General features: G+C 42.6%; 1 protein-coding gene across 1 annotated transcript; it reads right to left on the bottom strand.

The window, feature by feature from the left end:
- Positions 1-3,856: 3,856 nt before the first annotated feature.
- On the bottom strand, positions 3,857-120,217 carry EXOC2 (exocyst complex component 2). Its single transcript, XM_068163033.1, has 28 exons — positions 120,033-120,217; positions 108,339-108,495; positions 103,002-103,178; positions 101,503-101,629; positions 92,317-92,430; positions 91,678-91,802; positions 86,082-86,162; positions 81,967-82,112; positions 81,772-81,853; positions 80,119-80,221; positions 76,977-77,095; positions 62,521-62,646; positions 60,846-60,970; positions 57,023-57,091; positions 56,157-56,314; positions 55,707-55,828; positions 51,582-51,643; positions 48,191-48,271; positions 47,174-47,233; positions 46,680-46,741; positions 45,760-45,826; positions 43,714-43,830; positions 40,663-40,804; positions 16,188-16,243; positions 12,191-12,313; positions 9,628-9,689; positions 8,940-8,999; positions 3,857-5,553 (listed from the first exon to the last, which is right to left on the bottom strand). The coding sequence occupies exons 2-28, from the start codon at positions 108,454-108,456 to the stop codon at positions 5,460-5,462; spliced, it is 2,778 nt and encodes a 925-aa protein (XP_068019134.1). The 5' UTR covers positions 108,457-108,495; positions 120,033-120,217; the 3' UTR covers positions 3,857-5,459.
- Between the last annotated feature and the right edge of the window lie 23,962 nt (positions 120,218-144,179).

A 144,179-nucleotide genomic window follows, 5' to 3' on the forward strand; every position in this document is an offset into this window, starting at 1 on the left:
GATGATGGGTTGGATGCGATGATCTTGAAGGTCTCTTCCAAAACCTGGTCTATTCTATTCTATTCTATTCTGAGCAGGATTTTTGGCATATTTTTTTTCTTGAATTGTAAGCCCACCAGATTCTCCCCTAAAATGTTTTTAAAAGAACTCTGCAAGTTACAATGGTTTTCATTTTCTTGTTTGGTTTGATTTTTTTATGGGTAAGGGTTGTCACCCAGAGCTCCTCCAGGTACACAGCTAGGCCAGAAATGCCAAGAGAGTGAAGGATCAAAGTCCTGTTTGAAGTTTATCATCACAATGAACAAATCCCCAAATACTTCAGCCCACCTGGAAGCCTGATTAACTCAAAACATAATGTTACAGAATGCCAGGTTGGAAGGGACCTCCAGGATCATCTGGCGCAATCTTTCTTGGCCAAAGCAGAGTCTAGACAAGCTGGCCCAGCTCCTGTCCAGATGAACATTAAGTGTCCAGTGCTAAGGGTTCCACCAGCTCCCTGGGAAGGTTATTCCAATGGCTGATTGACCTTCTGAAATTTTTTCCTCTTGTCTGAGCCATAATCTCCCCAGATTTGTTTCTTACTAGTTAAATAAATCACACACAGCACTGAGAGCCTGTTATTAACTCCTGGCTGATGCTGAGGAACTACAAACCCTAACATTCAGGAGCAGATTGCAGATATTCTACACCTCAGGGGTCCCACTTCGTGTCCCAGGAGAAGATGCACCTGATTGATCAGATCCCATGAGCCAAAGCTTTACAGTGTTAAAGATCCAGGTCTGAATTTTGAACCTCAGGCTTTAGCAGGATCCCTTCATTCATTTTTTGCAGTTCTGATGTGTTCTGAGAAAGTTAAAGCTCTTTTCCTTCTAGATTTAGCGGTGTTACAGCCTGAAAAGTGCAAAACATGCTTATAGTGTGTAAAATGTGTAAACCTCCTCATTGCTCCCAAGTGCAGACACTTGTTTGGACACAAAGAGGAATGTTTGCACCCACTGCACCACTTGCACTAGTTAATATTCCAAGGAAAATCACAGCACTTCAAGACTATTTTAGCAGGACAGGTTCAGAGAAGTTGGCTGGAGCTGCCTTAAACATGGTCTGGCAGCAGGTTTGGAGGCATAAATTCCCTGTGCAGCGTTGTCTGATGGTTGTGTGTAACCATGGCGAAGGATTTGTGTCTTGATGTTTTCTTCTTCCCCAGGCTGACCATCTACATTCCTGGGGAAAAAGGAGTTAGATTTGGGAAAATTTTATAATTTCTAGGGCTTTCCCTAGCTAGGTGTCAGACATTCCCAGGCAAGAATGCATCTCATTTATCAGGGTCAGAAGTCAAAGAGCTCTGTGAAATTCTTCTATCATAATTTTGGAGTCCTGGGGCTTTTTATGTTACTTAAGGAAGAATGGAAGGGGTTTACCCTACCCCAGAATACAACTCCCCAGATCCTCCAAAGAGAAAAATCCTCAAATCCCAGCATGGCGGGCTTGGAAGTGGCCTCTGGAGATCATCTACTCCAATCCCCCTGCTCAAGCAGGGTCACCCACAGCAGGTTGCCCAGGTGGGTTTGGAATCTTTCCAGAGAAGCAGACTGCACAACCTCTCTGGACAGCCTGGTGCAGTGCTCCTGCACCCTCAGGCACATGTGGGCAATGTTAGAAAATCTTCTGAGCAAGCAGTCTCATGTCTACTCAGAGGCCTGAAATTCAGCACAAGCACGAAACTTAGCAGAATCATGCTTCTTTCTGAAATTTTAAGCTATGTGGCCCTGTAAAGCTGTGGGAAGGTGGTTAACATTGACAGTGCTGCACTCTGAGCACGTTGTACCAAGGTACATTGTAAAGAAAACAGATGTAAAAAAGAACCATCTTGTGAGTGAGAAGGGACAGGATTTCTTGTTTCATGCTAGTCTGGAAAAGACCTTCAAGATCATTGAGGTCTGTGGTGACAGGTTGGACTTGATGATCTTTGAGGTCTCTTCCATCCTTGGTGATTTGGTGATTCTGCAAAGTCCAGCCATTAACCTGTCACTGCCAGGTCACCATTAAACCATGGCCCTCAGCACCACATCTACACAGCTCTTTAAATGTATGCAGGGGCAGGGACTCTATCTCTTCCCTTGGTAGGTGAGAGAGTTCTCTCTGGTACATGTAAATCAACAAAGATAAAATGACATCTGCTCACCAGACAGCTGCCTGGGGAGGGGTGTGGTGGAAGACCCTCTGGAATGTCCAAGATAAAATCACCTATGCTCCCCACAGTGACACTAGTTGCCCAGGGGGAAGGTGGAAAGACTATGAAACAAAGCTCCTCTGGACCGAGCCAGCAGCCTGTTCTGGGGCTTGACAACTCTTTTGGGGATGAAATTGTTCCTAATGTCCAACATAAACCTCCCCCTGGCACAACTTGAGGCAGTTTCCTCTTGTTCCATCCCTTGCTACTTGGGAGAAGAGACTGATCCCCACTTAGCTCCAGCCTCCTTTCAGGGAGTTATAGAGAGTAAGGGGTTTCCCCTGAGTCTCCTTTTCTCCAGGCTGAACAAGCTCTATTTCATGAAGTTAGCCCTCAGGCATGTATTGAACTCTTCCCTGTTATTTTCTCCATCATTTTAATAGAGAATTTAAATCTTTTTCTGTGTCCTTCTTCTCCCTTACATTGATACAACATTTGCTTTTTATTACTACTTTGCCTCCCTCTTGAACTGCTCTTGACCATAGAAAATACGTGCTTAAAATAATAGAATGGCTCAACATCTCCAGAGGCTGAAGATCTCAACACAGCATATTACAGCTGCATTTTCCTGTAAGCCTTAACCTACTTTCCACAAAATCCATTCTGCAGCCTTAGCACTTCCTAATATTTTTCTCTTAAATGAGAACTGAAGCTCTCCAGATTTTTATTTAAATGTTTTACCAGTCCATTTCAGATTTTTCTAGAGGTTCCAAGTTCATGCAATAATTCCCTTAATTGTCTCTTGTTCTCCACATTTACCTCTGCTTCAAACGTCAGAGCCTTTCACTTCTGTTACTTTGATTTCTTTGCCACCTCCCATTTCTTCGCATGCCCGCAGCTGCCTGTGGATTTCAGTGTGGTCTCCCCACGTTTTTCCACTTCCAATAACATTTGCTACACTTCATTCTAGCTCTGTACAGGTTTGGCTCTTTTTGCAAAGCATACCCTGACCACTTCTTGTTTTTAGTGATCATCTTTGCAGAGGAACTACAGATGAACATTGGCTTGGGAGTTTGGCAGTCTCAACTCTCTTTCCAGGCAGAGGGATTCCAACACATTCTGCTGCTCACTGAATTCTTTCATTCCACCAAATGGATTTATTATAATCCAGTGCTCTGACATGACCACAAGCATTTATTTCATATCAAGTTGAATTCATAGTAGCACATATCATGAGTGTCAAGGGGATGGGGGCAGACTATTTTCAGTGGTGCCCAGTGGCAGGACAAGGAGGAATGAACACAAACTGGAACCCATGAGTTTCAATCCAAACAGGAGGAAAAAAAAAATCTTTACCTTTGATGGTGGAGCCCTGGAGCAAGCTGCCCAGAGGGTGTGGAGTCTTCCTCTCTGGAGAGATTTCAAACTTGCCTGGACATTGCAATCCTGGGCAACCTGCTGTGGGTGACCCTGCTTTAGCAGGGCGGTTGGAGTAGATGATCTCCAGAGGTCCCTTCCAAGCCTCACTGTGCTGGGATTTGAGGATTCTGATTCTGTGAACATATATCAGTTCAGTACAGATGACAAAACGTGGTTTTAATACTTAGGAACATATTTGATACATGAGCACTGGCAAAATTCATACAGAAACCACATTTATTGGCGAGTGAGAAATACAACAAGAGCTTTTGACCACCTTTCTTCCTATTTTATTACTCCAAAGAGAAATCTTTTACAGATGGAGGTAACTGGGTGACTATTTTGGTTAATACCAACAGCTAAGACTACAACCAACTCAGAAAAGACTACACTTAACAAACCAGCCTTGCTCCAGGGGTTTTAACAATTCTCCTGGAAGCCATTAACAACGTACAGCTGAAGTTTCAAACGTCCATTCAACAAGCTATTACTACATACACAATTTTAATGAGCAGATACATGTGCATGAAGCTGCTTCTCCAGTATTTAACACTGAAGGAAATGGATGCTGTGTTTTAAGCACGTAACTGAACTGACAGAAGAGAAGAGCCCTGTTGAAAACTCAGTGCATTGTTTCTAAGAAGTCCCACTCCAGAGGGCTGCAAATGCAGGATGAATAATTACTTCATGGTTTACCTGCAAGCTGTGATTTCAGTTATTAGCTAAACCCACACCTCAACCCCCAAAACTGGACCACTTCTATTAGTGGCTGTGTTCTTACAGCTTCCTGCATCTTCTGCCAATGCCCAAAATGAAAGTCAGTGTCAAATCTTGAGAAGATGGTCCACGATCTGTGTGTAACTAGAGCTCAATGGCAGCAAAATTGTTCTTTCCTTCTGAATCCTTACACCCCTGCACACCAACTCCATTAAGTGGTGGTGAGGAGAGACTAATAAGAAGGAAAAGGAAGATGGTGGTCATGAGCCTATAAGAACAAGACAAGACAAGAGGAGTAAGAAGCAGCAAAACCAACATTGTGCTTCTCCTTTCTTCTGCTGACATGAGGGACTAGGAACTTTTCTACCTCTTAGCACCAAAGAGTATTTCATGTGAACATTTCTACCAATCTTATAAACTCAGAGTGCTGTTCTTTAATTATCAAAGACAGAAAAGTTTCTCTCAGGTTACCATCAGTATTACAATAGAAGGGAGAAATAAGAGAGGCAGGAATGCATTTAATTAAAGAAGCAGCACGGAAATAAAAACCTCTCAAGAACTGAAGACTTAAGATCACTCAAAAACACCAGGAAAAAAAAGTGATCCTTCTTAAATGCAAGAGCAGAAAGTGCCCTTCTCCATGTTGTATCTGAACACTGTATGTAGTAATTTTTATTACTTATTTTTCATCAGTTTACACGAGTTGAGTTTTCCAGTCATACCAGTAGTGTTCTACAGCAAGAAAGTGACAGCTTGATACACTGAACAAAGCGAGTAACACTCAAATTACAGGTTGCATTTGCTAAAAATCCATTCCAGTGGGTTAAAAATACATTTTTAACAACTGCAGCTGAGATTGCAGCACCCCACTGAGTATTTCTTCATCAGCGTACAGCCAAGAGGAGTGCATGTAAACAAAAGTGGCTTAGTTCTGTCCTCAGAATGAAACAGAGTGGACAGAAAATTGTTTTATTAAGGTATCTATGTCCAAAAGTCTCACTCAGCAGGATTCCCCACACCATCACACAAAGGGATGTATCTCATGATCACTTGAGTGCAATTCCTTTTTTCTTCAGAGTCTTCAAAGGAATTGAAGAAGTACTCAGGAAACAGCTGATGTTTGTCTTCTGAGCTGTCTGCATTGTGTCGTTGTCTAGGTTTTCATCGTTGCTGATGAAGAAGCTTGAAAACAGGTCAGCTGCAAGTGCATGCTGCTCTTGAACTTGTTTAGCAACTCTTCCAGCAACCTGTAAAAGGGAAATTGTTACAACTTCCACAAACTCTCGAAAGGGAACGGCTACCAAAAGTTTTGGGTATTCTGAGACTTCAATAAAGGGCCTAAAATCAGATCTGGTCAAGTATCTGAATAATACAGATACGTAGAAGTGTACCAAGTGAGTTGGGATGATCTGTGGCTGAAGGACAATCTAGGCACAAATGTGTGTCTCAGTTTTAGGAACAAGACAGGCTCTCTAACTCTTCTCAAAGTCGTTACAGGAAAACTCCACACAGGATTGGACAGAAATACAGAATATTATTGGAAGTTTAAATGGAAGTGCAATTCACAAACTACCTACTACAGTGCCAAGCTTATAAAATACAAAGAAATCCATAGGTTATCCAAGAACTTCCTTAGGCCAAAGTTTCCCCACCCTCTACCAAATCAGGCCAAAATCCAGGCCTCAAATGCCTCCCCCCAGTACAAAGCCTCTCTGCACCCCCATCACCAAACCAGTGTGATGAAGCTAAAATTCTGCTTGCCAGCTTCAGGCCCTGTCAAGGCCACTCAAGGCTTCACTCCCCCACGTTGTAAAGATAAGGGAGCAGCATTGCAAAGGAGAGAGAGAGGGAAAGGGGAAGAACGGGGCAGGAACAGCTTGTGCCGTCCCCTTATAAATGGGAGATGCCGGCATTCTGGGAATGAAATAACAGAAATTACACTTCCTGGTCCACCTCCTGGACCTATCTGGCCTCTGGAGGCCTGTACTCTACGGTTTCTTAAAGGCAGCCAGCCTCTAAGCATGACACAATGCTATCAAGATGATAAAATGTGTATATCACACAGAATCACCAAGGTTGGAAGAGACCTCAAAGATCATCAAGTCCAACCTATCATCACAGACCCCATGACTAAACCATGGCATCAAGTGCTGCACCCAGTCCCCTCTTGAACACCTCCAAGGATGGTGACTCCACCATCTCCCTGGGCAGCTCATTCCAATGGCAATGACTCTCTCAGATGAATCTTACAGATGAAGATCACCTTGAGAGATGTGGCCACAGGGCTGGTGGAGAACATCATAAACATCATAAGATACTTCTACAGGAAAAATCCAGAAGCTGCCTGTGTGCCATAAACCCAGTATCCCTTCTCAAGGCCACAGCTTCTTGTGTGTAGCTTAATTTCAGGTCTTTGGAAGCTATCTTGTAGATTCAGGTATTGTGACTGGAAACTTGAAGCTGGTTATGACTCTTCTAGGAGAAACATTGATTCACTGGAAACTGTGTTCTTGTCTAGTATGGAGAAACTATGTGGGCACTTACTCTGGAGCCTAACAACGGTCCCTTTACATCTGCATAGCTGCTATGAAGGTGTGTGGTGCAATGGACAATATTCATTGTAATCCACAAGTTGCAGGTGTGGGACCAAGGATGTTGATGGCTCTGGTGGAGGAGATACTTATGAGAGTAGAGATGCAATAGGAAATTTTACACCCTTGCCTGGGTGTTTTATGTATCCTGTATTCTAGGGAAGAATGAGTTCTCTGAAGTTCCTGCTCTGTTTCAAACCCAAGCTAGACAGGGCAGATAGGCATCACCTCACATGTGACTTTTGAACAACAGATAACAGAAGAAATGATACAGTGTGTTAAAAAAGAAGCACAAGAAAAACAATGTGAACCACAAAATCAGTCTCTGCTTCCTCATTAGGTCCTCTGGAAGGTGACTATGGCCACACTCACTGGTTAGTGTCACAGCAATGACTATGAAATAAACACATGAACAATGGACTGCTCATACTAATAGGCATAAAGGAACAGCTCCACATCAGGGCACAAATGGGTGTTACTTCACACAAACTGATGACAAGCTGCCTGGAATGATGACAATTATGGTGTAATAACCTGGGAAACAGGACCAGTTCTACACTGTCTAGGGCTCAGAACTCTGAGGCAGATGTTAAAATGATGCAGTCCTTGATTCTTATCTGTCCCATGAAGCTCAGATGCTTGTGATTAATGTAACACAAAATAATTCTACAGGTGTTTCAGAAAGTCTGACTTGAAAGAAAACTCCATACTCAAAACTGGTGCCTATCTCTCATAAGGCATAAGAGCCAAGTAAGGCAAGGAGGTAACTTAAGGTTTGTGGCTAGCAAGGAGCAAGTTTGAATAGATAGAGGAGATCTGGAAGAAGGCACAGCCCGTGAAGCACAGGCTGCACAGTCTCCTCAGGTGACTGCAACATACACTACAATTCCGACTGTTAAGTGCGAAATGACTCATGGATGCAGCTCAGTTCCTGAAAGCACCACTCTCAAGTTCTGAACATCTACAGTTACACCAACAAACTTGTTACAAACCCATCTTAGCTTCACTGTGCTCTTCTTTATGAAGCTGGGCTTGTAAACCAAACCGCAGCACGCTAAGTGTGACACAGCAAAGCAGCTGGGCTGCCAAAGATTGCTATGGTGTGGAAGGAGGAATCCAGCACTTGTGATGTATAAGAACGAGCCACAGACTCTTATTTGCTTTTAAAATGAAACAGACCAATTTGGGTAGCTCTCCAAATATCAGCTGGCAAATGCTTGGATTATTTTCAGTGCCCATTTTTGTTTGTTTGTTCATTGCTGTTAATTCAGTAAGAAAAGACTTGGGACCTCAGAGAAATTTCAAAATGAAAAAGGCTAAAATGGACTGAAATGACAAAATAAATACAAGCTACACTGAAATGGCAAGAGGGATGTGCCAGAAAGCTATCAGCTCTTCTGTGTGATGATGAACAAACTCTGTCCAAAGAGGTTTCTGCTCTCTAATTCAGATATACAACTATCTGAAGGGAGGTTGTAGACAGGCAGGGGCTGGTCTCTTCTCCCAGGCAACCAGCACCAGAACAAGAGGATAGTCTCAAGCTGCACCAGGGGAAGTTTAGACTGGATGTTAGGAAGAAATTCTTCACAGAGAGAGTGATTGCCCATTGGAATGTGCTGCCCGGGGAGGTGGTGGAGTCACCATCACTGGAGGTGTTTAGGAAGAGACTTGATGGGGTGCTTGGTGCCATGGTTTAGTTGATTAGATGGTGTTGGATGATGGGTTGGACATGATGATCTTGAAGGTCTCTTCCAACCTGGTCTGGTCTGGTCCTGTTCTATTCTATTCTATTCTATTCTATTCTATTCTATTCTATTCTATTCTATTCTATTCTATTCTATTCTATTCTATTCTATTCTATTCTATTCTATTCTATTCTATTCTATTCCATTCCATTCCATTCCATTCTATTCCATTCCATTCCATTCCATTCCATTCCATTCCATTCGTTGACCCTTTTATAACAAAGTTCTCATAAAAGAGTAAAAAGAACTAATTCTAAAGACCAGAGAGGAGGCAAGAAGGTCCATTACTATACTCACTTTTTGTCAGTCCCACTTGAGAGCTGAGGCAAGGCTTCCAACGCTTGCTTGAAGCTTGACCTATGAGGAAAATGGAAATACTAGTTTTTCCCTGGCACAAGTCCCATCATTCACAGTTCCTCTCTTCATGCTCCACGGAGATATGTTACCAATTCTTATCTCAGTAAACTAGCAGAATATTGACTTGAGAACTGATGTTCATGTGCAAATTAAACATAAAATAGTCACAGGTGTGATGCACACCATAATTCAATGGGAAATGTTACAACAGTGGCTGATTCAAGACTGTACTTGACCTTCTGGACTCTTGCAGATAGTTATCCTTCCCTCTGCCTCAAACTAACTGACCATCAGAGCATGAAGTATGGATAAAACATGGATTTTGGCTTTCCGTGCTCAGCAGGCAGGTCATTGCATTCTGCCCTACAAAAGTAATTACTTGATGATCTTAGAGGTCTTTTCCAACCTTTAATGATTCTATGATTCTATAGAGGTGGTGCTGAGGGGCATGGTTTAGTGGTAATCTGGCAGTTCTGGGTTAATGGTTGGACTTGGTAATCTTAAAGGCCTTTTCCAGGCTAAATGAGTCTATGATTGTATTGAAAGTGAAATTCCTTGATTTACATTCTTTTGCATGATTACTGAGGATTCCATTACACAGAAAACCGGATCCTGCAGCACATCTTACTTGCTCTCAGGTGTCAGGTATATGGCCACAGTGTCCCTCAAGGCACAGATTTCCAGTCTCGCCTAAAGACAGAAACACAAACATTGAAACAACGACATCAGGTGAACGCCAATATGCCAAAGCTTCATCTTTTTCAAGGTGAGTATCACCACAGACTGTAGCTGTGGCTTTGAACAGTTTGTTTCCTGTATTTTTCGTTGCCAGGCTGCTGTGTGAAGAAGGCTGTGAAAAGGGACAGTTTCCTACTTTTGATTCAAGTCAAACTGTTTGTACGGTCACTATGAAGCAGTGAAAACATTGGTTTGTCTCTCAGTAACAGCAAAAAAGTCTTCAATTTGGCCCAATCTTCTTTGTACTGTGACAGGAAGACAGAAGGACATGACCTTAATTATTTTTTTATTAAATACAGTGAGATTAACTTCTCACAGCACAGCCGAGCCAGGGAAGAGGAAAACACAAGACCACAAGAATCTGTCAACACACATTTTATTCTTGCTTCTCCTCTTAAATTCATTATTTTTCCATGAGATAAGGAGAATTACTGTGCTCTGCTTCTTGCTTGTCACCTGGTGGGCACCCAGGCTTGGGGTTTTTACCCCCGCACTTTACTGTGTGTCTGGGTGTTAATTTTCACCTGGGCAGACTGTGGTGGAGGATGGACTCCACAAAGATTAAACTGAATTCAGAGATGGTCCTTTAGCTTTTGAAGTAAAAAAATAAAATAATGATGATCACAGATTTTACATGGAACAGAAATGTTATGTGTGTGATCAATACTTTAAGTCATTTCAATGTAGAATGAGACAGTGGTTGGACTTTTGAACGTGTCCAGAAAAGGGCAACAAGGCTGGTGAGAGGCCTTGAGCACAAGCCCTACGAGGAGAGGCTGAGGGATCCGGGGTTGTTTAGCCTGGAGAAGAGGAGGCTCAGGGGAGACCTTATTGCTGTCTACAACTACCTGAAGGGTGGTTGTAGCTAGCAGGGAGTTGGTCTCTTCTCTCAAGCAACCAGCACCAGAACAAGAGGACACAGTCTCAAGCTGTGCCAGGGGAAGCTTAGGCTACAGGGGAGGAGAAAGTTCTTCACAGAGAGAGTCGTTAGCCATTGGAATGGGCTGCCCAGGGAGGTGGTGGAGTCACCATCCCTGGAGGTGTTCAAGGTGGGACTGGACGTAGCACTTGGGGTCTAGTCATAAGGTCTGTAGTGACAGGTCGGACTTGATGATCTTTGAGGTCTCTTCCAACCTTGGTGATACTGTGTGATACCGTGACTTGATGATCTTGAAGGTCTTTGCCAAATGAAAGAATTCTGTGATTCCATGATTAAAAAATATAAAGTGAACTTCATCCTAATTTACATTTTTTTGTGTTAATCATAAAGTTTAACCCAGTTAGCCATTACAGAAATCAATCTGTATTTACACCTCAATGAGCATTAATCTTCCAAAACAAAACCTTTTATAATGCACCACAGACATCTAATTCCAGTTCTAATGAAAAGCTTTGGCTTTTGGATCTTCCTCTCACCTCTCCCCCAGACAGGAAGCCAGCAGAGACTTCAGATAGGTAACTTGCTGGGGTTTAAGGTAGAAAGCCAGTTGAGACTTATGCTTTTAGTGCTAAACTTTGTGGTACAAAATTTGACATTGCCACCCACCAATTTTATGCTCCTGAGAAATGCTTTTCTCACCACAGAATGTTTCATCTCTTTCTCTATGGGGCTCCAAGTTGAACAGCCTTGGATGGTTTGAAATACTACCTTTCAAACTCTGGAGTCTTTCCTACGTTTTAGGAGGCAGCAGCACCATGGGAAAGTGACACATTTTCAAGTACCTCAGCCTAAACAGAGGTGGTGGAAAATCGTGGGTTATAGGATGTGGGAATCAGGCTTCTCTCTGGGAATGGGTACTCTTTGACCACTCTGACCAGGCTCAGATAACTCACACTGCTGCTCTCTTCCAGACAGGAGTTTCAGAGGAACAGAAAATGACTGTGACTTAAAAGTTTACAGTAAGGAGAGGAAATCCAGTTATGGGTTTAGGCAGCAAGTTCTTATGGTGGATTGTCTACTCAAAAATGATATCTGAGTAGATTTGATTTGGTTCAAATAGATGTTCACAGATTTGGCTTTAAATGGGCAGCCAGTCTTATTTGGCTGTGATCTTTCTATATTAATTTCTACCAGTAAATGGAAAATAAGGTTTGCAACTGGGCAATTACTCTCCCAATCATAATGCAGAATGGTGCCATGTATAATGGAAACTGTGAGTTGGCTCTTCTGGCTTGTTACAGCCACAGCAACCAGTGTATCTCACACAATACAGATGACTTTTTATGCATGCAGACACAAAGACAACACCAAAATACAGTCAAATCCAAGAACCAATATTCCAAAGGGTATTAACCCATGAATGTGGAATAGGTTGTATACTGGTATCTGATCCTTTTTACCTCCTTGGCCTTGCTGCTACAATAAATCCAACAACTACAAAGATGGATCCCTCCCCTCCGTCCTTCTCAGTGTTCTAGACTCAGCTGTTGGACAGTACAATGCACCCAAGTACCTGTAGAGCTCCATTTTTGCTGAAGGATGACACACACTGCATCAGTCGACTCAGCTCTTCAGAGACTGCTTCTACAACCCTTGACATCACCCGAGGAACTAAGTCTTTGGAAACTGTAAACACCTGATTTTATGAAAGAAGCAGTGTGAGCACAGAAGTAGTAACAACAGATTATCTTCCACAGCAGAATTCCAGTAAAAAGCTGGAAGGAGACTTTGTACAAAGGCACATAGAGACAGGACAAGGGGTAATGGCATTAAACTGGGAGAATCTTAACATAGATTAGACATTAGGAGAAAATTCTTCCCCATGAGGGTGGTAGGGAACTGGAACAGGCTGTCCAGAGAAGTTGTGGAGGCTCTAAGCCTGGAAGTGTCCAATGTCGGGTTGGGCCTTGAGTAACCTGGTCTAGTAGGAATGCTCCTTGCCCATTGCAGGGGCCTTTGAACTAAATGATCTTTAAGGTCCCTTCCAACCCAAACCATTCTGTGATTCTATGATCAAGGCCACCTTTTTATGCTTAATTTTATAACTTTTTTAACTGGTACTTGAATCCTCTTTCTTGAATGTGAGGTTTAGAACCTCAACTGCAACACAACAGCCATGCATGTTAGATCTATACCTGAAGGAAAGCATGAAGAGACCAATTACCCTTAAAGGGAGCTTTAAGGAAGTGAGAAATTGTTGGTGAATTAAAAACAAAAAAAGAAAAGTATGATTTTGCTACACAGCAATGGGGAAAAGGCCAAGGGGTTGGAAATAAGAAGAAGTGAGATTATAGGTTAGAGAGACCAAACCTGTGTCAAGACTTAGAGGTGATAATAAAGCTGTCCTAAAACTGTACAGGGTTAGGGGAGATGATGACATAAGGAACTGAAGATCATAGAATGGTTTGGGATGGAAGGGACCTTAAAAATCATCAAAGTTCTAATCCTCTACCATAGGCAGGGACACAGATGATATGATTGGAGTGGTGGAAGAAGGCAAAATCAGCTGCACAGCTTTTAAACATTTCCCTTCTGATTTTTGCTTTAAAATTACCTAAAAAGTATAAGCAGTGGAATGTTGCTTTGCTAAAATGCCTTTGGATTTATGTGAAGAAGTGATCTCCTGACAAGGAAGAGCAGTATTCATACATGTGTATAGAAGTGAATTAAGGAGAAAATGAAAGAAATGCAGGATTTAAGCAGTGAATCATGTATCAGGGATCCCATACAGCTGCTAAGTGCACTGACCGCAAATGTCAGTTCTCAGCCACTCAAATAGCAATGGGTAATCCAAACATGAGCCTGTTTTAGCTTTTGTGGTTCAAAACAGTTAAGTGACACACTTAGCTGTACAGTAGGAAAAAAAGCCAAACAAGTGACAAGTTGGGAAGGGTCACCTTACTCAGCAGCAGATATTGCTGAGCAATTCAAGACAAACATACCAGGAACATGACCCAAAATCTTCTACTGAGAAAAGAGTATTTGCATCCACGACAAGCACTCTTGAAGTTACTATACAAGATCCAGAAAAAAAGAATTCTCAGCAGTGGTGAATCATCAAAAATTTGCAGTGAGAAGCCCTTATTTTGACTGCAGTTGAACAAGAACTCAAAGGCAGAGAAAGAATTTTCCTTCCGCCCCAAGTCTGTGCTTGCTCTTCAGCTGATGGTTAATTTTTTGCCGTTTCAAGCTACAGAAACTTGCTGCCTTGCTAAATAAACTTCAGTTTGACCCAGCTCACAAATTTCACCAGAAAACAGTGGAAATGGGAGTTTCATCTTGACACACGCTCTCATACTTCTGTAATATTTCACATCTAGAAATTTATTTGGGCCAGAATCGGTATCGGTGCCGATGAAATCAGCAAGGCGCCACACTTCTCTGTGGCAGCAGTCTAAGGAGTGTGCACATTTACAAGAGCAGCTGTCAATGGGTCCATGTCCCAGTGGAGGCCAGTGACAAGTGGAGTCCCTCAGGGATCAGTCCTGGGACCTGTCTTATTCAACATCTTTGTCAGTGCCATGGACAGTGGCATTGAGTGCACCCTCAGCAAGTTTGCTGATGACACCAAGCTGTGTGGTGCAGCAGACACGCTGGAGGGAAGGGAGGCCATCCAGAGGGACCTTGACAGGCTGGAGAGGTGGGCACAAGCCAACCTCATGAGATTCAACAAGACCAAGGGCAGGGTCCTGCATATGGGTCGAGGCAATCCCAGGCACAAATACAAGCTGGGCAGTGACTGGCTGGAAAGCAGTCCTGAGGAGAGAGACTTGGGGGTGCTGGTGGACGAGAAGCTCAACATGAGCTCTCAGTGTGCACTTGCAGCCCGGAAAGCAAATCAGATCCTGGGCTGCATCAAGAGAAGTGTGGCCAACAGGTCAAGGGACGTGATTCTCCCCCTCTACTCAGGTCTGGTGAGACCCCACCTGTGCATCCAGTTCTGGAGCCCCTATTACAAGAAGGATCTGGAGGTGCTGGAAGGTGTCCAGAGAAGGGCCACGAGGATGATCAGAGGGCTGGAGCACCTCTCCTACGAGGACAGACTGAAGGAGTTGGGGCTGTTCAGTCTGGAAAAGAGAAGGCTCCAAGGTGACCAAATTGTGGCCTTCCAGTATCTGAAGGGGGCCTACAAGAAGGCTGGGGAGGGACTTTTTAGGGTGTCAGGGAGTGATAGGACTAGGGGGAATGGAATGAAGCTGGAGGTGGGGAGATTCAGACTGCATGTGAGGAAGTCTTTTATCGTGAGAGTGGTGAAGCCCTGGAATGGGTTGTCCAGGGAGGTGGTTGAGGCCCCATCCCTGGAGGTGTTTAAGCCCAGGCTGGATGAGGCTCTGGCCAGCCTGATGTAGTGTGAGGTGTCCCTGCCCATGGTAGGGGGGTTGGAACTAGATGATCCTTGTGGTCCCTTCCAACCCTGACTGATTCTATGATTCTATGAAATGCCTTTGACTCTAAAGCAAAAGCTCCCACTTTTATTTTCATGGTTTTCCACTCTGCTGATAAAACCCATGTTGGGATGTATTTTTGGTGTTGCTTATTCCCTTTTTGGAAGCCGTGGGCAAGATCAGCAACGCTTCTCTGAAAACTGCTCTGAGTAAATACTGGAACTAAATAAGAACTACTCCAAGTGATGTTTAAAGCTTCTGAAAAGATTTCAATTTATGTGAATTATGGTAATTTAAGGAGGAATAAAATAAAACTCCCAAATGCATTTCATCAGAATTTAAGTGGATGGAAAAGGTAAAGCAGCCACACTTCTTGTGTGTTGAAAGGGATGAGTGATGTTACTACCTATAGTAATCTGGTAAGACTCATGATGGTTAGAAGGAAGGAGGCTACAGGAACAGACATTGGAATTTAAAGGATATAGAAAATTCCTGCATTTCACCACAAAAGGCCAAAGAACTGCAGCTCCCCAAGCATATTATTTTAACAATTTAATGACAATATGCACTCCCTATCATAAGCCACTACCCACCCAAGTACTGAAGACAATTTGTGCTGTTCATACACTAGAAAACTTTCTGGGTGAAGGTTTCAGCATTTTATGGTGCAAGAATGACAGGCATTCCCTTTTCATCCCCAGGGGCAGGTGTTGAACTTCTGAAGCAAAGCACAGGCTCATTTCCATGTGTTGTGGAAAACAAAGTTAATTAGAGACAGGCAGCATGCTATCTTGCTATATCTCTTTATAGATACATTTAAACTGCATGAAAAGGGAAGAATTGAGCTTTACACTTTGGCTTTCTGCTTCATCAGAAAATGGAAACAAAAAGGTGTGATGGAGTGTGACTGAGTATAAACAAGAACTGCTCTTCTCCTGCCCTTAGAGAAGTCAGCAGTTGTCCACTTGGTTGGTTAAACCTAACCCCAAGGTATCTACAGCTATAATGAAGACACCTCAACAGAGGTTCAGTTTTCAGGGGTGATGAAGGCCAGGATTTACCAGGCAAAGTAGAGTAAAATTATCCACAGGAACACAAGAATGGAGCCATCTAGATTTTCCTTACCTCTGCATGCACAGCAATGATGTTCACTAACGCTTCCTTCAAATAGTTCCTGACACCTGAAACAAAATAAATGGGATAATTAATTACTTTCATCCTATTGTCTCAGCAAAGATGACTTTTTCTTTAAATTCTTTCACTAGTGCTTTTGCAACCAGAGGCAGAAAGAGAAAGTTCCACAGCCACACCACCAGCCTATTTCCTTTTTTCAAATCAGATGGAGAAAGGCATGTTTCCTTACAGCAAAAGGTTAACAAAGCTAGCAGGTTCCTGGTGTGGAAAAGGATGACAGGACCCCCCTGCATGATGAATGCTTCCATTGCCTGGGTCTACACTGTGTGATGTAATGGAGTTTAGGCTGGAGGGGGCTTCCTGGAGAGCCTCCTGTTGGAAGCAAGGCTGCTTAGGGCAAGCAGAGGGAGAGGCCTTGACTGGTGACTCATGTTCTAACATGCAGCCGGGACAGAGCTGAGCTCTACACCAACATAGCCTCTGTTCCAGAAGCTCATAACAAAGAAGTGTCACAGAAGATTTTACTGCTCTCACTAAAAGCAGCTTGATTTCTGAACACACAAAAGAAGAAAGATCTTCTTGAAAGCAATGTTCTGTTTTCACTCTGAGAGATATATGAATAACAAAAAGGTAAAGAAAAACACAAACCTTTCCCCACACATTCCAAAACATCTCTAATGCCTTATCTCACTAGCTTCACTCTTGAAAAATCTCACTTTTTCCACCTCAGCCAGCAAGCCAAACAGCAGAGTGTAATTTCTCATTATCTTGGTGATTGTTTTGCAACAGGAAAAGAAGGGAGGGAGAAATAGAACAATACTAGACATTTTCTGACAATGACTTTTTTATCCTCCCCTGTCATGTGCAAAACAAAGTATGAGTGCTACACACCACTACTCGAACCACACCAAAGGATCACAGGTATGTGGAAACACAACACTCCCTTCCTTTTTCCTCTTCTACTGTTGTTGTCCTCCTACTTCACTCTGCCCCAGTTTAAATCCTCTGCAGGCTTCATATCACAGAGGAGAACATTTGTATCACGTCACAAGCAAGTACAACCTGACTAGGCACCGAAAGGTGGTATGCAAATCACTTCAAGAGGTATGAGGCAAATTTGGGTTTGCAGTTAACCTCAGAGTGCAGGGTGTTGATTTTGGTCTACAAACCCATGCAGTGTTCAGCTTTTTACCAGCATCATCTTGTAACAGCAAGAATATTCATGTGGAAACCACGTGTTCTCACTTTTGCACCCCTGCTGCATGAGACGAAGACTCTGAGGGTCTCCCTTCTCTATGGATGTGTCACGGATTGAGTTGAACCTGCTGCTGCTATTCATACCATGCTGCAGTCAGGCCAGCTTCAAAAAATAGAAAGTGCTAACTGGAGCAAAGTATCATGGGGCTTGAAGTTCAGATTGCAACATGGGAGGCTTCCTGTTCTGGTTGCTGCTTCTGGATTCTTGGGTGTTAGCTTTTACTGCAGGCATGGCAGCAGAACAGGTGGGAGATGGGTTGCTGATGGTTTTGGTTTTCTGTTTTATGCTGGATTTTTCCCCTGTGTATCTTCCTATGCTTCTTCTGAATATAGGCTCAGATAAAGTAATCATGCACTGTATTATTAATTAGATTATTAGTTAAGGTAATTACACATTGTGCTTGTGATATATTAAACTCTTATCTCTTATATTAAACTCTTATCTCAATCCTGAGTTGTGTGTGCCACTCCTCTTCTCAATTCTGTGTTGGGGGAGCAGGCAGGTTAGCCCTTGAGCTAAACTATTACAGGATGTCTGAGCACCACCACAGCATCTTCATTAGTCAATGAAAATTCCACTTGTCAAGTAAGCAGCCTTTCTTTGCCCTGGCTGATGGTGCTTAAATAAACATCTCACAGAATCTCAGCATGGTGGGGTTTGGAGGGGACCTCTGGAGATCATCTTGTCCACCCCCTGCTGCTACAGCAGGTCACCCACAGCAGGTTGCTCAAGATCACAATGTCCAGGTGGGTCTGGAATCTATCCAGAGAAGGAGACTCCACAATCTCTCTGGACAGCCTGCTCCAGAACTCTGGCACCTTCATAGCAAAGAAGTTTTTTCTCATGGTCCAGTGAAACCTCCTGGGTTCCAGTTTATGCCTGTGGCCCCTTGTCCTGATCCTGTCACCTGAGCACCATTGGAAAGATTCTGGCCCCATCCTCTTGCTCCACTCCCTTTAACTATTGATTACTATTGAGAAGATCCCCTCTCAGTCTGCTCTTCTCCAGGTGATACAGCCCCAGGTGTCTCAGCCTTTCCTCCTCAGACAGATGATCCAGTACCCTCAGCACCTTTGTAGCCTCTACTGGGCTCCCTCTGGTAGCTCCTTACATGCCTTGAATGGGGGACCTCAGGATAAGGGAGCTCAGCACAAGCTCAAGTATTTACTCGCCTTCTTAGAAAGGTACAAGTTAAGAGCAGACAATTTGGCACAAACATTGCAAATCTGTGCAGTTTAGAGACAGTCTGTACAGGAAACTATAGCTGCCTTAATTGCAGCATCTAATAATTTCAAAGACCTTGTCTTGGTAAGCTAAATGAACTAAAGAGAGGATGAAACTGCACTCCAAAAATGCCAGCACGTGGAAGTAGACAAGAACAAGCTGAGATGAAGAACAATGATGGCACAAGAAAGGTAGAAATGAACTGACCATCAGTGAATTTAGGGTGGGAATTGAAGGTAATGGTGTAACAGGTTTGCTCTGACTACACTGCTAAACAGATGGTGTCGTGACAACCATTGCTACTGGGCAGTCAGCTGCCTACCGTGAACAGAGCTTAAATAAAAAGGGTATTTCCCCCTCCAGCCCTTGTTTTTGGTCTTATTTGTGAAGGATTTTCATTTCTGTATGGGGAGACAAACCCAAACCTGCAGGCATGTAACAATTGTACTGCATTCTGAAAAATTACAATTAAGAAATATCCAGTTTCTGATTTATATCACCAGAGTGTTTGTGGCAGGCTTCGCTGAAGCAAAGCATTACTTTCCTGGAGAATGATTCATTGGAAACACAAACAGTGGCACCCAACTGTGAGTTTGTTGTGAAATTCATTTCAAAAAGAAGAAAAATTCTGTCTGGAATAGAATTTGTGTGCAGCTTTCTGTAGGACTGCTCAGCAGCCCACGCACTCATGGTTTTTGGGACACCATGCTGCCAGCCCTATTATACAGCACTGAAAGCTAACGCACCACGGAGCTGTAGGTTGCAACTATGAGGCTAATTGAGTGAAACACAACATTCTGAAGGTGAAAATACCTCTTTTTTCAGGATATTGAAGCATAAACAAAATGCCTGCCCATAGGTTCTGACAGAAAAAGTGGTAAAGAAAGTCTCGACAAGCCCTTGCAGTTTCTCTCCTGAAAACATTATTATTCTGTTACAACATCAATGCATTGCACTCCCACTCGCTGAGATTCTAGCTGCCACTAACAAAGCCCCAGTGCTGCTTGAGAGGAAAATGGATGAGAAGGCTTCAGACATAAAAATGAAAGACAGTTTCAGCCATCACAATGGCTGACAGAAACTTTAAAATAGCACCTTCCAATTTTGGGCCCTCCCCTCTAGACACATTTACACCAGTAAACATCTAACAAGGTTATCCATTAAATTTAACTCCCAGTTCACATCACCTACTAACTTATTTATTTATTTCCCCCCCTGCATATTAAACCTATCAGCAATTTTAACAACACTGTAAAAGCATAGCAAAGATGCTTGTGTGAACTATGGGAAAAGCAGAAGGGAGAAAGATTTGTGGTTCTGAGGAGTAACGGAAACTCAGCTTCGAGCTTGCCAATGCGGGAGTCATGCAGGAGATCTTCAGATGGTGTACTGCTACCAGTTGTCCCACATGTAATTCGCAGAGCTATGTTTCCCCCAAGTACACAAATGACACCATGCTACTACAAAACCTCCAGAGTGACTGAATAAGCCTGCAAAGGCTGGAACTGCACCAGCAGATGTGTAATTTTAAGACATGGAGAGGCTAACAAAAACTGCATGCACAAATAGAACAAAAGTCACACATATGGTCAAACAGAACTCATCAGGATGATGCTTCTGTGCCAGAAGGCAACACAGGTCTTCAGATGTTCCCAGTCCTTCTAAAGTAACTTGAGAGGGAGAATATGAGCATCAAACATGTCTTCAAATATTCAAAGACTGAACTGAGGTTCAGCAAGGACAACTAAAGCACACAGGAAATTTTAACCCAAGCATACAGGTCTGACACGTTTAACTCTTCTGAGACTGAAACCTCATCTGAGATGGACAACTGGCAAGCTGACCTTGCTGCCATCTCTTCTGAACAAGCTTTTCAGCTTGCCTGTTGTGCAAACAGGAGAAAGGAAGGATAAAAGCTCATAACTTTCCACAAAATGTGGCACCAGCAGGTACCTCTACTCATCGGCAACAAACCACATCACACATAAGGATGAGAAGCTGCAGAGAGACAAGGAAAAAAAAACCCAAAACCCAGGCTGCCCTGGGCAATGATGGAGTCCCCATCTATGGGGGATTTAAAAGCCATGTAGATGTGATGCTGAGGGACATGGAGTGACTTGGCAGTGCTGGATTAATGGGTGGACTTGGTGATCTTAAAGGTCTTTTCTAGCCTAAATGAGTCAGGAAAGCTATCATTGGGAACACAGTTTGACAGCTGTCACTCAGTTCAGGAAAAGCAAAGAGAAGGAGCCACTGAAGAGGAATAAATGCCTCTTTGTATGTCAACCAAGTTCCCAGTCCTGTTTCAAGACTTAGCTGATGGACTTATTAGAAACCTAAGCTGTGATGGTCTGAAACAGTGCTGAGCCTTGGGCAGGCACAGAGCCACCAGTTTAGGAAACAACAGAGAGCATTCGGCCTCTGCAGGAAGGCAGCGCTCGCATGGGCAGCAATGTTCCTCAGTGCCTCACAAAACAGAACGTTAAATTTATTTGCCTTGAGCTTGGTTGAGCTGGGAAAATTGATGCCCGGGAGTCCAAAATTTCAAATTTTAAACCCATCCAAGGGCCTGAAGTATTTTTACAATTTATTGTTCTGTGGGTGAGTTATGTCACACAGTTCAGAAACTTTTTTTTTTTCCCCCCTGATTACTTTTTATTGAAAACTTTCCTAAACAAATAACAACAAAAATGTTAATGATTCCAAAAGATTAATATTTTTCACACCTAGCTAATGTGTTTTATACCTAGTATCCATTGATACTGGGCTGTTCCTGGATGTTTCATTTACTATGCTGAGAGTAAATTTAGAGGACAAATGGATGAAAGTTGTCTGACCCCTTGTTGCCAGATTTAGCTGAACTGGGGCTGTTCAGTCTGGAGAAAAGAAGGCTCCGAGGTGGCCTTATTGTGGCCTTGCAGTATCTGAAGGGGGCCTACAAGAAGGCTGGGCAGGGACTTCTCAGGATATCAGGTAGTGATAGGACTAGGGGGAATGGAATGAAGCTGGAGGTGGGGAGATTCAGGCTGGATGTGAGGAAGAAGTTCTTCACTGTGAGAGTGGTGAAGCCCTGGAATGAGTTGTCCAGGGAGGTGGTTGAGGCCCCATCCCTGGAGGTGTTTAAGAGCAGGCTGGATGAGGCTCTGGCCAGCCTGATCTAGTGTGAGGTGTCCCTGCCCATGGCAGGGGGGTTGGAACTAGATGATCCTTGTGGTCCCTTCCAACCCTGACTGATTCTATGATTGTATGATATTGGAAATGGTGCTCTGCAAGCTTTAGCTGTCATAATCAAGCTTCACTGCAAGTCACACACAAAGTGGTTTGAACCATGTGTCAGTTAAGCTCCTGCAACTCTTGAGTGTTTAATCTGCTGTATGAAACTGCTGGAGTAAAACACCAACTTGCAGATATCTACTGCAAGTCGTTAATCAGTGCCGTGTAGTGCACATTAAAAAAGAAACTAAAGCATGGTATCCACAAAACCATGGAGCTCTGTTGAACAGTCTGATTTTAACTGTTCCATTTCCTCCAGATTCTGGCTGCCTTGCAGGTGAAGCAACAGTAGCATTTACCAACTGCTCTAACTACTAATGTGATTTCCAGTGGGTCAGGATGCTTCTTCCTCTGTGGAACTTCATTTTACACAAGCAGTACCCTGGGCTAGTACGATGCCCTGTGTGATGGCAGCTCCTAACTGTATTTCTGCAGCTCTTAATACATCTAGTGAGAATTGTCCTGCCCATGCAGCAGGCTCAAGGAGTCGAAATACAGGTTGGATGGATGTTTCCTGACAGACAGCCTGCCCCACTGCCTGGCACACCACACAGGATTTCACTTTTCAGTCTAACCTAACCCATAACTTCCGACTAAACTCAATATAGATTTTGTTTTGGTTTGTTTTTTTCAAGGTAAACCACCAACAGGTAAGACAAAATGGGTGGGAGGGGGAAGAGGCTCTATGAAATGAAACAGTGCTTGAAGTCACAGTGGGTCACAGCTGTCTACATGTAGAAGCTGCTGTAAGAATTGAGAAGAAGAATCTGTGCAGACATGCCTTGGATGCAAACTTCAACCTAAGAGGTGCACAGAATAGTTTCAGACTTCCTACAGCTACAGATGCATGATGAAGGTCTATCCATCAACCACCTTATCCAAAGAAATAAGCATGAGGCAGTGCAGATTAAAAGTGAAAATTAAGATGAACACTCAACTACTTCTGTTTTTACCATGCAGCATTCCAAATAAACATGACTTGTACTAATCCTTGAAGTGTAAAACATTTCAGGCTATAGAACTATAAAGTATGTATAGCAAAAAATATTTTACATTATGCTGGTATTGTAGAATCATGGAGACATTAGGGATGGAAAATACCTCCAAGATCTAGCCCAGAAGAAGAGCAGCAGCTTTTAGTAACAGAATTGCTTAGACTGGAAGAGACTTTTATGGTCATCAGCTTTGACAGTTAACCAAGCAGTGCCAAGTCACCACTAAACTCTGTCCCTCAGCATCACATCTACACAACTTTCAAATCCCCCAGGAATGGGGACTCCATCACTTCCCTGGGCAGCCTGTTCCAGGGCTTGACAACCCTTTTGAGGAAGAAATTGTTTCTCATTATGTCCAGCCTAAACCTCCCACAGTGAAACTTGAGGCTAATCCCTCTTGTCCTATCACTTGTTCCTTCAAAGAAGAGACCAGTCTCCACTTCACTCCAACCTCCTTTCGAGGTCATGATACTGTTTTGAAGAAATATATGTATTGAGTCTTCCAGAGGACTCAACCTGGATTGGAAATAAAAAACAACCAAAACCCAAGCAGACAAAACCCACCCAAAACTCCCACAAAAGGTAAAAAACCACAGAACTTAGAATTCCAGAATGAGATGAAAGAAGAAGGTGGCATCTGATACATACGAGGTCCAAAATACAGAATCACAGAATCACCAAGGTTGGAAGAGACTTCAAAGATCATCAAGTCCAACCTGTCACCACAGACCTCATGACTAAACCATGGCACCAAGTGCCACGTCCAATCCCCTCTTGAACACCTCCAGGGACGGTGACTCCACCACCTCCCTGGGCAGCACATTCCAATGCCGAATTACTCTCTCAGTGAAGAACTTTCTCCTCACCTCCAGCCTAAACTTCCCCTGGCACAGCTTGAGACTGTGTCCTCTAAATACGCTGCAGACTACATGAAATACATCTGAATCAAGGTGTTGTCCCCCCCAATTATTTAGAAATCTGACATTTATAATCAGGGAAAATTTAATGTGACTGAGTTTGTTTAATTCCAACACAGGAATTAAAATTCCATGATGAATGAAATGCCCTAAGTTAGTCCATGTTTCTGGAAAATGACTGTAAAAGCTGGCTATTATTTACAATTACTATAGTGAACACAACACCTCATTTAGAGAAACAGTGTTTTGATTTCCAAGAACCTCATGAAGTTCAATAAGAGCAAGTGCAGGGTCCTGCATCTGGGTCGAGGCAATCCCAGGCACAAATACAGGCTGGGCAGTGACTGGCTGGAAAGCAGCCCTGAGGAGAGAGACTTGGGGGTGCTGGTGGACAAGAAGCTCAACATGAGCTCTCAATATGCACTTGCAGCCTGCAAAGCCAATCAGATCCTGGGCTGCATCAAGAGAAGTGTGGCCAGCAGGTCGAGGGAGGTGATCCTCCCCCTCTACTCAGCCCTGGTGAGACCCCATCTGGAGTACTGTGTCCAGTTCTGGAGCCCCTATTACAAGAGGAATGTGGAGGTGCTGGAACATGTCCAGAGAAGGGCCACAAGGATGATCAGAGGGCTGGAGCACCTCTCCTATGAGGACAGACTGAAGGAGTTGGGGCTGTTCAGTCTGCAGAAGAGAAGGCTCCCAGGTGACCTAATTGTGGCCTTGCAGTATCTGAAGGGGGCCTACAGGAAGGCTGGGGAGGGACTGCTCAGGATCTCAGGTAGTGATAGGACTGGGGGGAATGGAATGAAGCTGGAGGTGGAGAGATTCAGGCTAGATGTGAGGAGGAGGTTCTTCACCATGAGAGTGGTGAAACCCTGGAATGGGTTGTCCAGGGAGGTGGTCGAGGCCCCGTCCCTGGGGGTGTTTAAGCCCAGGCTGGATGAGGCTCTGGGCAGCCTGATCTAGTGTAGGGTGTCCCTGCCCATGGCAGGGGGGTTGGAACTAGATGATCCTTGTGGTCCCTTCCAACCCTGAATGAAACTATGAAACTATGAAACTATAAGAAACCTAAACCTTTCCAGACAGTCTGCTAGCCCTGGAGTAGCCAAAAACTTCAATTCATTTACAGCCCCAAGCCTTTCATGAGCTACAGCACTGACACATGAGGATGTCACACTAGTTCAGTGAAGGGCCCCCACCTACACAGTGACATCACCTAACCTGACAATTGAAAAAAAACCACAGAAAAACCCACCAAAAAACAAAGCTGAGATGTAACTTGGAACTTCCCCCTGGACACAACAAAGCAGCTTCCCTCTGCTGGCAGGTTTCACCCTTCAGATGCTTGATAGGAAACCAGCTTCAGATACCAGTATTAATTTTTTTTTGCTAAAAAATTCATTTGCTTTCATGCTTTGCTGTTTCCCCTGGATAAAATCTTTGAATGGATTCTTTGCAGGATGCTAAGAGCAGAACACAGATCTGGCAGCAGCCTTGAAAACAGAACTCCACCAAAACAGGACTTTCACCACCACTTTGGCTGCTTTATTTATTATATTCTCTCTGTGTTTTGACTCACAAATAATTTTTCAAGTTGATTTTAAATAAGCTAATAAATACTGACTGTCAAAAACATAACAGAATGACTTTAATTTAGTTATTGCTTCTGCTTTGCCCAAAGAAAATGGACACCACCTCTTGGAGAACTAAATGGACATCATCATGTCCACTAAATTACTTCATGGCAAGTGTTGATCAGTCTGATAACAGAATCACGGAATCACCAGGGTTGGAAGAGACCTCAAAGATCATCAAGTCCAACCTGTCACTACAGACCTTATGACTAGACCCCAAGTGCTACGTCCAGTCCCACCTTGAACACCTCCAGGGATGGTGACTCCACCACCTCCCTGGGCAGCCCATTCCAATGGCTAATGACTCTCTCTCTGTGAAGAACTTTCTCCTCACCTCGAGCCTAAGCTTCCCCTGGCACAGCTTGAGACTGTGTCCTCTTGTTCTGGTGCTGGTTGCTTGAGAGAAGAGACCAACTCCCTGCTGGCTACAACCACCCTTCAGGTAGTTGTAGACAGCAATAAGGTTTCCCCTGAGCCTCCTCTCCTCCAGGCTAAACAATCCCAGCTCCCTCAGCCTCTCCTTATACGGCTTGTACTCAAGGCCTCTCACCAGTCTTGTTGCCCTTCTCTGGACACGCTCGAGTGTCTCAATGTCCTTCTTAAATTGAGGGGCCCAGAACTGGACACAGTACTCAAGGTGTGGCCTAACCAGTGCAGAGTACAGGGGCAGAATGACTTCCCTGCTCCTGCTGGCCACACTATTCTTGATGCATACAAGGATGCCATTGGCCTTCTTGGCCACCTGGGCACACTGCTGGCTCATGTTTAGGCCGCTGTCAATCAGCACCCCCAGGTCCCTTTCTGTTTGGCAGCTGATTAATAATACCATTAATTAATAACACCATTTTTACATTAATAATGTGAAAGTATAGATGCTCAGATTCACCTTGGAGCAATGCTTTCAGGACCAGATGTAAGCAAGGGAAGACCATTTATTACGTTATACAGCAAAGTTATATAGTCTATCAGAAGGCACATGTGTCACATCTCAAGTGGTCATTTTCTGCTGGCATATGTGTAATTAAGGCATACAATAGGTCAAAATAACAAAACAATATTTTAACACATCCAACCAAATTCTATCCTGCTTGTCTCCTTCAGTTCCAAGGTGTTTACATTACTCTCAGAGTCAAAGACAAAACATAGCTCTGTCTAACTCCAGCAAAGGCAAATCTTCCCTACTGTCCTACAAAGCTATCTGAAAACAACCTCTTTTACATCTTTCTATAGTCTTCTAAAGCTATACAAAAACCTCTTCCAACATAGTAAAAATAATGTTATTATTTCCTTCTCTGAAGATAATTCAAACCCACCTGGACCTTGTGATCCTAGGCAACCTGCTCTGGGTGATTCTGCTTTAGCACAGAGCTGGACTAGATGACCTCCATGTGTCCCTTCCAACTCCTACCATGCTGTGACCAAACATGACTGGATACTAACAAATAAAACCAGCCTCAGGTTAAAAAAAACAAAAAAAGAAGAAGAAAAAAAAGGATAAAGTAGGAGGAAAATGATTATATTAAACCAGTGTAGAACTGAATATACAATTGCAGCTTTCACAAACTTATGGATTCACATGATACCCCTAACTAAATGTCATACAACTGCTCCTGTGTTATCAGAGCAGAAAACAACCCCGCTACAGACAGTGACTCCAAAACCTCATTTGAATTTAACCAAGAATGTAAAAATTTTCATTAGGCCACTTCCTGCTGTTAATGGAAACATTCCCTCCTTTAAGCAGAGATGGATTTCAAGGTACTGTACTTAGTAGTGTTGTTTTGAGAGCACATTCAGGTGAAAATGTGAACGTGTAGGCAAACTGGAAACTCTCTGGAGAGATTACCCAGTTATTTAACCACATTTCCTGTTTTTTAACCCGTTTGTCCTAAGTCAGTCCTTAGCCTGCTGACAAAAATAGATACAAGTGTGCTATAAATAGCTTATTAGTGTAAAACTGAAAATGTTTTGATAAGTCTATTGTTCTTACTAACTTTGTGCTAATAAAACTGTGAATTAGATTAATGTTTCCTTGAAATCCTCCTCTGCATAGCTCATGGTAATGATACATACACAATGTCCTCAAGAATCAGAGAAAGTCCGTAAGTGCTAACAGGGACCTCAAAAATAGCCACCAAGAACTGCTGTTTAATGAAGAAATTAGTGTCAATCAATGTGGGCAAGTGCTTTCAGAAAGCTCAGAAGCAAGGGAGGACGGAGCCTGATCACTGAGAGTTAGAACCTAGATAACCATGCTGAGGCCTTAAGGTGATACATCTCTGAACTAGGTGCCTTGCTTTTGTTTTCAGCCATGACACTATGTTGATGCAAACCAGCAGATATCACTTGAAGGACCTGACAGAAGTAGCCCCAAAACTCCTTTCCAAAAGCATTAAACACAAAGGCTTGCAAGACTTACATTACTTGCAAGGTTTGAACTATTTTAGTACAAGCAACAGAAGTTAGGCTGTGAAGTTCAAAGAACCTGAAAGTTTCTGTGTTTCAGCTGTCTTGGAGTAGCAAGAGCTCCACCAATACTGTGATGAATACCTTTGTCTATGCATGGATTTCACTTTACAGGGGGAGAACATCAGGAGAACACCACTGGTCCCCCATGGCATTGTCCAAACTAAGATGTCAAAAAAAAAAACACACCAAAAAAGGCACTGAGGCAGTTTTGAACCTTCTGCTACTCCATCCCAACAATGAGAAGAATTTGAGGGACATCTGCAGTACAAATACTTGTTGCTTTCTGACCACACACATTAAAGTCCACTGCTTTTTGGGCCAGAAGATAATTTACTTTATCATTAAGAAGATGAGGAGCAAAACCTTTAAAAGTCAAAAGAATACTGCAGGAAATGAGAAGCCCGATGGTGCTTCACTTGGGAAGAGGATATGTTTGCTAGCAACTCTTACTTCAAAGGTGTGCAGGTGCTGAAGGTCAGTTTGATAGGTGTGCATTTTCTTGAGAGAGTTTGGTTAAGACACAGAGTTACTTTTGGTTTTTTCCATCAAACACAGGAACAACGTGTAAAGGGCCTTTTACCAACCCTGGAAGAAACCAAATGTCACTCCAGTCTTCAAGAAAGGCAAGAAGGAGGACCCAGGCAACTACAGATCAGTCAGACTCACCTCCATCCCTGGAAAGATGATGGAGCAGCTCATCCTGGAAGTTATGTCCAACCACATGGAAGACAAGAAGGTTATCAGTAGCCAACACTGACTTACCAAGGGGAGATCCTGCCTGAGTAATCTGACAGCCTTCTATGAAACCATGACCAAATGGATAGATGGGAGAAGAGTAGTTGATGTCATATACCTTGACTTCTGTAATGCTTGTGATACTGTCTCCCATAACATCCTCATAGAAAAACTCAGGAAATGTGGCACAGATGGTTGGTCCATGAGGTGGATTGAAAACTGGTTTGACAACAGAGTTCAGAGGGTTGTCATCAGTGGCACAGACTCAAGTTGGAGGGCTGTGGCCAGTGGTGTTCCCCAGGGATCAGAACTGGGTCTAGTTTTGTTCAATATCTTTATCAACAACGTGGATGAGAGGATTGAGAGTATCCTCAGTAAGTTAATTGATGATACAAAACTGGGGGGAGTGGCTGACATCCTGCCAGGCTGTGCTGCCATCCAGTGAGATCTGGACAGGCTGGAAAACTGGGTGAAGGCAAACCTCAAGAAGTTCAACAAGGACAAGTGCAGGGTCCTGCATCTGGGGAGGAGTAACAGCAGGCACCAGTACAGGTTAGGGGCTGCCTTGCTGGAAAGCAGCTCCAGGGAGAAAGACCTTGGAGTCCTGGTGGACAGGAAGACCTCCATGGGACAGCAATGTGCCCTTGTAGCCAAGAGAGCTACAAGGTATCCTGGGGTGCATCAGGAAAAGTGTGTCTAGATGGTCTGGTGAGGTTCTTCTACCCCTCTACTCTGCCCTGGTGAGACCACATCTGGAATACTGTGTCCAGTTTTGGGCTTCCCAGTTCAAGAAAGACAGAGACCTGCTGGAGAGAATCCAACAGAGGATGATTAGGGAACTTGTGCACCTCCCCTATGAAGAGAGACTAAGAGACCTGGGGCTATTTTGTCTTGAGAAGAGAAGACTGAGAGGGGATCTGATCAATGTGTATAAACATCTGAGGGTGGGTGTCAAGTGGATGCGGCCAATCTCTTTTTGGTGGTGTGCAGAAGACAAGACAAGAAACAACAGGTACAAGCTTCAACACAGAATATTTCACCTCAATGTGAGGTCTTTATAGTGGGGGTGATGGAGCACTGGAACAGGCTGCCCAGAGAGGTTGTGGAGTCTCCTCTGGAGACTTTCAAAACCCAATTGGAAGCATTCCTGTGCAGACTACCCTAGGCGATCCTGCTTTGGCGGGGGGGGTGGACCCAATGATCTCTGGAGGTCCCTTCCAACCTGCAATGTACTGTGATAGTGTGAAATTGATGTGTGAGATTCCTAAATACAACAAATCCTTCTTGACGTGAAAATGAATACATCCAACAACGTCTCAGTATTACCCAAACTTTTCCACAAGCAATCCATCAGTTGTAGGATGGCTTCCTAAGTAAATATCACATACAAACTGTTAACCAACCCCCTCCATAATTTTCAGCATGTAATAGCCATAACATTATGGAAATTCTAATATCACTAGATTTCTCTTATAACAACAGTTTTGATGCTGAAGGATTTTCTCTTGCTAAACCTTACCAGCAGGTAAGGTGCTGAAAAACCCATGGGGCAAATGTCCCTGGTATGACCATGTTCTCACTGATTTGTAAAGCAGGATTCAGCCTGGGTGTGATAACTTGTCCTGTTTGGTAGTCCTTGCCAATCCCAGACACATTTCACTTTATAGACATGCAGGTTAATACCCAGCAACAAGTCCCAGCGGCGGCTAAAGTCAGCAGTATGGACCAAACCCTTCACACTGCCCCCAGATATCCTGACTAGGAGGATTTATCACAGAATCACAGAATGTTAGGGGTCAGAAGGGACCTCAAAAGTTCACCTAGTCAAACCCCCCCCTGCCAAAGCAGGATCACCTAAAGAAGACAAGAAACATCAATTAAAAAAAAATATGTATATCACAGATAAAAGAAGGTAGCTCTATGCACCATAAAGATATAGAATGACCAATTCACCAAGGAATAGAATAGAATAGAATAGAACAGAATAGAACAGAATAGAATAGAATAGACTAGACTAGACTAGAATAGAATAGAATAGAATAGAATAGAATAGAATAGAATAGAATAGAAGTAGAATATGAGTAGAGTAGAATAGAAGTAGAGTAGAGTAGAGTAGAGTAGAGTAGAGTAGAGTAGAGTAGAGTAGAGTAGACCAGACCAGGTTGGAAGAGACCTTCAAGATCATTGTGTCCAACCCATCATCCCACACCATATAATCAGCTAAACCATGGCACCAAGCAAATGGCACCAATTCAATGGGAAGAGCAAGTCACTTCTGTAATTGTAAGGTAGACAAGAAATCAACAGCTTTATCAAAACTGAGAACAGTCGAATCCAAAAATCCCAAGCAATATTTCCTTTCATTAACACAAACCAAGCACAGTCTGTAAGAATCTTCATGTATTTCTTCCAAACACATCATTTCTGAGGCACCCCGGAGGTGTCCTTTTATGATTTTATAAAACCTAGAATTATTAAAGCCTTTCAAAACAGAGACTCGCACTTGGGAAGCGGCGTGTTCTTCTCAGAATTCCTGAAGTCAGCCGTACTGTAATAATAGCCTGTCACATGCAGAATGACAGCAACTTCACAAATGAAGAATGGGCATAGACATATACTATGTTTATGAATTTACTTCACTTGTCACTCAAATATTATCATTAAAAGAAACGAGAAAAAAACGGAGCTGACCGATCCGAAAGAGACCAATTTCAGAGAGAAAGTATTTGGAACTATATAGAATCATATAATGCCCTGGGTTGGAAGAGACTTTTAAAGGTCATCTAGCCCAACTCCCCTGTAGTCAGCAGGGACAATATCCCCAACTAAATCAGGTTGCTCAGAGCCCAATCAAGCCTGACCTTTTAATGTTTACAGGGATGGGACCTCCACCACCTCTCTGGGCAACCTGTTCCAGTGTTCCACCACATTCATATAGTAAAGAACTTCTCCCTAATGTCCAATCTAAAACTACCCTACTCTATAGACACTAATGATTTCAGTGTCTGGTTATGTTCTGCATCTCTCCAACCCTCAAGATACTGAAAAACACCTCAGCTACCCATGAAACATGTCCCATGTTTATTACAGCAACTTAAGACAGGTATCATAGTATCATAGTATCAGTTAGGGTTGGAAGGGACCACAAGGATCATCTAGTTCCAACCCCCCTGCCATAGGCAGGGACACCCCACACTACATCAGGCTGGCCAGAGCCTCATCCAGCCTGGTCTTAAACACCTCCAGGGACGGGGCCTCGACCACCTCCCTGGACAACACATTCCAGGGTTTCACCACTCTCATGGTGAAGAACCTCCTCCTCACATCTAGCCTGAATCTCTCCACCTCCAGCTTCATTCCATTCCCCCTAGTCCTATCACTACCTGAGATCCTGAGAAGTCCTTCCCCAGCCTTCCTGTAGGCCCCCTTCAGATACTGGAAGGCCACAATTAGGTCACTTCGGAGCCTTCTCTTCTCCAGACTGAACAGCCCCAACTCCTTCAGTCTGTCCTCATAGGAGAGGTGCTCCAGCCCTCTGATCATCCTTGTGGCCCTTCTCTGGACACGTTCCAGCACCTCCACATCCCTCTTGTAATAGGGGCTCCAGAACTGGACACAGTACTCCAGGTGTGGTCTCACCAGACCTGAGTAGAAGGGGAGGATCACCTCCCTCGACCTGCTAGCCACACTTCTCCTGATGCAGCCCAGGATCTGATTGGCTTTGCGGGCTGCAAGTGCACACTGAGAGCTCATGTTGAGCTTTTTGTCCACCAGCACCCCCAAGTCTCTCTCCTCAGGGCTGCTTTCCAGCCACTCACTGCCCAGCTTGTATTTGTGCCTGGGATTGCCTTGACCCAGGTGCAGGACCCTGCACTTGCTCTTATTGAACTTGGCTTGTGCCCACCTCTCCAGCCTGTCAAGGTCCCTCTGGATGGCCTCCCTTCCCTCCAGCGTGTCTGCTGCACCACACAGCTTGGTGTCATCAGCAAACCTGCTGAGGGTGCACTCAATGCCACTGTCCATGTCACCCACAAAGATGTTGAACATGACAGGTCCCAGGACTGATCCCTGAGGGACTCCGCTTGCCCCTGGCCTCCACTGGGACATGGAGCCATTGACAGCCACTCTTTGGGTGCGGCCATCAAGCCAGTTCCTTATCCATCTAGTGGTCCACCCATCAAACCCATGTGTCACCAGTTTGGAGACCAGGATGTGGTGCGGGACAGTGTTGAAGGCTTTGCTCAGGTCCAGGTAAACGACATCAGTTGCTCGCCCCTCATCTATTAATTTTGTCACCTGCTCATAGAAGGCCACCAGGTTGGTCAGGTAAGAAAAGCCAAACATGACAAAAGGAAGTAGAGGATGGCCTATTTTAGAAAGGATATTTTAAAGTAGAAACCTTTAAATGTGGTGCTTTGAGCACAGAGATTTCTAGCAGCAATAAGACACACAATTTTCCTGTCTTTTACAGTATTACAGAATCCCAGCACACTGGAAGTTGTAAGGAACCCAAAGTCTGTGAATGTTCTTAAGCAAATGGCAGTGCTCGCTGCACTGACAGGAATCACAGGACTGGCTGTTAATGTTTTTACATCCTTTCTTCCAAATTGCTTTATGCTCCATTTGTAGATAGGCAGAATTAGTGGTCCTTAGTAAACAAATTCAGCAACTTTGCAACAAAATCAAAGGCAGTGTTACCTTACTAGTAGGTATTTTGTAGGCATGGTGGGAATATCACGTCACAGGAAAGATCTGATTGAAGCAAACGACCTTGGCTACAGATGTAGCGGATTCTTTGGAAGCTGTGGAAGGAGGTTGTCCTCTGCTTACTTTCATCAACTCCTCCAATCTGAATTCTATGATATATCTAGGTGGTTGCTTTTTCTAGACTTCACAACCTGGGATGACACTGAGGAGGAATTTGTCAGCCTGCCTCTCAGCCAGCATTTACAACTGCACCATATAATGCAGTCAAACGCAGGTAGATCAGCAAATTAGTGCCAATAACTCATGAGAGTATACCTTAAATTTATGGGGAAAAAATGCCAGAAACTGAATTTCATGTAGAACTTTACTTATCTGTCTAAACAAGCAGTGAGTTGGGACCAGACCACAGCCGCTTTTAGAGATGTCACTGCAGTAAAAACCAAATCAACACCAACGACCCAACCAAACCAAACCTGAACCTTAGGGCTCTCTGCTCTGCTAAGAAAAGGTAAAATGGGATAAAAATAGTTGTGAATGCACATGCAGTGTTCTCTGGCCACATATTTAGCCTATTTATTTGGGCAAAGGTGAGAACTTATACTGGCTTCCAGGGTCATCATTTCACCATTTTCCCCTGCCAAGTTCCACCGAATCCCTACAGAATTTTGCAAAGGGCACAGATTTGAAACGAAGAATGCCTTTGCATGACCTGAACAATAGATTCTTAAAAATTGTTTGAGTCCAAAAATCGACATTTGGAAGCTATCTGGACTCAGGAGTGACCCACAGTAACTGGAAAGCTTCAGATTTTTTAACTTTTTTTTTTTTTACAGTTCAAAGTAAAGGCTTTTAATAATTTTGAATTACTTCAGGCGCTGATCAAGTCCAACACCATAATTTCAGCCACACATCAATAAAGTTTAAGTGTTTCATTAAATTTGAATTGCTGTTCATCGTGTAAAGGAATTGTAAGCCAACGAAAAGCTTTTTATTGCACTGGATCTGCTGAACTCTTCGAAGTCTACCATATTTTCCCACTTAAAAAGTAAGAGTTCAAGGGCTTGATAACTTGGCTAGGGAAAGGATATGCTCCCGGCTGAATTATGCATAGAAATTTTCTATAGAAAGCTGAGAGTCTTCATTACACTAAAATTCTCAAAACCAGGCACAGCCCCGGGCAGAAAGCGTTGCAGAAGCACTGAGCAGCTACTTGCTGACTCTGCTAGTTTGGCTGTTCAGTGGCAAGGTTCATCTTGGAGATTTTATTCCCATTAGTGTTTTTAATATGTTAATAACTACGGCATCCCCAACTACTGCAGGTATCAAGGGATTAGGGGCATAATCCTGTTTGTCATTCCTCCAGTATTGTGTTATGGTTGACTATAAACCCCTTCAGCACCATTTCAAACCACAATCGAGAACATGAACTTATCAGTGAGTTTACCAAGGGCATTGAGGCTTTTGGACCTCTCCTGCCGAGCTGTCTAGGGCAAACCCCAGAGATTTTAAGATCACAGAAACCCAGCATGGTGGGGGTTGGAAGAGACCTCTGGAGTTCATCTAGTCTAATCTCCCTGCTAAAGCAGGGTCACCCAAGCAGGTTGCCCAGGATCAGAATATCCAGGTGGGTTTGACACTGTCCCCCACAGCAAACTGCTGACTAAGCTGTCAGCCCGTGGATTGGACCATTACACTCTGTGCTGGGTTAGGAACTGGCTGGAGGGCCGGGCTCAGAGAGTGGTAGTGAACGATACCACATCCAGCTGGAGGCCAGTCACCAGTGGTGTCCCCCAGGGATCAGTGCTGGGCCCTGTCCTCTTCAACATATTCATCGATGATCTGGATGAAGGGGTAGAGTCAGTCATCAGCAAGTTTGCAGATGACACAAAGTTAGGGGCAGATGTTAGTCAGTTAGAGGGTAGAAAGGCTCTGCAGAGGGACCTCAACCGACTGGACAGATGGGCAGAGTCCAATGGGATGGCATTCAACAAGTCCAAGTGCCGAGTGCTGCACTTTGGCCACAGCAATCCCATGCAGAGCTACAGGCTGGGGTCGGAGTGGCTGGAGAGCTCCCAAACAGAGAGGGACCTGGGGGTGCTGATCGACAGCCACCTGAATATGAGCCAGCAGTGTGCCCAGGTGGCCAGGAGGGCCAATAGCATCCTGGCCTGCATTAGGAATAGTGTGGCCAGCAGGAGCAGGGAGGTCATAGTGCCCCTGTACTCTGCTTTGGTTAGGCCACACCTTGAGTACTGTGTCCAGTTCTGGGCCCCTCAGTTTAAGAAGGACATTGAAACACTTGAGCGTGTCCAGAGAAGGGCAACAAGGCTGGGGAGAGGCCTTGAGCACAAGCCCTATGAGGAGAGGCTGAGGGAGCTGGGATTTTTTAGCCTGGAGAAGAGGAGGCTCAGGGGTGACCTCATTGCCCTCTACAACTACCTGAAGGGTGGTTATAGCCAGGAAGGGGTTGGCCTCTTCTCCCAGGCAACCAGCACCAGAACAAGAGGACACAGTCTCAAGCTGCGCCAGGGGAGGTTTAGACTCGAGGTGAGGAGGAAGTTCTTCACCGAGCGAGTCATTCGGCATTGGAACGGGCTGCCCAGGGAGGTGGTTGAGTCATCGACCCTGGAGGCGTTCAAGGGGAGATTGGACGTGGCACTTGGTGCCATGGTCTAGTCATGGGGTCTGTGTTGATAGGTTGGACTTGATGATCCTCGAGGCCCTTTCCAACCTAAGTTATACTGTGATACTGTGATACTGTGGTTTGGAATCCCTCCAGAGAAGCAGACTCCACAAACACTCTGGGCAGTGTGGTCAAGGGCTCTGGCATCCTCACAGGAAACAAATTTTTCCTCATGTTCCGATCTAGCTTCCCACGTTCCAGTTTGTGCCTGTTGCTGGATACCACTAAAAAGAGTCTGCAGGTGTTCCTCTATACAGGGGTACTGCAACACTGTACTTTGTATGGCCCTTGAAGTATCCCGGCCACAGGACACCAAATGTCTTCATCAGAGAACACACATTATTTTGGATTATTTTTAAATAGTGCTCACAGGCTAAGAGTCAGCAAGACAAAACTGTTCCCTAAGCACAAGAGTGAGAATCACAGGCGCCATGCAGGCAGCTACCCACACAGACACATCTGGTTATTTTAATACAGATGTCTTGGTATGAAAAAAAGAGTGAAATTGTAACCTGGGAGTTCCCATTTAAATACCACACACTCTAATCCTTTATAATTTGACATAGATATGAGTCCTTTAGCAGCTTTATTTGCCAACACAGAACATTTTTTCTCCCTTAATATTATAGCATCTATTTCTCACATGCAATAGAACTGGCGAGAGCACCGTTGTTTTCTTCCTGTTCACATACAAAGACTAACTAGCATGTCACAGCCCTGCAGTAAAATAGCAGAATCTGGCCTTCCTTAAGCATAACAGAATCAGAGAATTGTTAGGGCTGTAAGGGACCTCAAGGATCATCTAGTTCCAAACCCCCTGCCATGGGCAGGGACACCTCACACTACATCAAGATTGCTCAGAGCCACATCCAGCCTGGCCTTCAAAACCTCCAGGGATGGGGGGCTTCTACCACCTCCCTGGGCAACCTGTTCCAGTGTCTCACCACCCTCATGGTGAAGAACTTCTTTCTAACATCCAAGCTGAATCTACCCATTTCTATTTTTGTTCCATTCCCCCTAGTCCTATCATCACCCAACACCCTAAAAAGTCTCTCACCAGCTTTCTTACAGGCCCCCTTAAGATACTGGAAGGCCATAATAGGCCAAGCCAGAGTTAGCCTGGAGAAGAAGAGCTCCAGGGAGACCTCATTGTGGCTTTTCAGTACTTAAAGGGACTGATAAGAAAGATAGGGACAGACATTTTGGCAAGGCCTTTTGTGACAGGACAAGGGGTGATGGGTTTACACTAACAGTGGGGGATTTAGAGTAAATAGAAGAAAGAAACCACTTACACTGAGGCTAGTGAGACTCTGGCCCTGGTCACTCAAAGAGGCAGTAGATGCTTCATCCCTGGAATCATTCTAGGTCAGGTTGGATGGGGTTCTGAGCAACCTGCTATAGCTAAGTATGTCCCTGCTGACTGCAAGGGTGTTGGAGTAGATGACCTTTAAAGGTCCCTTCCAACCCAAACAAGTCTGTGATTCTATGATAAGACACAGACAATTCCTAAACATAGGGCATCAACAGTTTCAGATCTGTTGGGAGTTCAAAATTATCTATACCTAGAGCAAGATAATTCTGAAGCCAGACATTTGGAGCGTTAGAATAAATCTAAAGGCTTACAGAGATCTGAAACCAAACTATTTTGTGTGTTTCAGTCAGAAAGTAATTGCCTATATCTCAATAATAATAATAATAAAAAAGATTTCTACTATATCCAGATGGTTTTAAGATGTAAATGTACTTGTCATCTTGCATGTAAGCAGGGTGCTGCTGCCCCAAATTAAACAAGAGAAGAAAAGTTAGGGTTGACAAGTATGTCACTGTGTAACTACAAATTAAATATACCTTTTGAGAGTTCATTTTTAACTGTTGAGTCCCTTTTCATCAGGCTGTTGCCATCACATGTTTTTTACTAGATTTTTTAAATTAGACAAATAACAGATAAGAGATTTGACAAGTGTATCGAATCTGATTTAGCAGATCTGACATGCTTAATCTTTTACTTTAAGGGTGGCATTTGATATATTTGAAATGTTCCAAACAATGCTCCCTTAACATGCCAAATGAGAAGAAATAGAGATTTGCCTCTATGATATTCAATTTATGCCAAGTACAGAATGAATAGCTGTACAGCACAAACAATCAGCTTTCAGCTAGAAGTGTGAAATCACCTGAAGCTTTCAATGCAATGGGAAGTTTAAAATGCTACTAAAAAAATACAACCCAGCATCTGACACAACCAGCTAAACAGAAGATAGGTATTTTAAGTTTGTTAGACTAGCCCCTACAACTCTGATGCTGTCAGCTTTGAGTGAGTGTTGGCCAGACTGCACAGCAACTGCAGCTCAAAAATAGTTTATGAGGTGAAATCACCATAGCTGAATACCCCAGAAGAATAACACCCACTTTTGCATAGTAAACAAATCCACACTTCCTATAGTCCCAAATTTATGCCATTGTATATGGAAATAAATGAAATATGATGAAACTTACCATTTCATTAAAAGTAATTTGATACTTGCAAGAAAAAGCTCACATTAATCATCTAAAAGGTTGAATACCCACATAATGCGCCACTTGTTCCGGTGGTAAGGCACTGGAACAGGCTGCCCAGAGAAGCTGTGAAAGCTCCAAGCCTGGAAGTGTTCAAAGCCAAGCTGGGTGGAGCCTTGAGCAACCTGGTCTAGCAAGAGGTGTCCCTGCCCAGGGCAGCAGACTTGGAACTGCATGACGCCCATGATCCCTTCCAACCCAAACTAGACTGTTATTCTATGATTCTGCTTTTTTCTTGTACTGCCCAAACTTCAACACACAGAAATCTTTTCTACACAGATTCAGAGCACTTCAAAAAGAACTGAAATCCAACACAACCTACTGCTGAAAGAGAGAAGAATGAACAAGCACACACAAAAGCATTTTGTAGGCTGAACTAACAGATTGACACAAAAACATACTTGGCAACTGATTAGCGTTCTGTTTCCCATTATTCCTTTCATCTCTCTTAATTCTGCTAATAATGTAGATTAAATTAGACCAGTTTCAAACAAGAAAAAGCAAACCAAACTAGATTTCATTGTTGCTGCATATTAAAATTGAAGTCTTTATTGTAAAGACTCAGAACTCAACATCAAAATTGAAATGTAAATGAAAGTTATTTATTAACAATAAACCTAATTAAGTGAATAATGATGCCTTCTAACACCTCAGATCAAAATCAAGGGGCAAATGCTTAATTTCATTGTGCTCAAGTTCTGTCTGACATTCAGAACTTTCATATTGCAAAGGGCAGTTATGTTGAAAAGCTGAACAATAAAAGTTTTGGCACACAGGCTAAATTAAAATCTGCCCCATGCAAACAATTTGTCCTTCCTTCTGTTTAAGAGTAACAAAGAAAGGTATGTCTAAGTAAATAGCTGATTACCACAGGACAGTTGGCCAAGTGAGCAGAGCACAGGCTTTTACCATGCTGACAGAACAGCAAAATACTTCATATTTAAAGTTTTGTTCCAATATTAAGTATTTGTCAAAGCTTGCTCAAAATTCAAGCTGCTTGATTTTTCTCTGAGTTATTCTTTGAGTTAGCTGTGGTTTGTGTGGTGGAGGATTGCCTTTTCTCCCTATCACAACCATGCTGACAGAACAGAAAAATACTTAATATTTAAAGTTTTGTTCCAATATTAGGTACTTGTCAAAGCTTGCTCAAAATTCAAGGTGCTTGATTTTTCTCCGATTTATTCTTTGGAACTGTTCCTTTATTACAGTTCTTCTCATTCTTCCATTTCCTCGTGAATTATATATAATTTTGCAATATCCAATTCTAAGAAGCAATCAATGCAGTACATGTTGTCATGTCAATCACTGATTTACCCCAAATTAAGACAAGATCCCCTTCAAAATGCCATGTTTTATGTTACTGTGACTGATGTATACTTGGTATTAACCAGGCATTCACATGCTAAAGGATTAGTTTTAGATATGACAAATTAGATAGTCAAAAGGACCTGAATGTTCTGATGTGCACAGTATTCATCATTGAAAAACTCATTCACATTATGCTTACTTAGAGCGTCTAAATAATGACTAACACCTCAGTCATCTTAAATACTTTATAGCTGCCCTTCTCCCAGGGTTGAATGTTCTTTGCTGAACTACTCTTACAACACTCATTTTCTCATCATGTTACTTTTCAGAACTGTAATTACATCTATTACAAAAGTAGCCAGATTCACTGGGGGAGAAAAAAAAAAATCCCAAACAATCCCAATGAATCTCATAAGCAAACAGCGAAGATGTCTTTTAGAATACCTCCTATTATGTATAAGCAATGAAGCAAAATAATCACAAAAAACAAGTATTAAAGATATTATCAATGATAAAAGCTGCCTTAATCACCTGGGGGCATTTGAAAAATTATTTAGAAATTAAGTAAAGCCTGTGAGAAAGAACTTTTAATGAGGACTTGTCAAAAGTTGAACACATGTCCTGGAAAAAAGTTTTTAATTGTACAGTATATTTTAGCTCCTATCAATCACTGTTAAAATAATTTGAGAGTTTAATAAGCAGATATTTACCTGCTGGAACGAGACAATCTTTCCAATCAAAGTATCCTGCATAAATGCCAGGTTCTAATGACCCAACGATCGGATCTGCCTTGAATTCAATGTACATTTCAAACAGTCTTTGATCCAGCTCTTTCAGGGATTCCATACTAACCTAAAAGACCAAAAAGATAACACAATAAATAGCCAGTAACTACAAGAATTGAATCACATCCCCAAAAAATTACTTCATGTCGTCTTTAATTTTTGGTGAAGAGCAGCAATTGCGTTGGGGCTGTTCAGTCTGGAGCAGGGAAGGCTCTGAGGTGACCGAATTGTGGCCTTCCAGTATCTGAAGGGGGCCTACAAGAAGGCTGGGGAGGGAATTCTCAGGATATCAGGTAGTGATAGGACTAGGGGGAATGGAATGAAGCTGGAGGTGGGGAGATTCAGACTGGACATGAGGAGGAAGTTTTTCACCATGAGAGTGGTGAAGCCCTGGAATGGGTTGTCCAGGGAGGTGGTTGAAGCCCCATCCCTGGAGGTGTTTAAACCCAGGCTGGATGAGGCTCTGGCCAGGCTGATGTAGTGTGGGGTGTCCCTGCCCATGGCAGGGGGGTTGGAACTAGATGATCCTTGTGGTCCCTTCCAACCCTGACTGATACTATGATACTATGATTTCACTTCAAAATCACATATATAAAAACTTAGGAAATTCCACATTATTTCTACACTCTACAGAGTATAAGTTGTTTTTTGGGTTGTGTTTTTCTGATTGTGCTCAGGAACAGGCATTTTTGGAAGAAGCACAAGGAGTGCCAGAGCAGGTAGGTCATTCAATTTCTAACAGCATCTTTTCCTGTGTGTCAGCAGGTCTTGAGCTTGCACCAAGTAAAGAACTGAACTCTGTCAATGCTTTGAAAGATGCCCATAATAGTTTTCATCTTAATATGAAGATTTTCATATAAAATCTAAGATCTACCAATTGTAATATCACAATTTCTCACTGTCTGCTCTATACTTCGTAGTTCAAGGGGACACAGTCTCAAGCTGCACCAGGGGAGGTTCAGACTGGATGTTAGGAAGAAATTCTACACAGAGAGAGTGATTGCCCATTGGAATGGGCTGCCCGGGGAGGTGGTGGGGTCACCATCATTGAAGGTGTTTAGGAGGAGACTTAATACGGTGCTTGGTTGCATGGTTTAGTTGATTAGGTGGTGTTGGATGATAGGTTGGACACGATGATCTTGAAGGTCTCTTCCAACCTGGTTTATTCTATTCTAATTGAGTGGTTTGGCTTGGAAAGGACCTTTCAGACCATTTAGTTTCAATCTCACTGCCATGGGCAGGGACACCTACTAGACGAGGTTGCTCAATGCCTCACACAAACTTACTTTGAATACTTCCAGGCTTAGAGAAGTTTAGGTGGGAGGGATTGGAACTAAATGATCATAGAATCATAGAAATGTTTGGGTTGGAAAGACCCTCCAAAGGTTGTCTAGTCCAACTCCCTCTGGAGTAAGCAGGGCATCCTCAACTACATCAGGCTGCCCAGAGCCCTGTTGAGCCTCACCTTGATGGGGCCCCAACCACCTCCCTGGGCAACCTGTTCCAGTGCTCCACTACCCTCATGGTAAATAACTTGTTCCTAACATGCATTCTAAATCTACTAGTTTGAAGTCATTGCCCCCCAGTCCTGTCACTGCAGGCCCTTGTAAACAGTCTCTCTCCATCCTTTTTGCAGGTCCCTTTCAGGTACTGGCAGGTCATTACTAGGTCTCCCCAGGGCCTTCTCTTCTCCATTCTGAACAACCCTAGCTCCCTCAGCCTGTCCTTGTAGCACAGGTGTTCCAATCCCCTGATCATTTTTGTGGCCCTCCTCTGATCTTTTAGGTCCCTTCCAAACCAGACTGTTCTGTGATTCTGTGACAGAACAAAAAGATGGGGGGGGGGGGATTAAAAAAAATATAAAAAAAGAAATCAACCAAACCTCTAAACCTCTGTAAGCTTCTAACCTTCCCTTCAAATAAGTGAAGTGTTCAAAATTTGCCCTCTTAAGATGATTTAATTACCCCAAATCCTCCCAGCTACCACGCCTGACTGCTCCAGGCAGCATTTTCAAGGGGTTAACACAGATTTGCAATTAACCTGCAACATCAACATTGGAATTTTGTCACTTACAAACTTTAAAAGGTAACACTTGTGATGTGACCATACCAGAGTTGAATATATACGTAACAGATGTCTTACTTGCTTATCTAAACAAGCCCAACTGCACCCAGATCAATTCTCTGTTGTCTCAGAAGCAAAGGACGATATCCAGAGCAATTTTTGAACTGTGCTAACCATGCAACTCATATCAGCCCTGTTTAAATGCTAATCAAAATTACTTCAGCCACAGAAATTCAAACAATGCTCAGGCAGAAGGGTGTTAAGGATGTTCTGAACATCAGTTGGAAGGAAATACCATACTGTGTACTGGAAAAGATAACATTTTACTTCCAACCAACAAGTGTTTCTGGAAATAAACTAGCTAAAGATTAAGCCATAACATTTCTCATAAAAAAAGTGATTAATCTTTACAAAAAGACAGGAAAATGAGACAGCTACTGACACCCACTTTGACATTTTCATTCTTTGCAAGAAAAAAAAACACAAAACCAACCCAAAATACAACAAAAATCCTTGAACTAGTTTATGAACAACAGCTATCAGTAAGGCTGATTACCAGATGAAAATATTTATCAAGTGTATTTCTGAGATATCAATCTTATTCTCTGCATTAAGAGAAAACAGTGACATTAAGCTGCCTTACTAAGAAATCTGATAAGCTTTGCCACTGAAGCCCTGAAGAAGAGGTCACATTCTCTGTACCAGCTATTCAAGCCTGATAGGAATGCACACAACCATGTCACTGTTGTTTCCAGTTGATGCTTGGAGCCCCACTCATTTGTAGGAGGCTCACCCAAGAGTCCCTCTGGCCATCTGAATGCTTTCACTTTACTTTCACAGGAAGTAAAAAAAAAATAAAAGCTGTTTCCTTCAAGCAATGATCTTACATTCCAGTGCTCTCTCACCACTTACTTGAATTATTTTTTCAACCCCCTGAAAGCCATGCTTCTCAAAGTGCTCAGCTATATTTAGGAAGGTGTGACGCTCCAGGTAACGACAGTTACTGAGTGCAATTAAAAGCCTCTGCTCCTAAAAATGTGTTTGAAGAGAAGAAAGAGTGTAACAGTTAGAAAAACAGAAGTAGCAGCATAACCAATACTGTAAATACAGTGCTTCACTCTCTGTGTGATAAACATGCTGATAAAGTAGAGTTTAGAGAGATTTTTGTCAATAAAACCCCCAAGAACTGAGTGAATGTGATGATTTCAGGCAAGGCAGTTGAAACATGAATGCTTTGTCTTGCAGGATCTGGAGCATTCACTGGATGACTAATACAGAACTGTGGTTAAGACTTCTCCACTAAAATCAGTTTTGGACAGCTTTTCAGGAAGCTCTTTCTGGCCTTTACTTTGTTTCAAGAAATTTGCTACGAATTATGACCATCAATCAAATCAACTGAAGGTCATCTTCACCTTCACTTGAAGCTGGCTAAAACCAGGGAAGCCAAACGGGTCCTGAATGAATATACTCATTCATTACATAATACCTGAATGTTCTAGAAGGGTTCAGAAGTACAAAACATAATTTCAGCAGTTAATATAAAAAAAAAATAAAATAACTAGGCATTTATAACACATCTCTGTTCTTCAGTGATTTTTCAATGATAGGAAGGTCAAATGTATTCTGAAGTTGAGACACCAGACTTTGGTGCAACAAACTCTAGTTCTCAACGAGACAAATAACCAGACAATTCACAACTACTGTTTAAATGGATTTGGTCTTCCTTCTTCCCCAATCCTTCTTTCAGTGGGAAGGTATTTTTCTACCTTAGATTCATTTGCCAATGAATTCATCATACTAGTGCATATGTGATGAAAAAAGGTGTTGGTTTTCAGAGCCAGGAGAACCCCTGACAGGTTTTATCCCAGTAGTCTGATGACTAGCACTGAGATTTGCAGTTGCATACTGCTTTAAATCACACTCACTTGGTTATAGACTATCAAAACCCAGGGAATTTTAAAGGTACAGTGACAAATCTTACTCTGGCCACGCACATTCTTTGCTATCATCACTCAGTCAGGAAAGAGAATATAAAATGTTCTGGGATTTACAGAAAAGAAAATAATACAGTGCCATGGAAACCAAACATTGCCTAAAATTGTTGATTTCTCTTTCATTTAAATGTTCATACCTATGACATGTGGGAAGAAGCAATAGCCACAGAAAGTTATTTGTCAGCAATTAATATCAGGATCTATGTGTTGCAAGACTAAAACTATATAAAGAACTAATTAGGACAGTCTGCAATCCAGAAACATGGCCTGATTTGGCACTCATTGTAACAGGAATGTTTATTGCTCTTGTAAATGGGACAAAGCTGGGCCTTGGACAACATTTCGAACCTGTGGTATGAAATATTAACTTCCTAAGAGATTTCTTGCAGGGAACAGATACATTAACTACATTTTTTATATTGGCTACTGGACTAGAAGAAAGTACATTAACTAAAGTCAAAGTATCAAGAACATGAACCCTTTTTTCCCTGTTTCCTAATAAAGGAAACCAAAGCAAAAGAAGCCAAACAAATATGTATTCTTAGTAATTTTCTGTGGAAAATGTAAGCTACTGAATATATGCATCTCCATGGGTTTTTAGAAGTAACTAATATCAGACCAGTTCTTTTAATTTCAAACAAGGTGATAAATCCATAGTCAGTCCTGCTTTCACTGATTTCCATGATCTATTCAAGCATGAGGAGGGATTGGTTTCTTATATTAGTTACCTTAAGATATATACTAGGATATCATAAACAAGCAATGCTTTTCAAGCCTTATGCCCTTATATTTTCTTAATGTTTAAATGCATATGTATCTAGGAAATGCCTCTAAAATACAGAGCTGCACTTTAAGAAAGGAAAACATAATCCTGAAACACTGAATTAAAAGTAGGATCACGTTCCTGCAACTTTGAGAAACACCGAGTTTCGCAGCAGCTGCTAGAAAGAGAAGCCAAACTTACTGAAGAGAAACTTGAGTCTTCATGAATGCTCCCAAACATGTCTGGAGACGAAACATCAACTGAAAGACTAGGAATAGGGTTTAAAAAGTGAGTAGTATAGTGCTTTGGCTTACTGGATACATGGTGGATTCAAATGGAACAGCTGGAATGGAATCTGGCTTCAAGCCCACTCGCACAAAATAAAGCAGTCCACAAGGCTTTGTTTTGACAAGGTGTCCACAAAGTCTGCATGAGGCCTGTGGACAGATAGCACTATTCCATCTACAGACCTTTCTTGCTGAAAACATTTTAATTTTCTATAATTTCCCTGGTTTGCCAGATATCCTATTTTATTTATACACCTCTCCAGCCAGAGTCATCCAAATAGTAAAAGGAAGAGGGCATTAGGAACACAGTTAATGTGCTCTATCCTAATGCATACTGTGGGTACCAATATTTGCCAAGTCTCTTCCTTTTCACAAATGAATGCTAGGTGCTCTTGGCAATTCAGGCTACTCTGACATGGCTTGGTCTCTAAAACAAGTGTATCATGATCAAATATCACATAAACTTCCACGAATTTAGCTGAAATACCAACAGAGTAAGTAAAAAATAGAAGAGAAGAAAGGCAAGGGCTGCTATTCCATGACTGGACATTACTTAGGGACAACTCATTCCATGTATGGTCATGTCAAAATCAGCTCCTGTCATGGAATAAAATGGCACCATATTCATTAGCTTACATAATATTACATGCTGGTGCTCAAATTCTTTGGCATTAGAAGTATCTGCTCTTATTTCAAAGCATCACTAACCAGAGGCAAAAGTATTCACAACAAATATGAAACAGCAGGAGGAATAAAATTACACCACCACTGACATCTGGGACTTACACCCACCATTTCAGAGCACTACTACTACTTCAGGTCCTATTTACTTACTGTGCTGTATCTATGTCACCATCAGGTTTGGTGCTCAGTTGCTCCACACAGTCTATAAAGACCTAGAAAACAAAGAAAGATCTAAATTTACTGCCAAAACTGAACAAAATCCTTATATTTCCTTTTAACTACAGTCAACAGAAGCAGAACAGTCCTCAACACCTTTTTCATCTTAAACCTTACCTCAGTTCAGTAATTCTAGTTACATCTTTTGAATGCACATTTTCTGTTTTACATGGGAGTGTCTCTCAACCTCTGACCAGTCACAATGAGTGAAAATACTTGAATATGTCATTTGCCCTCTGAGGGTTTGATATCACCAGATTCAGATAGCAAGCTCTAAGTAGAGTCAAGCACGTATCAGTATCCCACAGTGAATCAGAGGAATGACAGCCACCAACTTGTGGTATCTTTAGCTTGGTGGGCACAGCACAGAGCACATGTGTGGTGGTTGCTTGTGTTCACAATTTCATACTTCAAAGCACTTGAGTTACCTGCATGATCCCAATGCTCAACTGGCACACGTCCTCCTGTGTTCTCTGTTGCTGGAAAACCTGAGGATGCAAGCACATTATTTCAGCAGGCCAGCTTCATGTGGCCTTATTGTCAAGGAATGGATGACTAACCTATCCCTGAAGAGGTGACACAATTATGGGAATGGCTGCTGGGACACAGTGTTCTTTCAGGAATCAACTTCAGTTTTTCCTCACCAAGAAATGATTAGAGAGAATACAGGTCTGAATAAACAGCTTGAAAACCGTGAAGAAATACCACACAGAAAAGGGAGACCTTCTAGACCCTAGCAGATGATATGTATCATTGATGGCTAATGGAATTGCAGCAAAAGCTCTCAGGAAGTTCTCAAAGATCTTTGCACCATAATCAGAAGGATTTGCCACATGCAGCAGAGTCTTTTGAATGATGTTTATTTCAGAATCCAGACAAGCTAGGCATTAAAATTAAGGGAGGAGAGAGAAGTAATCCAGGAGGGGCCTGAGGGACTCTACAAAAGTGTCAAACTCCCTTAGATCACTGAAACCTGAAGAAAATATCAGTACCACAATCAACCAGGGCCTCAAGGTTCTAAGGGGAAGGGGACAATTTGGAATCCTGATTTAGAATAAAGTTTACAGAAGAAAAAAGGGCAAAATTCAAGTTTCACAACCAGTTGGGTGCAACACTGAAAGAGTAACCCCTAGGAATATTCCCCCTTCCTCTTTTTGTTTTTTGTTTCCCATGTAAATAAAGAAACAACTAGTGCTACCTCAAAATCACATTAATAGCTTTTTTAAAGATTCAATGGCAGGTCCAACCTGCCCCAGACACACAGCTACTCCTAACAAAGGAAACACAATCAGAGTTTTAAAAGCTAGCAGCAGTGGGAAAAGTGTACATGGAAAAAATGAAGAGGCAAGTTAGAGCCCTGGATCATCCTCTGAAAGCTCTTGTTCTGAAACCCAACAGTAATTTACATGAAGAGAAAAAAAACAGAAGCAGAGCTCCTAACTTACACTGGCTTCTCCAGGTTTGCAGTCCAGCACAGTTTTCAGAGATTGCAGGGAACGAATAATGCACTGTTCAAACTGGGATGGCTGAAAAGCAAATCACTTATGAGCTTCAGAGACAAAGGTGTGCTAACCACAAATATAAAAGCTTTTAGGCCACATGGTAAGATCTTCATTTCCATATAAGCCCAAAGAAGGAAAAAAACCCACAACAATCACAATTTATAAATTACCACAGGACCCTTTTGTTCTGATTGTGCTTTTGTACTTCACTGCAGAACATTCACCATAACTGAATGCATCCAGTGTGTGCTCAGATAGACAAGAAGGCCAACAGCATCTGGCTTGTATCAGGAATAGTGTGACCAGCAGGACCAGGGTGGAGATCATCCCCCAGTGCAGGGCACTGGTGAGGCTACACCTTGAATACTGGGTTCCCTTTTGGGCCCCTCACTACAAGGACATTGAAGTGCTGGAGTGCATCTAGAGAAAGGCAACTAAGATAGTGAAGGGTCTAGAGGACAAGCCTTCAGAGAAGCAGCTGAGGGAACTGAGGGTGTTCAGTCTGGAGGAAAGGAAGCTGCTCTCTACTAATCCTTGAAAGTTGTCTGGAACAAGGTGGGGGTTGGTATTCTCTCCCAGGGAACCAGGGCAAGAGCAAATGGTCTGAAATTCCCCCAGGGGAGGTTTAGGCTGGGCATGAGGAAAAATTTCTTCACTGAAAGGGTTGCAAAGCCCTGGAAAAGGCTGCCCAGGACAGTGGGTGATTCATTATCTCTGGAGGGATCTAAAAGCCATGTAGATGTGGTGCAGGGGGACATGGTTTAGTGGTGGACTGGGTAGTGCTGGGTTAATGGTTGGACTCAATGATCTTAAAGGTCTTTTCCAGCTTAAACAATTATATTCTTCTATGTATGTTTTTGTTATTTGAATGAGAAACTTCTACACCAAAGAGCCTCCTCTAAAATGGTCATGAAGCATTTTTATTGCTTCTTTGTGGTGACATATATTGACAATTAAATTATAGATGATGCCAGTGACACCCTCTCTCCTCCCTTCTTTGGTCTAAGTTGGGACAGAATGTGACATTATGCTTCTGCACTTGATTTCAGCAAAAGATTTATAGGAAAAATGGATTTAAACTGTTTTTACATGAAGGAAAAAACCCCACTGGGGTTTGGGGCCTTCTTTACCTTCAGGTTTCAAAATCTGAAGTATGAATTTCTTGATGCATGCATCAATTTCACCCCGAAAGTGCAAAGGAGTTCATTAACAAGTCATTAGTCAGTTTTTCCTTGTCTTTCTCTCTTGCCTGGCAAGTCACACCTTTTTGTTAGTGAGCCTGCCTACTGGCATTGGGCAGGAAGCTGCTGTACGGGGCAACACAAAACAGCAAGATGTCACTGCTCTGGGGAAGGGCGACAATACCCTACTGGGTTCAGGTCAAAGACGTGGACACCCCCCCCCCACACTTCTAAACCATGTAAACCTGCTCCTCATCCAGCAGATAGCTCATGGCACATCACCAACTTCAGGCTCAGAGTGACTTCAGTTATGTCAGAGCTGGTGTGGAGGTGGATCATGGAAGTGATGCCTACACGGCAAGCTGAAAATCATGAAAAAAGCTACTAAAACAATCTGTATTTATTATTTTGGGGCTGGCTTAAAAGAAAATGAAGAGTAGTAAAGTGCTCCCTTCATTTTTTGCTTCCACATTACATGGAAGCAATCTTCATAGTTTAGGAGAAGAAAGCTATTCAGATATGTTATGTTGTGAAACTGAGGAAAGGTGGCTCTGTGTCTTACTTTTCTACCTGGAGTATAAATGCTAAAGGGGTTATGAACCAGCATTTCTTACAACTTCAAATACAGCTTCTACCTTAAGCCTAAAATGTCCCCAGATTTCTGCTAACACCACAATCAAAATGAAGTCTGCTTTAGTGGATAAATAACTCTACCATGACAAAACAGAGCGAAATGCCACTACTAAAATTTGGCATCTAGCTATCTAGGGAAGTGCCGAACCCAAGGAATTTGTGGGTGATTTCAAAATACAAAACAAACCCAGCCATGACTTAAGCTAAGTTTTTAAACAAAGATGGGTTAAGATACAGCAAACCCATAAGGAAACAAAGCTTTGGTGGAAGATTCTTCCTCCTCCTTCCAGTTTCAGATGAATGAAGAGCACAAGAGTTAAGGGACTTGCCCAAGTCAGCAGCAACTGAAACCAAGACCAGAAGTGTAAATCTGGATGTAATACTACTACCAGCCCTAAAACACTCCTTCCTACAGTGTGTATATTGTGATTGCCTAATGCCCTCCTACTCAACTTTGAACACATATTTTTAGATGCAAATAAGAAAAACTAAGAAAGTTTGTGGAGCAATCTCTTAGATAATACACACAAAGCAACTCTCCCTCCCACAGGGCCCCTTCTGCTTTCGCTGATTGTTTTTAAGTCACACCTACGAGGTGCTGTGTTTTAGGCATTACTCATTACTGTTTAGTTCCAGAAAGCATCTCACTAATTTATCTGAATTTGGTTTCAAGGCATTTGTTGCTTGTGTGTAGGCATTCTCCTAAATTAGTAGCTTTTCAGTTCAATTTCTCATTATAAGGTGTAAGTGACCTATTTACACAGCTACAGACCAATTCCATGGTAGTGTGCCCACTACATTATGAAGTGTTTTGATGTCAGCTGAACTTGTGACCTCAGCAATTATTTACTTCGGTAAACCATCCCTACAATAAGGTGCTTAATAATGAAAGTTATTCTTATACCAGCAAAATCATGCTGGAGGTCAGCAGTACTTAGACTGAAATAATCCTACTTAAGGTAGAAAGCCATGCTACATACTTTGATGAAGGAATCATTAAGGTTGAAAAAGATATTCCAAGATCAACAAGGCCAGCTGTTAAACCAGCACTGTCACCTCCAGCACTAAACCATGTCCCTAACAGACACCCAGTTCTTAGGAATTTTCCTCTCTCAATACACGGCACAAAGCTGCCAAACTTTTAGTTAGGCTCTTTCTTTTTCTCCCCGTTTTGCAGCTTTGAAGATGTTGCTGCTCAGTAGTGCCATTAACACTGTAAGTTACTTCAGAAAGAAGAGTTTAAGAAGTACAAATAAAAACTTTGTCAAAGGAAGAAAAGAAAAAGACTCCAATTTTGTGTTTTGTGATGGGATCTGTTAGGAGAGCTACTGGTAACCATTCAAACAAACAGTTTTGCGGTTTTCCATCTTCCTGTATTTTCATATTTTAATAGAACTAGAGACACCAGTATAGACAAATACCAGACAAAGTCCAAAGTAATTCAGTTTTTGGAGAATATAGAAACCAGTTTCATTACACTTGCAAAAGAAAGCACCTATAAGACCCAGAAGTATACCCACCAACGATGTCAAACCTTCATTGTCAACTACCCAGTCTTCTTTTTCAGCTAACCTCTTTATATCTGCAAGAGAGAGCAAGAGAGAAGGGGTGGGGGCAGGGAAAATACACTAATTTTCATTATTAAAAATGATTTGAACTTGAAAAGATAAACCACAGACACTGGGACTGCAATGAGTAGGCACACAAGCAACTAGCACTAAAAGCTTCAAAGCTTTCAGCATTCTCAAATGACTCAAAGTGGAACTCACGTAGGGTATGCTGGTGACACCACGTAGAGAAGCAGACCAGTGATACATGCATGAAGCACAACTTTTACTGGAAAGCTTAAAACTAAAAGGAATATTGTGAAGGCTTGGGGTTTGTTTGTATTTGGTAACTTTTTCACCACAACATAAAATACTGCACTTAAGAAGCCAGGTTGCTGGTCGATTATACTTCATCTCTTAATTCAAAATGGGAAAAAAGAGAAATAAAGCTTAACATTTTAGTAAAGACAGGAAGGACAGCATGTCATTTGTATTTAATAGCTATAAAAGAGGCACAGAATGCCCACTGGGTGTCAAGGATCCTGGTGCTGGACTGTTTTCAAAAACACCTGAAGGCATAAGCAAAACAGTTTCTTCTGCTACCCAGAAGGTGTCAATCGACGGTAAGAGAAGCGCAGTGTTCGGTTTTGGGTCCCTCACTACAAGAAGGACTTTGAATTGCTGGAGCAGGTGCAGAGACTGGGGGAAAAAAAAGGTGGTGAAGAGTCTAGAGAAGTTTTTGAGGTGCAGTTGAGGGACCTGGGACTGTTAAATCTGGGGAAAAGAAGGCTGAAGGGAGACCTTCTGGCTTTCTACAACTACTAGAAAAGAGGCTGGAACAAGATGTGAGTTACTCTTTCCTCCCAAGGAAGAAGTGATAGGACAAGGAGAAACAGCCTCAAGTTATGCTGGGAGGTGGTTTAGGTTGCACACAAGGAACAATTTCTTCCCTAAAAGTGTTGTCAAGCCCTGGAACAGACTGTCCAGGGCAATGGCAGAGTCCCCATTCCTGGAGGGATTAAAAAGCCCTGCAGATGTGGTGCTGAGGCACACAGTTGAGCAATGGACTTGGTAGTGTTGGGTTCCATCATCTTAAAGGTGTTTTCCAGCCTGAATGATTCTGTGATTCTACGGCAGGATGTCAACACAAAGCTCATGTGCTGTAAACAGAATTCCTCTATGGACACATGCATTATGCATCATTGCTTTCTTGTGGGCTTAATCATCTTAGAATAAAGATAAACTGTGTGCAGTTTGGAGGGGTTTTGACATAGCTTTTCACACAAAGTGCTCATCATAACTGTATGAACATCATGAAGCTCCCTTTTCAATGAGCAATTTTCAGGTTTAGGCTGCATGTTAGAAAGGAGTTCTTCATGGAAAAAGTGATTGGCCATTGGAATGGGCTGCCCAGGGAGGTGGTGGAGTCACCATCACTGGAGGTGTTTAGGAGGAGACTGGATGGGGTGCTGGGTGCCATGGTTTAGTTGATTAGATAATGTTGGATGATAGGTTGGACTTGATGATCTCAAAGGTCTCTTCCATCCTAGCTAACTCTACTCTACTCTACTCTACTCTATTCTATCTCTTCCCAAAATTCAAGAAAGAAGATAACTAATGTGTGCTGGAATGTATCTTCACTATCTTGGTGCTTTAATTAGCCTGGTTATGGTGTCATATCCTGCAATTCTACATCTCATGGAAATATAGACTTGGTGAGGATAGAAGGTATTCAGGGATTGCTCAGAATCATTCTGTTCGTTTCCCTATTTACTAAACCACTTAACCAATAGTCGAGCAGGGTTTAGATTGTGCTGATCAGCCATGACATGTTTTTGTGGCTGCTCACTTTTGCATTACTTTCTGAGCTAGTATCAATACAAAAGAAACAAATTACTTTCTCGTATTTCACAGCTTACCCAATTCCAGTCTCATGCATCGATGTAAACTCCCTCTCTAGTCTAGCATTCACTTAATCTGGCTTTTGTGACCTTTCTGATCAGTGATCACATATGAGATGGAAAGAACACAAACTGCTCCTCAAGGTGTTTATCATAACAAAAAACCCCCTCTGTGTGTGGGCAGATTTACTCTCTAAATCTAATGATTTAGCTAATGATACAGGACTTTATCAAGAGTTTTGGTTGATCTGAAGGCCTTTACCAACTTACAACATGCAGCAAGAGATGAGATTTGAACTTTCTGTCAACAGCATACGCCAAGATACTTCAGAGAGATTCTAGAAGCAAGATTCATCTGCAGGAGGAGCCTTTTTGACTTATATGTTACAGATATAACTACATCTGAGATTCATGAGAATATCCATTCTTTCATTGGTCCCCTAAAAAGAACAGTTTCTCCAAGGGCCAAATTTATGTGGCCATGTCCAGAAAAACTATCCACACATATTCAACACAGGTACTTTTGCTTAAGCTAGGAAATAAATGAGGCACACACTGCGACAACATGAAATGGGAGTCATCATACAGGCAGGTTCTCTGCTCTTTTCCTGTTAGATGCTACAGTCAGAACATGGAACTGCTTCAGTGAGAGAGGATGGAAGCAGCAAAGGAGGCTGCTGTTATCAGGTAGATGAAAGGGAGAGATGATATCCAGTCAACATAACATACTGGCATCTTAAAGGAGCAATGTGCTCTTGTGTCTAAGAAGGTCAATGACATTCTGGGGTGCGATCAGTTGGTCGAGATATGTTCTCCTTCCCCTCTACTCTGCCCTGGTGAGGCCACATCTGGAATATTGTGTCCAGTTCTGGGCTGCTCAGTTCAAGAAGAACAGGGAACTGCTTGAAAGAGTACAGCACAGAGCCACCAAAATGGTTAAGGGAGTGGAACATATTCCTTACAAGGAGAGACTGAGGGAGCTGGGGCTCTTTAGCTTGGGGAAAGAGACTAAGGGGTGATCTCATTCATGTTTATAAATATATAAAGGGTGAATGCCAAGAGGATGGAGCCAGGTTCTTAGCGATGCCCAATAGCAGGACAAGGGGCAATGGGTAGAAGTGGAGGCACAGGAAGTTCCATGGAAACATGAGAAAAAAAAAATTCACTGTGAGGGTGATGGAACAGTAGAACAGGCTACCCAGGGAGGTTGTGGAGTCTCCCTCTCCAGAAATATTCAAAATCCACCTGGAAGTGTACCTGTGTGATCTGGTATAGGTGATCCTGCTCTGGCAGGGGGGTTGAACTAGATGATCTTTTGAGGTCCCTTCCAACCCCTACTTCTATGATTCTGTGACATCCCAATCCAAAACAGAAAAGTATGAACAAAGACATTCAGGCCAAATTGCAAATCATTCACAGGTGGTAAATCTGCTTGTATCAAAACCTAAGGCATGGACTACTACAGGAGTTTCTCTTCCATAGACTGTTTGTGGCCAGCCACCAGGACAGTCTGGATCTGAACATTACACTGGGCTATCACAACGATGTGATGAGTAGGAAAAAGTAGTAGGACAGCAGACTTTTTTGCTGAGACCTTCATCATTAATAATGTATCAGAGCTCTTTGGACTGAACTGGAGAAGTTTAGGTGGAAAGCTCAGAGATTTGGTAAGGAAAGAGTCAGCAAACTGGTTTGGAGTTAGATTCTTCCTTTGAGGCAGACAGGACATCTGAAGAATCAACTAGACAGAGGGAAGTCAGTCCAATAGGACCAGCCTCAGCTCATAATTAAACAAAATAAATGTTTTCATCTACCAACTAAAAAACAAAGTATATAATTGATGTCAACTGTACTAACTGAAGAAAAGCTAAGGAGGGCAGAACTCAAAAAAGCAAATGCATTGTATTTCCAATATGGGAGAGATGAATGAGGAGATAAAGCAACTGTCTCAGTGCAAAGGAAACAGATCTAAACTCCTGTATCCATTAGACTAGGGGATGAGATGACTCATAACACATTTCTGTCCAGAAAGTGAAATACTTGATTAAGTCCTGTGAGATATCATAGAACTCAGGAGTCTGCTGCCATTATAACATCTAACAAATATGTTTACCTTCCAGAACATGTTTTGGCATCATCACAGGGGAAAAAAGTGTAAAAATAACCCTAAGCAAAGAGACCTGCAGCTTTCTCTTACCTTCAGCTGTGTGTTGTAAGGTCACCATGATGCAACGCACACGGAGGTCCAAAATAAGATCCTGGATGATCTGAAGCATATCATTGGGTATCTCAAGTGCAGTAAGAGACTCAGAACTAAGCCTGGAAAGCAAATAAACCTAGACTGAAGTGTGAATCTACAGTGTTTTTAAGCTGATAAAATTTTATTGATCTTTTTTGGACATTTTTTGTGTATGTGAATATGCTAGCTCAGTTTATCTTTGAGAACTGATTATCCCATTCAGATAAGATTAAATACTTAACTCAGAAACTGGAAAATACAGGTTTATTAATTACTCCTGGACATAGAATCCTAACTCCCCTATAAGTAATTTTGTTTTGTAATCCTATTTTTGAATGACTACTCAGGGTATATAGTGCAACAAACAATTTGTCTGAAAGCATACAGGCATTCCACAGACGCATTTACCTCACTGTCTGGACAACATGTGTTAGCCACTGGCCAGAAAGTTCTGATTTCATCTCCCAGCCACCATACTCTCTTGATTCTCCTTCTCTGAGGCTGAATGGAAGCAAAGCTCCACGGATAAGTTTCACTAGAGAGTGCATCACTTCCTGAATCATTTTCTGCATCAGAAGAAGGGGGAAAGTTAAAAGGAAAGAAAAAAAAAGTGAAAAGCTCTGTTGCTGTGCTCAAGTAGCCATGCACTTGCTATACACAGAGTTAGGTGGCTTGGATGGGCTGTGGTCCCAAGTAACCTACTCTTCCCCAGATTGCATGATCTCACCTCCACTCCCTCTAATATCCACTGGTTGGGTACCTTGGGGATGCTGGTTAACAGCCTATGAACATGGGCCGGCAATGTGCTCAGGTGGCCAAGAAGGCCACAAGTGTCCTGCCCTGGATTATCAACAGTGTGACATCAGGACCATGGCCTGTAATGGGTCCTGTTGAGGCCACATATTGAATCCTGGGTCGTTTTGAGTCCCTCACTCCAAGAAGGACATTGAGGGGCTGGAGCAGGTCCAGAGAAGGGCATATGCAGAGAAGCTGTTGAAGGGTCTGGATGAGGTGCTTGGTGTCATGGTTTAGTTGATTAGATGGTGTTGGGTGATAGGTTGGACTTGATGATCTCAAAGGTCTTTTCCAACCTGGTTAATTCTGTATTCTGAAGTGGATAATATATACATAGCCCCACATGTAGTAAGAGGAGAAGAAGAAGGTATAAGGGCACAAGGATGATTTAAGATATCTGGTATTCAAGGTGGTCAAAGTAAAGTAACTTGCTATGGAGCACAACTGAAGGAAATAAAAGTTACCCCCACAAAATTTACCTTGAAATCATTTTGTCTTTGCCTTGCATTCTTCTTTGATCTTTCCATTTGGCCAGACTTTTCAGCAGTCTTGTGAAAATGAGAACATTGAAAAGTGTAAGTATGTCATAACTACCGCTAAAGTTATTGTGAAAAAGGGGGTTTGAAAGTGAAGAAATGAAAACCAACGAGTTTTGATGCGATTACACACACTAACTCATGGTGCCTAAATAAGTAAGGACTAAATATACCAATAAACTATTAATTCCTGCAGGTCAGTGCAAAAAATGTTTAATTCTGAGGAGCTATGTGTATTTAAGACAGAAACAAGGATAAGAGTAGCTCTAAGAGTACAAACTTCATGAGGTGAAAGTTCTTCCACTGCAGTGTTAGCAAGAGCAATACCATATACAGTCCAACTGTGCATCGAGTTTATAGTGAAGAAACTCTTATTTTATCAACATGAAAGCTGCCCAGAGAAGGGCAACTAATTCAACTGATTATGTTAAAGACACTTTGCAAGAGCAGAAGCATCTTCATGGACAGGCCACTTCTTTGCAAACCCAGGAACACATTGCATGAGACAGTTACAGTTGAAGAAAAACATGGTTTGACTAATGGCCTTCCTGTTTGTAGGTCTAGCTTTCTGTGGAGCCTACTGAGAATACCAAAAATTGTACTGAAAAAGTGATTTCAAATACTGAGTTAAGTGCTGATGTAGAACTTCATAGTGAGATTATCTCCTTGTTCCTGCATGTACAGCAACATCTACTGGACATGAGGAGCAACACCATGATAAGAGCGCTCTCAGATCACTTTGCTTTCAAGTCACTAACTTGAAATGCTCTGTGTTTTAACTTCCTTCTTTTGCTAAAGCATCACAGAATTTTAAGGTAAAATAATTTGAAGAGAGAGAAAAATAAAACTGCTTAACTGTTAGGAAATACATAGCTATGAAACTCTTGTACTTAAAAAGCTATGAATTACACAGTTTCAGGCAAGAACAACAATGAAGTTATTGCTGCATCTAATATCTACTCTTCTAATGCCTTGAACAGAAAATGAGTTGCATTCCTTTAAACCACAGGCAGCAACTCAAAATCCACACTGTTTTACAGATGGATTAAAGAACAAGATTTCACAGATCTTTGATATATTTTTTTTTTCTTAGTGGTTTTGCTGAAACCTAATCTTAAACCTTTCGTGCACAGACAGACCAAAACTATCTTGTGGTAAGACCAACGGTTACTCCCCATGTATGTGACCTCCCCTCGAGTGATTCAAAGAACTCAGCTTTTTAAACTGTTGAAAATACCATGTAAGTCTTTAACTGACAATATTTTAGGGCATAAAGTGAACCTTTCAGAACTAAGAAGCACTAAACACCTCTCTAAAGCCTACAAACTGAAAATATATCTTGAAATTCATGTGCAGGAATTTTCTTTCCACACTTTTAAAGGCCATGAAAACTTGGATGAACTAACTGAAATGATCCTCTGTACCATGGTCCAGGGATTGTAAAACTCTTCAGCCATCACCTTGCTTCCTGAATGATAATAAATAGTGAGCAACATAGCAAAGACATTTCATGGACAATTAAAATCTGAATGGTTTCTGATAGTGAAATATAGATAAACCTTAAATCCTGAATGTGACAGGGTGACAGATATCCTTAGGTGCTCCAGAAGGAGTTTCCAAGTTCATGCCACCCCTTTGTCCACTCATTCTCAGTGGACTGTGGCATGCAGAGCAGAAAATGTACTGAGGACATTATCCCTCCTCTTTGCCCAAGAACTTGGGGGGCTTCCATAACAACCAAAAAAAAAAGTGTATGGGTGATTAATTCCTCACAAGCTCAGAACTCAGAACACGTCCCAACAAAGGAAGACCAGATGAGCCTTAAAGACTAACAGGAAACTACCTCCTCCTTTTTTTTTTTTGTGTTAAATATATGGAAACAAAGTTTTGTCCAGATGTCATAAAATTATTGCTTTTTCCACTTGCAGTCATTTTCATCAGCAGAATTTCTCAACCTTGTTGACAGTTCAAGTCTCAGTTTCTCTAGAACTTCCTTTCTTTTTTATTGTACTCAGAGAAAACAGCAGCATAGTAAAGTCCCAGTTCCAATGGCACTGTTGTCAAATATAAAGGTTGTCATTTCCCTTATGAAATCAATTATTTTTGTGAAAGTCACCAGCACTAAGGTTTACTTTTGATTCTCCTTCCTTCACTGAGCATTATGAGTGTCACATCTTCCTTTTGACATTACGATGTCAAATGAGGATCACAAACTGAATCTATTTCACTGCAGCTATAATGTTTAATTCATCAAGGGAATTAATTACATCAAGTGTAATGTATATTTCTATTAGGATCATGATATCAAGGCATTATATTTATCTACAGACAGTGTCAATAAATAGAACAACCACATGAAAAATTAATTCTTTAGATAGAGAAAATGACAAAATAAGTTCCAAATATCCTTTTCTTGAGATTTTTTGTTTTATTTTCTAAGGCTGCAATGAACAGCAGATATCTATGGCTGCAGTTCTGCTTCAGGAAAGATTCTGAGGTGGGATATTGTAGCTGTGATGACTTAAGGTTTTAAGCACAGCAGGACCCTCTAAGCATGACAGGATGAAAACAATGTCAATAAATTAAATGATACTGCCACAGTTAAAAGGAAGTTTTAGATGCACAAACTTTTCGGTTCAATATAGAAGATGATAATAAAAATGCATGTTCAAAAGCCTGCTTATCTCCCACCTGCTCTGTGTTATTCCAACTATCTCTACATCTTTTCACAGATCTTGTCCTCAAGACTTCTTTAGGACCCAGAATGAGTGGCCCAAACTGCAGTCAGTGGGACTTCCCAGTGGCAGCTCTGCAGACGAGGGATGAATTAAAGCCTCATCATCTGTAGACAGAACAGAGAACTGCCTTCCACAAACCTTCAACCATGTATTTATGTCAGACCTGCTCCTTGGATATATGCCATCAGTATCATTCTCACTCTGGAGAAGGAACAACATGGATTGAGAAGCAGAGGTGAACTGTGTAAAACAATGTAATTCTGTGACCAAATTTTAGCAACAAGAGAAATTCCAAAGCTAATCTATTTCTCTAGCAAAGATTTTGATGGTGGGCTTTATAGTATCCATACCAAATTATGTAACCTTTCAAAAGTAGTTAATTTGGTGCATATAAAACCAGCACATGACGTGAATCATACTTTTTATTTCTGCTTCTTGGAATAGCAAGATGATATTTATATAATCTGTAAAAACTGAGAAGGACACAGAGCTGGTAACCTTCACTGACTCACTGTAGTATGTCTGTGTCTACCACCCAGTGCTTGGTCATTTTGGACTCTGGTCTTGAACCTATCCTCACTTACAAATAATTAACACTTGAGAAGTGAGTACTCCTCTCCCAAAGAAAAGAAACCTTATTTTTTATCCTGTATGATTTTGTCTTCTACGTATCTCTATCCATCAATCTGCTAGATCTTCAGATGACCAAAGAAGAGCAGCTGGCTGGCTAGACACAAGTAAGAGGTGAAACTACACATCTATTGACTCCAGCCTCTGAAACGCACACATCACTGGCAGAATTCTAAGTGACTCCACTGTGTCCTTCTATTCCTTTAAAAAGAAAACTTGCTTATATAGGTTAGAATTGCAAGACAAGTCAAGGCAGCATCTCTCTAATATCTACGCTGAGAATGTATGTTCTTTTATAAATTTCTCTGACTCACTTCTTTTAGTGAACTGTAAGACTTCAAACATAATCATTGTGGAGCTTTGTTACTTAAAAGCCATTTATCCAAAAGAATCCATACCTCACTGAATAAACTTCCATTCACATAAGAAATCCAGAGCTTCCAGAAGTTGGGCAGCTGACTCACAACAAGCTTTGTCAACTTTTCCACAAAGACAACTTGCTGAGGAGCTTTATACCGCCAGGCTACGACAGAGAGAGGGAATCAAAAAGCAAAATGAAAAACTGGTACTGACAGTACCAGCAAGGCTTTGGGCTGAGAAAAGACAAAGGTGACAGTAGTATAATTATTTGGTACACATATATTTCTGAAGAGTCTGTGCACTTTATATTTTGAAATACCAATATTCAGCCTCAAACTGCACCACAATTTTATTGGCTTGCATGTGAAGACACACTGTGGCAACACAAGGATGTCCAATTCTCATTATTTCTCATTATGTGCTCTTGAAAGACTCATAGAATCATAAGATTATTTGGATTGGAAGGGACATTAAAGATCCTGTAGTTCAAAGCCCACTGCAATGGGTAAGCACCCCTCCTACTAGACCAGGTTACTCAAGGCCCCATCCAACCTGGCTTTGAACACTTCCAGGCTTGGAGCCTCCACTTCTCTGGGCAACCTGTTCCTGTATCTCATCACTCTCATAGGGAAGAGTTTCTTCCTAATGTCTAATCTAAATCAAGCTTCTTCCAGTTGGAAACCATGATGTCTCCTCCTGTCAATACATGTGTTTATGAAAAGTCCCTCTCCAGCTCTCCTGGAGGCCCCCTTCAGATACTGAAAGGCTGATATAAGGTCTCACTGAAGCCTTCTCTTCTCTAGTCTGAACAAGCCCAAGTGTCTCAGCCTGTCTTCATAGGAGAGGTGATCCAGCCTTCTGACCACCTGCATGGCCTCCTCTGGCCCCATTCCAACATGTCCATGCCTGGACCGAGCACTGCAGGTAGAGTCTCAACAGAGTGAAGCAAAGGAGCAGAAATGCATTGCTTGGGCTGCTCATGCTGACGGGGATGCAGCCCAGGAGACGGTTAGTTTCTGGACTGTAAGCATACATTTTTGGCTCATATTGAGCTTCTCATTAACCAGTACTTCCACATCCCTCTCCCTTCAACCCTATTTATAGATGGGTTTTCAAGGGAGTCCACAAAACTGAGAAAAAACATCAAAGCCAATCACAGCCAGAAGGTTCTTCATAAAACCCTACTTTCTACAAGCAGTGATACAGGGTGTTGAAGACACTTACGCCAAACAAAGGCTCAGTTCATTGTGGACACATAGCTCAAGCTCAGGCACACACTTTTTCTTCCCTTTCTGGGTTTGCAGCATTAGAGAACAAAGACCACATACTTGAGGTCACAGGAAGAGCAAAGGCAAGGTGAGTCACACACATAAGGTTTAACAGCAACAAAAGGTGGTAGGTAAAAATAGCCTTGTTTTCCAGAAAATACACTCATCATTTTGATTATATTTTAAGAAGCAGATTTCACCTATGAATTGCTCTTTATATGTAAAAAACCCCAGAGGTCTCCTTTAATCAGCAACAGTAATGCATGAGAAAGGATTTTGTTTGACAACAAACCAAACCACATGCACAGAACTTGGATTTCTGCTTGGTTGGTTGTTTTTTGGTGTGTTGTTTTTCTCCCCCTCCCCTTTCCTCCCTCCCCCCCTGTACCACACACTGTACATAGAGAACAGCATCTTTTGTTTTCCAGATAGAACCAATGCCTACCATCATCACGGCCAGCCTGAAAGCTGCTGCCCCTCTTCAAGGAAGCAGTTTGACTGAGATGGCCAATTGGGGATGGACGCACATCACTGTCCAGGTCTAGCATGGGGCTGTGGAGCAGTGGGTTGCCTAGGGAAAGGGGGAAGAAAAAGTTGTAACACTTTTGCACAACAATTGACATGAAACTGCACAGTGCATGTGGATTCCATTTTAATTCCGAAGCGACACACGGCAAGATTTATCTGGCAAAAACATTCTTAATCACAAAACCACCAAATTGTTTTGGTTGGAAAAGACCTATAGAATAGAATAGAATAGAATAGAATAGAATAGAATAGAATAGAATAGAATAGAATAGAATAGAATAGAATAGAATAGAATAGAATAGAATAGAATAGAATAGAATAGAATAGAATAGAATAGAATAGACCAGACCAGACCAGACCAGACCAGACTAGACCAGACTAGACCAGGTTGGAAGAGACCTTCAAGATCATTGTGTCCAACCTGTCATCCAACACCATCTAATCAACTAAACCATGCAACCAAGCACCCTGTCAAGTCTCCTCCTGAACACCTCCAGTGACGGCGATTTCACCACCTCCCCAGGCAGCCCATTCCAATGGGTAATCACTCTCTCTGTGTAAAACTTCCTCCTGACCTCCAGCCTGAACCTTCCCTGGCGCAGCCTGAAACTGTGTCCTCTTATTCTGGTGCTGGCTGCCTGGGAGAAGAGACCAAACTCTACCTGTCTACAACCCCCCTTCAGGTAGTTGTAGAGAGCAATAAGGTCATCCCTGAGCCTCCTCTTCTCCAGGCTAAGCTACCCCAGCTCCCTCAGTCTCTCCTCATAGGGCTTGTGTTCCAAACCCCTCACCAACTTCGTTGCCCTTCTCTGGACTCGTTCCAGCAAGTCAACATCCTTCCTAAACTGAGGGGCCCAGAACTGGACACAGGACTCGAGGTGTGGCCTAACCAGTACAGTGTAGAGGGGCAGAATGACCTCCCTGCTCCTGCTGGCCACACTGTTCTTAATGCAGGCCAGGATGCCACTGGCCCTCTTGGCTGCCTGGGCACACTGCAGGCTCATGTTCAGCCTACCATCAACCAGCAACCCCAGGTCCCTCTCTGCCTGGCTGCTCTCCAGCCACTCTGACCCCAGCCTGTAGCACTGCATGGGGTTGTTGTGGCCGATGTGCAGAACCCAGCACTTGGATGTGTTCAATCTCATGCCGTTGGACTCTGCCCATCTGTCCAGCCTGTCAAGGTCCCTCTGCAGAGCCTCTCTACCCTCTAGCAGATCAACTCCTGCCCCCAGCTTGGTGTTGTCAGCAAATTTACTGATGATGGACTCAATGCCCTCATCCAAATCATCAATAAAGATGTTAAAGAGCATGGGGCCCAGCACTGATCCCTGGGGGACTCCACTAGTGACTGGCTGCCAGCTGGATGTGGCACCATTCACCACCACTCTCTGGGCTCGGCCCTCCAGCCAGTTCCTAACCCATTGCAGTGTGCTCCCGTCCAAGCCATGGGCTGACAGCTTGGCCAGCAGTTTGCTATGGGGGACGGTGTCAAAGGCCTTGCTGAGGTCCAGGTAGACTACATCCACAGGCCTCCCCACATCCACCAGGCAGTCACCTGATCGCAGAAGGAGATCAGGTTGGTCAGGCAGGACCTGCCCTTCCTAAATCCATGCTGGCTGGGCCTGATCCCTTGGCCATCCTCTAAGTGCTTTAAGATCAAGTCCAACCATTATCTAACTCTACCAAGTCTAATGCTAAATAATGTTCCTCAGCACAATACCTATGCATCTTTTAAACACCTCCAAGGATGTTAAGTAGCACCCTGTCCAATTGACTGTCCTCACAGTAAAAAAAAGTCTTTCTTATATCAGGATGAAACTTCTGGTACTTAAAGCTGAAGTTTGTCGTGAGGATCTCAGTATTTGAGGTTATATTGCTTGATCTTTTCCATCAGTACCCACACTCACAATAACAGGAAGGTCACACAGTAAGAGAAACAGCTGCAATACTGCAAAGCACAGATGCAAAAGGATTTGAAGAATAGTCATCCTGAATTTATGCTGCTTTCAGACCAGCATGGCAGTAAAGATAAACCCAGTCATTTTACTTCAAATGCTGGAGCTCAAAGAACAACAGCAAGTGCTGTGGAACAGTCTCAAAATCCCCAATACTTTCCTTTAGAAAGAAAGTCTTTCTCCCCTAATTCTTTAGTGGTTGTTGAAGAGGTTTCCTGTCACCTCATCAAACTGACTGTTGACTCTTCCATTCATCTTATAGCTCTTCACACTATCAAATACCTCAGAAAACAGATCTGTTTGCTATGCAGCTCACCATCGTGATGGCCACACTGCTTTAACAGACTGGGTGAACCCACCTGTGGTGCCTTTAGCCTGCAGGATGATTTTGTTGACTATTTAAATCCTACAAAACTTATCTTTATGGCATCTTTACAATAGCTGAGTTTTCAGCCACAGGGACTCTGCTACAGTGATTTAAATATAATATCCACCATCAGCATACAGAATTGCTGTCGTGAGTTTGAACAAGAATTTAGGGGCAGGCTTTTCCAGCTGAATGAACTAATAATGCAGAATAATAAGAACAAAAAAAATATATATATATATATCAGAAGCTTTTAAAGCAGTTTTCTATGCTTCAAGTGCAAATACTTAATTCTGGACATTCACTACGCAATTGCCCAGGTAAGAGCTTGATTTCAGGTCACATGTTATCTGCATCATCAACAATTTAAACACCTATGACTGCTAAAATATATTTTTATTATTCCAAATTCACAGTGTTAAGTTCTGCATAAACACTCCAGCAAGCCTGCAGAATGAAGTAAAGAAAACTAACAATCCTTCCTCAGCAGATTAAAAAGGCACATGATTAATACTTAAGGCTGAAGAAGGCTCTGGGGGGACCTTATTGTGGTCTTTCACTACTTAAAGATGGGGATAGACTTTTTAGCAGGGCTTGTTGTAACAGGACAAGGGGTGATGGATTTAAACTAATAGGAGGAAAGAGTCAGACTAGAGAGGAGAAATGTTTTACACAGAGTGATGAGACACTGGCACAGGTTGCCCAGAAAGCAGTGGTAGATGCCCCACCCCTGACACCTCTCCAGGTCAGGTCGTTTGAGTCTCTGAGCAAGCTGCCCTAGTTGAAGATATCCTTAGTGACTGAAGGGGGGGTTGGATTAAATGACCTTGAAAGGTCCCTTCCAATCTAAAGTATTTGAAGATTTCACAATACTTTTCAATGTTCTCTTTATTCTGGGTAGAATCTCTGCATAAAGAAATTTTAAGTGACTCATAGCTCTCAGGCTTCCATAAGAATTTGACTCTGAGATTCTACATATCTGCATTTTACTTGGGTGGAAAAAATGTAATCCAAAGATAAATCAGAATTTTCAGAGGTATTACTTGTTAAAATATGTACTAAAAACTCAAACAAACAAACAAAAACCCCACAAAACCCTAAAAACTTTCCAAGTGCAGCAATATTATCTTCACAAAAACTGCCATTAGCAAAAACCTTGATACACCAAAACATCTCACTCGCCAAACAATTTGTTAATATGAGGAATTTCATGTAAACAGCTGGTTTCTAGAAATGACAGTGCCAATTAAACCTTGGAATTAAGGCAAGCACACTTACCAAAATAGCTTCATGTGAATTGATTCAATTAAACCCATTTGCCTGAGGTGGCTGAAAAGCTCAGTGTCCTGTATTGCTGCTGATACACCACCCCCACCACCCAACTGGTTTATATACTCCCCAGTAACAGAAAACATGTAAAGAATACTCTCTTGTTCCACCAGAAAAACCACATCATCAGCATGCAGCTGTACCAGGAAAAGAAAGTTTAACATGAGCTAATTTTTTAATTGGTTGTCTAGTGTTACAAGCAAGCACAAAGCAGCAGCGGGGAGTTACAACAGCGCATATACCCTCAGGACGCATCAACATCTGGACTACATTAGGAAAGCAGAATTTGCTTTCCCCTGACCAGAAGGTAGCGCTTGAGGACTGCACACCAACACCAAAATAGTGTGAAAAAGGGAGAGTTCACAGACAAACAATCTTTCTCCCACCCCAGCTTGGTCCCTGGCTGGAGCCAGCAGCTTAAATTTAGCTGCATAAGGCAATAGACCGAATTAATGGTAGTGTGGAGGGCAGACAATAATATTTATGAACCTAAATAAACTAGCCAAATTATTATTTACTGCCTATTCATGATTCAAGTTGTGTACTAGTTCAGCATTCCTGGCCCTGAGTATAGGCAGCAACAATATAAAGTTTAAAGTTAACTTTTTCCTGTGCTACCAGGTTTTAGGGTGTTGTATAAACAGCAAGGAACAACACAGTCTTGGCAGATCCTCACTTTCATAAAGACTATTTCACAGCTTTGAAGTTACAACAGCACATTTTTCCACAATACAGCATCTACATGGAGCATATCCGTCAGTGGCTCCAGTGCCAAGTGTGTATTTAACCAAAGAAACACAGGAAAAATAGATGTGCTACGTTCTCCTCTGCCACCAGCAGTCATGGCACGCCAGCAGTATAATTATAGCCTGATTACATTTACAACTGTAAAACCAGGAGAAGATCAAATGAAAAGTTTTAAGGATCTTAACATTGATTTAATTTTGTTTTAAAATGGATTTCACCGAGTTTCAGCTTTTTGTGCTCAGGTATCTTACAGGTTTGCAGGAGGAAATGGAAACACTTTAAAGGTATGCAGAGTGAACTAAAAGCATTCAAATGTGTGAAAAATCAATTGCTCAACAGTTTTATTCAGAGCTCTCCTCTTCAAGTGCAGCAAGAGGATCTGAGCAGAAGAAGAGCACTATGCTTTTGAGGTCATTAATTTGTGCTTTCTCTTTCTGTAGACCAGAAGTTATCTGTGCTGACCCACCAGTTGCAGGTTTTCCCTGAGTTTATTGGTACTGGAGTTGCCTTGAGTCCCTTATGTGCCTACAGAACCTATGGCTCACATATAGATCTCAATCCTATGTTTTGAGAAGCCACTTGCAGCCTCACTGAAAAAAAATAAACTTGAAGTTTGCCTACAACAGGTTTTCCCATGATTTGCAACCACTTACTGTGCATGATGATGTTGGTTTGACAATTGGACTTGATGGTCTTAGAGGTCTTTTCCAACCTTAATGATTTCGTGATTCCAAACCTATAAAAGCAGTTTTACTTTGCTATTTCAAAACTGTTACCCAGCTGAGTGTAAAATCACTCTGCAATATACATCGCTTCACAGTTCTGCTTTTTTTCCCCCCTCACAGTCTGCCAGGCAAAGGTTTGTCATGGAAGTCACATATCCCTCATCCCTCACCTCCCTTCCATAACCCAGCCTCAGTCACCTTGCAATGTGCCAGCCTGGAGCATTGCTGATGTGACTGGGGAATTACTTTTGTAATTAGTAATTTTTGTAGTGACAAAGAAAATTGCTAACAAGTGACCAACCTCAGGCTGAGTGGTTTTTCAGCACGATATTCCACACAGAATTACAGAACAGTGGGGGTGGGAAGGAACCTCGGGAGATAAGAGCAACCCCGTTGCTAACAGCAAGTCAAACACTAGGCATTATGCAGATTTCCTCACATACAGCATGCAGATGAGTGATCTTAAATTAAAAATACAGAGACCCTACAGATGTGCCCCCAGGTGAATACAGCCCCTGTGTCCTTTCATCCATTATGGATCTCAGAGTGACTTTTTTCTGAGCAGCTACAATAGTGCGGGAGGCTGGGCTCTCGCCTCGGGGCTCTCCGAAGGGCAGCAGACTTCCTTACCACCCTTAAACACCTTTGAACAGTTTTTCCTGCGCACAGCGGGTCCTTGTCCTGTGCTACAGCCTGACCACCCACTGTTGCTTGTTGACCAAACACACAGTGCCTGCAGCCTGCGCCGACACCACCCGGGTAAGATTCCTTTCAAGGACACAGCGTTGAGAATTTCCATTTGTCTAGGCAAGAAATCAGGCGAGCGGGAGAGATCACCCCAAAATTAACCTGCTCAGCAAATGAATGGCTGCATTTTAGGTCTGGTTTGTTTTCTTTTTTTTCTTTTTTTTCTCCTTCTAACCTTTCATTTATTAGGAATTGGACTTTTTTTTTTCCTTAATGACCAAGATGAAAATGGGTTGTACTCCTGGGTTGTATTTTCAGCAGGGGGATGAATGCGGAGAATTAAAGCGTTGCAATCTACGGAAAACACATTTTGGAAGGCACTAAAAATGCAATAATTTTAATCCTTTCTTTTTTTTAATCTTATGTTTAGTATAACAAAGACAAGCCTTAATTACAGTGAAACCATTTTTCTGTTTCCCACAAAAAGGGTACCTCGGCCCATCATTTCTAGTGGTGTTCCAAGTGTTTTGCAGCCTAAGAGTAACCCTCCCTGTTAGTCCTGAAGCGAGAGCCAAACACCTCAAGTCCAGCACAGAAATAAAACCGACGTCATTTTACTAGCACTAGTAAAATGCACCAGCAGACATGAAGATCTTCAGCAACTTGGAAAACAACTCTCTTTTACTGAATTGCCCGAATAAGGGCTTAAAAGATCAGAGCACGAACAGAGCTAAAACTCTGGGCAGCCCAGAAGAGTTTCAGCTGACCTTCAGCAGTGCTAACCTGCTCAGTTTTGATTTTAAACTACCTTTGCTGCTTTTTAATCACAGTATTTGCTGTCTGCTTCTCAAATGGCAATATTTACTGTCTTTATGATACTTCAGATATTAAATTATGAAGTACTGTGGTTGGACTTGCTCTGTTCTTGCACTTGATGATCTTAAGGTCTTTTCCAAGCAAAATGATCCTATGATCGTTTTAAGCATTATATAAAATAAGAATGCCCCCTGCACTTCTGAATGACTCTCCTCAAAACTCTAAGTCACAGCACAGTTACAGCACAGGTGGCAGAAGAAAAAAATAAATCCAGCACCAAATTCTGTACAGATTAAATTATTTTTACTAAATTTAATTAATAACCCATTAAGGGTTTGCTTGACATCTGCTGTCAAAAGGGTATTTCTGCTATGGCCAGGGGATGTGGTTTAGATGTGAAATGGCTCCCAGCTGCAAGAAGCCTTCTTCCAGATGTACAGTAAGCAAAGGCAATGGAAGAGAACCAGCTGCTAGGATAACAAATTGAAAAGGCCCTTTTGACACGAGCCCTGATGGCCTGTCTGGTCTAACAAAGATGGACCATTCATTGCAAGGTGAAGAGAATCTCAGTGTGGCACAGAAGAGTAACATGGTCTAAGCATCCATCTGCCCTTCACACCATGTACAGCTGCTGCTACTCTGGCACAGAAAAACCCTGCCAAGACTTACACAGCATCTGTGCATGATATTCTGAGTGCTGCAAACCAGCTCTTTTTTCCAGCAAAAAAAAAAGAACAGAAATCATGACTGAACTCACATACTTCTGTCTTGAGAGCTATCTTCATGTTAGGATATTTAATATAGGTTGTGTATCACATTCAGCAACCCAAAGGGTCATGAAAAGTTGACATGCCAACTGTGTTAGAGTTTTCATTGACAACTTTAGAGTCTAGAGGGTATTAACAGACAGATAATTTGCCATAATCTATTATTAGAGGTCCAGAGGAGGGCCAGGGAGATGATCTGAGGGCTGGAGCATCTCTTCCATGAAGGTAGGCTGAGAGAGTTGGGGTTGTTCAGTTCGGAGAAAAGAGAAGGCTCCAGGGAGACCTTTGAGCTGCCTTCCAGTATTTGAGCCAGGCTACAGGAGAGCCAGAGAGCGACTTTGTAAAAAGTAGTGACAGGGTGAGGGATAATGGCTTCAAAACAGACGAAGCTCAATTTAGATTAAATATTAAGAGGAAATTCTTCATGAGGGTGACTAAGCACTGGAACAGGTTGCCCAGAGAAGTTCTGGAGGGTCCAAGCCTGGAAATGTTCAAAGTCAGGTTGTATGGGGTTTTGAGCAACTTGGTCGAGTAGGAGGTGTCCCTGCCGACAGCAAGGCGACTTGGAATGAGATGACAGGATTAGAGGGAATGCTGGAGGTGGGGAGATTCAGGCTGGATGTGAGGAGGAGGTTCTTCACCATGAGAGTGGTGAAGCCCTGGAATGGGTTGTCCAGGAAGGTGGTTGAGGCCCTGTCCCTGGAGGTGTTTAAGCCCAGGCTGAATGAGGCTCTGGCCAGCCTGATCTAGTGTGAGGTGTCCCCCATGGCAGGGGGGTTGGAACTAGATGATCCTTGTGGTCCCTTCCAACCCTGACTGATACTATGATATTATGATCCTGAATGTCCCTTGCAACCCAAATCATTCCATGACTATAATAATGTTATATCATAGCTCAGAAAGAGTTGTTAGGAAACAAAGCCTTTTTCAGGCAGCTTGATACCTAGATTAGAATCCTTACTCATTTTAGCTCAAAGAATCATGAAACCTTCTAAGCCATTATTAAAATCTAAGTAAATAATCCACGGCCACACAGAAACCAGCCTTAACCTCCACAGCTTCTTTCCCCAATACTCACATTGAGAATCCCATTGCTTAACTCATTCTGGCTATCTGCCCAGTGCCCCAGGCACATTTTAAACTAAACCTCATTTATTTACATTTATGTTCATGTCATTTTACGTCATTATATCTCCCATGTTTCCTGTACTCCAACGAGTCTGGGAAGCATAAACTACAGTGGAAAACTACAATTGTGCCCCAATAAGAGTGGCATTAACAAGCAAAAGTTATAATATGCAAAATCTTAATTGAAGGAAACTATTTACTGTCCAGATACTGGGTTTGAAAGTCCCCAGACATCAACCCCTCTTAAATTCAAAGTTCAGAAGCAGCAAATCAGACCTCAGTCACTACAAGGCATGAAATAGTAGCACAATTCAGTTTATCACTCAGTCATCTCTTGCTAAAGAATTAAGTGGGAATAGTGCTCTTCCAGCTTAAGCTTCATATTCACAGCCTACAAAATGTCTCTTTGTCTTGTTTGTTCAGCCTCACACATCTCCCTTTCTCTAACAAGACAGCGGCAAACTGGCTTGGCTTCTGGTCCTTCCAGTAGCCAGCAACAGTGGGTGTGATCAGCTTTGTAAAAGGAATTCATTAATGCTTCTGGAAATCACTTCAGAGCCATATAATAATAAACTAAACAAATCAGAAAAAAAAGGCTTCAAAAGCAACAGAAGAGCACAATCCCCTGTTCCCTTTGAATATTCTACCCAACAGAAAACAAAAAAGTTAATGAATCCATATATTTAGCATAATTGCTATATCTCAAGCTGTGCCAGGGGAAGTTTAGGCTCGAGGTGGGGAGAATGTTCTTCACTGAGAGAGTCGTTAGCCGTTGGAATGGGCTGCCCAGGGAGGTGGTGGAGTCACCATCCCTGGAGGTGTTCAAGAGGGGATTGGACGTGGCACTTGGCGCCATGGTTTAGTCATGAGGTCTGTGGTGACAGGTTGGACTTGATGATCTTTGAGGTCTCTTCCAACCTTGGTGATTCTGTGATCACCAGAGCTAGAGGTCTGAATACATGGAGCTCTGTGGCACATGGATCCCATATCCACACCTGCAGCTTCAATGGAAGCAACTGACAACCACAGGAGAATGACTTGCTATAAGGACATTAGCACCAGAGTGTTACGATTTGGGCATCTCCTGCACTGTCTCATGCTTCCACTCTGATTTTGGCTGTGCTGTTTGGTCTCTTTGTCTTGGCTGCTCACAATTCAGAGCAGATTTTGACTTTCTGTCACAGATACGTATTCACTCATTCAGTAAAACACGGGGGCTCGGATTCCAACAGGTTTTCATAATATGAGCATCATTTGTCTGCATTTTTTTACCTCACAAATGAGGAGGGTCTGCTATAGCTACACAGATCAGGAGACAGGCTAAAGGCAATGGTGGGTGAGTAACAACAGCCACATGTGAGCATGTAATGGAACACTGATCTACATAATTCAAGGCTAATCAGCAAACCAAGAGGGTTATTCAGACTGAAAGGAAATAGTGCATTAATACATATGGGTATGCTGTAAGGGTGGCAAAGCACTGGAACAAGCTGCCCAGAGAGGTTGTGGAGTCTGCTCTAGATAATTTCAAGATCTGGACACATTCCTGTGCGACCTGCTCTACTTTGGTAGGGAGGTTGGACTTGACTCTGGAGATCCCTTCCAACGCCTGTGATCCTATGATTCTATCATGTCAGAGAAAAGTTCATTACCATGAGGGTGATGGAACATTGGAACAGGTTGCTCAATGAAGTAGTTGAGGCCCCATTCCTGGTAATATTCAAGGTCAGGGTCAACAAGGCTCTGAGCCACCTGATCTAGTGGAAGTTGTCCCTGCTCGCTGCAGGGGGTGGACTAGATGACCTTTGGAGGTCCCTTCCAACTCAGACAATTCTGTGATTCTGTAGAGATATTCCTCAAGGTACACGTGCTCCAAAATGCTGCTGTGAAGTACTTCATACAAATGGCTTGAGAAAATTCCCCATCATACTTGCACCCAGCAAAATAAACACAACCAATTAACTGATTATTAGATTACTGCAGCTTTTATGCTTAATAATTGTCTATTAAAATCAAAGGGAACATCCAACTGCAGGATTTGCTGTCGGCCTTTTAAAAGTCATGCTGACAAGTCATCTGACAAAGCTTAACACAGCTTGATATACCTTTCAGCTTTGGGAAATCAATATTAACACAAGCTGAATAAATTTACAACAGACAGTATTTGAAACACACAGGATTTCTGCTCACCCCTGAAAAAAGAGCATTCAGCCCAGTTCCTCCTTTCAGACTTCACCACAGACTGCGCTATGCTATGATCCTTTGAAGTTCTAAGACACAAAACTGCAGAGTATCTCTACAAAATTAACTTAATCTCTAGTAATAGCCAAGCAGAGGTTGTTTATTTGTTGCTTGTTAAACTTTTCATGTGACAGTATCACTGAGACTGAAGGATTCATATCTGGATCAAAAATACCTACTTAAACTCAAAATAAACGTGCATTTAAATACACCTCTAATACATGATTTTCTGACAGTACCTTCAACCACCTCAGCACATGTATTAGGATCATTCCATTTTCCAACTATGCTTAGGAGAACCCTGAAAGTAGTCCTTAAGAAAAGTACAATCATCAGATAACAATAAAGAACCTCCTGAGGATGCAGAAAAGTAGGTTTTCTTCTTATGAGTCTTAAGGATTTGCCCTAGTGGCCTGGATGAGATATATCACTAGATCTGCTGCTATATCTGTATAAGAAAATGAAATTATTGAAGTTTTAATGACTAAAGGGTCAGCTTCCTAGTAGTGTGGAGAGAACTGGAATGATTTTCTCCCAGAGTATGCTGTTGGCTTGCCATACCAGTGACTGAATTTTTCATAAGTTCTCCTTGGAGTTCACTTCAGTTTGGATTTTAACTAGTTTAGCAAATAACTGCATTATTAACCTTCCCTCCCTGAACACATCATGGCCAGCAAATAAATTTTTTGAGAGTATTTACTGATGGAGAACCAGCCTCAAAAATCCCATCCAAAACGTCTAATAGAGTTCTCAAAAGAGACTTTTCCATGTAAGAGAAGCCAAGGCTTTTGTCTAATCCCAAATCCATTTCAGGTAGTAAAAGTCACATTTAACGACTCAGAGCATAGCTCTGCTTTGAAAACTAATAACCCAGCAGCAAAACACTTTGGCACAAACTCAGTTGAAACCTGAAAATTTGAGCACAAATACAAAAATAGGCACAATTACAATTTGCTGCTGAGGTTGGAGCTCACTATGCTGGAAAGTTTTGTCTCAGTCAGCTTGAACCCACAGATCCACAGTTAGAAGAAGTGAGCTAAGAATGGTCAGAAATTGTTGATATGTTCAAGGTGGGACTGGAATAGCTGTCTGCTTATTCCAGCACAGGCAATATGAAGGAATTGCTAGAAACATCTGCTAGAAACAAGGTCCATTATTCCCTGCTGTTGAAAGGGAAACCTAGAAAAAGCTTTAATGCCCTTTTTCATTAGAGTATCAGCCTTATGGACTCACCCCTTCCTCCAAATGCTTAATATATAAAAGAATCCTGGTTTTGGGAGCATGTTTTAAAGGGGAGGAGTTTAATGTTTGAAAATGTATTAGTAGTCTCTCTTAAAATAGCCTGTGAATTTATGACCATATAAACCACATCTCTAACTTGGTTAAGTTGATTAGATTCCTCAAAGTCCTGCAGAACCGATTTGATATCTCTGAGTTAAAACACCACACTTTTCCTGTTTGAAACCATCTAGTGAAGTAGATTAAAACACATTCCATGTCTCTGATCACAATCAGCATTCTTCTACTTGGCAGCTAAAACCAATTTGATGAGGAGTTCTTTCCTTCTCCCATCTGATGTATGCCAAAATTAAAGATCTACAGGAAGGAAAAATGGCATTTAGCAACCTTCTTTTGTCCTACTAGATACTAAGTGAGGAATTCCACCAACTAGGTCAGCTCTTGAGTATTTTACAGTCTGTACATAGAATAAAACAGAACAGAATAGAACAGAACAGAGCAGAACAGAATAGAATAGAACAGAACAGAATAGAATTAACTAGGTTGGAAAAGACCTTTGAGATCATCGAGTCCAACCTATCACCCAACACCATCTAATCAACTAAACCATGGCACCAAGCACCCCATCCAGTCTCTTCCTAAACACCTCCAGTGATGGTGACTCCCCACCTCCATGGGCAAACTACATCAAACAAGGACCACACAAAATGATGGAAGAAAACTACTGACATTTGACAATACCTCAAAGCAAGACATACACATTTCTGGCCAGCACAGCAGGAGAGGTGATTCTGCATAGAATTCTAGAACACAGGAGATTCCACCTCAACACAAGTTGACGCTTCTTTGTGGTGAGGGTGATGGAGCACTGGAACAGGCTGCCCAGAGAGGTTGTGGAGTCTCCTCTGGAGACTTTCAAAATCTGCATGAATGTATTCCTGTGTGGCCTGCCCTAGCTGATCCTGCTCTGACAAATGGGTTGGACTCTCTGGAGGTCCCTAACTTTCTGTGATTCTGTGGGCAACGCTGAGAGACAAACAGAATACAAGCAGAGTAATAATAATAAGAATTGGGTCTTTATTCAAGTATTTGGGGAGGAATAACCCCCTGTACCAGTACAGGTTAGAGACTGACCTGGTGGAAAGTAGCTTTGCAGAGAAGGACCTGGGAGTGCTGGTGGACAATAAGTTCACCATGAGCCAGCAACATGCCCTCATGGCCAAGAAGGCAAATGGCCTCCTGGAGTGTATTAAGAAAAGTGTCACCCGCATATCCTCCCCATCTCCTCTGCCCCAGTAAGGCCACATCCAGAGTATTGTCCTGTACTGGGCTACCCAATGCAAGAAAGACATGAAATTACTGGAGAGAGTGCAGCAGAGGTTACAAAGATGCAGGGGGGAACTGCAGCATCTTTCTGAGGAGGAAAGGCTAAGAAGCCTGGAATTGTTTAGCCTGGAGAAGAGCAGACTGAGAGGGGATCTCCTCAATGCTGATCAATAGCTAAAGGGAAGGGGGCAAGAGGATGGGGTTACACTATTTTCATTGGTGCCCAGAGGCAGGACAAAGGACAATGGGCATAAACTGGAATCCAGGAGATTCTACATGAACAGGAGGAAAAAATTCTTTCCTGTAAGGGTGCTAGAGCCCTGGAGCAGGCTGCCCAGAGAGGTTGTGAAGTCTCCTTCTCTGAAGAGACTCCAACCCGCCCATACATTGTAATCCTGGACAACCTGCTCTGAGTAACCTTATTTTAGCATCAGGGTTAGACTCAATCTTCAGAGGTCCCTTCCAACCCCCACCATGCTGGGATTCTAGGACTCATACTGGTCTTGACATAACAGTGCCTGAATATCCTGTTTGTCCAACTCACAGGTCTGAGCCCGAAGAGTGTAATCTGGATTTTGAAAATGTACACAAAGAACAAGAGAATACCAAATTATCATTCACTATGTACCAAGAAATTACACTTTATTCCACTAAGCCCCATGGCCTGCATACCCTTATGCTAATGGCACATCTTGTGACAAAGAAATCTAACTGGCAGATGCAGACAACCATCCAAACTCCATGTGACCTCAAAGAAATATTTCTGGAAGACAGTAAACTTCAGATAAGTGATTGAAATTTAATGCTTTTCCCATGTAAAGAGCTGAAAAGTCTTAAGTTAAACAAAAAGAAAACTCCAACTGCTGTTTTGGTTTTGTAATAGAATAAAGCAAAAAAAATACAAGTTGGTATTCAACTTTGCAAAGAGCTATCAAAATTGATGGGAAAAACACTCAAATACCATTTGTACACTAAAACTTGTCAAATAAAAGGCAATGCCAAATTCCTAAGTGTCAAATATGTATAAACCGAAAATAGATCCTTGCCTTTTTGTTCTTTAATGTAGCTCTCCTTACAGTTGTGCATGAGCTGCAGAATCCACTGATGCTGAGCACCGATGCACTGCCAAGCAGGGTCCCCAGGCGCGTGAAGATCAGAAAGATATCTGCAAAACCCAGTCCAAAAATCACAGCTCTGGCTTGACACACTGAAAGCCTCACAAAAACAGCAGTCAGAGAGAGTTGTTAAGATACACTCATGCCTAATGCAAACAGAAGCTTTGCATCCACCTTTCCTCACGTAGTGAAGCAGACTTTAATCAAAAAACATGCACAAACAACCCAACCCATATTTATTTAGTAGCATCATTAATATGCATTTTCAGTTGTGCTCTAGGGAAACCGAGCTCTTTATCGGCCAAGGCTGCGGTTCAGTCCTCCGTGTTTCACTTGGAATCAGTGACGACATCTCAAGCACATAAAATGTGGTGGTTTTCCTCCCATTTTATGTGTCTTGATTGTATCATCATGTGACCCTAACAAGTACAGAAGGAATTAATTTTTGGCACTCAACAATTTCAGTATATGCACACAGAAACAAATGCAAATCAAGCTCCTCAAGTTTTCAGTTTGTTCTGAGGTGGTTTTACGTTAGGATGTGCACACATAGGCTGAGAAAAACTCCAGGAACAAGGGGAGAGATAACAAAAAGGATGTGGGCTTCCAATATACAGAAGCAAAACAGCCTCTTGCCTTTCAGGAAAGCATTTGAAATCGTACCAGCTGCCTTCTGAGAGAGCACAGAAGTAGCTTTGTCTAACATAGAGCTTTCAAAACTACCTGCTCTACTATTTATTGCACTCCATTACATTCTGCATTAATGACACTTGGGACAGATGAAGCGATTCAAGATGCTCAAGGTGAAGCACAGATTCATCACCTTAAGCATCACAGGGAATATTTAACACCTTCACAAATGCTGCATTACTAGAATAATATCTAATGTTCATCAGGAGTGTGTTGCAAAGTTCTCTCATCGTTAAGAACTATCTGCAGTACTTGAACAAAAAAATAAACTGTCAAAGTAGGATTGTTTGGAGGGATGAGAATACTACACAAGCAACCATTCTGACAGGGTGGCATTAAGGGGAACTTCAGTCTTTGCTTAGACACAGAGTAGTAAAAAGTTACCTTGGTTGTTAAGTGTAATGACTGCAATTGTCATAGATAGGTTTGGGTTGAAGGGAACCTTGAAAAGTCATCTAGTCCAACCACCATGCAGTCAATAGGGACATCTTCAACTAGAGCAGGTTGCTCAGAGCCCCAGACAATCTGACCTGGGACAGGGCATCCACTACCTCTCTTGGCAACCTGGGCCAGTGTCTCCCTACCCTCAGTGTAAAAACATTTCTTACTTCTATCTAATCTGAGTCTTTTAGTTTAAAACTACCGCCCCTTGTCCTGCCACAACAGGCCCTGCTAAAATGTCTGTCCCCATCTTTCTTACAGGTCCCTTTAAGTACTAAAAACTCATGATAAAGTTTTCCCAGAGTCTCCTCTTCCCCAGGCTAAACAATCCCAACCAACCCTCTCAGCCTGTCCTCACAGCAGAGGATCTGACCCTTCAGTTCCATATCCGATTTGTGTCTGCACAGTATAAAATAAGGACCAGTGTAAATCATAGAATGGCCTAGGCTATAAGAGACCTTAGAGATCATCTAATCCAACCTACCTGCCATGGGCAGGGACATCTCTCAACTAGACCAGGTTATTCAAGGCCCCATCCAACATGGCCTTGTACATCTCCAGGGAGGGGGCATCCACAACCTCTCTGGACAATGTGTTGCAGAGTCTTGCCACCCTCGCGGTGAAGAATTTCTTCCTAAAATCCAATCCAAACCTACTGTCCTTCAATTTAAATCCCTTTACCCTTGCCCTATTGGTGGACACTCTTGTGACAAATACCATAATAAACTGAGAGGAAAATATGAATCGAAGCCTAATTATAAACACTGACTATCTGAGGGGAAAACCCACAGTATTTTAGGTCTTGCTCATACTTAAGATATTGGGCATACACAGAACAAATGTATGAAGGAAGGAAAAAAACCCCAAACTTATAAAATAGCAAGGTTTGTGCAAATGATTTTACAGTTCAAATTTTGATGACTTCCTCTTAGCTGAAGGGCCCTGAAGAGAGCCTTCCTCACACCTTGCCTGCAGAAGACTCACAATACTATAACCACATTACTGTACCTAGAGTGGTGGAACTAATTTAATGACTGTTTACTGGGATTATGTTAATTTGTCAATTCATTAGAACTAAATTATTCCACATCTCTGCACTTTGTGCCATGCAGCTGGGTCCTGGTAAGTGTACAAAACACTGGAGACCTCACACACATGCCAGAATGTTGAGGATACTTTTCACACAACATGTTTGGGCTATGTCTATAGTCGAGCCACACAAAGAGCCCTAGATATGCCCAAAACTCAAGAGCTTCCTAAATAAATACACTGAATGTTCCAGAGCACTCTAAAGTTTGGCTCCAAGGACCATAAAGCAAATTAACACCTATCAGTACAATGTCCAACCAGCTCATGCCAGTATGCCTATGATAGACTTTGACAACAGCTTTGTGAATGACAGAAGATCTAGGAATTTCAGTGAAAACTGGGGATCTGGTTCATGTTCAGGAAATGTAAATGAACTACATTATTTAGGCTGAGTAGTAAAGGAGAAAAACCAAACTTCAACAAGAGGCTGGCTTAAAAAGTCACTATTATCTGACTGAGAATGACTGCTTTTCAACAGCAAGTCAAGATAAAGCATAAGGCAAGCTAATAATGAATTTGTTTTGAGCTCTGCAACCTGTGAGTAATCACTTCAGACACAGCTTGCACTGTGTTGGTTTGGAGAAAGCAACAGAATCTAAGTGCACCTTAAAAGATATTTTAAATTTAAATTCAATTATTCTGCATGAAATTGTTCTTCTTCAAGAACTTTTTCAACCATCAAGTACCAATCCATTGCAATTATTTATACAGTCATAAAATCCCAAATACTCCACTTACAGCTTTAAAATCAGTATGGAAATCATAATAAAAACAGTCACCACCTTGTTTAGGAAAAATTCTAAATACACATCTAACACCACATGCCTGCTGAGGACACTGGTCAAATGATTACCTTATATAACGTTTCTGATCATGCAATGTTGATGGCGTTTCAAGCAGCTTATCCAACAGAAGTTCTCTTAAATCTTCAATCCTGGTTTCAACTTCAGCATAATCTAGGAGTAGGGAGAGGAAATAAAACCAGTGTCTTCCTTCAGCAGTGGTACAAACTAGAACTTATGCTATTTTCCTAAGACAGTAGACACTTCTGGAGTTCATGTGGAAATCAACAGAACTCATTTCATAACAAGCCACATCTGAAAGCTGTGTATACAACAGTTCTACAGGAACAGAAAATGGATTGTGAAGTCTCTCCAGCAATATGACAGTGAAAGGTACCTCATGACACATTCCAATTACTGTGATTGTGACTTTTTTCATGTCCAGGAATACCAAGTCTTAATCAATAAATAAATTTGGCTGCAATTTCACATTGCTCAGAAAACTTCCAGAATAGACTAGACTAGAATAAACCAGGTTGGAAGAGAACTTTAAGATCATTGCGTCCAACCTATCATCCAACACCACCTACTCAACTAAACCAGGCAACCAAGCACCCCATCAAGTCTCCTTCTAAACACCTCCAATGATGGTGACTCCAACACCTCCCTGAGCAGCCCATTCCAACGGCCAATCACTCTCTCTATGAAGAATTTCTTCCTAACATCCAGCCCTAACCTCCCTTGGTGCAGCTTGAGACTGTGTCCTCTTGTTCTGGTACTGGCTGCCTGGGAGAAGAGTCCAAGAGACTGAGGGAGCTGGGGTTGCTCAGCCTGGAGAAGAGGAGACTCAGGGGTGACCTTATCACTCTCTACAACTACCTGAAGGGAGGTTGTAGACAGGTGGAGGTTGGTCTCTTCTCCCAGGCAACCAACACCAGAACAAGAGGACACAGTCTCAGGCTGCGCCAGGGGAGGTTCAGTTTGGATATTAGGAAGAAGTTCTATACAGAAAGAGTGATTGCCCATTGGAATGGGCTGCCCAGGGAGGTGGTGGAGTCGCCGTCATTGGAGGTGTTCAGGAGGAGACTTGATGGGGTGCTTGGTGCCATGGGTTAGCTGTTTGGGTGGGTTGGACTGGTTGATGGGTTGGACACGATGATCTTGAAGGTCTCTTCCAACCTGGTTTGGTTTATTCTAAAATAAAAAAACCTCCACCTGTCTACAACCCCCCTTCAGGTAGTTGTAGAGAGCAATAAGGTCACCCCTGAGCCTCCTCCTCTCCAGGCTAAGCAACCCCAGCTCCCTCAGTCTTTCCTCATAGGGCTTGTGTTCCAAACCCATCACTGACTTTGTTGCCCTTCTCTGGACTCGTTCCAGCAAGTCAACATCTTTCCTAAACTGAGGGGCCCAGAGCTGGACACAGTACTCAAGGTGTGGCCTAACCAGTGCAGTGTACAGGGGCAGAATGACCTCCCTGCTCCTGCTGGCCACACTGTTCCTGATACAGGCCAGGATGCCATTGGCCCTCTTGTCTGCCTGGGCACACTGCAGGCTCATGTTCAGCTGATCATACAGCTTAGAATCATTGCTTCCTACAAATCTGTGATTTTTAGGGATTAAAATGCCTGTAAAGGCCTCATAAAGCCCTTTAGACTATAGTGTGCTTTTTAGCCTTTAAGAAAGAAAAAAAAAAAAATCAGCAAACAACAAAACCCATTTCTTACATTTTTTGAACACTTGAACCTCTGTCTTTCCAAAGAGTGACTTGGCTTTTTCGTAGTCATTAATAACCACATCATAATCGCCCTTAAAGACAAACAAACACACAAACAACAAACATTAATATTTATCAAGAAAAAGGCAACAGGCTGATTTCAGCCAACAGAGAAGTATTTTGGGGGGATTACAGAAGATTATACCTTCTGGATGTTTCTTTCAATGTTCAAGGGAAGGTTGAAAAGGAATTTGAACCGCTGAAGAACATTAAGTGCGTTTCTCGTTGAATCAGCTTTGTCCTTACGACCCAGCACTTCTTGGAATAAAGTGTCTGCTGTGTTGCTGGCTCCTGGTTTGGAAATGGTGAAAATGAAAGTAAGTAATCAGTTCAAATGACACCCAGATCTTCCTCATCTTAATAAGTCGTTCAAGTTATTTTACGGCAAATGAGTAACTATTGCTAAATTTCTAAGGTCTTTAGTCCAACTGTTTTAACTTTTTACAAGGGATGAAATACAATTTCAAAGCAAACCACTTACCATTTTCATGTGGTAAGACCCCTGTGCAATTAAAAACAATCACTCTTCCCTATTCCCAACTTTTAACTTGACTGCAGATACTTTATAGCTTGCTTTGGCTCCAGCTCTGCATTTCACAACTAAATTATGCAGCCCAGGATATGGAAGAAGCCACAGAAAGTTTTCTGTTTCAAAAATGGATACATTTCGTGATGTTAATTAATGTCATAGCTCTAAGCTTTATCATTGGGGTTTGCAAACCATGTTTGGGGTGTTTTAAATTAAGTCTTTAAAATTAACAACAATATTTGACATCTGAGCCACTTACAAGTACCAATGATTAAGCATGGCTGAAAATAGTCTAATTAGCTACTGGCTGTAACAGAATGAACATGAATTGTCTTCACATCATATTAAGTCTCACTGGCTTTGTCACCAACATCATCCACTGCATGAAACTGCTGAACAAGGATGAAGTTTCTATATTGTCTGAATATCCTTCAATAAATACAGTAAAACTACAGCCTTAAACCCTTTCCTATCCAGCCTGAAACACATCAGAATGTTTTGTAATAAGGCTCATTGCCTCACACAGCGTAACGGAGTTTCATTTACAGGAGGACAGATTTACACTGCACGCAACTATTGGCATTTGTCAACTCCTGACTTATTTTTAATTAACACACACACAAACAAAGAAAAAACCTAAGTGGAATTGTTTTGGCCTTTTTTTGATTGTTGCATGTAGCAGTTTCTCCATTATCTGGTCTAGTGACTATACTTTAAGCAAAGACGAAGCCAGTTACATCAGTCTCGCTGGGTGGCTCGCATGCCATTTTCCCCCGTCAGCACCGTGGGTGGCCGGCTCATGTTAAAAGTAGTCTTTGTAAAATAATTGTTATAGCTAAATAATGTTTAAACTCCACTGAAATTTTGAAGCCTTGATGTAAAAAGAGCTCTGTCAGGGCAACTCTTTCTGCTGCATGCTATTTAGCCTAGGATACTTTAATCCATGAAGGAGAAACACGCAGTGCAGACGGCTAGCTGGCCACTGACATACACAGTATGATTTTTTCACATTTTTTTTTCCTTGAGGTTACAATTCATTCTTGTTTGGTAAATCCTTCTAGCAAGTTACATTTGTTTTATTTGAATTCATATGTTGTTTGTCCGTTCTTTTAACAGCCAGCAAGTAATGGACTAAATCTGGGTTACATTCACAAAATGTTGGGTTTAGCTCAACGCAAATGTTTTTAGGTGGCAATTGAGAATTGTAGGACAGCGATCTCCACCTCTAGTTTAATGCTACACATCTTCATCTTTCCATAAATTCATTGACTGTAGAAATTCTCAATTCAAGTAAAAGGAAAAATATTTCACTTTTTTCTTTTAAGGGCACTTTATTTCACATAGAAATTGAAATATATCAGATTACTCGTTCGGGTCTAAATGACATTCAGGACTGCACGCAAGCAGGTCTGTCTTTTTAAACTGAAAATACTGTAACATTTCTTCCCCCCTCACCCCTCTAAATCCTTTCTACATCAACACTAGCCCTTGATTAGTGACTAACTAAACCCCATATAATCCATGGTAAAAATTCAGGTCCATGTTGACTCACTATGTTTTCAAAACAGATGATTCACTTGCTTACTCTGAGCATTTTTTTTTACTTGACGCTAAAGCTCTAGCTACCCACTTGTCTTTCACAGAACCCGACAAAACCAGCCCCAAATGGCACCTTATTGATCTCCTTTAAGACACAATGTATTTCACCAAGAATTGTAACACACCATGCTTTTTAAATCTGCATTTAGTAGCTTGTTTAGCAATTAAATGAGCAATTTAGCAAGACTCCAAGTGTTTGTAATTCCACCTATAACACCAGATTGCACTTCTGCGATCCCATGCCAACTCAGTCCAATAATTTGGAATGCTCTTAATACACGTTGAGATGTTGTGGAAAGCACCTTTATTCCCAGGATTTTAGATCACGCTCACACCACCAATTCTCCCTCAAAACATGCACCTACAGTCCAGAAAACGCAAAGTAATTTCTGAAAGCAGCCCCTGTTACTCAAGGATAATAGAAGCTCTTCAATGGTCAGACAAGAAACAAAGCTTTGATCCTAAACTGCTTTGCATAATATTATTTACTCTTTTTAAATCCTTGTATTCCTACTTCCCTGCCTCTCCCCCATGTCATGACTTGCAAAGCATCAGGAGGAAAGCAGCCAATTCTTTCCTCAGCAGAGCCAAACTTAATACCACTCTGAAGTGCCTGGCACAGGTTCCTCAACAGACCCAGATAAAAAAAGGTATTATCTGCATACAGACTGCAGCCTCCAGATATCTAACGGAACATTGAGCAGATATTTTAGGTGCCTTGTTTCAGATTAGTGCATGGAGGCAAATGTCACAGATCTACAGTTTTTCTTTTTTACTTCAGGTCTGTCACACCATTTTCTCAAGAGAAGAGTGCTCTCCAAGGAATCTGTGCTTAGTGCATGGCATGGAATAAAAACAGAGCACTGAAGACCGCACTGGTAAAGTTCAGCAAATGCCTTTTTCTTTTCCTCTTAACCTACACATATCAAACATTCTGCACATAGACACACACCATGGTCTTCAGATAGGTTTTTGTGGGTGTTTTAGGTTGGGTTGTTTTGGTAATTTTGGTGGGTGGTGGTTGTGGTTTTGGTTTGGTTTTCCTCTTTGTCTTTTGTTTATTTGTTGGTTTTGTTTGTGGGTTTTGTTGTTTAGTGGTTTTTGGTGTGGGAATAAGATGAAGGAATAACAATAATCAAACCATACCTTTATTGTGAGCATTAATGAATCTCTGCTGAAAAAAGAGCTAGAGCTGTTCCTAAAAACCCCTGCTCCCTTTGTGCTCCCCACACAAACACACATACAGTTGCTGCTTTCTTCATGCCAGAGAAGAAAAACAGTGAACTTCCATGTCACTGTCTTGATTTCATAAAACACACTCAGCCTTTCCAACACTGAGTCAGCTATCTGCATGTCATTCCTGCTTATTGATACAGCAGTAAGGGAAACATCCCTTCCTCTGTGAAAAAAATCACAATGAAACAAAGTCAAATTATCTTGGCTGAAGTCCCAGAATTAAAGAAAAAGGGGGGGGAAAAAAAGACTTTTTTGATCTGATGAAACAAACCCAACTGCAGCACATCCAAGCTCTCTCTCAATGCAAGCCTACAGCTAATACAGTGAGAGAAAAGGAAGCACTGACAGCTTGATTTTCAAAGGTTCTAAAAATTGCAGGATGCCAGGTTGGAAGGGACCTCAAGGATCATCTGGTCCAACCTTTGAATATTGATTCCAAGTAGCCCAAATGGTAGAATAGTCATTGGAAAATATTTTCTTAATAACCTTTGTTATTGCAAGCAGTTTATTTTGGGGCTGGTTTTCCCCTCTTTTACTCAAACTTCTTACTCCTGGTACTTAGCTTCATTCATGCTTTCACTATTCTGTTTATTCCTACAGCTCCTCTGTTTTCTTTGTCCACCCAAAATTAAGCTGCCACCGCAATTCATTTAAGGTAAATGTCTTAGAACATCTTTATTTTATCTGTTACCAGAAACATCATTGAAACTCACAGCAAAAGCTGCTGCTTATTTCCCAAGCTGCCTTATCGCACCCCAAAATCACTACCATCAAACAGGATGCTTTCTACTTTCCATCATATTCCTAGGAATACATTACAGCTTGTTGGGATACATGAAAGCTTGTTAGAAAGCCCAAAGTCCATAAATAGTTGCTGCTGGAAGGACAAAACTCACTGTTCAGTACATTCTCCAGTTTTTGCGTCATGGATCCTTCTACTTTTTCCGTTCCATCCGCTTCCAGTTTTTGATGGATTGCTGGAATAAAGTGTCTCGTTAAAAGGCAGGCCGTTTTACTAGGTGGGAATACATTACATCAAAGTGACACTTTTAAACATTTTTAAAATTAAAAATAAAGTGTTATTTTTCTTGTTGGACATAAGAAAAAAAAAAAAAAAGCCCAACACAAACAGGCTTCATGGCAGCAGAGTCTAGTGGAAGACAGGGCACGGAGCCAGACGGTGCAGAATTTTAACTATTGCTTTGACACAGGGTCTATCATCTTGAATAAGAAAATAACACTCAAGGAGAAAAAAAAAAATGCATAGAGAATACCACCAAATAGCTCTCCTGGAGAAGAGGTGCCAGTTCAGTTGAGTATTCTGAAAAGCAAGTATAATTTTAGCATAAAATACCTTTGCTTTGTAAGGCAACGTTTTTACACTGATCTCAGCAAAAAGGAATTACCAATAACTAAAGGGCAGAGCCTCATGAGGAACTTGGATGGCCCTGAAATTAAGTGCTAGAATGTTCCACTCTACCCTAGTTTTTCTAATGAACTCTCGAAACACACATCACAGAATCATAGAGTAGTTTTGGACAGAAGGGGCCTTAGATATCATCTACTTCAAATTCCCCTGCTGTGGGCAGGGACACCACCTTACTAGACCAGCTTGCTCAAGGCCCCATCCAACCTGACTTAGAACGCTTCCAAGGCTTGGAGCCTCGACAACTTCTCCAGGTAACCTGTTTCAGAGCCTCAGCACCCTCTTGGGAAGAATTTCTTCCCAATGTCTAATCTAAATCCGGTTTCTTCCAGTTTGAAAACTCTGCTTCAACAGAGCATTTTGATGGAGCATATACCTCTGCTTTCCCACTCTTACAGAGCCTTCCTTCCCTCCTCTTCTCTGTTCATGAGAAAAGAAGAGAAGAGAAGAGAAGAGAAGAGAAGAGAAGAGAAGAGAAGAGAAGAGAAGAGAAGAGAAGAGAAGAGAAGAGAAGAGAAGAGAAGAGAAGAGAAGAGAAGAGAAGAGAAGAGAAGAGAAGAGAAGAGAAGAGAAGAGAAGAGAAGAGAAGAGAAGAGAAGAGAAGAGAAGAGAAAGAGAAGAGGAAGAGAAAAGAGAAGAGAAGAGAAGAGAAGAGAAGAGAAGAGAAGAGAAGAGAAGAGAAGAGAAGAGAAGAGAGAGAGAAGAGAAGAGAAGAGAAGAGAAGAGAAGAGAAGAGAAGAGAAGAGAAGAGGAGAAGAGAAAAGAGACCAGACCAAGTTGGAAGAGACCTTCAAGATCATCACGTCCAACCTATCGTCCAACACCATCTAATCAACTAAACCATGGCACCAAGCACCCTATCGAGTCTCCTCCTTAACACCCCCAGTGATGGTGACTCCACCACCTCACTGGGCAGCCTATTCCAATGGACAATCACTCTCTCTATGAAGAATTTCCTCCTAACATCCAGCCTAAACCTCCCCTGGCACAGCTTGAGATTCTGTCCTCTTGTTCTGGTGCTGGATGTCTGGGAGAAGAGACCAGCCCCTGTCAATCTACAGCTTCCCTTCAGTAGTTGTAGAGAGCAATAAGGTCTCCCCTGAGCCTCCTCTTCTCCAGGCTAAGCAACCCCAGCTCCCTCAGCCTCTCCTAGTAGGGCTTGTGCTCCAAACCCCCTCACCAACTTTGTTGCCCTTCTCTGGACACGTTCCAGCAAGTCAACATCTTTCCTAAACTGAGGGGCCCAGAACTGGACACAGGACTCGAGGTGTGGCCTAACCAGTGTGGTATACAGGGGCAGAATGACCTCCCTGCTCCTGCTGGCCACACTGTTCCTGGTACAATATATAGTATATTCTGATATAGGATCATCTCAGCCAGATAAGCATTATCATAGCTTATATATTACATAAGGTATTTCACACAAGGCCAATTGCTGTCCAAGTTCCCCATCTCACCCTACTATTCCCAGAGGCCACACATCTAAGGGAGAGTGGAAAGGGTAAAGAGGAACAGTGCTACAACAGATGTCAGTGCTGGTTTTGTACACATTTTCTGAAAATCATGTAAAGCATGTTTGCAGTTGTAACTGCACAAGGAGAATTCATCATGGCTAACTAGGGAGTCAAATCTGAATCTAAAGTTGTTCAACATATCCACGTCTCAAAGACAACACAGCATTTTCTTCACTTGCCAGTAGAGATATCATATTTGGTTTTGCATAATTGAGTGACTGAAGTGGTCATTTCCCTAATTTTTTTTTCCCTTTCTGCAGCCTAAGGCTCTTTGTGAAGACCATTTCTGAAAAAGTCTATTCAAAGGAAGTTAATTTGTTAACTTTCCAAAGACCCTTGTGTGGGACACGACTTGCTCAGGACAATAAACCCCAACTTGTCTACAACAACATAAACAACAGCCCTTCTAGGAATGCAACTTTGTAGGTTGCAATCAGTATTGTGGGGAAATAAATCAGCTGAACTCCCCATTGCTGACAAGTGGGTCAAGTTGAGGTGAGGCAGTTCCCCCCAGCTCAGTTTACAGCTCTCTTCAGCTGACGAAACAAACTTCCTGTGGAACATCTTGTCTGAAGCGAAGCCACTGTCAGCCTGTCAGCAGAGAGACCTGAGGGTCTGACGAGGCAACTCTGCTTTCCAGAAAATTAAACCAAAGAATCCACGGTTCTGGCCTGTTTAATTTCTTCTTTCCTTGCTAAACAGCTAATAAACCATAAAATAAACCAAACATCTCACACAGCTTTTTATGGCTTTTGTTTCCTACTTGTGAAAATATCAATACTCATTTAAATGTGCACCTCAGGGGGGTCTCTGGGAGGAAGACTGGAACAAGCCATTTTGGTTACAGACAAAAACTGATACCAAGAACTAAAGAAGTCATCCCACGGTTTGAGCTCATAATTCATCTAAAAGACTGCACTGATAAAGCCTAATTTCAGATAAAAAGAGGACTTTGAGGAAAAGATGTTAAACAATATTATAGTGATCATAATTTTAAATGGTGAACATGATAGTTAGGGAAACAAAATACTTTGCTTTCCCTGCCATTATTTCATGAATGTGTGTTTACATTCCTGCTTGCTGACTGTACAATGATCAGGAAGTGACTCTCCAAAGGCAAGAAGTCTAGAGAGAGAACATGAGAAAAATCACTCAGTTATGCTCAGTCCTTCAAAACCCCACAACATTTATGGTTTGCATACTCCTAAGTATTTGCTGGTGCAAAGAAACCACCTTACAAGACAACACATGTCTACCAGCACTACTCTTTATCCACAGCAGTGACTTTTTGGAAACAGAACTCTGAATCTTCTTAAGAGTATGCAAAACAGATTTGTTTGTGAAAAAAAGTCACCCTTTACTATTTGTTCAGGATTATTTAAGATTTTTAACTGTTTAAGGAAAGTCACAATTTCAACACACAGAATCCCAGCAGGGTGGGCAGTGGAAGGGACCTGGAGAGATCATCAAGTGCAAGGCCCCTGCCAAAGCAGGGTCACCCACAGCATGCTGCCCAGAAACACAATGTCCAGGCAGATTTGGAATGTCCCCCAGAGAAGGAGACTCCACAACCTCTCTGGATAGCCTGCTCTAGGACTCTGGCATCCTCACAGCAAAGATGTTCTTCCTCACCCTGAGAAGGACCCTCCTGGGTTCCAGTTTGTGCCCACTGTCCCTTGTCCTGCCAACAAGCAGAACTGAGGTTTTCCTAGCATTTAATAAAACCTCATCTTAAAAAACGTTCCAAAACACCACATGCTGATACTTTTTAGTGCCTTTTTCTATGACTACCACCACACTCTTCAGTATTTATGTTATCTTTTAGTTATTGAGCCCATCTAGATTGAGGTCAAGTTTTACCAAAACTGATCAGTAATAGGTCAGTTCTGGTGGGATAATAAAGATGTTTAGAAACTAAATTCTTCACAGGAGAAAAAAAAATCTAGAGATGTCTGAATAGAGTAGAGTAGAGTAGAATAGAATAGTATAGAATAGAATAGACCAGGTTGGAAGAGACCTTCAAGATCATCGCATCCAACCTATCAACTAATCCAACCCATCTCTAAAGGACACGGCTACTCACTGCAGGCTTGAACTCATGACTCTGAGATTAAGGGTCCCATGCTCTACCAACTGAAAAAGAGGTATTCCCTACCAAAGCATGGATGTTTGCACTGGAGACTAAAATCTTATCTCTTCTGATGTGACTCGACAAAGATAAAATCACCTTTGCTGCTTGCCCAGACAACAGCTGATGTGTATTGGGCAGAGCCACTGGAACTACTCTTGGGAAGGTGCAAGGATAAAGATTGCTCACTGGACTACAGCTGGCCTGACAACAATGGACTGAGGCCACTGTTATCAATACCTTCAGGAATATGCATAAGACAAGATCATCTCCACCCATCAGGTACCCCATAAAGGGAGGATGGTGAGACAATGGATTCACCACCTGGCCCCTGATGTGCATTGGGTGTGTGGGCAGGTAAATGGAGAAGGAGGAGGTGAAGCCCACCCGCCTTCCTCCAGACCCCTGTCCAAACACAAAGATTTCCTGGGGAACAATACCTGAACACATGCCCAAGGACTAAAAAACTGTATAAAAGGACTTGAACAACTACTGGCTCAGGAGAAGGAAAACACAGGAGGAAAAGACCTGGACAATGCCGCTGAGAAGGAATAACAGAGAATACCAGGACAGAGACATCACCATGTAGCTTGGAAGAAGTAGACCAAGAGGAACCCTCTCTCCATGTCCTAAGTCCCTCCTGCTGCACCTCAAGGAACTGACGAGGCTGCTCATAGGACAACACAGCCAAAGCTGCATCAGCCTTCCTCTACAGACCCAACATCTCCTCTACATCCAAAGCTGCATCACCTTTCCTCTACAGACTCAAACCATCTTAGGGGGTGAGGGGCGTGGTAATACAACCTCCCTCTCTTTCTTCTCTCTCTCTCTCTCCCTTTCTATTTTCTCTCTCTCCCCTTCTGATCCATCCACTTCATTTGTATAATAAATAGTCTAGCTGTTGATATTTTGGCCTCGTTTGTGCCTCTATATTTGTAATATGGGCATATTCAAAAGAACTGAGTCTCTTTCCCTCTCTGGATGGAGACAATGTTCTCCCCTTAAAATTTCCCAAACGAGTGTGTTTTGCGTTTTCTCTATGGCAAGTCAGAGGGTACTGGCTATCCATATCAATGTTATAGTTGGGCTATGGGATAAGACATTATAAATTCAAGTTTTTATCTTCTTATAGTTTGTAAGTCATCCCAATATGATCTCCACTTTAACACTTCTTCTCTCTTTGGGATCTGTGGTCTAAGAAGGCCAAATGCCTCCAGTTCCTGTAAGATATTTGGTGAATTTACCACAATGACCAGCTAGTCAGTCCCAGCTTGTGGTCAACACAGCAAAGATTTTGGGCTCATTATACACCTGAAGAAGAGACTGTGGAAAAAAAACCAATGTTTTTAATATTAAGTTCAAGCATACACACAGGTAATACCATTCCTTTTATAGTGTACTTAGTAAGTGCAAAGAATCTTTACCTGACAGAGCATCCTGTGCTTCAAAGAACGTACTGAGACCTCCTTTGACATAGGCCAGGCTCCCCTCATTTTTCTTATTAGCTTGTTTCTTCAAGTTTACAACTGCTGTTTTGAGTTGATCAAAGCTGAAAACAGATATGAAAACAACCATGACATTCAAACAACCAGTAAGTTCAGCTCCTGGCACAACATACCCAGAAAATAAAGCCAGCTACTTTTGCAGCCACTATTAAGGACTGAGTAACTGCTAAGGAGAGTGCTTCTCAACAATGATAATTTACTCTTAGTTGAAAGAGGTTTTGCCCTGTATTTTTAATCCCAATTGTATTAACTTCAACCAGCACCAGAATAAGAGGACACAGTCTCAAGCTGCACCAGGGGAAGTTTAGGCTTGAGGTGAGGAGAAAGTTCTTCACTGAGAGAGTTGTTAGCCATTGGAATGTGCTGCCCAGGGAGGTGGTGGAGTCACCATCCCTGGAGGTGGTCAAGAGGGGATGGGATGTGGCACTTGAAGCCATGGTTCAGTAGTCATGAGGTGCTGGGTGACAGGTTGGACTTGATGATCTCTGAGGTTTTTCCCAACCTTATTGATTCTATGAACTTGCATTTAAAACAACTGCTTATACAAGAACATCAAACCTTGTTGTTGAGTGATTCTCAATCAGGTACCAGGCAGCAGAGAAGTTTTCACTCGTGAAATCAGCACTCATGCCAGGAAACAGTGCCTCTAAATCTTTCTGAGGAAATCTGCCTCTGAAAAAAGGAACATTTGTTTCTTCAGTGAGACATGTCCCTGTCAATAGCTTACAATTCAAAGTGTCACATTAAAAAAAACCACAATGAAAACAAACCAAGAAAGAACAACAAAAGCCCCAACACAGACAAAAAAATCACCACCAAACCCCACAAATTATATTCCAACAAGAGGCAAGTAAGACTAAACGTGTACCTCGCCATGAAATCAAATCTGGTTTTACAAACATCCATAGTATGACTGGAGGGAAAAAAGACTCAAAACTAACTGAAATCCAACCTAAGTAAAACTGATTTTATCATTTTAGTCGCACCGTTACACAACAGAAATGTTGCCTGTACACAATGCTTCCACAGAAAGAACTGCTGGCTTCAGAGAGTAAGACCAGACAGACTCACCATGGTACTAATACTCAAATACAGAACCATAAAAGCTGAGTACAGGAGAATGATCACCTTCCAGTTCCTGCTGGCCACAGTGCTTCTAATACAAGCTATTGCTATTGGCTTTCTTCTCCCAGGCAACCAGCACCAGAACAAGGGGACACAGTCTCAAGCTGCGCCAGGGGAGGTTTAGACTCGAGGTGAGGAGGAAGTTCTTCACCGAGCGAGTCGTTCATCATTGGAACGGGTTGCCCAGGGAGGTGGTTGAGTCATCGTCCCTGGAGGCGTTCAAGAGGAGATTGGACGTGGCACTTGGTGCCATGGTCTAGTCATGGGGTCTGAGTTGATAGGTTGGACTCGATGATCCTCGAGGTCCTTTCCAACCTAAGTTATACTGTGATACTGTGACCACCTGAGCACACTGCTGACTCCCTGAAAGAAGGTTGGAGCAAGGTGTTTGTTGGTCTTGTCTCCCTAATAACAAGTTATAGGGCAAAAGGAATGGCCTCAAGTTACATCAGGGGAGGTTTAGGTTGGGTATTAGAAGAAATTTCTTCACTGAATGGGTTCTCAAAGAGTGGAACAGGCTCCCAAGGGAGGTGGTTGAATCTCCATCCCTGGAGGTATTTAAAAGACATACAGATGTGATGCTGAGGGATGTGGTTTAGCCCCAGACTTGGTAGAATCAGATAATGGTTGGACTTGATGATACTAATGGTCTTTTCCAACCTAAATGCAAATGCATTAAAAAGTACAAAGCCCCAGAAATACAGATTGATTTCCCTACGTTTCCGTGCGTACCCAACTGACCATTAGCACAGACAGGCACAAGGCCCTACATACATAATGCCAGAGCACAAAAGTCTTTCCACAGCAGCACCTGATTACAACAGGGGCATGAAACTGTAAGACAAGAAAAAAAACCTACCAATGACAACCACCTCAAGATGCCAGGAAAAGCGATGATACATATGAAATGTAGAGAGACAGAAAAAACAGTGTGAAAAAGAAACCTAGCAACTGAAAATGAAGGTCCCAGAATTTCTGCATTTAATGATAAAGTGTAAATAGTGAGATTCAGGTTTAGAAATGACCTGAAATTTCCTGAATGCCAGCTAGTGAGCAGAAAATCCTGATGGATGTAAGGAGGAAAAGAAAGTTTCCATTTATTCCTCCTTAAAGGCATTTTAATCCATCTTAGTTTTCGCTGGCAGTAGTCAAAGGTGCCCAGGAGGCACTTGAATTTGCAGGATAGAACTTCATAGGTGATACATGGCATGGCTCTCCAAAAAAGCTCTTGCATTACAGATTCACAGACTGCACTGAGTTGGAAGGGACCCTCAAATGTCATCTTCTCCAATCCCCACTCACGGTGGCACCTTGTGGGCAACTACAATTTTTACCTCCAAAAAGACTCAGACCTCCAGCATAAGCACTATGTGAGTGCAGGCACACAATACAGAAGCAGGATTTTGTTCACATTTTTTCAGTTTCAATATATTCTCCCCAGGAGCCAAGAGAAACAGATGCAACACAAAAAGAACACAATCAGACAGACAGACCATTACCAAATGCTACTTACTGCTGCAAGATTACAAGACACGTGAGTGACAGCTTAAGCTTATGCATGGGCTATACAATTCCTAGGGGAAAAAGCTCAACCATTTCATACACATAGGGAGAGATAAAGGGCAATAATTTAGCTTGGGATGTAATAGATTCCTGCAAATGAGTCTTGCCCACAGAGAGAGGGACAGAAATGAAGGGAGGGTGTTTTTTTTTTCCAGTTTGATGCTTGACTGCATTGAAAAGATCTTGTGAGCTTTTTCCCCCAGCAGCTGTATTCATGCAGGACCATAAATTATCAATGCATTTATGGGTGCTTTTATCTGTGCAGACGTATTTTAGATGCAGTCACAACAGAGCAGAAACACGAATGTGAATGTGTGCAGTATGTCAACAGCATGTTATGCTCTGTGCTGCAGTATCCTTACTTTTATCATCAATGTCAGCAGTAGTTTTTCCACTAACAGACACCAAGAGCTTGGGATGACTTGCTGCAGCTGTCTTCTCAATAAGAAGTTCAGACTGAAGGCAACTGCATGACTAAAATGCCTGGCCAGATGTAGCTAAGAAGAGACTGATTCCACAGACACACAAGTTTGTTTCATTAACTTCCATTAGCAAATCAAATAAGCCAGTCCTGGGAAGTTGTTCTCATGAAAACTTGGGTAATATTTACTTCTAAACAAGCACATCTGTGACTTAAGGAACCTTCTGCTCTGCTCATTCCAGCATTATGGAGCGAATATTAATTAGCAGCAAAAGCTGAGACGACGCTGACACGCAATGAAACTGTCAATGGTTGTTCTCTTGAATTGCTCTTTGTATAAGAATCACCTCAGGGAGCAACTCTGAATCCTTCAAGCACTGATTAAAAAGCAATCACTGCAAAAGAAACTGGGAACCACAAATTGAATCCAGAAAACCTCAGAAACAGGAGAGGAGTTTACCATCCTTGACAGCTCTACATAGGCTCCCCAGGGAGGTGGTTTAAAAGACACAGAGAAGTGGTGCTGAGGTACGTGGTTTAGAACCAGAGCTGGATAAAGGTTGGACTCAATGACCTTAAAGATCTCTTCCAACCAAAATTATCCTACAATTTCATTACCTTTAGAAGTTTAGCAGAGGGATGTGCTGGACATATGCAGTTGGACTTTCTGCTAGGCAGACTATTTTATTTAAAACACAGCCAGACCTGTTACTAGACCTCCAGTGAACATGTTAAAGTAGACTGATTTCATCTATCAGTGATAACTTTAAATCAAGTAATTAAGATTTCAGATATCATTTATATTCATGACAACTATCATAAAAATAAATGTGGTTTCAAGTCACTGTACACTCTCACTTCCCTCAAACATATTCTGACCCTATCATCCCACACAGTCATGCAGCATTAGAGGTAGTGGTCCTTGCTTGCATGTGCAGGGCATGCACGTCTACTGTGGGTTCCAAACACAGAGGTTACGACCAATTCACCTGCACACACAGAATCCCAGATTGGTTTGGACCTTTAAAGGTCACCAAGTCAAACTCTCCTGCAGACAGCAGGAACATCAACTAGATGAGATTTCTCAGAGCCCCTGACCTCAGATGGTTCTAGGGATGAGGCATCTACCACCTCCTTGGGCAACTTGGGCCAGTGTCTCACCACCCTCACTATAAAATATTGCTTCCTTAGATCTTGTTCAAACCTCCTCTCACGTATGCCCATCAATACAAATCCTTCCCACCACTACCCTAAATTTCAGGTTCTGTATAGCCTGATAAGAAATGTGATGAAATTTATCATCTCTTACAAATTCTACTACAGAACTTTTGCACATGCAGAGCATTTCTGTTCTCCAAAGGTTTAAGGGTAGTTATCATCTCCATGGGTAGTCACCTCCAAGCAGTCACAGGTCAGTAACAGCAACAGAGTGCAATGGGTGCTCATGAACCCAGCACCCAGCTAGGCTCACAGCAAGCTGGAATTGTTCTGTAAAGGTTATCTTGCTCCCACAGTTTCAGAACCTCATAGTGTGCTTTATCAGCACACATGACAGTGTCTGAAGCTTAAAGCCAGGTCCCAGAACAGGATACAGCCACCAAAAAGGTAACTTGAACCTCAGTTCCACAGGATTTTATAGGTCAAAAGGAGCAACTTTAAATAAACACAGATTCTGAATAGCAACCAGCATAAACCAGCTCCATCTCAAGCTGCTGTCAACTCCTAGCTCTGTGTGTACCAGCCAGGCTTTGCAGCAGCTGTGCTGTGTTAGTAAGACATACAAGACTAGCATAAGGGACATGGGAGTAGACTAAACATGACAAATCAGAAGGTGTTAACAAAGGAGAGACCCTCTCAACAGCAGAAAGAAAAGGATGCACTCTGGCAACTACTCCTAGTAGTGTTGAGTTTGTCAGAAACAGGACAACAAAATGACAACTCTGTCTGAGAAATGGCAGAGTGTGGTAAGAAATCTGCTAAGCCATGACAGATAGCTGCAATGGATGCATCAGCCTTAAAAGCAGTAAGTGTTGCTTTATTTTTTATCATCATAAACTAGCAGTGTACACTACTCTATACTGCATCCACCTTCTACAATTTTTTCCTCATGCATCTCTGTGGTAGAGTCTCTATCAGCCCCTCACACTGACTGCATCTCCATACAAGCCACTTAAAACCAAATCAATCACATCCTGAGTTGCAGCCCCAGCAGTGTGGGCAGCGGGTCATGGGAGGGGATTGTGTGCCTCTGCTCTGCTCTGAGCCCCCACCTGCAGTGCAGGGTCCAGCTCTGCAGTCCTCTGCACAGAAGAGATATGGACCTGTTGGAGTGAGGCCAGAGAAATCCACAACAATGATGTGAGGGTGGAACCCCTCTGCTGTGAGGACAGGCTGAGAGCTGGGGTTGTTGAGCTTAGAGCAGAGAAGGCTCTGGGGAGATCTTTTTGTGGCCTTTCAGTATTTAAAGGGACCAGTAAGAAAGATGGGGACAGGCATTTTAACAGGGCATGTTCTGACAGTATGAGGGGTTACAGTTTTAAACTAAAAGATGGTGATTTAGACTAGATAGAAGGAAGAAATGTTTTACACTGAGGGTGGTGAGATCCTGGCCCAGGTTGGCCAGAGATGCTCCAACCCTGGAAACCTGCCAGATGAGGCTGTCTGGGGCTCTGAGCAACCTGCTATAGTTCCAGACATCGCTGCTGGCTACAGGGTGGTTGGATTAGATATCCTTCTAAGGTCCCTTCCAACCCAAACTAGTTTGTGCCTCTATGAAATAAATACCCAAGCCTCCAGCAGCTTTTTCCCGACCTCCTGTCAGCAGCTGGCATTTACCATTAGGTGGCAGCGCAGGCTCAGCTCTTCCCTGCTCCAGATGGACCATTTTGGAAGCTGGCGTGGGAAGAGGGAAGCATCTGTGTTGAGTGGGCGGATGCAGAAATATGTGGAATGTACTTAGCATGTCAGCAGTCGCTTTCATGTACGAGATGGATCCACCATCATGACCCCTGCTACATGCGAAACAACAAACATGCTTCAAAAATGTCCTAACCACCACTGGATCTGGCTGTGGTTCCTGCTTCACAGAGAATGGCAGGCAACCTTTGATTGAGGAAGGATTTCTTGTGCAGGAGTGGAAAAAAGCATGTGGAGTATCTGACCTAGCAATTAATTCACAAGTCCTACGCTCATCCAAATTTTCCACCAACAGATGTCAAACAATGCCTTCATGCAACAGGCAGCACATTCCCTCCAGGAACTGTTCAAACTGCTGAGCAACCCTACAATAGTAGGATGTAATCTGAGTGCTGCTGTAATCTGTGTCAGCATTTTCATACCAAGCTTCTGCACTTCTCAGAGTGGGCCAATGACTCTGTATGCTCTTTTCCTTCCTATAAGCCATTCAAGCCTTCTTTAAGGGTCTCTGGCTACATCTGCCCAACACCGCACCCAGGAATATTCCTTGGAGAGGAATGTGACAGAATATTTGCTTTGCACTTAAAGCCAGCATAAAGGATGTTGGTAGACAACTAAGTCTTTGTTATCAGCCTTTAGTCCATTCTGAAAATTTTAATGCTAGAGCTCAAACCTTTTAAATATCTCTCTTCTAGTGTGATAAATACTTCAGAGCACACACACATACAATATGCACTAAGTGGCAGCAACGTAAAATAACTCATCTAACTGTATCAACTATGTTTTAAAAGATGACAAACAACTTGGGGGAGGAGGTTTGGGCTGGAGGTGAGGAGAGAGTTCTTCCCAGAGAGAGTGATTGGCCATTGGAATGTGCTGCCTGGGGAGGTGGTGGAGTCACTATCCCTGGAGGTGTTCAGGGGGGGATTGGATGTGGCACTTGGAGCCATGGTTTGGTTGTCAGGAAGTTTCATAGTTTCATTCAGGGTTGGAAGGGACCACAAGGATCATCTAGTTCCAACCCCCCTGCCATGGGCAGGGACACCCTACACTAGATCAGGCTGGACAGAGCCTCATCCAGCCTGGGCTTAAACACCACGAGGGATGGGGCCTCGACCACCTCCCTGGACAACTCATTCCAGGGTTTCACTACGCTCATGGTGAAGAACCTCCTCCTCACATCTAGCCTGAATCTCCCCACCTCTAGCTTCATTCCATTCCCCCTAGTCCTATCACTACCTGAGATCCTGAGAAGTCCCTCCCTAGCCTTCCTGTAGACCCCCTTCAGATACTGGAAGGCGACAATTAGGTCACCTCGGAGCCTTCTCTTCTGCAGACTGAACAGCCCCAACTCCTTCAGTCTGTCCTCATAGGAGAGGTGCTCCAGCCCTCTGATCATCCTTGTGGCCCTTCTCTGGACACCTTCCAGCACCTCCACATCCCTCTTGTAATAGGGGCTCCAGAACTGGACACAGTACTCCAGGTGGGGTCTCACCAGGGCTGAGTAGAGGGGAAGGATCACCTCCCTCGACCTGCTAGCCACACTTCTCCTGATGCAGCCCAGGATCTGATTGGCTTTGCGGGCTGCAAGTGCACACTGAGAGCTCATGTTGAGCTTTTTGTCCACCAGCACCCCCAAGTCTCTCTCCTCAGGGCTGCTTTCCAGCCAGGCACTGCCCAGCCTGGATTTGTGCCTGGGATTGCCTCGACCCAGATGCAGGACCCTGCACTTGCTCTTATTGAACTTCATGAGGTTGGCTTGTGCCCACCTCTCCAGCCTGTCAAGGTCCCTCTGGATGGCCTCCCTTCCCTCCAGCGTGTCTGCTGCACCACACAGCTTGGTGTCATCAGCAAACTTGCTGAGGGTGCACTCAATGCCACTGTCCATGTCACCCACAAAATGTTGGGTGTTGGGTTGGACTTGGTGATTCCTGAGGTCTTTTCCAACCTTATTGATTCTATGGTTCTATAACTCTTAGCAAGGCAGGAAAACAACCACATGCAAACACTCCTTTACCAACACATTTTGACTTTAAGGATCACCACTAAAGCATAACAATCTGTGAGTTCAAGTTCCATTCCAATATAAATGATTTTACTATTTAACAAGTGAGATGCTCAGTTAGTTGTATGGCACAAGCACAGCAATTAATTCTTGGAAAATAGGAAGTATTTATCAGCCAGAAATTTTGTGTACTTACTACTTGCTCAGCTTGCAGGCTAAAAGTTGATGGCTTGCACACTGTGTACACATAGAACATTAGAAATGTCTTGACTATGTAAAATCCAGGAAGATGAGTGCATAGCCATAGTCCTTATCCTGCATTCTTGCAACTTTTCAATATGAAAAGAGAATTCTAGTGCATATTTTGAGACTGTATTGTTCTTCCTACAATGTATGTCATCAACTATTGCTTGCAAGTATTTGGCAAATGGTAAAAGCATTAAGAAGACTCATTTGGACTGAGAAGACAGACTTGTCAAGGAAGAACAAATAAAGGAATACAGTCAAATGCCAAAAGATATCACTAGGATAAAGGAATCAAGCCCATCTCTGCAGAATAACAAGCAACTATTCCAGCAGCCCGAGTATCAAGCCAGGAGAACCAGCTAACAAGCCACTCACTGATGGCTGACAGTCCAGCACCCTGGTAAAAAGGATTATTAGGGGTCTTTAAATAATAAAACAGGGGAGGGAGAGTGAAGAAGACACAAGAAGTCTACTAGCTAGAGGCTGGAATGGAGAGTCCTGGCATCCATGTTACATAAGGTTCAAAAAGCAGAGAAGATGAAAGAAAGACTTGTCAGAAGTTGTGTCAGAGGCTGGAGAAAGTACTTGGGAGATAAATGATTCACCTTATTACAAAAAATTGGTTAGTACTCTGAAAAGAAAGAAAAATACTACTTCAAAGCACAGGAAAGGTGCAAAGTCAGAGGCCAGATAGTGATGATGGATCCATTAGAAATCCCATAGGTATTTTGGGACAGTGCAGTTTCTCCATCACAAGAAGGTGACAACTGGCACTGCAGGTTTTCTCCACTGCACTCCCACTCACAAACAGAACATTGGGCAGGTGAGATCTCTAGCAACAGCTTAAATTTAAATAGCCTTTGGGTTTGGTAGAGCTGGTGTCCTGATCAAGAGAAATACTACTCCTCATTTTATTTCTAGGAGTTGGGCAGGTTTGGAGCCCTAAAGGCACCCCACTTTAAAGCCCTCTGATTCCATTTATCACTCACTAGAAAGTTTCTATTTCATACACACAAACGTCATAAATTCCACTACACTTATGAACAAAAGTCACCTGTGGGTTGGAAAACAGTATGGCTATTTCAATAACATAAACTGGTTGATGATAATTCACACTGTACAGGGCAATTTTAGCAACCCCTGGCAATCTAAACATCCTTAAAAGCCCCCTGAAACTCCGATGAAACAGTAAGTATTCCATAACTGCGACACATAAATCCAAAGCCTGAGGTTATTTACCAGTCCTTAAAAATCTAAGCATCTCTGGGGTTCTATGAATCACAATTTTAGGTTATCTACAGTTCCACCTGATGACCTAAATACCAGCAACTCTCGGGTACCAAACAGCTCATGCTGTGTGTTTTCAAATCTTTCCCTGCCCCATAAACCATTCAACCTCTCTGGAATTCACCAAGGCATATATCAAGAAAACCACTAAAAAAGTGGATTAAAGGCATTTGGTACTCACTTGTCTATCTCAATACCAAGCGGATTAGCTGGACGCAGGGACAAGGGGGGAATCCCTTTGTTCCTATCAGTGCGCATGTCATAATAGTTCATTTCATCCACCCAGACAGCAGACTGATCCAAGATACCTAGGGAAAACAAAGCACAGATCCTTAAAACAACAAGGGCCTTCCAGCACCACCAGCTTCTGCCATGCTGAATTAATTTGAGAAATCCTGATAAATAGAACATGCATGCCTAGGTAATACACTGGAAGATACACCACCAAACAACCTGGATGCAATTATGCTACATTATTTTATTACAGCTGCTGAAACGGTGCTCATGGCTTGGCATCAAGTGTTACCCTCCGACACAGGGCACAGTTTCAGGTAAATTAAGAGCAGTTTCCTGACTGCAGAGTATTTTTCAGTGTCTCTCCAAGCCTTGTCATCCCTTACTTCCAAAACGAGTGGTTACCTGGCGATGGTCTTAACTTGCATGTTTTAGGGACAATTCTTTTTCTCTGTGCCACTCACTAACCAAAACTAAGTGAATTTTGGCTGTATTGCAAGATGGATGAGTCAAAGGACACAGGACTATTTCCAAAGCCTTTATCACAATGCATGGAAGCAAGGCTCAACATTGACCTCAGCCCAAAATGCATCCAGCCATACTCTTGGCCCTTCTTTAACATATCCACCAGGTACTCATCGCCACAGGTTATCCCATCCCCACACTCATCCTTTTTTTACCAATTCTCCTCTTTCATCACCAAAAACTTGACTGTGTAACAGTTGCACTCAATTCACCTTTCTGTAATTAAGTTCTTAGCATAGCTTGGGAGAAGCTGCGGTAACTGAACCGCAGAGAAGAAAAGCCTCAAGCAGTTCCTGTGGGAAGCCCTGTGTTAGAAAACAGAACTACCCAGCTTCATCAATGGGTTGTTCTGAAAACAAGCCATTTCAATCCAGATGGTATTTAGGCTGGATTCTAGGTGAAGCAGAGGTCCTAGACTGCTTGGCAACATTATTTTAATGGTTAAGCATCTCATGAGAAATCCTTAAGGCTTTCTGTCTTGCAGGATGGTTTGAATTACCAGTGAGAAAAAACACTGAGGACTCTACTTTTCTTCAGGGATTAACTGTCAGCTCAGGATTTAGGTGTAAAGCTCATGAGCTGATTTGTATTTTGTATTTACCTGGTACACTTATGAATCAATACTGGAGCTGTTCTGAGTACTATTTTTAAACATCTCAGAAGTTTAGTACTGCTCCTTACAGAGAAATAAAGGGCTACTTTTCCTTAGTCACTGAGAGGTTAATCAGGACATTGAGATAGGATTAGTTTCATGTATGCCATCAATTTATCCACATATAAATGTGCACATTTTATTGATATGTTGAGGGTTTTTTTTTACTAGACAATTGAAGACTGTCCTGAAATGGATCCTTTTTAAAGGGGTGCTCAGTCATGTATTTGCTTATCAAGGTAAACAGATGAATCTGACAAGGAAAATACCTATTTTTTCAGGCTTAAGCAGTTTGAAGGAAACTGTTGAAGTCCCTCTGCCACCGGACTTGGTCGTTACAATGATGTCTCCCTTGTCGTTTTTAGCCTGCCCAACTCGGCACACAATTTTACTGGCAGACATCCACTCAGCAGTCAGCAGACAGTTGTGCCCACAGATTGTTAAACCTGGGAAAAAGACAAGAAGAAACATCTCACTGTGAACAGAAGTACCTTTTGAGATCCTGCATTGCAAAAACATTCATGATGCTTCATTGATTTTACATAAATTCATGACCCTCCTGCAGTCCTTCAGGGCCAACCACAGTGACAGTCACAAGTTCACTTTTCAGATGTTCCTTAGGTGACTTCAGGGCTTTTGGCCCACTGACACCTCACGTGCTGCTCAAAACTTACTTTAACCTCTTCCACCAGTTCTGGGCCACAGTGACTTTGACCTCAGGTTGTACAACAGATCTTCTGTTTGCCAGGCACCAGAGAACTGCTGTTCAATATCATACTTACATCAAACTTCCAAACTGAAAAAAAGAAGATTTCCTAAGTTTGCTGCAAAAAGAGATACATTAAAAAACCTCTGCAAAATATCCACAACGAACAGTGTGTCTTCAACTTCACATGCTTAGCTGTACTTCTGTGGACACACAAGGGTTTCAGGGTCAAAAATTCATTGACAAATATTCTGTCCCAATCTCTCCTCTACAAAATCCATGATGCAAGACTGAGTCTGCTGAATAAACTGCCCTTGTATGAAAGAACAGTCTTGCAAAGTTCATCCCTTTCCCTCTCTAAGCTTCCTCATAACAGAAGTACAAGTGATAACCTATGAAATCAAAATACGTAACATTTTAACCATGAAGCTCTCTCACAGGAAAAGGTGCATTAAAATATGTCAAACTTTAGCACTTAAGGACATGTCTTAAGAAAGGAGAGTCAAGGTACACTTCAATATAAGATCCAAGGCTTCCTGAGGCTTCATGGGGCTTCCCTCCTTTCAGGTAATTGCTCTCTAGAACTACCTGAAAGGAGGTTGTAGACAGGTGGGGGTTGGTCTCTTCCCCCAGGCAACCAGCACCAGAACAAGAGGACACAGTCTCAAGCTGCACCAGGGGAAGTTTGGACTGAGGGGAGGAGAAAGTTCCTCACAGAAAGAGTTATTTGCCATTGGAATGTGCTGCCCAGGGAGGTGGTGGAGTCACCATCCCTGGAGGTGTTCAAAAAAAGGACTGGATGTGGCACTTGAAGCTATGATTTAGTCAGTCATGAGGTTTTGGATGATAGGTTGAACTTGATCTCTGAGGTCTTTTCCAACTTTATTGATTCTATGATTTCACCAATTTGATTCTGGTCACCTTGGGACCCTGGATGCTGCAACAGATGGCCTGTCTTCTCAGATCTAGAACTACATTCCAGATTCCTAATCAGACTTCTGTTGTTCTGAAGAACTGACAAGATCCTAACTTAGGAGAACAACTTCATTAGGTCCTTCTAAAATAACACCTTACCTAAGAACATTTTACCTGCTGTCCAAAAGGACACTGCTATACAAGTGTTGGCTGTCCTGGAGTACAAATCAGTCAGGCACAGCAGTTCCTCTCTGTTGGCCTGCCTTTTGTTTTTACTTTATAGAAAGCTCAGAACAGCTTAAAAAATACTCAACAGACAGAAAAGGGTCAGTGTTAAGTGGCTCAGCACCAAAGCCTCACACTTACTTTTTCTCACAATGTTAAGTCTCTGACATTACCCAGCAGACAAATTTGGCAGCTCTCATGGTTGTCAGATGTAAAAATGCCTCGCTCCCTGCCAAAAACTATTGTGAAAACAAGGACCAAAAAAATAACGAACCAGAAAGGCACCGAATCGTGTTACAACTGAGAGTGATGGGACTGCAGCAAGGACACTAGACCTGGTGCTTAAAAGATGCCGGAAGGAGAGAGCAAAAATAGTATACATAACTCCAAAACCTCTTAAAATACAAAAATATTTTGCCTACTATTTATTTGCAACATCTTAATCAGGCTACATTTTCTTTTTCAGAGACAAAGAAAAACATAACACATTTATGAAGCACTGGTTTTAACCTGAGGATGTTTTCACATCTCTCCTAGTTTTGTAACATCTCTTCTGGCTTTATGTTAGCAACTTCTCTGCAAGAAGAAAAAAAAAAAAGCCTGGGGTAGAAACTAAGAATAACTGAAGTCATTTGACTGAACCATCCACAAAGGATCTCATCCCAGAATTTTAAAGGTCTGAATTTATGCTTAAACTAAGTAACACTTTAAAATCATGATCTGAGCTATAGCAATTTAGCAGGGTAAACATTTTTGGACAACTGTGTTAAAGATCCTTGTGTTGATTATATTCTACTCAGAGGTTCCTAAAGCAGACAAGACCACAAAATCTGACACTCCTGAAATGAAGCTTTTGTCTGCATCTTAAAAATGCAAAGAAATGAAGTCTACATTAACACTTTTTATACCACCCTAAATAGAATAATGGCTTGAGACAATTTCCAAAATGACTAAAGGCATTTTGGTGGAGGCCATACAATATATTTTCCTCCAGAGCAGAAACTTCCCTTGAAATAACATTACATTTTAATCTGTTGCATGGCACAAACATCTTTGAGAACATTACAATGAGGTTCTAGGTTTTATGCGCCTTTCAATTAACAGGCCCAAGTAATTCTTTTACAGAGACTTCCCAATTTTCATTATGCTTGTGCATTATAAATAATTATATATAATTTTACAATGCCTACAAAATACAGCTGAAAATGTCTTAAAGACCAACTAAACGTTACAGGTATCTCCTGGACTGGACTTTTTGTACCATGAGCTATGGAGCTACAAATAAAGAGCTGATTTGATTTCAAAGACAAAGATTACCAGGAGGTCCTCTCCTAAATGAAACTAAAAGGTATTTTCTTCTATCATGTGATATTCTGCTTGTACATATTAAAAAGTGTCTTGCTTTTCATTTTACTCCAATGCAAAGAGGAGATTATAAACTGTATCTAACTCTCACTTGTGCTTGCATCAATCTCATGCCTACCAAGGCTCACTTTTGCAAGTACTTTCCTTCAAGCCACAGGCAATATTTACATGCTTCATTTAACCATGAAAAGAAATAGTTACATATCTGGAGCCTTAGTCACTCGCTGGAGGAAGCTGAGAACTGAGCTAAGGAAAAAGAAAAATAATAATCATGGATAGTCTTATTTTTTACCTTAAAGCATGAGATTATCAGCAGCTATGTGATACTAGAGTGACTCCCAAATCCAGTATGAGGAATAAAAGTTAGTCAGTGAGGCACCCGTTCAGGAGATGTCTTCCTTCCAAAATCCCAGCACTGATCATGTCTAAGAGGACTGAACTAATGAATCAACCACACACACAAACAGAAATACACTGACCTCTAACATCATCAGTTACTTCATTATTTCTCAGTAAAGATTTCTTAGTGTACTACAATCTTGTCTAGCAGCTCAGAAAAAATCCAATTCCCCTTCTGAGAGGCAGCAAACAGAAGGAAAGGGGAAAATTATAGTAGCTTAAGCTTGGCCATAAAGTTCATTGTGGTGGCCAAGATGGAATTTGGGAATCTTGGTTTACAGCCATGAAGTGAAAAATAGTTTCTAGCAAAGCCAAACAAAATTCCAATGGACTTCAGAGGAGTCACAATTCCACAACATGTTAGATAAATTGCCTCTAAAATGGACACTGAATTACACATATGATCAACTTACAAGAGAAATAAGGGAAATTCCAGTAGCTGGAGTCAACTTGGATTTCCAGAAGATTTGACCAGGAAAATGAGCTTTAGGGTATGAGCCTCAAAGGGTTAAACAGCTTGTTAAGACAGAAATAAGGTTACACTAAACGGTGTGTTTTCAGTCAGGAAAAGCTTCCAGAGTATGTGCTGGGATTGCTTATGTTCAATGTATTCCTAAATAAGATAAGAAGGTTAAAGTTTGCTGATGTTAATCTGTTCAGAATGTAAAGACTGAAAACTAGGAAGAACATGGGACAGCTCTTATGAGTCTGTGCGGATACACCATAATGGGGAGACCTTGTTGCTTTCCACAACTACCTGAAAGGAGGTTGTAGTCATGTGAGGGTCAGCCTCCTCTCCCAAGTAGTAAGTGATCAGACGAGAGGAAATGGCCTCAGATTACACCAGAGGAGCCTCAGGTTGGGCATTAGGAAAAATTGTGTTACTGAAAGAGTGGTCAGGCATTGGAACAAGCTGGCCAGGGAAGTGGTAGAACCACCATCCCTGGAGGTGTTCAAAAAACATGTAGACATGACACTTCAGATCATGGTTTAGTGGGCATGGCAGTGCTGGATTCATGGTTGGACTTGATGAACTTTTCCAACCTTAACAATCCTGTGATGTAGATGCTATAAAACAGCAGCTGAAATTCAACAACAGCATGATACACACAGACAAAACCTTGACTACTTGCCCCCAAGCATTAAACCATGGGACTGTAACAGGCTGGATAACAAAACATAGCTCAGTGCTTAGTAGGTGTTACAGAGAAAACTGAATCCCATGGAAGAAATAGCAAAGTGAGGGCACAGCATTATGCACAGTGCATTCACCTCTCAAATGTTACAGGTAACCAAGCTGATCTTCACCCTTGCCTGGTAATGACTGACTGAAAAGCAACAAGAAAGGTCAAAGATACATGCAGAAAATCTAAGAACTTTTCAATTTGGAAAAGAGACAAGAAAGCAGTGATGAGCAATGTGTGTATGGTCAGAGGAATCAGAGAAAATTGCTTGTTGCCTCTTTCAGCGTGAGAGTTGTGATGTGTTAGATACAGCTGGTATGTTAAAATCGAAACAGCAACGGAAATGACTCTTCACAGAACACATAGTTAAATCACTGAACCTCTGAAACTTTGGCAGAATTGCTCAGATACACTAACTCAAGGACTAGTGATGCTCAATGACCTTCTCAATCCATTGAAAACACAGAATTCTGATAGGAAAGGCTCCATGCTGAAATTCTCACTGCCTGGGAAAGTAACTAAGGAGCATCTCATACATCTACCTTCCTTTAGGACATTCCCACAGGCATTCATTCTTAATGTACAGTAACTAAGCCAGGCACCAAGTCTGGCTAAGTGTTCATCTAGTAAAGTAAGGTCACTCTGATTAATAGACATTGGACTGCATCCTTGAATTTAGGGATTCAAGGCCGTATTTGTGCAAAGGCATTTCCTCACAGCATAGATTTTACCAGTCAAAAGAATACTCTCTCATCATATCCTAAATGTGACCTTTTACAGTCTTAAAAGTATGCTGTTGTTTTTCAGCTTACCTATGAGGTCTGTTGGCCCAGTCCCCAGATTTTCTCCTCTAATTGTCACTTTTGTCCATGAGATGCCTTCATTGGGAGAGATGCCAGTGACAAGTGGGGGCTGCCGTGCTCGAGACATGATGTCTATTCAGTTACTGAGAGCCAAGTTACTTTTCACCTGTTCAGCAAGAAACAGTCATTAAAAAAAAACAAACAACAAAACCAATAATTACATTATGTAAAAAACAACAAAAAGCTTTTAAGTTGTTCTAAAATGGTAGAGGAATATGAACATAAAAATGGAACATCACTCAAAGCCTCTTTGCCACAGTCATAAACCCATCAAGAATATCTACATCTCTTCTGCTAAATTAAGTCAAGGTCTAGTTCTGAGCTGCCAATAAAACTATATTCCAAAAAATACTAAACCCTCAAATGCTTAATGAACCTATATACATGCTCTGACTCACCTGTGTTAGAATTCAAAATGAGCCTATTCAATCCTCTGTTACTGAGGACTCCACCACTTCCCTTAAGGAGATTTTTTCCAATGGCTGATTGGTTCTTGCTGGGAAAGATTTTCTTTGTGTCCAACCACAGTCCCCCTGCATATTAATTCTTACCCCTCATCTTTTCCATGGGACTTCTCGTTAAAAGAGTCTCATCATAAAAGAGGCTCTGGCCAGCCTGATCTAGTGTGGGGTGTCCCTGCCCATGGCAGGGGGGGTGGAACTAGATGATCCTTGTGGTCCCTTCCAATCCTGACTGATACTATGATACTATGATCATCTTTGTAGCCACAGCATTGGTTCTGAGCAGGGTGCTGATGTAGGAACCATTTCATACAAGGTTTTTGTTACCAACATAATCTGTGCAGCTTTCCTCACAGATCTTTAGCACACCTCAATGATACACAAGAGCTGTGAAGAACCTTACATCTACACACACAGTCACCTTCTTCAGAGAAAAGCATATGTCTGGAGACCATTAATAGAAAATAAACCACCTCTTTTAGCATGATTTTTGGTAAAGGTCTAGAAAGAATACTATTCAGTAACACAGATGTCAAAATACCATCTTGAGGAACTCAGGGGTAACAGGAGAGGAAAAAATCTTGATGAGAACAAGTAAATTTGAAGCTACTTGGGTATTACTTGGTTGATTCCCTCCACCTCCAATAAGTATTATAGCTCCCTTGCACTGCAGACATTGTTTATTTCAAAATACCCAAGCACCACTGGCATTGGCCTGAATCAATACCAAAACTCAAAAGTAATATTACAAGATATTTTTCTGGATTTCAGAAATTGGCACAAGATCCCTCTTCATGGTGAGCTAAATAAATGTAATAAAAATGCTGAGCCTCCTGAGGTCTAGTATTCCTTCTGAAGTATTTCCATCCTTACTGCAGAATTGCTTTAAAATACCTCACTGGAATGAGAATACCACAGTAAATCTCAACACATTACAATACCCTGACCCTATTATTAGCATTTTTAAACAGCAATGGGTTGTCTTGCTTCCAAAGAGTAAGGGAAGGAACTCTTTGGAGCCTGTCCTTACTACGGGCACCAAACAAATGCCTGAGAGCCGTCAATTCATTTTTATCTCCTCTCCTCTTTCTGACTAACATGTCAGTAGTTAAAAGTGACCAAACTACTTATTGGGAAAGTTAGCCAGTGTGCTGCTGTGGCCAAAAGCAGGTTTGTAGGCAGAACTGAAAAAAAAAACAACAATTATCTGCTTTCCATTACATGTAAAGATACCATAATGTAATTGAGAGCTTTTGTTGCAATTCTTTACATTGCCCCAGAGAGAAATTCTATTTTGTTTTGTATAAAATAATGATGATGATAGCAACAAAGAGAGCAACAACAACAATAACAATAAAGCAGCCCTCTCACTGAAAGATTTTTCTTCCTCCAGAGACTAGGGGAGACAGCATAAAGCCTATTCTCTATCCAAGCTATCCCCTCTGAGTAGCCAGGCTCACTGAAGGAGCATTAACAAGGTTTTTGCAGTGCACAGTCTACCACCAAACTAACAGAGGACTCTGTCTCTTCACTCCCCCCACCACTTTAAACTTCATTTCCTCACAGTATCTCCCAACAGTTTAGCAGGGATGGCATCTGTTTGGCTGCTCCCATGATCTTGCCCGTATTATTCTATTATTCTGTCATAATTCTTGTTATGAAAGCGCAAGGAGTCCGAAAGCCCCTGGAAAGACCATCTACTACAAAGCCATGGTGAATAAAATGCCTTTCATAAATATCAGCTTTGTCTTGCCATGAGCTTCTCAAATAAGCTGTCCTCTCACAAAGGTTTGGTTAAAAAAAGTAACAATCAAACCCACAACACAGATAATTCTGGTTATTACAAGCTTGCTAAGAGGGGACACCTTCACTCTTCACCCTAGGTAAAGCCATTTCAAAAACCATTTGTGAAGACACAGAATGTGGCCCAACACAATGGAAATCACAAGCAGAGTGGTTTAAAAACAGAGCTTTTATACAGGCTTCCTCATCCAACTTTCATCAGAGAGCAGAGAAGAAAAACATCAAATGCCCAATGCTGCTCTCTATTCTGCAGAGCAGAGCGTTGCTTACCCTGGGAGAAGCAATAAAACATGCAATCAGTGAACAGCATAAGTTCAGGATATTAAATAGGCTGGTAAGTTCAAAGCCCAGAGGAAAACTGCAAACATGATGAAGGCACAGAACTCCAGAAGATAAATAACAATCAGGTGCCAGCTTACAAATGTCACCAGTGTTAAAATTAACAAGTGAAATTTTTAAAAGGACTTTCTAACTTCTAAAACAAGAGAGCAAGTGAGTGACAATTCAGTTAAGTTGAAGTTTTCAGTTGTACTTTGTCACAGACACAAGTTAAAAGACTCTCCTGGAGCAAGACAGGCTCAAGGTCGATGCAAGTGCCACGGTCATCTAGCAAAGGGAATCTCAGCTGTCAAGAAGGGAGGAAAGAAAAAGGCTATTTGTCATCACTGAGAAAGTCTAAGCTACAAGCGAGCAGTCAAGTCTTCAGGTGTCAAATATGTCTTTGTTCTCAGTCATACAGATGTGACAGAATGCAATTTAAAAGTTTTGAGGCAGGAATGATCAAAAGTATCATCCATCTTCAACTTACAGCACATCTCAGATGCTGGTGTTTAATCCTTAAAGCACAAACCAACCTCAACCCCACTGCTGAGGTGCTCCCCACACTAAAACCGCAGCGCTGAATGCTTTCCAAATGAACAGATTTATGAAATGCCCTTTTTTAAATGAGCCATAAATAGTCAGCTGCCAGAAGCTAGCTGACGGTCTTTTCGCCTTAAACGACACAAACCTGTGCTCCTACTAAATACATCTAAAAATCTGTTTTCACTGCAAAACCCAGAGAGTCCCTCAAGCACAACGCACTACAAGTCAGTAAAGGGACACAGCAACTGACCCCAAGCAGGGCAACACAGCAAAAAAAGGGAAAAAAAAAAAAACCAAGGAAAAAAGAAGCTTCCTACGTGTTTGTACTCCAAACCAATACAAAATGATGAAAAACACTATTGCAACCTTTCCCGTGCTTTATCTGCCCAACAACATAAATTCAGACAGATAATCTCCATAAACCACGATTTTAAAGCATCTCAAAAGAAGCACTGTGAAAATAACTGACATTTATTAACCCCTCTGGAGATCTGCAGTGCCCTAGAATTTCCACAGCCTTCAACACTGCATTAATAATACCAAGTCCATTCCTGCAAGGCTGCCAGAAGAGACTGGGAAATGAATAAGCTAAACAATGCTGGAATTCCAAGTGATATTAAGAATTTGTGCCTGTTTATTTAAATAATAAAAGAAGACTTGTCAATTTAAACAAGGAGCACTCACAAATCTTACATTTTGGGACAGAGGGGAAGAATCCCTTCAAAACGCCACTAAGCTACTTATAGTGAAAGATGTCCCTGCTCACTGCAGAGGGTTCGATTAGATGACCTTTGTGGGTGCCTTCCAACCTGATGCATTCTATAGTTCTATGATTAAAAGATTAGCAATCATAAAAAAGGGGGTGATTTCCCCCATCACACGGAACAAAGCAAGCCTCATTTGTTTTGGCATATCCCGTGTGTTGATTCAAGCCAATGGTAACACTGACAAACACATTCACCTGCAGGACAACATCAGATGACAAAATTAGTTCCAGTTTGCAAAGACGGGCAAGTTTTGTGATGGACAGGGAAAATGGCAAAGAAAAAAGAAAAAAAAGATTAAATTTGGAATGCTGGATGACATAATATGATACCATTCTCTTAGTTAAAGGGCTCTTGAACACCACAATCACTTGCGAAGGATGTACTAAAGATTTTAGTTTGGGGTAGCATAGCAGTTTTGCTTTCACAACAACCAGACTTGTGCATTCCCTCCGTATCTGAGGTCCTGCATCCCTTGACCCAGCAACGTACATCTCCATGGCTATAGATCTTGAGGGGAGTGAAAGCAAAATAATCACAGCACTCAGCGATGCCATTAACATTTCTGAGTCCCAGGGGATGAAAAGGTTGGCCCCGCGGCAGATGCTGCGGGAGCCCTCGGCAGAGGAGTTCAGCTGTGAGGGATTGACACTGCTCACCGTGGAACCCAGCTTCGGAGAAACTCCGGGCACAGTTCCGGCATCCGAAATAAATTAAAGTAAACAGTGTTGCTCTCTCTCCTCCACCCCGTTCGCAGCCTCTGGGTTGAGCTGGAGACCACACACCCGGACCACACAGCACCAGCTGAACTCGCTCGCACGCAACATCTCCAAGCTGTCACTCTGCGGAGGTACGAGGAGCAGAACGGGGGGCAGGAACCCGAGTGTGTGTTTAGAGAAGCTGCCCGCTCTCTCCTCCCATCCTTACAGCTGGTGATGTCCTGTGTGGTTGGGAAGGAGGAAAAGAAGGCCGGGATAAAAAAAAAAACAACACAAAAGCCCTATAAACCTCGCTAAGAAAACATACTGATCTTGGCCTTTTGTAGTAATGATCTGCACTCCTTCGGTACTAGTTTAGCGGCTGATGAAGGGCTAACAAAGTAGCCATTTAACATCAATTAACCTTCTATCGGTCACACGGCCAAAAGAAAGACATCCAGACCAACACCAATCCATTTTCTCGGACTTCATTAAACGGCAGTATCTTATCAGTTACATGTACAACATACCAAGATATTGATGTGTTCCTACGTCAGGAATTTTGTCATGCTATTTATTTGGGGAAGGGGGAGATTCTCCTCAGAGAAAAAATTAACCACACAAATGCTGTTACAACATGTAAAGGCTCCTTTTTTTCCCCACAGGCATTCTGTTCCAAAGTGGAGTTTTGTTCATTAGCATCTTGCACTATATGCCACCAGAAGGTAATTAAGGAGACTGCAACCAACAAAGTTTGTGACTCATCAGCAAGTTTAGGTTTGTGACCCATCGGCAAGCAGTAAAACTAACAGACCTCTAAAAATAGATTTAAAAGAATATTAATCTATGGTATAAATGAGCAGAGACTCTTAAAATGGTAGTTGTCAGGGGAAATTTTTAGTTCAGACAAATTATTTCATCTGCCATATATATCACCTGTTCAAACAGAAAATCCTGAATAAAATGGTTGAAGCGTAGCAAAACCTGTTTTAGTCAGCTTTAATAAAGATTTCTCTCTGCTCCACTCTACTCCCATGAAAACCCACAAACCTCTTCCATCACACTCACTAGGATGTGAATTTGATGTAATCCATATATAGTAGGAAAACCCCAGAACCACAGAATCCATCTTGACCTCAGCTCCACATCTCTCTACCTCAGTGACTGTGACAGTACTACAACAACCCAAATGACAGTATTGGCCCCATGAACATGGATTAGGACACTTCTGTTGGGGCAAATCTCAAAGGAAAATTCCCATTCCATTTTCAAAAGAGTTGACTTTAAAGTTCAATAACTTCACACTGAAAATACTATTCCCCCAATTTATTTATGAGCTCTACATGCCAGTTTATACCGGTTCCTGAATGAGCACTTCTGCTAGTATATTCAATGTTACAGCACCAAGACTCCAGTCAAATCAGTTTAAGTTTTCTGAACATCTGCTCTGGCCATACTAAATTGGCCAGAAAAGGCCAAAAGCATCAAAGAAAATGTAATATAAGACACTCTGAACACAGATGTTTCTCCCCAAAATTTCCGCTCTTTTCATTACAAATTGCACTGCAGCTCCCCAGAAATTCAGCCCTCTATTCAGCTAAAAGCTTCTGTATTTATTACGTGACACACCACTATAATCTAGCAGCACTGTGAAGAAAAGCCTTAAACATGTCTGTATAAACATATAGAGGGAAAAAAGTCAACTCGGCTGTACACAAAACCATATCACAGATGGCCATAAATCTCCCATTAATTTCTACATGCTCACAAAACACATGCTGTCCCCCATCTGCCTGTGCCTCCACCATCCAAACTCTGCTTCACCTGGAAGCCCTTCGTACTGTCCTTCAGCTAAACCACTCATCCTGGTTCTGCGCTGGAGCAGTGCATTATTTTAGGTTTTAGGAAAGTGGGAAAGAATCTTAAGACGCTCATCATCCCTCTATCTTATGTTAGTCCCAGGCAGAAACTGGAAAAGCATGCTCCAAGCAGCAAAACCTTTCAAATTTGTTCATGCAAATGCATTCAGAAAGATCCAGAAGTTCAGAAAACTAAACTAAAGAAGTCCCAGTGGGATGAGATATTCCAACCCCCCTAGAAAAAAGAAACAAGACACATACACCCCCCCCAATTTATTTTTTTTTCTGAAGCCCTGTAACTATACACAATATTCTTTGTAAACCCACAATAACCACTGTAATGACACATCTCACATGGCCAGAGTTTTCATTTGGGTGCTTGTGGAGCTGTAACTTTCAATTTAACATTTGCTGTGTGGCTTTCTTGGCAGTTCCTTTTGTTTCAGCAACATTTAAGGGATGAGACATGCACTTGTGTTACTGAGGTCCCTGTCTCCTTCATGTTTTCTCCCAAATCATCCTTCTAGCCTCTGTTTCAGGGAAGAACCGCAGCCATTAGCTCTACCTCTCTCAACCTGCACACTCAAATATGGACTAAAACCTTTCACTGCCTTAAAGCCTGGGCACACAGGTATTTTTCTGATATATTTCAGCCTGACTCTGCCTTACATACTCTCTAGCTTTATTTCCACCTAAAATCCTAACTCCTGTAAGGAACTATTGTGCTTTCAGAGGAGAGTAGCTGCCTTGTGAGAAACAGAAGCTCTTCTGCCTTCTATGCTGCTGAAAAGGAGCCACAAGAAAAACCCACCAGCTCGGTACATAAGTCAAACTTTTCTGCCTAAAGTCTAACATTGTTTCCCAGCAAGAAGCTAGGTACCTTTTAAAAGAACACAGTGAGATTCACGGTGTCCCAAGGCTCAGAGAATTATTAAGCAGGAAATTTAAATTGCTTTTTTATTAAACTGAGGCACTTTAGGGTTATCTCCAAAAATCAGTTTAGTTTGTCCCCAGTACAAAAGGGGGCATTCAAAAAGGAACTGTTGCTCAGCACAGCCCTGCATCATTAACTACTGCTGCCAGCTTTTCACTGAGCTTCCAAACACAGCGTACACTTTGTGCGAGTCATCCACAAAGTGAAAGGAAAAGTGCAAGTCTAAATATGCCTAAAAATCACTGATTTGTATTGTAACCAAATGCACAGACACTTTTACACCACCAAAGTCCCCACCGGCTTCCGTACAACATAGGCTGGGGTCTGCCTCTGAGAATTAAACTGAAAACCTGAGAATCTGTAGTTCCCTCAAGGTCAAGAGGAAAGCAGTCCCAGTAAGGGATTGGTGTCTGGAAAATTTTGTTTTCCTTACAAACAAAACAAACCAAATTAGAAAGGAAAACCTGGCTTTTTCACAGCCAGCACTGAGTGGGCTCACAGTATTTTCTACTGCAACGCTGAATTTACTGTCTGCAAACTAATTAACAGCTTCTGTTGCAAAGAAACGGCTACACTGCCCAACCGCCTCTTGAAGAGAAAGGACTACATACTTCCAAAATAATATTAAAAGGACAATTAGAAACAGTTCCTCCAAAGGAGGGAAAGGAGGGGGTTGTGTTATTTATAGTATTAAATACCTAGTCTGCTTTCCCTGTGCAAAGTTGCTTCAAGTTCTTTTTTTTTTTCCCCCCTTTTGAGGCGATCACAGAAATGAATTCTCCCTCTTGCCCTTCCCTCCTCCTCTAACTTTTGACCTTGGGAGAGCAATCCAACTGCTTTGGAGCTGCACCGCTGACAGGCACTCTAGGAAATAATTTTCAGGTTGAGGTACAAACATTTTAATCAGCTTTGTTTTTACACTGATACTTTGCAAGCTGCAAACACAGACTTTGCTTTCATGTGCAGTGCCAAAGCCAAAACACCAACCCAAGGTGACCGCGCTACGAGTGCGCTGTCTAATCACCCCTCATCCTACAAGCACCTTTACAAACAAGTTTTCCCCCATTACCAAGCACTGTATTTCTCCCCGGGGAGAAGTCATTCGAAAGACAACAGTGCACAGATCTGCAGAATGTAGGTGGTCCAACACAGAAGGTGAAGCTGAAGACCTAATGTCTGACTTATGCGAAATGATCTTAGTTTAGCTGGTGTTGGGATTTTGAACCTTCGGCACACTGCAGTACAGAAGCAGACTCCACTTTGAGGGAAAAACACACACATAAAATAAATTCACTGTGAGATGTGCAGTCTTCCAGGTATTATTTTCCAGTCTGCACTGTAAAATAAAGCACTACTAATTCTGCCTGTGGAAGGTTTTCTGTGCCTGTCTGGGTAATGAAGTGGGGATGTACAGCTATTTAAAACATACAGCAGGTTGTGTCTGTCTGTGTCTCACAGGCTGCTTTGTCCCGCAGAACAAAACTCCGACAGTAGATTATTTCGTGGCTACTTTCAGTAGCTGTCACAATCCAAGCTTTTAAGAACACCTTTTATATTCAGCCTTCTGCCACCATCCTATCAGGATTTTTCTTTTTTTTCTTTTCTCTTTTTAATCGGGAAAGCAGAAAAGCACAGAATAAACAGGACTAAAATAACTCAAACCTGATCTTTAGTTTCAAATGCAGCTCTTGAGACCTGCTGAATTAACAGCTAAAAATATCAGCACATTGAAAGAAATTAGTTAAGCGCTGTTTAACATAACACATCAAAATGTTAATCACTAAGAGAAGTCACTGGCTTCTCTCCTTCTAGTCAAACAGCTCCCTTTGCTTTAGTCCAGCTTCCCTGTGAGCAGCAGCGTACTGAAGAACAGATTGTATAAGTGGATACAGGTTTTTTTTCAGTAGGATCTCAGAAAAACAATTGCTAGATTATATATTTTCACCTCTTTATTGTCTGTTTTCCCGACAAACAGTCTCAACAGCCAGCAAAAAAACCCCACTTCTGCTTATATTCACAAGAAATCCTACAACTCAAAATAAATCAGAATACTACAGATTCAGAAACACTTAGTGTGCAGTACGTTCTGCACTGTTGACAAAACAGTTTCTCCATACAACAATATCCACTACTCAAAAGACACAGCATGAAATATTTTTCTATGAAGGCTTATTTTTATTTTAATAAGGGGGGGTGGGCTAGAATTCATTTGAAATGTCCATCAATTAGGCCGTTAATCGGCACTAATATCTGATGAAGCAACTAGAGCATTTTAAAAGTCTATAAAGTCTGTAAAAACATTCTCATTTATAGAAGGCCATGAAAACACAACTTCACATTTTGCTTTAAAAACAAAAAAGCACAAGCTTGATTAAGATGCTTTTAATTAGATATTAACATAGGCAACACGTTACGTTTTCCACACAGAAACCCCCTTTACCATTACAACATGGATTACTGGTATTTTCACAGAGGTAAGTCATACCAGTACAAGGAATATAACTGCACCCTGGTTTAAAGGGTGTTTAAGACAAAAGAAACCCCAAGGGTGGGCATAAATCATAAAGTCTGTACATTAATCTATCCATGGGAAAGAACTTGCCTTCTGCTGCTTCAACAGACACCACGGAAATAGGGAGCCAAGAATTACAGAGCTTTTTATTTTCAGGTGAGCAAAAGGGAAAGCAGTGAAACCAACCTTTATTTATTTGCAGTTTTCACAAAACAAACAAACAAACCCAAGTAAATGCCAAGGCTTTAACTGCTTTGGCAACTTTATCAAAATCAAAACAGAGTTTACAGTGATGAAATCCACACAGTTCACTAGAGAGAAAAGAGACTCTACTTAAGAACGACCAGAAAGCCCAGAGATTTCAAACAAGATCATCATCCTAAACTAAACTTTGAAGAAATATATTTGGGTATAAATACTGTATTGACTATTGCAAATTTAGGTTTAACTCAATGTTCTCTCAGAGGTAAAATGGCTCATGTTTCACTGGCTTTCAATGCAAAGCTTTGGAGTGTATGGCTAGAAGCTGATAATCCACAATAAGAAGCAAATTACTGGAAACACTGAAAGCAGAGGGGAAAGAGAAAGGGCAAAGCTGATGTTGTAGAAGGAGAGCTACTCTGAAACCCAGTAAAACTGGATAGAATGGGAAGATCCCTTTTGGAAACAGGATTACCCCCAATTTTGGACATGGCCTACTCCTCATTAAAAGATGTTCCTAATTAAGATATAGAAGGGGCAAGGAAGAAAGACATTTGGTCACTTAGCTCATGGTCCCTTCTGGACTACTCAAGGGAAGGAGCAATAGAGAACCGGGTAGGAAGTAAAAAAGCCACAGAGGAAGTGTAACATTTCCAGTCAGATAGCAATGAAAGCAGTCACCTCTCAAACACTGTATGTTATTGTGATTTGCCCCTCCACCCCCATCTCTTACTACGGTACTTTAGTGTGTGTGGCAGCACACACATATTTTGGGGAGCGATTTCTGAGACTTCATCGCTGGATGAAAGTTGGGAACAAAACCAAAGCAGACCTCCAATGAAACAGCTTTTCCTGGGCACACCGCGCCTCTGCCTTGCTTATTTCCTCTACTCGCTCACACAGGCTTCACTGAGCTGAACGATTTCAGGCAGCTCAAAACCAGATTCGTTTCACCGCATAACCAAGCCAGCCCAGGAACTGTCAGCGATGGGAAATCAAGGCCAAAGCCACCGAGCTGCTGCCCTGCCGCTGCCTTGCTGGGCCACGAATAGAGCTCCCGCACAACCCCACTAAGGGCCGGAATAACAGAGGGCAGCCACCAGCACCCAGCGGACACCCACCCGCCAGCAGGACGCCGGTAGGAGGTTCAAAGGGGAAGGGAAAGGGGAAGCGCCGCGGCCAGCCCCGCCCCCTGCCAAGGGGATGCGGGAGGAGGTTTGGATGAGCCTCAAGGGGACGAGCGGGCCGGTACCGGCGCGTCTCCGCTGCGGGGCCAGCAGGTGTCTCCAGGAAGGCTGGAGACAGCAGAAAACCTGCCACGCTCGAAGGGCCGGTAACGGCAGCTCTGTCCCCGATCCCCGGGTACAGGCGGGGCGTGGGACGCGACAGTCGACCCCGCCCGACGGGACAACACCCCCGGACAGCGAGGGGAGGGAGAAGAGGGGGAGGGGGTGGGGGGAAAGGAGCCGGAGCTGTCCCGCTGAGCACTGGCTCCACAGAGCCCGACGGAGGAAGAGCGGGGCGGGAGGCCAGAGACTGTCACTCACCCGCCGCCGCCGCCGCGTTCGTATCCGGCACCTGGGGCGGCTCCGCTCCCAGCAGCGCCTCCGCGTCCGGCCGGCGCAGGCAGCTCCAGCCGCCAACCGAGACAATCGATGGAGCGCTGAGACAACAAGGAGGAGCCGCTCGGGATGCCGAGCTCCGCCCTCTTCCAAGCACCACCCAGCGGTCGCCGTGACTTTCCACCATGTGAACCGTGGTGGTGTGTACGGCAGTGCGGCCGCGTGCCCTGGCGAGGAAGGAGAGCAAGGGAGAAATAGAATCATTATAACGATAATAACAACAACCAGAGCCACAACAATAAATGGGAAGCAAACCATCCCCGAGCGCTGTAGCGACGCCGCCATGCAGCGGCACTGTGGGGACGCCCGTGCTATGGCATGAGGAGTGGCTTGAGGGTAGACTAAGGAAGGGTGGCATAGTAGTGCTGTCAACCCCGAGTACTGCCAATCAGGGTTCTCTTTCCAGTGAAAAAGTACAAATCTTTCTCACCATGCTGTCTGTCCGGGGTTTGTCCTGAACATGGGCTTGTTTTGGAAAGTCATGAGAACCTCTTCCCCTCCCCCCACCTTTTTATTGCAATAGTTTGAAATTCAGTTGCAAAAGCCAAGTTCGGACCAAGTCTTAAAGCGAAGGAGAGGAAAAGCAATGAGAGAAAAAAAATACAGGAGGAAGAAACCGTTTCTTGGTTTTCCCAAACCAAGCCTAAACCAGGATATTAGTGGGGAAAATGAATTACCTTTTGTAAAACCTCAAAAGAATTTAAGCAATGTAAAAAGCATGGTGGCCATGACAGAAGTTTTCTCACAAGTCTTAAAAGTGGTGTATGTAGGTTCATCAGAGGCATCCATGCAGACAAATCTTACTGTTGCAAAGAGCAGTATCCAGGACTCTTGGGACCTGCAGGGGCCCCAGGGAATGTCCATGAAGAGCTTCCTGCATCTTCCAGTAGATTCACTTTGTCGAATCTAGTGTGGGTGGTTTTCCCAGCTGATGTGTGGCGACCATCACCCACCCCTTTGGTGACTCCAGAACAAAGGCGATGGTGACTGACTGTAGATTTGACCCACTGAAGAAAAGAAACACCCACACATCTCTTTAGAATAAAAAGAAGGAAACTGGTGCTGTTAATAGATATATCTCTCATATATGCAGCTTATAATGTATATACCACAATATATAGTATATATTTTCTGTCATATATAGTGCTGCTAATATAAATATATTACTCCATGGAACTCCAGATGCCATTAAAGAGATTAATATATGCTGTTAAAACTGAGGAAAGAAGTTGCAAGTTGTAATATAATGACCTGGTAAATGGTATTATACCTCACAGAGGTCATGGGAGTAATTGCTCATTCATGCCTGCTTCTAATCCATTTATGCAGATTTGACAGTGATCTCTAAACGCTACATCTCTCTACAAAGTTGGGTAAACAGATCTGAAAGCCAAGAGAGATTATGACGATCATCTTGTCTAACCTTGATATTGAAAGCTGCTGAATTTCCTCCAGCCGTTCCCACACCAAGATCTTACTAGAGTGGTTTCTTAGAAAGACATCTTTGTTTTATTTGAAGGAGTTGGAGAAATGGTGAATTCATCACTGCACTTCTGAAGCTTTCTCGGTGGTGATTCTGACATGTGAAAAATATCCTATATAGAAACATGACTGTTGTTTGAAAGGGTAAATTCATCTAACCACAGCATCTGCCCATTGCAAGCCTGCTTCTTGTTAACAGAAATATCTCCCTTTTGAAGATGTTTGTAAAGCACAGGAGTTACTCCCTCACCTTCCCTTGATGAATTGATGGATTAACTTTGATTCTGCCTTTACAGAACTGTTCTCCTTACTGAGTGCCTCCAAGCTCACAGTTATCACCGTACTTTTTTTTAACATGTGGACGTGCACACTAGGTCTCTCCTTACTTCTGTTTGAATTTGTGAGACGAACATTTTAACCAGGGAAATCTAAGGCACAGAAAAAAGCTAAGAAGCCCTTAAGAACTCACCCTTGCTAGTCCTTTCCCATGCTCCAAGACAGGATCAACTACTCCTTTGTTCTAACAGAACTATTTTATCAATCTTGTTCCTAAAGACTTCACAGTGTGGTGCTTTTCCTACCTCCTCAGGCAATCTTTTGCAGTGTTTCCCTACCCTTATGTATGCTCTGATTTTATCCCCACTACAACTTCAGTCCGTTAATGAAAAGGCTGCCTTGGCTGGCCCCAGAGAATGGACTGCTTGCTTTCTCTCTATAACTCTCCTTTGCTTCTTTAAAGGCTCCATCCCCTGTATCTTTTCTTCCTTAATAATCTTTCAGTACTATCCTGATATTTAATGTTTTCTGAACTGGTGATCAAGTTTGATCTCTGCTACACTTTTCTCCAGTCACTCAGTGTCACTCTGGGAGCACAGTCCCCCAAGGCAAGCATGCTCTGGGTGAAAAACACATCAAAACACAAGGAAGAACTAAACTCGAAGTCATACCCTGGGTTAGGAGAGCAAAATAATTGCTTTGCCTCTTCCACCTCTTCCTGTTCCTGCCCCCCTCGTGTGGCAATTGCCTTTTCACACCAACATAACAGTGGTGACGTGGGTTGAGCCTGTGATTCACTCTACATTTTTTTCTATGCCACTGTGATCCTGTTTACTTTTCCCCTTCCTGTCTCTGGGGAACGGATGATGCTCTGTCTGATATGCTACACTTGAACCTATTGAATGCTACTTTCTGGCATTTTCTCTAAAAAAAAAAAATACACTCCAGTTTGACAAAATTCCTCTGAATTCTAATTCTGTTCTCTAGCACACCTCTAGCTGCTCCCTTCTTCCTGTCCTTTCCAAATGCAACAAGCTTCGTCTTTCTTCTCTTCAGATGGTTTATAAGTAGTATACGGCAGATGGTTTATAAGTAGTATAAGGCAAAATAGACGCCCTTGAAGGAACCTCTTTCAGTACATGTCTCCATTTTGATGGTGGCTTCATTTTGCTATCTCTTCCTCAGCACTGCATTTCCTGACTCCATGGGATTTTCAATCTGGACCATAGTGTCTTTGCTTATTCTTGAGAAGCGTTGCCAAGAAAGGTTGCCACGAAGCATTTGCTAAGATGATGACACATGACTTTTTAATACTTCCCTTCTTTGTAGAACACCTATTACCTTATTGTCAAAGGAGATCAGATTGGTTTTGCAGGATTTCTCCTTGACAAATCTGTGTTTGTTCTTACTTGTCTGTCTTCCGATATTTACAGATAGTTTGCTTGAGAACTTCCCCAAACTGAAGCTACCTGACCTATAACACACCAACCTCTTCTTTTTTTTTTCCTATGTGGACTTAACATTAAGCCTGATGGAAGTGAAGAGGGCTGCTTCCACAGCCATGAGAGCTGTCTTCTGAACCAGAGATCCATAACCTCCCAAAGCCATGGTGGTAGAACTAGGAGCAGAGCCAAGGAGCCCAACCCATCCTTACCTGCTCTAACAGATCTGTAATCCCTGCATGACCTTTCTCCACATCACTGATTCCATTTTCCTTTATTTTCTTGATCCATTGATGGAACACTCCTGCAGATGTTGGCCTCTAGCAGCCTTTATGAACAATTCATACAGTTATTTCTGGTTCTGGGCACCTTTCATGTGCTGGACTCCTAAACTGGAAATCACCCGGATCTCTGTTGTCAAATCAACATCCAGGAAGTGATTCACTTGAACATCATACTTGTGTTTCTTCTTTTTTTAAAAAAATAAATAGGTGCAGAACTAAGTTCTTTGACCTTGGCAGCATTTTGACTTTCATCTGGGAGTTTAAGCCATAAATCTTGGTTATGAAGTGAAATGTTTTTATCTCAGCCGAAAGGCAAGAGAGGAAGAGACAACTCACTGCCCAGTGTTTTCCCCCTGATGGTTTCTGGTATGCTTCAAGAGCAACAACATATAAATTAATGCACACAATATTTTGAGTTCTCTTCCAGAACACATACAGTCACTTTTTCCACATCAAACATAAAAACAGAGTCTTTTGCACTTTAAACCATTTCCATCAGTACACAGAATTCTCTCACTGGTTTACTTCCTTGGCTAACACCATCCTAATTCTTCCCTTTCAAAGGCCTGTCCAAGGAATCCGTGCACTACTGACCGAAAGGCATTGTTTTTCTAAACAGCACCAATGAAACAAGTTATTAAGTGATTTTGTGCAGCTAAAAATACTGGCTGCTGTCTGATGCAGCTCTGCCAAGGGGGTCACTACCAACTCACATCAATTTAAATCCTTCTTGAGAGCAACGTGATTCTACTGCCTGTCTTTTCCAATAGATTGGGGGGGAGGGTGGGTGTGTGAATGTTGAAACCTAAACCAGCTTCACATTTTGCCACATTTCTTTCTCAAAGGAAAACAAAAAACACCACACTTCAAAGGCCACTTGACGTTTTTTGTCTCAAGTGAAATTCCATCCTTCTTTTCCACAAGACCAAGCTCTGCCACATCTCCTTTCATTTCTGTGCTTTTGGGAATAAGCAGGCAAAAGCTGTTCACTAAATATTTTTTTCACAGATGTCTGAAGTCATGTTGTGTGAGGACAGAGATCAGATCTCCTGTGCTGAACTGTAGCCATAAGACTGTTCGTTGCTGCCTACTCTTGTGGCCAAGAAGGCCAATGGTCTCCTGGGGTGCATTAAGAAGAGTGTATTAGCAGATAAAGGAACGTCCTCCTCCCCCTCTAGTGTGACTTGGTGAGGACACCTCTGGATTACTGGGTCCAGTTGTGGGCTCCTCAGTTCAAGAGAAACAAGGAACTACTGGACAGGGTCCAGCAAATGCTATAAATATGCTTAAGGGAACTGGAGCATCTCTCAAAAGAAGAAGGGCTGAGAGACCTGGGCCTGTTTAGCCTGGAGAAGAGCAGACTTGAGAGGGGATCTTCTCAACACTGATCAATAGCTAAAAGGTAGAAGGCAAGAGGATGGGGCCAGACTCTCTTCAGTGGTGCCCAGTGACAGGAAAAGAGGCAGTGGGCACAAACTGGAGCCCAAAAGGTTCCATCTCAAAATGAGGAGAAACTTTGCTGTGTGGGTGCCAGAGCCCTGGAACAGGCTGTCCAGAGAGGTTATGGAGTCTCCTTCTCTGGACAGATTCCAAACCTACCTGTACTTTGTGATCCTGGGCAACCTGCTGTGGGTGACCCGGCTTCAGCCATGGGGGTTGGACTTGATGAGGTCCCTTCAAACCCCCACGATGCTGGGATTCTGGAATTATGATTCTATGCTTCCACCTATTTCTAAGCCCCTCCTTAACTGCATTTTTTTTTCTTGCTAAGTATCCATGTCTGCACCTCTCTTCTTCCTCCAATCCTCCTGATCTCTAATTCTCCAATGGCAAAAAACAATGGGAAAATAGCACAATAGGGCTGGGGAGAGGGAACAAGAATGCCAAGATGTGGTTGGCTGAGCTGTGCAATTGGGATCAAGTATAATTGTTCTTTCAAAAAATTAACTCAAATTAAGTCCAAAGTAGTATCACAACTGTGTGCTATAAGCAAGAAGTTGCCTTTAACATCAAATAGATGTAATTATGAAGTTCCTTTTGGAGAGAAAAAAAAATACATTTCAATATAACAGACAAGCAATTAACATTAAAATGCAGGGTTTGATCTGTGCCCAAAATGTATGCTCAGAGGTTCCAGATCAGACATCTTAATCTGAAACCCATAAAATATGTGACAATAGTTGAGTTTAATTAACTGCAGTGCTAGTCTTTAATGTTTCTTGTTAACATCTATTCTTAAGATGCCAAAGTCTGTGTACACAGGAGAGCTGCTTGGCCTTGACTTCAGATCTACAGCAGCTTCCACTGAAATTTCAACAAAGAATGTTGGTCAGTTAGTTTTAAAACAGGGGGGGCTAAATTTAGCCTGCTAAATCTGTTTTTAGCCCCACAGTGTGAGGAGCTCTCTGGATATGAGCCAAGAAAGCACTTAGGCTTTCCCATTAACTTTAAAACACATTGAGGTCTATTATTCACTTTAGGAAAATGCAGATACTCCCAATTAAGCATTCACGTTAAGCAGCCTGTTTACCTCAGCCTTACACACAGCCTTACACAGACCCCAGTCCCCTTCTGCACATGGCTGGACCCTGAGTGGCCTTACTCACGATTTCAGTGGTGGGACTGGTCACAGCAGCAAAAATGCTCAAGCACACTACAGATTTCAGGGCTGTCTTGTCACCAAAGACACTCTGAGAGCTTGCATGGAGACACACACACTTTAACATATTATGGTCATATTAAGATATGTTATGGTCAATACCTGGATACAGTTACAACACAGTTCCTGTCCTGTTTCTACTTCTTCTTCATTGTTGTTATCATTTATTGTCTTTTGCACACCCTAGTCTGGCTTGTGGGCAACATTTGCTACATCTGAAGGCCTGATAGAAGTCCTCAGTAGTGGCTAGGAGTCAGTTTTTCTTACCTAGGAGGAACAAAGTGATAAACAGGGGACACCACACTAAAAAGCTTTGAGGTGAGGCATTAGTAAGAGCTGTAATGCTAGGGACAACGAAATACTGGATTAGGAAACGAAGTGAGCCTTCTTTACTGGAAGCCTTCGAGAGGAAGCTTGATAAAGGCCCTTCAGGAACGATGCTATTTCTGGTGCTGTGGTTAGCTCTTCCCTGCACGGCAGGATGTAGCAGGCCATTCATATGGTGTCTTCTAGCCTTGTGCAAATGTCACGTTCAGTGTCAGGCTTGGTTTTGGCTTGGGCTGTGTGCTGGCTGGCCCTGTGTTGATACTCTTCTGTTCACCAATGTAGAACTTGTTTCATGATTCCATTTTGAGCAAGCAGCAGGATCAGACGACTTTTTAGCCTGGGCAAGTATTTCTAGCCACACAAAAAAACAAACCAAAACAAAAAACCAAACCAAACCACCAAATCAAACCAAAACCCCCAAACAAACAAAAAAACACCCACCAACCCCCCAAAACCCCTACCACCAACCCCAAAAAAGAGTAGCATGTAAAGACTGGCTGGAATAATTTCCATTTCCCTTTTCCATTTTCCAAAATGATTAGCTGAGGTTAAAGACAATGTCAGTCATGACCCAAGAGAAACCCTGGTGTGTTCTTCAAGAGATTGGATGTTAGAAACTATTTCTTCCTCAAAAGTGTTTTCAAGCCCTGGAACAGGCTACCCAGGGCAATGCTGGAGTCACCATTTCTGGAGGGACTGAAAAAACAGGTAGATGTAGTGCTGAGGGACTTGGTCTAGTGACACAGCAGTGCTGTGTTAAAGGTTGGACTAGATGAGCCTAGAGATCTTTTCCAACCTCAATGACTCCATGATTCTATTGCAGTAGCATATTTATCATTATTCATATCCTTGTGCCTGCATTCTGAGGACAAAAATGTGATGCCTAAAAGACCTCACTTAATATTTGAAGTAAAAAGCAAACAGGGTATTATTTGTTGCGGTTGACTTGGTTGCACCAACCTTTTGTTTGGTTTTTTTTCCTGCACACACAAACATATCAATAAATCCAAAGAATTAGACAACATAAAAAAAAGCCTATGATGTGGATTTGAGATTTTGGAGAGGAGTTGGGAAAAATACTTGATCAGAGCTTGAAATCTAACACACTCATCCCCAAGTACCTCTGAGCACAGAGGCACAGAAGTGACACACTAACCCCGGCCACTGGGATTGCATTCCTGCAGAAATCCAGGGAGGCAAAGTACAGCCCTAGTGCCAATGGCACAGCCAGACATAGCTGGAATTTTCCTGGTGAGCGCAGGGGGGCTGCTTCTCTCACCCCTCCACACACGTTATGTCTCTGCTGAACTCTGCAAGACTTGCAAAGAACACACATTGTATTATCTTTTCATTTCCACGGCATCTGCCCATGTAGAGCTTCATGCCTCGTTGTGTCTGCGTGTGATCATCTCATAGGGGTGTTTAAATTGCTGCTTCTGCCTCTGATCTTGAGAGACAAAAGCATCACTGGATTCTTTCCCCCTTTTCTGTATTTTCACAAAAGAACTACTGTAAAAATTAATCAAAGGTATGCTGCTTTTGAGGGTTACTTTTTGAATTTGGGGGGGGGGGGGGGAAGGGGGGGGTCGAGGGGGGCACTTTTCCTCAGATTGCAGCGGTTTTGAAATTGAAACGTTGCACTGCTGAGAAAGTGCCATGAAAATATAACCCGCTGCATTCCAGGAAAATAAATAAGCAAGGCCACCCAAATTTTCAATTAGTGCTAGTGCAGTGTGCAGGAAATGGCTGGAGAACCGTCAAAGGCAGCCTTAGGCTGGGTCGTGGATACGGAACAGTGACAGGAAGGTTTGAGGCAGGAATACAGGCTCAGTGTGAAGATGGCTCCTCTCCAAGGAAAACGGCATGCTAATAGGTTAATACTGATTTCCTGAAACATACAGCCCGGGTATTACCCGCTGGAATTTACATTCTGACAAAGGCAATTTGCTGAGCCTCCAGACTTTGCTTTTTTGGTGATGAAATAACACTAGAAAGTTCAAGCTGCATTATATATTTCATGTTTTAAGCTTATTAAACATTCAAAGTACAAACTGTGCACATATTTTTAAGCCACCTGAAATAGCAACAGCCTCTTTAGTTTGAGAAACTAGTATGAGAAACATCGCATTTCACCAGGTCAGGCTTGTCCAGAGTAGTGCCATCAAGGTACTGACATAAGCGAAGTGATGGCACTCAAAGTGCCCAGAGTCCAGAAATATTGCCAAAGGTGTTCAGGAATGAAACACTTTTCCTTTAGCACGGACTTTATAGACAAAGCTTGAGTTGGAAAATACCTAAAGTCTGAGTTGGACAATGCACTTCAGAAAATAAAGACATAGAAAGCACAAAAGGAGATAAGACATCTCCTCCTGCAAGTCAGAGGAAGGGCTGCTGTTGGTGATAGAAGGCGCAATGCAGACCTTCATCCTGAAAGCAAGTGCCTAAAATATGAAGCACAAAGTGAAAAAGGAAAGGAATTTAGAGATTAGGACCTAAAAAATCCAGCCAAACTTTCCCTACGTGCCCTCCAGTTTTACTCTCTCCAGCTGATGTTGCGACTGTCAGCTGAGGGTGGCACTGCAGCATCACAGACCTTCCTCCCACCAGCCAGACCCATGCACTACCTTGTCTGTCTTTGCAGAGGAGGGCACAAAACAAGCGTAGAAATGGTGGTTGTTCCACCAGTCTCTCTGGGGACAAGATTTCTCTTTTTAAGATTGGCAGGCAGCATTAATAATGTTTTTACCACGCTACTAGTGTGGGCATGAACCCCTGTCCCCAGCACCCACTGCAACAGTGCCTGCATCCAGTTGATCGTAGCTATTTATGAGGTACTCACCATTTTCATGGTCTTTCACCCTTTTAGAGAACTGGAAGTCATCCTATGAGTCTTTTAAACAATCCTAATTGCACAAAAGTCATTGGGAATTGTGCCCAGAGAAAGCCTGGAGAAACTGGGCCACAAAAAGAAGACCCCAAACCTTTGCATTAGGAGGCAGAGACAATCTCCTTCCAGTTCCTAGGAAAAGTTCTTTGGGGCTGAATATGCTGAAAACTACTTGGGGTCCATGGAGTGGACTTTCCACCTTGTTTGAGGGAAGATGATTTAAATAAGCTGTGTAAAAGATGTAAGCAGTGCAGAATAAAAGTTGAAATTCCAAGCTCCATACCTAACCCTGTAACCTTTTAAGTTTAAAGTCAAAAATGGTGTCACTTGCCTATGAAAAGAGTGATTAACAGAGCAAAGGAGGAAGGGGAGGGAATCTGGGGGGGTGGGGAAGGGGTGTTAATTTGTTTTCACACATCATGGTACATTTTTTTGGTCAGAGGTGATAATTATTTAATCAAGTGGAATTTGCCCGGTGGTATTTCATGTGACAGCACTGCCAATCACCACAAAGCAAACAAACCTTTCAGGTGGTGGAGGGAGAGTTTACTCATCTCTCTTCTGGAGAGCTGCATGCTGCAGATGTGGAATGGCACATCTGACACTGCTGAAATGATCCCCAGGCATCTAAGAGGGAAAGGCACTGATTCAGGGCAGCATTTGTGTGGTTTGAGGAGTCTGAACAACTTTTACAGAGCTTGTGTGTATGTGTAAGGCAGGGTATGGGCTCCACCATTGTACCACATCAAGATGCTCTGTTGAAGCAGAGTTCTTCAGACTGAAAGAAGCTAGATTTAGGTTAGGTAACAGGAAGAAATTTTTCTCTGTGAGGGTGGTGAGGCACTGGAACAGGTTGCCCAGAGAATCTGTGGAGGCTTCAAGCCTGGAAGTATTCAAAACCAGGTTGGATGTGGCCATGAGCAACCCGGTCCAGTGGGAGGTGTCCCTGTCCGTAGCAGAGGGGTTGTAACTAGATGATCTTGAAGGTCCCTTCCAACCCAAACCATTCTGTGGTTCTACAATCCTATGAATAGAAGTCACAGACCCTTTGAAAAGGTGAGAGAAAGCCTCATTTCCTTCCCACCTGAACACTTGAGCCACGATAAATGTTTTCAAGGTTCCCCTTTGCCAAGTTTCTTAGCCATTGAAGAAATATTTGAGGAATTACAAATGCTCTAATGAAAATCACATCAAATCCTCTGAGAGTGCTCCCTATCATACTTACAAACAAAAGAGATGAAGCTCCCATCAAACCTCATTTTCCTGGTCTGAAAGCTGATCTGCTGCATGATACAATGCGGATTATCTTTGTGGAGTATTCTTAAAACAATGCCTTAAATACCATCAGCTTAATTCTTACCATATTACTACAACAAAACCATGGAAGCTCTGCAAGAAGACCAGTGGAGATAAGGTTTGAGGGTTGCATCTGCAGGGAACCAAGCTCTTCAACTTCTCTTTGGTGAAGTGGATTCCCTGTGTAACTACACCTGCTCTAGCCAAGCTGTTTCATTTCTGTATCTAATGACTACCTTGGTGCATCAGCTTTTGGTTTGCTGTCTTCAATACAGAAAGGAAGCAGACTGCATTGTTTTGTAGTAAATGGATGATAGAATCATAGGATTGTTTTAATTGGAAAATACCTCTAAGATCATTAAGTCCAACCATCAGCCTAGTATCACCATAGTCATTGAACCACATCCTGAATCACAGAATCACAGAATCACCAAGGTTGGAAGAGACCTCAAAGGTCATCAAGTCCAACCTGTCACCACAGACCTCATGACTAAACCATGGCACTAAGTGCCATGTCCAATCCCCTCTAACACCTCCAGGGATGGTGATTCAACCACCTCCCTGGGCAGCCCATTCCAATGGCTAACGACTCTCTCAGTGAAGAACTTTCTCCTCACCTCCAGCCTAAACTTCTCCTGGTGCAGCTTGAGACTGTGTCCTCTTGTTCTGGTGCTGGTTGCCTGCTCCGTGTCCACATGTTTATCAAGCACCTCCAGGGACAGTGACTCCACCATCTCGCTGGCTAACCTATTCCAGTGCCTAACCACTCTTTCCATAAAGATTTTTTTCCCTAAGATCCAATCTAAACCTCCCCTGCCACAATTTCAGGCCATTTCTTAACACCAGGTACTAGAGAGAAGAGACTGAACCCCATCTCACTCCAACCTCCTTTCAGGGAGTTGTAGAGAGCAATGAGGTCTCCACTCAACCTTCTCCAGTCTAAAAAATCCCAATTCCCTCAGCCACTCCTCATAAGACTTCTTATCTAGACCCTTCACCAGCTTTGTTGACCTGCTCTGGACACACTACAGCACCTCAGTGTCCTTCTTGTAGTGAGGGGCAGCCTTCCAGTAGTTGAAGGGTGGGAAGGGACTATTTACAAAGGCATGTAGAGACAGGACATGGGACAATGGTTTTAAACTGGATTAGTGTAGATTTTGGTTAGACATAAGGAGGAAGTTCTTTACAATGAGAGTGGCAAAATATTGGAACAGGTTGCCCAGGAATTCGGTTGAGGCCTTGTCCCTGGAGACATTCAAAATAAGACTTGATGTGGCCCTGGGACAGTCTGATCTGGTTGGAAGTGTCCCTGCTGAATACAGCAGGGTTGGTCAAGATGACTTCTGAGGCTGTCTTCCAATGTGATGCAATCTATGCATCTGTGAACTGGAGAAGAGATGACTGAGAGGGGATCTTATCAATATCTAAATGGTAGGGGACCAGAGGATGGGGACAGACGTTTTTCAGTGGTGCCCAGCAGGAAGACAAGGGGCAACAAGTACAAAATGGAACACAGGAGGTTTCATCTGTACATGAGGATAAACTTTCATTGTGTGGTGCTGGATCCTTGGACCAGGCTGCCCAAAGAGGTTGTGGAGAATCCTCTGGAGAGATTCCAAACCCACCTGCACACTGACATTTTGGACAGTCTGCTTAAGCAGGGCAGGTGAAGTAGATGATCTCCCAAGGTACTTTCCAACCCATACCATGATGGAATTATGACTCTGTGAAGTCCTGGGCATTAGACCCATATTTGAGAGTAAAGGCATCTCTAAATTCCTTGCTGGATGGGAGCCATTGTTGAGCACCCTGCAGACCTGGCTGCTTTGCTGGCATTCAGGGCAGAAATTCTGAATATTGAGCAAATTTCTTAGGTGGAATAAAAGTTACTGTTAATAGAGGAAAAAAAGACCCATATTTTCTAACTGTTACAGGCAAATAATGCCTGTAACACTTGCCCTCAGAAGCAGGAGGCCACCAGATGGGAAATCCCTACAGATTGTAGAAACAGAACTATCCATGTAGAGTCAAACAACAATTTTAGTTAAGTCATTTGGACAAACATCATGGTTCTGTGGAACAAAACAAGAGCATTGCCATTTCTGTCACGGGTCCAGGATTTTGCTCATCCCTTGTTACATGACACAGGCTGATTTGGAGCATTCTTCAAACTCCAAGTTTGACTCTAATATTTAATTAAAGGGCAATTTCCTATGGCCAGTGACCAAATTATCAGGTAATATCTGCTTAATACAAGCAAAATAAGAAAGGTGGAGGTTGTGTTATTGTAATGCAACTTATTTGTGTTCTGAATTGTAATCAAATGAGACAGAATGATAAAATTAGTAAGTCAGTAAGTCAGAGGGATTCTGAGCACAGTCACACACCTTTGTAAATGTAAAACTCCTTCTCTACAACTATTTTTAAATGTCAAACAATTAAAAACCCCTCCAACTTTTCTACTTTGAAAGGAAGGAAAATTATGTGATTGGATGAGAGGAAATGGTCTCAAGTTGCACCAGGTGAGTTTCAGGTTCGCTATTAGAAGAAACTTCTTTACTGAAAGGATTCTCAAGCACTGGAGCAGGCTCCCTAGGGAGGTGGTTTAAACACCTCACATCCTTGGAGGTGCTTAGAAAAGAGAGATGTGGTGCTGAGGGCCATGGCTGAGCACCAGACTTGACAAAGTTAGATAATGGTTGAATTTCATGATTTTAAAGATCTTTTCCAATCAAAATGATTCTATGAAAATCTATTGGGAGTTTACCCATGATGCCTCTGGTGTCCAGAAGATCAAAGGCTTTCCTCTCTAGATCATCATGCAATCACTGAGGGGAAAAAAATCCTTCAGAGTGGTGATAGAAAAGGATGAGCGGACTGCCCAAGAGCTATTCCTGGGATCCGGTAATCATGTGATTGATCAAATGCTCCAGTGTCAGATGCACTATTAGCGTCTGAGCGTCCTGGACACAGAACTGGGGCTTCATTCACCCTGCTCATGCCTGCTCTGAAATTCCAGCCCACCACCAGCCCATGTGCAAGCCAGCACTGACCTCCACAGAGGCAGAACATGATTAGAAGCAATTTTCACCTTGCATGGGCTAGATGTTTGTAATTAGCTATGAGTTAACACAGGGAATTCCTGTACCAGTTCTCTTTTCACCAGCAAAAGGCTTATTCCCATTTTTGAGCTTGGGGAGAAAGGGAAACTTCTTGTGAGGTCAGTGTTTTCTTTCATTACTTCCCATTAAGTGTCCAGATATAAAAGCTCTGTTGAAAAAATGGCTCTTTAAGAGTAGGGTGTGACACTCTTCCTTTATGTTGTCATGAATTTGCACAGAAGCTACCAAGAAAAGAAACATTGAACAATATTTTTTTTCTACAGTATATATCTGTGGAGTAATTTACAATCCAATGCAGGAGATGAACTAGTAGAAGGAGGTGAAGAACTAGTTAGAAGGAGATGAAGAACTAGTGGAAACGTGGAGGTTTTGTTGGTGAAACTGTGAAGGAGAGCTCAGCCCCTCAGCAGAATTCTCTGATATATCAACGTGTGTTTCTTCTTTCTCAAGATTCATCACTACAGAAAAATGACTCAATAAAAAAAGGAGCTGAGCTTAAAACCAAGTGTGGTGACAGACAGAGGAGAAATTAGTCATGCAGACTCTGCAAACCATCAACAAACAAGGCACGAAACTCCTGGTTCTTCATTTATTTTCTCTCCTAGTGTTCTAGTTGCAGAAGCCACCAGAGGGAGCCCATGACCTCTCTTAAATGCCCGCAAAGGCATGTTGGGGTTGGCAGTGAAAAAAAAATGGGGTGAGAATTAAGCTGGTTTTGGGCTTCACAGAGACGCTAATTTCTAACTCACCATGATCCACACAGATGCAAAAGTTCTGGACAGGGGCATTTGAGAGTTTAAGAAGAGCCTTTTGTTCCTCACAATTACTATAACATCAGAGTTCTAGATTACCAAAAGATACATGTTTGAGGTGAGGATCAAGCAAAGTAGGCAGCCAAATACCAAACAACACATAATCATTTAGAAGCATGCTTCTGAGCTCTGCTGCTGCTGCATCTGTGCAACACCATCAGGGGAATGAAAACAGGAAAACAAGCTGGCCTCAGAGGCTTCTTCATACAATGGACAGGGGTCTGCTGAAAGTGCTGATGGCTTAGGTGATGACTGGAGAAAAGCTGATTCTTCGAATGAAAGATTGAGGAGCATGGTGCCATGAGGCACTGAGGTGATTCTACCAGTGTCTACATGTGAAATGTTGGTGATGGCAGTGAGTATCATGGAGAAGTACTCCAAAATCTAATGTGCTGTATGACTTCCTACAAACTTGGCTACCAATCAGATGGTCACTGTTTGATCCAACTGTTACCTCAAGTAGAATACAAAATAAATAAGGAGGTGAGCAGATGGCCCAAATGGACTTAGCAGACCAAGTGATGAGGCACTTGAACCAGAGAAGGCTAAAAATGTCATTGTGATTCCTTATTTAATTACCTGACACAAAGGTTCTTCCAGAATTTCAGTAGGAACTGAGTAAGCCAAAAGTAGGTCCTAGGAAAAGCTGAAGAAGTTTGGCATAAAAATATAACCCAAGACCTCAGGATCTCAGGTAGTGATAGGACTAGGGGGAATGGAATGAAGCTGGAGGTGGGGAGATTCAGGCTAGATGTGAGGAGGAGGTTCTTCACCATGAGAGTGGTGAAACCCTGGAATGTGTTGTCCAGGGAGGTGGTCGAGGCCCCGTCCCTGGGGGTGTTTAAGAGCAGGCTGGATGAGGCTCTGTCCAGCCTGATCTAGTGTGGGGTGTCCCTGCCCATGGCAGGGGGGTTGGAACTAGATGATCCTTGTGGTCCCTTCCAACCCTGAATGAAACTATGAAACTAAGACATAAAATTTTCCTGCCCTACCCAGGGCAGTATCTTCAGGATACATGTCAGAGCTTTACAGATACAGGGAAAAATTAAAAGCTTAGAGTACAGAAAATCCTGAGAGGGACAAAAAGGTAAGATCCAATAGCAGGAGCTGACACATGCAAACATCATCTCTTTAAGCAACTAGGCAAAATTAATGAAGATTACATGAGCTCCATTTGCTGTAACCAAGAACCGAATCTTAACCCTTCTTAACTCTCAGGAAAGTTCTACAACACACTGCTTTTTATTTGGGCATAGAAGACAAGACATCTTACCCTTGATGGATGGTGGTGGGTTTTAGTTGCATCCTATTTCAAATTAAGTTTCAGAGGCCAAAGCTGTCTGCAGGGAGCTGTGTGATGCTTTGGTTCTGGAGGTGTACACAGAACACTGTCACCTGCAACTCTTGAAGATGTAACAGAAGAGCATTAGTTTCAGCTCTTACCATTTGGTTTAATTCCGATCCTCTGACCTCAGTGATGGTGGAAATAGTTCTTTCCCGGTTCTAGCTCTGTAGTCCTCTGGGGAAGAAGGTTCTTTGAACAATGCCTGAAGTGCTTACCTGACACACAATTCTGTCTACACACACATCCTAACTAGTCCAGTCAATGCCACAGAGCCAAAAGCCAGCAGAACTTGGACTGGCAATATTCCTGCAGTGTTGGGTGAGTCCTACACTACTGAGCTCAACAGAAAAGGGTCTTGTTCAGCATTCAACATGAGCTCTCTGGTCTGATCTACCTTTCTCGGTCCATAGGACAACTCATTAAAGATAAATGGGTAATAAAGAGGTAAAAGAACAAAAGGTAACATCACGTTATCTCAGCTCTCGCTTCCTTTCTAGCAGACACCACACAGAACTACAGCCAGTTCATTATTTGAGTGCTCTGCACAGAAGGGATCAAGTACAGATCAGTTAATTAAAAAATAATAATAATATTATCAGAACACTGTAATTAAGGGGGGAAATTGTTTGAAAGCCAGGAAATTCCTCGTTTAGTTTTCACAGAGTCCTGACTGTCAGAGCTTCCTTGTTAGGGGAGAAAACTTGTTCTACCAGAGGCTACACAGACAGCAAGGTGCAGGAAAGGATCCTGTGCCTCAGCCAGGTAAAAAAGGGCATCTCATTGGTGGGGAAAAATCCACGGTGACAAGGAAGCTCTGCAAGGGGTCAGTCATCTCCAAACCACATGTGTACCACAGCCAGGCACACCAGTGAGCCTAGCAGCTGGCTGTGGGGGATGCTTTAAAAATCCTACACCCAGGAGGCAAGCATAGGTCTGTAGCTGTTTCTGAAGCTTGGCTCCCCCAGCCTCAGGCTCCTTCCTCACCCCCATTCCCACGACTCGGCACAGTTGGGGATCGCTTCTGCTGCCTCAGCCGGCTGTTGCTCCCTGCCCATCGCTCTTTGAGCTCATGAGTCACTTCCTCTCCTCAGATCCCACCTTTCAAAACTTCCTTTTTCCTTTTTGGGGGGATGTCTGAGAGCTGTCTGGAAGCAGGCATTGGACTTTACTTACCCATGGACAGAAGCAGCACATTCTTATGTCTGAGGATGTTCAGCCATGAGCCCACAGCCATGATGTGCAGACCCCAATTTGTGCACTAACCTACTCCCATCCTCTGCTTTGACCCACTGTAGGTGTGGGGTAGTACTGGAGGGTTCATCACCGTGTCTTCTGCTCACAAATGTGAGGTGGACAGGTGGAAAAGGGGAGGAAGGGGAGGCCAATCTTGTCCCAGCTCCACTGGCCAGCCTTGGTGGCTGCCTCTTATTTGGAGAGCAGCAGTCCTGGGGTTCAGTTGCAGCCAGAAGGAAAGGAAGTAAGTAAAAAAAAGGCAGTTTTGACTTCAAAAAAATGGGGTTTCTTCTGTGGTTTTTGAGTTGTCAGGAACTCAGGTTGTAGGGTTTCTCTCTACAGCCATGAAGATTATAGATGTGTTTCTTGGATAGCAGCAGTGGAGCTTCCTGAAATGAGGAGCAGTTTATGGCTTCTGAGGAGCAACTGAGGGAACTGGAGTTTAGTTTGTGAAAAAGGAGGTTGAGAGGAGACCTTCTCAGTCTCTACAACTCCCTGAAAGGAGACTGGAGTGAGATGGAGGTTGGTCTCTTCTTCCAAGTCACAAATGACTGGACAAAAGGAAATGGCCTCAGGTTGTGCTGGGGCATGTTTAAGTTACCCATGAGGGACAATTTCTTCCCAAAAGGGTTTGTCAAGCTCAGGCTTCTCAGGGCAGCAGTGGAGTCTCCATCCCTGGAGAGATTGAAAGGCCATGTAGATGTGGTGCTGAGTTACATGATTTAGTGATCACCTGGCAGTGCTAGGTTAACACTTGGGCTTGAGGTCTTAAAGGTCTTTTCCAAATGAAATGATTCTATGACATCAGTGACATTCTATGAAATGACTGATGCCTGCTCGAGCCAGCCATCAGTGCCATCCCCTGGGAAGCTCCCATCTCCTTGTGACACTCAGTAGAGTTCACATATTCCTCCCCTCACAAGCAACCAGCATCAGAAAACACAGAGAGAAGAGTGTGGATGTGGGGGGAGAGGTGTTGGGGGGAACCTGTCAGGGTTTGAGTGGTGGCTCAGACACAGCTTCTTTCCTGGGAGATTTCTGTGATATCAGCAAGATAATCACAGGGGATAGCGACTCATTTTGCAGGTACTGAGGCCAAATCTGCCTGTGCACTTCAGAACAAAGCTATTCCTAAGCTTTCCTATCTGTCACTGTATTTTCTAGCTTATGCTGTTAGATCAGTGTGCTTTGACTTCCCCAGCCTTCAAATTGCTTGGAAGACTGCATTTTCCACTCCAGCACCACTCAAGCCTTTATAACCTGATATTTTGTCTGTGTGTAAGGCTGTTATCACTTCTGTTATCACCACACAGTGCTACCAGGGCAGGAAGCATAAAGCTATTGGGCCCCGATTCTCAGCTGGTGTAAAACCACATCTGGAACAGGGTCAGGGCTGCACAGCTTTGTGCTGATGGAACATTTAGCTTGTTGAAGCCATAACAAGGATTTGCTTGTGGAAGAGATGGTTCAGTTGTTTTACAGCAAGGACTTGCAGTGTTGCCTGCTGGTTTCATGCAAGACTCTGAAGCCACCAGACAGACAACAGCAGTATTTAAATGAAGCCTGCAAACTGATGTGGTGTTGAAAGATGCTGCGTCTTTTGTATCTTCCATTCTCAAACCTAATGATGCTTTTCATGGTCAAATACACCCAAACAATCAAGAGCTAATGCAAAGACAATAAACAGTGTGTATGGGTTCCCATCCTGCATCTAAAGAGAGCTGCACTCTTCCTGGTCAGTGTATTCAATCCTGGTCAGGCTGCCACATCTTTGGGTGCTCAGACCTTACACAGTGACATTAGACCTGCTGACACCATCCTTGCTTTCTTAATGATCTAGGAATATAGATCAAAAATCACTGCTTAATGAACATCTTTTATATGGTCTCCAAAGCATGCTGGTTGCAAGCAGTATGGAGGCAACGTACATCTAATTTCATGTCTGTTTTACTCACTCTCCACAGCAGTTATGAGAAGCAGGCTGTGCTCCACGGTTCCTTGTTCCTTAAAGACCACCCAGACTGGTCATGGTGCTTAGGCAGCTTATCTTCTAACAGCTCTCAAGTGTAAAACACTGAACAGTCCCTGAGTGCTCCTTCATCAGTATTCAAGGGAACAAAATACTTGACAAGTAGCTGTTTTCCCTGCTCTGAAATATGCCCCTCCAGAGAAAGAACCCAGCAACCAAACTAGATGGAAGGGGAAGGCTTAGTGACACATTATTCAACCCCAAAGCCTTGTATGGCCTGTCACCTAAAACTTGAGTTTGCTACAACACAGAGCCTTCCTACCTACAGACCACATAACCCTACACTCCAAGGTGGGACAGACTGGGCTTATCCTCACCTGAGAATATGAGAAAAATCCCCCAAATGATGAATTTCAAGAGATTACCTGATGGTAATGAGACATTCTTGCCTTGCTGAAAACAGAGACATGCATTTAGGTCACTACATGCAGTATTCTAAGGCATTAGATAATGCTGTCAGGCATTGGAGATCTGTGTGGGCTCTCCTAGGTAGGAATAAAAAAGCAATAAGCAGCATTTGCTGTGAACATTGGGTGGGCAACACTGATGTAGACAGAAGCAAAGCTTTCCAGGGGAGAAATTTCACAGGTAGAGTATTGTGTCCAGTCTTCCCAGTTCAAGAGAGACAAAGAACTACTGGAGACAGTCCAGTGAAGGCTACAAAGATGCTAAGGGGAACAGGGCATCTCTCCTAAAAGGGAAGGCTGAGAGACCTGGGCCTGTTTAGCCTGGAGGAGAGCAGACTGAGAGGGGATCTTCTCAAAGATGATCAAAAGCTAAAGGGTGGGAGGCAAGAGAATGGGGCCTGACTCCCTTCAGTGGTGCCCAGTAACAGGGCAAGGGACAGAGGACACAAACTGGAACCCAGGAGGCTCCACCTGAACATGTGGAGAAACTTCGTAGCTGTGAGGATGCTGAAGGACTGGACAAGGCTGCTCAGATAGGTTGTGGAGTCTCTTTCTCTGGAGAGATTCCAAACCTATCTAGACTTAGCAATCTCGGTTGGCCTGCTGTGGGTGACTCTGCTTTAGCAGAGGAGTTGAACTGGATGATGCCCAGAGGTCCCTTCCAGCCCCTACCCTGCTGAGATTCTGGAGTTCTGTAAAGCAGAAATAGGAACACATTCCCCTCCAACACTTTTTAAATGTTTTTACACTCACAAGGTTTTTATGCAAAAGACAAAGCCCATAAAATTTAAGGTAGCATTTCTTTTTCAGAGGGAATTCTTTCCAACATTGTGTCACTGTAAATTCCTTATCAAGGAGCAAGAGAAAAAGGGATTTCTTTTTCCAGATCAAGACAGCAGCTTCAGTAATGTCTGTATTCATTCAGCTTTCCACTCCAAACATCATCCATCATGCCATATGTCCCTCACACTGCACTGCAGAAAACATACCAGGAATTCTACTCGGAACAGCAATGCATCCCGAACAAAGCTGACTGAACTCAAAATTAAGTTTTCAGCAACTGCATGTTAGAAAGAAAATCAATGAAGGAAAAACAACGAGCTACACTGAGCAAACATCCTGCAGTTAGAGAAAATAGGCTTTGATTGATGAAGGAAAAAGCCCTGACATTTTAGGTGACCTAAAAGAATTTCAAGCATCCTATTAAAAAGAAAGCTGGCATTGTATTAAAATGCAGTTATCCCAAAGGATAACTGGAATATACTAGGAAGACAGAATATAAATTGCCTTTACTCTGTTCTCCAAGCAGTTCATTAACTCTTGCTTTCTACATCTGATGTCCCTATCAGGGGACTTTACCTTCAGGATCATCAGTTTTGGGTTGTGAGGCAGCGTTAATCTGCTTCCTTGATACTCCTGTGGTTGATTAATGCTGTGCTAATTCTGTTCTGGACAGGCACAGCATGGAAAAACTACAGGAAAAGCATTCAGGAGTCTAGATCTAAATCAAAGATACCTTTATGTCCATGGAAAGGTCAGGATGAAACACTAAGCTGTGTCTCATCAACACTGAGCTACAATAGCTACAAAAGTGGCAAGGTGAGCTCCTGATCTTTGATCAGTTCCTGAGTTGATCTTCAGGGAGGTGAAATGATAGAGCTGGACAAAACAGGCAAACTTCCAGACACAGAGACCCAATGAAGTTCAGTCTATATTTGCCCTGTGGTGAAAACAAGCCTTTTGACATTGGCTGTTTCCATAATTCACCCTTTCTAGCCAACCATCTTCTGGGCTCCATCGCCAGCAGCATGGACAGCAGGTGAAGGGAGGGGATTCTACCCCTCTGCTCTACTCTGGTGGGAGCCCACTTCCAATGTTGGGCCTATCTTTGGAGTCCCCAGCACAAGGAGGACATGAAGCTGTTAGAGCAGATCCAGAGGAGAGCCGTAAAAGTGATCTGAGGGATGGAGCACCTCTCCTGTGAATACACACTGAGAGAGATGGGAGTGCTCAGCTCAGAGAAGAGAAGGCTCTAGGGAGACCTCAGGCAGTCTTCCTGTATTTGTAGTAGGCTACAGAACAACTGAAGAGGGATTTTTCACAAGGGCATGTGGTGAGGGGACAAGGGGTAATGGTTTCAAATTGGAAGAAGCTGGATTCAGATTAGACATTAGGAGGAAATTCTTCCCCATGAAGATGGTGAGGCACTAGAGTAGGTTGTACAGAGAAGCTGCATTCAGTTTTGGTCCCTGCTATACAAAAAGAGATGTGGACAGTCTGGAAAGTGTCCAGAAAAGGGCCATGATAATGATCAGAAGACTGGAAGGTCTGTCATTTGAAGAAAGGCTGAGAGAACTGGGTTTATTCAGCCTTGAGAAGAGAAGGCTTAGGTGAGACCTTATTACCATGGACCAGCACATAAAGGGTGGCTACCAGGAGACTCTCTTTTTACAAGGAGCCACATGGAAAATACAAGGAGTAATGGGTACAAGTTACTACTGGGCAGATTGGCCTCCAGAAGAAAATTTATCACCATGAGAACTGTTAGAGATTGGAATAATCTCCCAAGAGAAGTAGTGGATTCCCCTGCATTGGACCATTTGAAGACACAGCTTGACATGGGTCTGGACCATCTCATTTAAACTATGCTATTACCTAGTAAGGTTGGGCCAGATTCTGCATGATTCTGTGATTCTTTTGTGGAGGCTCCAAGCCTGGATATGGTCAAGGCCAGGCTGGATGGGGCCTTCTGCAAGCTGATCTAGTAGGACACGTCCCTGCCCATGGCAGGGGGATTGTAACTAGATGACCTTGAAGGTCCTTTCCAACCCAAACCATTCTATGATTCTCAGGTGCATTTTTTATCCTCTCCATGGAAAATCTATTCATGGTGTAATTAGAAATAAATGCCTAGCTCTTATTTCAGAGGCAACAAACCTCAGATACCTCCATAGGGTCTTGTATGCTTGCACTATTATTTGTCAAAACTAGTTGTATTTGTAGTGTTGGAATCCTCTGTCTGGTCTCACAAATTCCTAAGCTAAGCACATTGATTCCAGGGAATTGACAGCTTTTTTTCCTATAGCTTCCTCTGTCTCCTTACAGACACTCTGAATCATACACTTCCATGAGAAGGTTCAGGGCAATGGAATTACCATGCAAAATTCAGCTTCTTGTTGAGTGAGCTTTGCCAAGTGAGTGTCTTCACTGACAGTACTCTGGAAGCTGCTCTCAATGGACTCCTTGCACAGTAATGCTGCTCTGGTAGGAGCTCTGCTTTCCTGCATGTGCTTAGGCCTGTCTGTCTGCTCCCAGGCAAGCAACAAGATGGCACAGGTGTCCCCACAGGCATATCCCTTTTATGTTTGTCACCTTCATGGAGCCAAAACTGCTCTCAGAACAACATTCTCTGGATTTTATCCTGAGTTCCTGTTCTTCCTGTGCATTATCAGTGTGATTCTCAAATGTTTACTCCCTCCGGGTTGGCTTCAGCCATGCAAACCCAGGGCAAGTTCCTCCTCTGTGCATAAGAGCTGCCATTGCTCTACTGCATCCTGGTTTGTTTCTCTTTCAGATATAGAAACAGCAGCATATTGTAAAATCATGGACACAAGAACTCTGAACAAAAGAAAAAAGCCAACATAGCAAACCTGAGAGGCTTACTGCAATTGTGTTTTCTTGTTTACAGCAAGAACAAAAGAGATGAGGTGTACTCACACTGAAAAGAAACAGGCCCTTGGGCTGCTGCTGGTTCTCATGGCTTGGGCTCTGGAGGATAAATGCTGGGACCTTCTTGGCTTCCCTCCTTCCTGGGCAAGCACAGCTTCCTTCTCTCTGGGTGGTCTTCCCAGTGGTGGAGGTCTTGTTCTTCCACTACTGGTGTGACCCAGGAGTGAACTGAGCTCATTAGATTAACTTCCCTTTCCTCTGGAGAAGAAAAGAAAAAAAAAGGGTAGAAATTGGTGAGCTCAGGTTATGATTATACATTTCTGTTCATTCAAAAAGGTAGTACAACTCCTTGTAGAACCTAAGAGTGATGCATCTTTCTTGAGAGACCAGAGCCATTGTCAGATCGAGCATTTCAAGACACATCCTTTCCAGAGGAGCGGAGTCCGAGCCACTCTTCATCATGTGCTGCTGTTTACGCAAGAGATCTGGGACACCTGTGTTAGTTTTAAAGCTATTACTTGTGCAGCACTTGGCTGCTCAATTTTGGCAAGTCCCAATTGTTATTTCACATGTGTGAACTACAAAAAATACCCAAGGTAAACACTGCCTTAGAAGAAGTACCAAAAACATTTACAGTAAAGTGCAAGTATGGCCCAGTGTGTTAACCTGCTAATATACACAGCGTGCTGGCCCTGAGCTACTTGCCTTTAGAGAGGCAAAGAGATGCAACAAAGCCTGTGTGAAACGTCACAACCACGCTCTCATTTGTTTCTCCTGATGCATCAGCACCAATACAAATCAC

Source organism: Melanerpes formicivorus, unplaced genomic scaffold (assembly GCF_026170545.1).
Source record: "Melanerpes formicivorus ecotype bairdi unplaced genomic scaffold, bMelFor1.0.p_v2 SCAF_69, whole genome shotgun sequence".
NCBI lineage: Eukaryota > Metazoa > Chordata > Aves > Piciformes > Picidae > Melanerpes > Melanerpes formicivorus.

Bases quoted from the DNA above. Each gene is read 5' to 3' on its own strand.
- EXOC2 (XM_068163033.1), bottom strand. From the start codon at position 108,456: ATGTCTCGAGCACGGCAGCCCCCACTTGTCACTGGCATCTCTCCCAAT. The intron at 92,431-101,502 runs GTGAGTACCAAA...TCCTTTTTTCAG, and splicing joins CTTGGTATTGAGATAGACAA to AGGCAGATTTCCTCAGAAAG. The intron at 45,827-46,679 runs GTAAGTAAATAG...CCCTATTCCTAG, and splicing joins GGTGACATAGATACAGCACA to TCTTTCAGTTGATGTTTCGT.